The sequence below is a fragment of the Carassius gibelio genome, chromosome A13, assembly GCF_023724105.1.
Source record: "Carassius gibelio isolate Cgi1373 ecotype wild population from Czech Republic chromosome A13, carGib1.2-hapl.c, whole genome shotgun sequence".
Classification (NCBI taxonomy): Eukaryota; Metazoa; Chordata; class Actinopteri; order Cypriniformes; family Cyprinidae; genus Carassius; species Carassius gibelio.
The window spans coordinates 27,997,186-28,141,364 of NC_068383.1; the positions used below are offsets into that span (position 1 = coordinate 27,997,186).

At 34.4% G+C, this 144,179-nt stretch overlaps 3 long non-coding RNA genes across 17 annotated transcripts; 2 read left to right on the forward strand and 1 right to left on the reverse strand.

The window, feature by feature from the left end:
* The first annotated feature begins 11,759 nt into the window (after window positions 1-11,759).
* On the forward strand, window positions 11,760-109,617 carry LOC128026746 (uncharacterized). Of its 12 annotated transcripts, none has more exons than XR_008186507.1 (6): window positions 11,760-11,846; window positions 93,461-93,621; window positions 94,295-94,410; window positions 94,529-94,613; window positions 95,117-95,244; window positions 95,365-95,743. It is a non-coding gene; the product is annotated as an uncharacterized LOC128026746 (long non-coding RNA). The 12 variants fall into 12 exon arrangements; XR_008186508.1 differs by lacking the exon at window positions 11,760-11,846 and adding an exon at window positions 93,145-93,295; XR_008186500.1 differs by lacking the exons at window positions 93,461-93,621; window positions 95,365-95,743 and adding an exon at window positions 109,239-109,617.
* On the forward strand, window positions 13,657-17,978 carry LOC128026747 (uncharacterized). 2 transcript variants are annotated; one of them, XR_008186510.1, is made up of 6 exons: window positions 13,657-14,380; window positions 14,786-14,876; window positions 15,760-15,889; window positions 16,008-16,092; window positions 16,652-16,779; window positions 16,877-17,978. It is a non-coding gene; the product is annotated as an uncharacterized LOC128026747 (long non-coding RNA). The 2 variants fall into 2 exon arrangements; XR_008186509.1 differs by lacking the exon at window positions 13,657-14,380 and having other exon boundaries at window positions 14,595-14,876.
* Window positions 27,802-31,330, reverse strand: LOC128026749 (uncharacterized). 3 transcript variants are annotated; one of them, XR_008186511.1, is made up of 7 exons: window positions 31,082-31,330; window positions 30,252-30,351; window positions 29,926-30,086; window positions 29,137-29,252; window positions 28,934-29,018; window positions 28,302-28,428; window positions 27,802-28,181 (listed from the first exon to the last, which is right to left on the reverse strand). It is a non-coding gene; the product is annotated as an uncharacterized LOC128026749 (long non-coding RNA). The 3 variants fall into 3 exon arrangements; XR_008186513.1 differs by lacking the exon at window positions 29,926-30,086; XR_008186512.1 differs by lacking the exon at window positions 29,926-30,086 and having other exon boundaries at window positions 29,137-29,287.
* Window positions 109,618-144,179: the final 34,562 nt, after the last annotated feature.

Sequence of the window (144,179 nt, forward strand, 5' to 3'; positions counted from 1 at the left end):
CACCCTTCTATGTGTTCCTTGCTCTATGTTTAATAAATGGCTGTTGGATTAAGTTTTCCCAAGCCACAATACATTACTGTTACTTGAAACAAATGTCTTAACAAAAATCCTAATAAACCTCGTAATCTATAATCAAAATATCTTCCAGTGAAAATGACAGAATTCTCTTTGGTGACATAAGCTAGGCTTCGCTGGTCAAAACACATCCCTAATTAGGCCCCTTCACCCTCCTCCACTTTTAGAGTGCAACACCCCCATCTCAACAACCAACCAAGCAACATTTGAAACGTAGAAACAAGACCACCCTTTTTTTTTTGTTTAAATGTACAGAAGATCCACCACTACTTCTTCGTGACTATGGCTAGTCTTCTTCCCCTGTGAGCGGCTGACCTCATAAACTCTGCAGTTATCGCAGGTTTTCCTAGATCTGCGAACAAGGGGTTTTACAGCACGGTCAGCGGAGCTACTGCAACATCTTGTCGATCAAAACATCATCTACGTGGACTGACAGAATCAGCTTCAACAATCAAATTTGTCTGAAACTGATGCACTCTCTAATTTTTCAAATAATAAGGCTTCGACGGATCTGAACCATAAACCAGAAATTGAAACTGAAATTGCACAAGGCCTGGATCGTCGTGGATTAATACAGTCAGTCCAGATTCTGGGAAATGGTGACAACATTCTATATTGATTAGGGTACAAAGTCTATCTCTTGAATTAAATTCTGAAAAGGATGTCTGACGCTGGGCAAAAGCAGATGGATTGCAACTGGAGTTCTGGCGCCGCTACGGATGATCAGCTGAAGTGCGACTGCACCCCGGGGGATGCGTGTCATGTAACAGACTACATAGACACTATATTTAAACAGCGTTACCGAGAACAAATGATCAAACTGATGCATGCGGTCATAGAGAATCCAAATCATGATTGTACCGGGGATACCAAGTGTGTAAAAAATCTTAAGAATGAAATGAATGTTGTAAGAAGCCTGAAAAATAACCCATGGCCTTATTTGACTAGTATGTTTATTACCAGTAAAGAATCAGTCTGTGTAACGACTAGAAAAGTTCTGGATGTGGTGTCTGAATGTGACGATGAGATGGACATTAACAAGGTTCTCTGTCTGTGTACATGTGTAACAGATTTATGTACATTGTTGGTTTCAAAAAATTATGGTTCCATGACATGTGAAATTGTTCAAACTTACGTCAACTACATACTAGAACAAAACGTGCTGGCCTGTAGAGATTTTCTTTTCTGGCTAGACCACCTGTAATGTCATTATTACTGTTTGTTAGTAATGCCAATTTGACCATTTTCTTCACTATTTCAAAGTATGAATGTATATTCAAAAATCTATTGTTGAAATAAAAAGTTGAATCACATTTTAATCTTTTGTGGTTTATGAAACAATGGGTCTGAGCTCATGAAAAATGTGTTAATGTTATATTTAAAAGAAGCAGTCTTGGTTCAGAGTGTTAGATGGATATTTCAAGAAAAAATATTTGTAAAGATCCTCTATATTCACACACACTCACAATACCCAAAACTGTGTTAAATACTTTAATCGAGCAAATTTAAAGAAATCTGACGTATATAAACACAGTAAAGCAGACAACACAAAGAGCTCGCTAACATTACAGCAGTTCTGTTTGCAAAAAAAAAAAAAAAATCCAGAGACTGACACACACAAAACTCTTTACAATCATACAGGACAATACAATACGATTGTGATGTTTAAAATGAAACCGTGGTTCAGAACAACACGCACAAATCATGGAAAGATAAAAAGAAAACATTTTAATTCTGCTTCAACTAAGGCTCAAGCTCATTTTTGTTTGGTCTGGTTTCAGAGTTGGACTACTACAGTGAAAAACCTTTTATACAGTACATATCTTCACAATGGAGTAATGTGGTGTTAAACGTGGAACAGTAACAAACACTATTCAACATAAACTAGAACCCCAAAACTCTAATGTAACTGTGAGCTAGTTTCACATCATGTAGATAATCTCAGTAATTAAATATCGGCTCACTTGCATTTTCTGGCTAACAACTGAAATGTGGACTGATGCTAAACCCGTTTTTCAGGCGTCAAGGTTTGGTGAAATATACGTTATAAAATTTAAAAGATGATAAACTATATCAGATGTTCTTAAAAATGTAAACGTCAGACATGACAACTTTGTAAACACGTAATAACTAATATTTTAAGATAGATAAATGTTTAGATATTTTGAGAAAACAAAGATATACTACAACATTTCAGGGGCCCATGCTGTCGAAGACCATAATTTCACACTGTGTTGTTTTAAAAGTAAAAGTAGATCAATTATAAAGACATGACAAAACTTAGTTCCAGTTGTGTGTGTTTCCCGAATCAAACCTGTTAGTCTGATGAATACCTAAAACATCTAAAACATGTGTTGGTGCAGACCATCTAAAATGGACTAAAACATGCCCCTTTCAAAGAATTCTTTCTACATGTCATCTCTGGTTTATTTACCAGTGTGATGTTTAGAGAAACAGAGAAAGGAAATTGTTCCTGTGGCATCCATGACTTTTAATGTCTAACTTTAAGTGTAATAGATGGGTTTGTATTAAGTGTAACAGTCAGAACAGAAAATGGCAGGACTCATTTTCAAGTTGATTGAAAATTTTGTGTCTTTGTGACACTGGTAGACCAGAAAAAGCTCTAAAGTGCATCACAATCTCAGTTTAAACAGTCTCTTGACAATCATTTAATCATCTTGTACTACATTTTGTTCATGTTTTTGCCTGTTTACCAAACTCTGAGAATAGTCTTTATCTAAAAAACAATGAAAAAGATACACGGCTGGTGGGGCGGATCAACATTAAAAGTTTTCACAATAGTTTAGAAGAGAGGATTTCACTATTAGGTATTTGTTATTCTGATACATATTTCTGTTGTGGAAACATTTCCTGTATAAAAGAGTATGTCTATAACCTATTCAAGGGGGTTTAGTGCAATCTTATGGATCTTAAACGTAATCACGTTACAACAAGGTCACATAGTCCCTCTAGTAAATCCACCAAAAGTGGAGAAAGCAGAAAATTCTTAGCACACAGTAGATGTTAATGCTTCCGACATAAAGGGAGTACACATAGGCCTACTCTTTAATGTCCAGTAGAAATGTTGAAACTAACGAGTACGACAAATAAAAATGTGAACATCATCATCAGCTATATGAACAAGAGCTCTAGATGTAGGGGCGATATTTTTATGCTATAGTTATGCTGTAAAAAGTCCTATGAACAGGCACTGTATGTTTGACCACAGTCAGAGAAAACTCTTCATCAGAAAACTGCAAAACAACATGTAAACAGATCAGTCGACTATCTCTGGTAAAAATAAATAAATAAATAAAATAATATATATTTACAAGTCACACTTTGACAATTTTTGTCTTATGTGCTCATTACAGCTAAAATCCTGTTTTGTCAAATGCCGTACACACTTTTGCATTTCATAATTCAGTGATTTTTTTTAGTCAGTTTTGCTCACAGATAATCCGTATGCAAAAGTTATGTTTGAATTTTTCTATAACCATTACAAAAGTGAGAACATCGTAGTTCTCAAATGTGTTTGTATTACAAGAGTAGCTAACAATCTAACAAATCTGGCAGAAGTGGAGAAACAGATGTTTAGCACATACACACATTGTAGATGCTTACGTACACCAGAGATGTTGCTTCATTTGAGTCAAAGAAGATGGCCGTAGGAACGGATAACATTTTTTAATGTTGTTGTGTTTTGTCAAAATAATAAAAAAGTTTGGTCAAATGTTTAATACTTTTTCTTAAATGAATAGGATGTGCTCACCCTGCTCTCTTTCCCATGCAGGAGTTAGCATGAACTTACAGGAGTCTTAAAACAAAAACGGCCAAACAAACAAAATGTGAATAGTTTCATCTGCTATCTGAACAAGATGACTTAATCTAGTGGATTAATAAAAAAATACCATTTACAAATCAACATAATTTTTTTTTAACAATTGTATTCTGAATTTTACATGCATTGTAAACATTTGCTTTCTTGCTATACTCTCTTTCTTAGTGATTTGGTCACGTGAATACACAAAAGGTTATGGATAAAATTTATCTCTACACAGGAGTGTGGAAACTTTAACATGCTCAAACTTAAACGAGTGGGCATCTTTCAGTGGAACCATTTCATTTGTTTAGATTGTAATAGTTTTAAGTGTAAAACAGCTAGACTTAATTTTTTGTTGTGTCGATGCTTCATGTGATCACACTTTTTGGACAGACACAAAGTTGCACTAAAAGAAATATCTCGAAGAGAAAAACTGTAACTTAAGTTCTTAATTTTCATTTATTCCTATTATGATGACACCACACAGAGATCACCTAAAAACGTACAGTCCAACAAACAAATTGTGAACGGCCGTCCAAAATCTTGATATGGCTAAATCTTGAGGTGTAAGAAAAATGTCATTTAAAAAACATTGTGATTCTTAGATGTGAAACACCCTTGACATAATCTGCTGGCATGCAAAAATAGTCATAAATGTTTTAGCACAGCTATCTACACAAATAGTATGAGAACTGTATATCGTGTCACTTGCATAGAAAATTCATTACCAGTTTATCAGAGTCAAAAGGAAATGATGATAGTTGAAACATCCTTAGCTTGTACATTTCTTTCATTTTGAAAATCACAGCTGCTGGTGCTAAATTTTTTTTAGTAAACCATTTAACATTACACGATGCCTACAAAATAATCAAATAGTCAAAGTGTATGTTTTCTGTTCTAGGTAAGAACATTTACACCACGTGTTATAGGCCGGGGAAATAATTAGAAAATAGTATTTCTGTCGAATGAGAAAAGTTCAGTCATGCATTTAAGATGTAGAAATGATGTTTGCCAAACACATCCTAAGAGTTTTCTAGTCGTGTGAAAAAAGCACTTGTGTGCATAAATGATCTAAAGAAACAATGCTGGTCATCAGGTTATTTAAAAAATAATTAAGACAATAGACAGTGTGCCTTGCTTTAGTGACACACAATGTGTAATCTTTTAAACATGTTTAAAATGGAAGGTGTAATTATTTTACTGAGTTTAAGTCAAATGTATATTTGTTCATTTACAGTACACATACTATCTACAGGTTAGATTATTAAATGAAAAAATATGTACATAACACAACGTAAAAACAACAAATAAGGTTTTGCTCATAATTCAAATTTAGTTTACTCAGTTTTACTGTGTGTGTGTGTGTGTGTGTGTGTGTGTGTGTGTGTGTGTGTGTTTGTGTGTGTGTGTGTGTGTGTGTGTGGTTCAGGTATACCCCATGTTATGGGGAACAATGATGGCAATATCCCAAATCCTTGGGAATTGTTTTTGTCCCCGTGAGGAAACGTTTATAAATCATACAGAATGAAGTGTTTTTGAAAATCTTAAAATGAAAGAAATTTTGTGTAAGGGGTAGGTTTAAGTGTAAGGTTGATGTTTGGTGATGCAAAATACAATTTGTACAGTCTAAAAAACATTACGTCTATGGGATGTCCCATAGAACATGGAAAACCAATGTGTGTGTGTGTGTGTGTGTTTAGAGTTGGTTTTAAAATTAACGTGAGATTTCAACTCCTTTTAAACACCACATATTATGGATAGCATTTTCATAACATTAAGGAATGCCTGTTTGATTTTATTAATTCCAGATAACATTCAATTATTTATCTCTTCAGCGGCTTGGTTAGTTGATGATTTAGATAATTGTCTCTCTCACTCTTTGAAATTCTCACCTGGAAAGACACCAAACATCGTCCTCCTTTTCAAATGTGTTTGTAGATGGGGAGCATGTGGCCTGTCGGTGCCTAGGTATCAACACCATATAGATCAAACAAACATTGATCCTGTCAGGGTGTCAAAACCCTCACTTTTGCACAGCCATTTTTTTTCCCCAGGAAGAACCCAAACACCTCCCCACTGTCTTTAGGTGTGAACAACAAGCCAGAAAGGAACTTCACAGAAACCCCCCACAGCTATGGTTACAGATACAACCATCATAAGAACCCCCCCCCCCCCCCCCCCCCACTGCTCTGGTAACAGATACAACCATCATATATCCAGTAATAAACACAACACAAGTCAATTCTGAGATCTCTTTGATCTTTTGATTTACACACCTCTGCCATGTCAATCAAGGGTCACAGGACCCAGTGGCATGGCAACCGCTTTGACTGACAGGCCTTATAGTCATAAATCAATCCAAACTGACCATGCACACTTCTGACTACCTGTCAATCTACACGGACTGTACGGCCATAAATCAGGCCATAAATCAGGGTAATAAATCATCAAGACTTGAGATAAAGTGTATGATAGGACTACTAAGGTAGGTAAGACATACATGAAACTTTGATGTTGACTCATCAAAGTGCTGACACATTTAGCTAAACAATAGAGTATTGTTTGCTGGCCAGGGACATCTTAACTTGGAGAGTGGGAGTATAACAAGTGTGAATGGAAAAGTAGCTTTTAACGTAAAAAACTAAACATTTTTGGTCATCCAATCTTTTAAATTTTTTACACACTCTGTTAGCTTAGATAATTTAGAAGTTGAATCTGGTCTCATTGAGCTATATAGCTGAGTATCATCAGCATAACAGTGGAAACTAATTCCGTATTTTCTAATAATATTACCAAGGGGCAACATGTATATTGAAAGTAGAAGGGGACCTGGGATGGATCCTTGTGGCACTCCATATTTTACTGGTGATAAATGAGATGACTCCCCATTTAAATAAACAAAATGGTAGCGGACGGACAGGTAAGATCTAAAACATCTTAGAGCCTGTCCTTGAATACCTGTATAGTTTTGTAATCGATCTATGAGTATGTCATGATCTATGGTGTCGAACGCAGCACTAAGTGGGGAACTTTGGGGAAGTTGTGGCCTAATGGTTAGAGAGTCGGACTCGCAATCGAAAGGTTGTGAGTTCGAGTCTCGTGCCGGCAGGAATTTTGGGTGGGGGAGTGCATGTACAGTGCTCTCTCCACCCTTAATACCAAGACTTAGCTGCCTTTGAGCAAGGCATCGAACCCCCAACTGCTCCCCGGGCACCGCAGCATAAATGGCTGCCCACTGCTCCGGGTGTGTGTTCACAGTGTGTGTGTGTGTGTGTGTTCACTGCTCTGTGTGTGTGCACTTCGGATGGGTTAAATGCAGAGCCCGAATTCTGAGTATGGGTCACCATACTTGGCTGAATGTCACGTCACTTTCACTTACAGATCAAATTAATGTATTCCTGTTTTTCATGTTTTGTATGGTTTTATAGATAATCATCATTGGTATATGTATTTACAGTCAGAAATAAAATAAATATTAGCATTTTTATGTGTGTAGTTTGTTGTGGAATGTTAACATATGTGGTTGTGTATTTTGTTGTGAGGCATTTTTAATTGACTAAATTTTGTGGTGTTTTTGTAGGAATAATGGCTTTCAGTAGCCCCACTAAAATACCATGTGTGGAGTGGTATATTGAAGATTTTTTGAGAATCAGAGAGAAATTCTGTTTATTAGCAGTAAGTATTAGGTGTGTTTGTAATGTTATGTGATGTGCAGTGGACGTGCATTTTTTGTGTTTTGTGTAGTATGTAGGATGAGACAGTGTGTAAAGGGGATTTGCAGAAGGATTTGGCAGAGCTAGTAGTGAAGGTCAAGAGGAAAGTTTCTGCGTAAGGAGTTGGCAGGCACAGTCTGCAGGTGGAAGAATACAGAAAAGGAGCTGGAAGTGGCAAGGGCTTCCCTGGATTTTCAGGGAAATGGTGTGCACAAAGATTTCAAAAATAATAATGATGCTATGCATTATAATGATGCCAAGTTGTTGGGATGTAAATAGTAGTGTGGAAAGTAAGCAACGAAAAAATATATATATATTTGTAAGTTTTGAGATGTGTATGTGTTTTGTGGTTTTTGATACTGATAATATGTAGAAGGTTAATGTATTTAATGATGTATAATTGTAAAAAAAATTGGAAAGGAGGGGAAATGTGATTATAGAAAGGGTAGAAAATATACGATTTTGTATGATTTAATAAAATTAAAAGTGTAATAGGTTGTTTGTGATATAAAGGTAATATTATTTAGATTGTTTCAGTGTTTTTTTTTTTTTTTTTTTTTTTGTTATTAATAGTAAGTATATTGTTGAAAAATGTTGACACTATTTGTTAACAAATCGCAGCTGTCTACTTATACAAAGAACATAAAACATTTAGTGGGGTATATATACATACACACATATTTGCATATAGTTGATCAGAAATTTCACAGAATGCAAAGTAATTGTGAGGTTATAAAGTTATGGTGAGACAGGAAATGTTATATAACATTCATATACATTGTCTGATTTTGATAAAACTTTAGTACTATGTTTACTGCATGGTGTTGATTGCATAGGATTGAGTATTAACAGTTAAAGTTATATTGTTTTGAATTTTCAAAAATTATTATTTTATTAGGTTAAAAAAGCTATAGTGAACAATAATCAAGGTAGTGAAAAATAAAAGGATGATAACTAGTATAAAACATTACTTGTTTACAATTTGAAAAGTTATTTAAATTTATTTATTTATTTATTTTTGCAAATGAAAACTGTATTTCTAAAGTGTTTTATGCCAGTGCAAAGAGAAGGAAAACAATTTATGTTTAACCTTGTTCTCAGAATTAAGTATTGTATAGTACTGTCTCTCTGAATTGCATAAAACATTTCAATTCATAAGACAGAGCCATCTTTCATTTTGGCAAGATTTGTATTTAAAATTGAATGAAGCAACATTCTCTAACTGAGAAAGATGTTTTTTTAGTATATTTGGGCTTGTTTGCACTTCATTTCAACAGAAAAACTATTTCAGCATTAGTGATCTCAGAATGCTGTGAAATGACAAACCTGAGTATTGAGGCTCTAACATAAGATTTTGTACATATAACTTCTAACACATTAAAAACTGTCTTACAGCATTGCAGAAAACATTTTATTTCATGAGGCATAAGCATCTTTCAGTTTGGCAAGATTTGCAATGAACATTGAATGAAACAGCTCTAACTCAGAGAGAAACAAGCTTTTGAGCAGATTTGGGCTAGATTTCACTTCATTTGAACAGAGGCACTATTTCAACATTACTGGACTCAGAAAGCTGTAAACTGACAATCTTGATCATTGAAGTCCTAACATAAGTTTTTGTGCGTATAACTTCTAACACATTTAAAACTGTCTTACAGCATTGCAGAAAACATTGTATTTCAAAAGGCATAAACATCTTTAAGTTTGGCAAGATTTGCACTGAATACTGAATGAAACAGCTTTCTCTAATAGAGAGACAAGCTTTTGGTCAGATTTGGGCTAGATTTCACTTCATTTGAACAGAAGCACTATTTAAACATTACTGGACTCAGAAAGCTGTAAACTGACAATCTTGATCATTGAAGTCCTAACATAAGTTTTTGTGCGTATAACTTCTAACACATTTAAAACTGTCTTACAGCATTGCAGAAAACATTGTATTTCATAAGGCATAAACATCTTTCAGTTTGGAAAGATTTGCACTGAATACTGAATAAAACAGCTTTCTCTAATAGAGAGAAAAGCTTTTGAGCAGATTTGGGCTTGATTTCACTTCATTTGAACAGAAGCACTATTTCAACATTACTGGACTCAGAAAGCTGTAAACTGACAATCTTGATCATTGAAGTCCAAACATTAGTTTTTGTGCATATAACTTCTAACACATTAAAAACTGTCTTACAGCATTGCAGAAATCATTTTATTTCATAAGACATAAGCATGTTTCAGTTTGGCAAGATTTGCACTGAATATTGAATGAAACAGCTTTCTCTAATAGAGAGACAAGCTTTTGAGCAGATTTGGGCTAGATTTCACTTCATTTGAACAGAAGCACTATTTCAGCATTACTGGACTCAGAAAGTTGTAAACTGACAATCTTGAGCATTGAAGTCCTAACATAAGTTTTTGTGCATATAACTTCTAACACATTAAAAACTGTCTTACAGCATTGCAGAAAACATTGAATTTCATATGGCATAAGCATCTATCAGTTTGGCAAGATTTGCACTAAATACTGAATGAAACTGCTTTCTCTGTTAGAGAGACAAGCTTTTGAGCAGATTTGGGCTTGTTTCACTTCATTTGAACAGAAGCACTATTTCAACATTACTGGACTCAGAAAGCTGTAAACTGACAATCTTGATCATTGAAGTCCTAACATTAGTTTTTGTGTATATAACTTCTAACACATTAAAAACTGTCTTACAGCATTGCAGAAAACATTTTATTTCATAAGACATAAGCATGTTTCAGTTTGGCAAGGTTTGCACTGAATATTGAATGAAACAGCTTTCTCTAATAGAGAGACAAGCTTTTGAGCAGATTTGGGCTTGATTTCACTTCATTTGAACAGAAGCACTATTTCAACATTACTGGACTCAGAAAGCTGTAAACTGACAATCTTGATCATTGAAGTCCTAACATTAGTTTTTGTGTATATAACTTCTAACACATTAAAAACTGTCTTACAGCATTGCAGAAAACATTGTACTTCATAAGGCATAAGCATCTATCACTTTGGCAAGATTTGCACCGAATACTGAATGAAACAGCTTTCTCTATTGGAGAGACAAGCTTTTGAGCAGATTTGGGCTTGATTTCACTTCATTTGAACAGAAACACTATTTCAACATTACTGGACTCAGAAAGCTCAACCCATTCTCACTCCAAAGGCGTCAAAAACCGAAGCATGGTCAAGCGCCCCTAGCGTCACTTTTATGACGCCAAATGTGCCTCTCGGCGTCGACTATCGAAGCACTACGACCTTCATTGCTTTCAGTGGGAAACTTTTGGCGTCAGAATTCGACACGAGGACATGAGATGTTTATCGCTATGAAATCACGTTCAAGAAGTCTCATTCAGCATACATCGCGCGATACTTGCTATCAGTTCCACAGTTTGGGTGAGTAGTCGTATATACGCTCTTTTAATGCCTTTTATCAAATGTATTCTGTCTTCTTTATTAATCAGATTAGTGCCATATGTTTAATCGCTGTATTATATCGGTCATCCGCGGCTGTCTTTTAGCTTCATTGCGTTTAAATAAATGAACACAGCTGCTAATTAGTGTGATTAAACTCTATCTGTCACGTGACGTGCCATAGACCTTCGATCCGTTTTATATTATTATTAATTTCAGGATCAATGATGTAAGTTGTATTTGCAGTAAAATCATGGTAATCACGACACAATAGTAATAAATGAAATGTGAAGTTAAAACACAGTAAATGGGACATTAGTAACTGTAACTGTAGTTTTACTTTGATATATTAATAATCAATACAACAATACAATAATCACCAAACCAGCTATGTTTGTATCACTGTAATGTTAGTGTTTTTATGTGCTTTTATATGACAGATATCACAGTAATCATGTGTTCTGTACCATGCTTTTAATACCTTTTAATGTGAATCCAAAAAAAAAAAAATCAAATTAAAAATAAATAATAAAACATGTATTTTTCCATCTTGCAGTTCATTCATATCAGTTTATATATATATATATATATATATATATATATATATATATATATATATATATATATATATATTTTGCTCACAGATCATTATTAACATTCTGTATATAATTCAATTTTATTTTCTCTCCCCTTTTTTATTATTTATATTTTTAGCTGAAAAGACGTAAAGGCAGTCGGCCCAGTGGTGTTTCTGGAGAGGGATTCCTTCAGAAATGGAGAAGACAGAAAGCTGCGGAGGCAGATATTTGCAGCAGTAAGTCTGTGATAGTTTGTCTCTTTTATCAAAAATTCCTGCTGTTATAATTTGTACAGCATTTGTTGTTTCTTAAACTGTTGCACTGTCCAAATACCCACACTTGCCATCTTTTCACTTGACCACTTGATTACTTATTTGAAGTCTTTCCTGTATTTGGCCTAGTGTTCGAGTGAGCATGATGACCACGAGTGTGTGTCGAACTTTTCATGACCTGATGACTGTGTTTCCCAATCCTGATCCTGGAGAACCCCAGCACTGCACGGTTTTGGCGTCTCTCTTATCTGCCTTGGAGTCTTCACTGATGAGCCAACCTGGTCTCACAGAATTCCGTGAAATGTCCACGGGTCCTTAACTCAAAATCCGTGAAGCCATCACGGAATTGCCCCAAATTCCGTGACCCGGCCACGGATATTTCTCCAACGCAAGTCAATGACACTGACCTCCCGTGATCCACACACGGATACCTGTTTCAATGAAGGAGTACAGAACTCGCTGAACGGACGTGCTTTCTCATTTGGAAACGCAACATTTGACGTATTTGTTTCTTTTCCAATATCAAATGCCATAATGACATTAACCAGACAGCTGTTGTAGTTATTGCATTGTCCTGTCATCATAAAAATTACGTTTGTTTCAGTTACAAAAGTCCCGTGATGGCACGGACCTCCACAACCTGACCTCACTCACTTGTTTAGGAACTTACAAGCTTTTCGTCGACACTGTTGCAATGGAATGTAATTAACTTGGCATTTTTTCTCGTCCTGTCATCATAAAATCCAGTTTGATGGCGTTTTACACACATTTTGGCTATAGTCAGAACTAAAATCTGTGATAGGAGCACGGAGTGAGTCTGTGCTTAGATCACGGATAACTCTAACGCAAGTCAATGACACTCATCTTCCGTGGTCCGTACACGGATCGTTTCAGTGATGGAGTACAGACCTCACTCAATGGACGTGCTATCTCATGTGGAAACGCAACATTTGAAGTATTTATTTTTTTCAACACCAAATACCATGACCAACCTGACTGTTATTGTAACTATTGCATTGTCCTGCCATCATACAGATTCACTTTGATTCTGTTAGCCTAACTAAAATCTGTGATACGAGCACGGAGTGAGTCTGTGCTGAGATCACGGATAACTCTAACGCAAGTCAATGACACTCATCTTCCGTGGTCCACACACGGAAACCCAGTCTCACGGCAGTTCGTGATTTTGTCACGTAATTTAATCTATTTATTCGTGGCAGGCACACGTTTATTTCCTTATTTTCATGATTGCAGCACGTTTTTTTAAACTAATGCATTTCAACTGGAGGCATCTTTCGTGCATCAGCACAATATTTTCTGATTAATTATTATTATTATTATTAAATTTTTCACAGGACAACAGAAGAAACTCACTGAAACTTGAAAAAAAATCGGAGCTTAACTTACTGTACAAAACTGAGCAACATACTGTATTGCTGGTGACAAAAACACATTAAAACTTTTTTAGCTGTAAAATGCGCAATGGTTCTTTTTTTTACTTTTCATTGATTTTTATTTTTTTCATAGGCCTAGATTTATTTATTTTTTATTACAGAATTCAATATCAAGTCCTTGACACATAACTGTAACACATTTTCACATTAAGAAACAATTTAGTTTAAATAAAAAGAACAAAAAATATCTAAAAATAAATAAATTATTTATTAGCGATAGGCCTACAGATTTACTTTTTTTATTTATTTTTTATTTTTTTACTTTAGACTCTAAAGTTAAAAGTTTTTATTAAGGCTATTGTAAAGGCTTCTTAAAATGATGTCGCTGATGAGCCTCTGATCGCTGTCAGATTCTGTGATATGAATGTCCGCTAATGGGTTTAGAATGAGCCCCGCTCGGCCCGTGTTCTGGCTTACTGTAATATTTCACCTGTAATAAGACCGAAATAATATAATTAAAATAAAGAAACATGATAATATGATAACATCTAAATAAATGTTGATAGATTTAGCGTTATAGTTTTAAAAATATTAATAAACAGCAAATCAACACAGAAAGACCTAAATAATAATAATACATAATTAATAAACAGCGCCGCCCCTCCCACTACGCGCATCACGCGCTGTGCGTCAACCCCAAAGCGTCAAAAACTGAAGCGTGGTCAAGCGCCTCTAGCGTCACTGACATGAGATGTTTATCGCTTTGAAATCACGTTCAAGAAGTCTCATTCAGCACACATCGCGATACTTTCCATCAGTTTGCAAGAGCCGCAGGTTGGGTGAGTTATACAGTCTATGGTGAGTAGTAGTAAATATGCTATTTTAATGCCTGTCCTAAAACGTATTCTGTCTTCTTTATTAATCAGATGAGCGCCTTATGTTTACTCTCTGTATTACATCGGTCATCCGAGGCTGTCTTTGAGTTTCATTGTGTTTAACTAAATGAACACAGCTGCTAACTGGTTAAACTCTATCGGTCACGTGACGTGACGTGACGTGCCACAGACCTGGGATCCGTTTTATATTAATTTCAGGTTCAAAGATGTAAGTTGTATTTGTAGTAAAATCATGGTAACCATGACACCTACAAAAGTAGGTAAACAAGACATTTACCATGTTTTTTTTTTTTTTTGTTTTGTTTTTACCACAGTAACTGTAGCTTTACTGTAGTATAGTAATGGCACATTAATCACCAAATTAACTATAGTTGTACCACTGTAATGGTAGTGTTTTAATGTGCTTTTATATGACTTATTTCACAGTAATCACATTTACTGTACCATGCTTGTAATACCTTTTTAATGTAAAAAAAAAAAAAAAAAAACATTTTTCCCATCTTGCAGTTCAATTCATATTTGTTTATATCTTAAATATTTTGCTCACAGATCACTATTAACATTCTGTATATAATTCTGTTTTATTTTCTTTCCCCTTGTATTAATTTTTTAGCTGAAAAGACGTAAAGTAAGCAGTCACCCCAGTGGTGTTTGTGGAGAGGTATTCCTTCAGAAATGGAGAAGACAGAAAGCTGCAGAGGCAGGTTGGTCTGTGATAGTTTGTCCCTTTTATCAAACATTCCTGTTGTTATCATTTGCACAGCATTTTGTTGTTTCTTAAACTGTTGTACGGTCCAAATACCCACACTTGCCATCTTTGCACATTTCCTTTATTTGGCCCAAGTGAGCATGAAGATCACAATGTGTGTCGATCTTAACATGACAAAGTTCGTTTCAACTTTGTATTTTAAAAGAAACTTCTAAATGTCTTTTCAATAGTCCCTAATAATACATTTTAATGCGCTTTTCTAGAACCCAAAGCGCTAAAATTAGCGCCCTATTAACCCTATTAAAGATGACAATTTATTTTGTGGTGCTTCTAATTAAGTGATAAAAAGAAGTTACAAATGATGTACAAAATAAATATACTTTTCTGTGCACCAAGAAAACATGCAACACTTTGTTTTACTACTAAATTAGTCTCAATTTCTAATTATTATAATTAATATTTCACAAACATTGGAAAGTTGCGTGACCTCTTGTTAAACCCCTGCAAAAAGTCTCACATTAATTCCAAAACATGATGCATGATGGGATACACTAAGCGTTGTATAGCGCTCCGGAGCAGTATTGGAGAGGTTTAGTGTGTGTTAAGGACACCGTGCTTTGGCATTATTAAGACCGGGGACAGTCTCATAGTCACGTACACACACTCTCAAGTGAATAAGACCTCAAGTGTGGGTAACTGGAAAGGGGAAAAGTCTTTAAAATGATCCCTAAATACAGTCCCACATCAAAGTCTTAATAATTCACTAATGCTTTCATGGTCTAAAAAATAATGTATGTAAGTAATGTATAAGTTAAAGTATATAGTAATGTATAAGTTGCATGTAATGAAATAATATTTCCTTTCTTTCTGTCTTACAGGATTGTTTGCAGATAATGCTGTTCTTCTTTTTCAGAAGTTTTTGGGGAGCCAACCCTCACAAACCTTCCTAAAAACTAAAAGAGCTATTACTGAGTCTCAGCAACTCTTGCCACGATCAGCTCTTCCCAGGTACATTTGTTTACTCATCAAATGCTCTGGTCTGAATCTTACTTTAAATTAACTTAATTATATGTTTAATGAGAAATATTGCTCATTGCACACAGAGTAAGATTATCTTGTTTCACAGAAGAGAAGGAAGACCAAGGAAATGATTTGCTCAGGATGAGAAATGAAGATGGTCATCTTGTGCTCAAGCAAACAGAAGTCCTCTGGTATGTGTGTGTTGAAGCAATGCTGTGTTACAGGACTTTATGATGATCTCTCACAGGACTGGTCATGTCAGCCGTAATTATTCTTTCCAATGTTTTTATATTTATTTTATTTTATTTGATACAGCTATAATAATTATAGCATGTTAGCAAAGTTTGACTGGAACATTTTTAATCTAAAGTTTAAAAAAAACACCACCTGTTATTCTTAAAAGCATACAAGTGTCATAAAAGTGGTTTAATTGATATAAACACCAATTGACATTATCTCACTGTTTTGTGAATGTTGTGTTATAAATTGTGAATTGATAGTTGATTGGTTTGAGCAAAGCCTTACACTGCACAGACTAAAACACATTTGTGAGAGAAGTCATTAGCTCTGGAGAAAGACTCTAGAGGAAGAAAACACATTTACTGCAACAAAAGATGAATTCTAGAGTCTCTGAGAAGTACACATGCTAATGGAGTCTCATGGGCAAGTCCTTTGCCTCTGTAACTTTTTCTAAATTCTTGCATAATGAAATTGTTTATTGCAGTATTTTAACAATTTTACTTTGTACAGATGATCTCATCAACCAAATGAGGGGTTTTGACCAAGTGATGCTCTTGAAAGGAGTGAAAGAAGAGGATGTGGTAAATTGTCTTCAGAGAAAAAGCTTCTCAAAAGATCTTAAAACAGCTTGAAGAATGGTAAGTGTACAGTACTACAAGGGTCATAGTTACTCATAAGATGAGCTCTATGTCCATTAAACAACTTCATCTGGATTGTTTGTTTCACTTTGACCAGGTCTGGGATCTTAGGACTGGGAGATCTCACTTGCACCCAGTTAACCTCCATAGAGAACATTTATCAGAAGCGCTGTCTGGGTAGGGCAAGAAACATCATCAAGGATGCCTCTCACCCTAACCATGGACTTTTCACCCTCCTTCCATCCGGCAGGCGTTACAGGAGCCTACGCTCTCGAACTAGTAGACTCAGGAAGAGCTTCTTCCCCGAGGCTGTGACACTCCTGAACACCGCACCACCAATCTAACCTGCACCTGCTCTTTTACTGCACTGGTCACAGTACTTTACATACATGTATTGCACTACTCATATTTTGCACAGACTGCACATGGTTAAATCCATTACACTATAAACTGTCTAAAGCTGTTACTGTACAAGCACAGTAAACTATTTCTACAATAAATATAATTGCACTACTATTATTTTGCATATAATAAAAAAGTTAAACTATACTTTTGCACACTCATTCAACTGTATTTATTACCACTGTTCTCAAGTTCCTGCTATTCATAATGTATATATAATTCTTCTTTGCTCTGTTCATAATGTACATACAATCCCTACATTAAATTCATATTTATATTCTGTATATACTCTGATCAATATTGTATATAGCAACTCCACTGTAAATTCTGTATATCATAGCTTTACTTACTCTGCACTTTTATGTATATAAAACACTATATTCTTGCACTTCTGGTTAGATGCTAACTGCATTTCATTAGCTCTGTACTTGTACTCTGCATAATGACAATAAAGTTGAATCTAATCTAATCTAATCTAATCTTCTGGCTGAGAACAAGCTACACCACATCAGTGTTGGATATCAACCACAAACTGTTTCCAGACACGACAGAAGATCACGATGAAACCAGTTTAGATGTGATGATGGGAATCATTATTTTCTGAAACAGTATCCAATGTCTTATATGTATCACATGATCTGTATCACAGTTGACTGAATGGGACTGTGACTTTTAAGGACATTTCATCACTCATCTGTATTTTTGATGATGAATAATTATTTTCCTTGAATCTTATTTGTCTTGATGCTACTTTATCATCTTTATAGTCTATGCTTCAATAAAATGAATATGATGAATATTGTGTTCTGAAGATTCTAGGTAAATACATCATTTTACTAGGTAGGCTCATATGTGTTTATTTTAGACTTGGAAAAACTACATAATCATTATTGGGATTATTTTTTACTTAAGACATAAAAATATTTGATCAGATTAATGACATCTGGGACATCAGTACACCAGAAAGTTATTATTGTTTATATTTAGTAACAAATGCCAATTGTTTTGTGAAAGAAAGGGAGTTACGAGATTAATTATTTTGCATTACAAGATGGTGCCATGGGCTTTATAGTTACAAACACTTGAGGGATAACTGAGAATGTAGCAGGAATGATCAACGTGGATCTTGTACTGCATTAAAACCAAGAGCACACACATTACCGATGTCCAGCACATGAGGAGCAAGAGACAGGGGTGAGAGGACATTTTTACACTGATTTTTGCTAATTAGTTATTAGTAATATATATATATATATATATATATATATATATATATATATATGAATGAATTTGTCCTTGTGTAATAGTGAAGTATCACAATGTGTATACATTGTCCTTGATTACTGCTTAACAGTGGGGAATAGATAATGGCATGTTGTTGCAGGTTCATCCATTATATTTATTGATGTTTACTTCAAAAATCAAATAAATAATCTATTATTTTTATTATCAAAACATTTCTTTATAATTTTTCCATGTTTCATCAGATGGCCTCACAATGTCCTGTCAAAAGGTATAATAGCAATGATGTAAGAATTAGAAAACAGAGGACTGTGAAAACTGTCAGATATAAATGTGACTCAGCTCAGTTTGTTGTCCATGATGAGGAGAATACATATATGTAGGTTTTACTGCCCTTCTACCCCCAGGGGCCCAGTAGCACCCCCCGGAAGAGCCAAAAACTGTACATTTCAAAAGGCTGTAAATCAGAGTCCAATTAACATATCAAAGCGAAAATCAGCATGATTACTACTTATGCTATGCTGATAAAATAATGTTGGGCACAGTTTTCAGAAATGAATGGAAAGGTGGCATAAAGGCATTTTACATATTGCATACTCTAAAATACTAAATTTCACCATGCCTCTCAAATATATCATAGTGGTTTACACAGTGAACATATTTATATGTCTAGTTTACCATTCAATATATTATTTATTTCATTTCGTTAATAAACTTTTTAAACTACATTACCCATAAGCCTCCATCGTTCTATCTATGGAAAGGGAATACTAGGCGCTGTTTTTTGTAGTTCATTGAAGTTATTCTTAGGGTTAGTGTTAGGATCTCGGTAAAAAGGTGATTTTTCTCAACATAGAAACACCCAATGTTGACTTAATATATTTACTAATGTGATAATAGCAGCAAAACATACTTTTGTAACATGATCCGCTGTTTAATATGGGTTAAAAGATAATCCAACCACAGACAGTCCTGCGATGACAAGGGACATTCACAGCCAATGACATCAAAGCTGAGCAGCGTCATCACACTTCCTTAACCATTTATTGTCATTCATGAACGCTGTTTTCCGTTTTTCGGCTAAAGGGATAGATTGGTTAACAATAAATTAAATTTGCCACCTATTAGATAGTGTTTTATTAACGTCTACACCTTCTTCCAACAATAATGCAAATACAGAAATTATTGTTATTCAGCTTGACAACAATTTGGCAATATCGATGTGTACATGTGTGTGTACAACACGTGATGTGAACTGCACAGTCACAGTTGTATCTTATCTAACCAATAGATTCATTTCATTCAATTTAAAAGATAAATTTTTTCCTGACCAAAGACAAGAGCATTTACTAATAAAAAGTAAAGAGTGAAATTATTAAGTTATTAAATTATTTAAATTTGTTTCTGTGATTTGCCTTGCTTTACCAATTAATCTCTAGGAATAAAAACTGAAATAAAGCATAATGAACATACATAATTTTGTAAGAGTTTTCCAGTATTTATAGATATGTCAAACTCATTTAAAGACAAAGTGCACATATTACTGCACTGTCACCAAGCTCGTTTTTAAAGAATAAAACTATGAAGAAAAAAAAGGCAGTTATGTTGTAAACGTTAACATTTTTCAGTGTGCAAAATCTTTTATTAAAAAACAAAACATTATAAATATGGTATATATCTTTCAGAGAACACCGTAAAACTATACATTTTCTTAAAAGATTCTATTGACCAAAAAGTGATACAACACTTAATGTTTCAAACTCACAAAATAACATCATGAAGACATGCATGTCAAGTGTGCAATATCATCTATAAAACTCAATCAGCAGAGCATCACGTAAACACTGATTGTCCGAACAATGGAAGAAAGATAAAGTGTTCAGGAAAACAAACACCTGCTACATAAAAATGCAGAAATATAACTTTAACAATAACATCATTCACTTCATGACTGGAACTAGGGGATTGCTGTGCATGAATATGTCCTTTACTAAAACTCCTGATGAGAACTGAAGCTTTTTTATGATAAAAGCACCAGAAGTAAAGTTTACTGTATGAAGCTTGACAAAGAGAACACAATGCTTTATCAATATTATAAATGCTATTTTTTAACTATTGTTGTCATCACTGGTTCTGTATACAGTACAGTATATGGGTTGCTGGAAGGTCACAATGTATTCATTATAAGGTTAATTAAAACAAAGTTACATCTTCTGCAGAAATCAAACCACTGCAAAGTCTTGAGTCACTGATCCAGGAACCATTTCTCTGTGTGTGTGTGTGGGTGGGTGGGTGGGGGGGGGGGGGAGTTAAAGAGGTGAGTCCTTGTGCATGACGGAGAACTACAGTGTTATCTGGAAACAATCCTGTAAGACAGAAAGGATAGAAATATTATGTAATTAAATGCAACATTACTGTGTTTTTTTTAGACCATGAAAGCATAATCTGCAAAGATGCTGTATAATTAAATGTTAAATGCATCCATTATTAAAAGCAAGTCATTAATAGCAATATCTAGTCATGGAGATCACGTATAGTGGGAACATGAACTGATGGGGCTTATTTGAAGTAATTTAATGAGAAGCCAATGAACAATATAAACTTTCTGACTGTGTGGGGCAACTGATTTTCCAATATTGTGATAGTGTCAGATTAGATTGTCCAGGGGCTTGTACAATATCATACAAGTGTTAAATTGAATTAGTGAATTATTAAGACTTTGACGTGCGACTGTATTTAGGGATCATTTTAAAGACTTTTCCCCTTTCCAGTTACCCACACTTGAGGTCTTATTCACTTGAGAGTGTGTGTACGTGACTATGAGACTGTCCCCGGTCTTAATAATGCCAAAGCACGGTGTCCTTAACACACACTAAACCTCTCCAATACTGCTCCGGAGCGCTATACAACGCTTAGTGTATCCCATCATGCATCATGTTTTGGAATTAATGTGAGACTTTTTGCAGAGATCTCACAGGAGGTCAGGCAACTTTCCAATGTTTGTGAAATATTAATTATAATAATTAGAAATTGAGACTAATTTAGTAGTAAAACAAAGTGTTGCATGTTTTCTTGGTGCACAGAAAAGTATATTTATTTTGTACATCATTTGTAACTTCTTTTTATCACTTAATTAGAAGCACCACAAAATAAATTGTCATCTTTAATAGGGTTAATAGGGTGCTAATTTTAGCGCTTTGGGTTCTAGAAAAGCGCATTAAAATGTATTATTAGGGACTATTGAAAAGACATTTAGAAGTTTCTTTTAAAATACAAAGTTGAAACGAACTTTGTCATGTTAAGATCGACACACATTGTGCTCTTCATGCTCACTTGGGCCAAATAAAGGAAATGTGCAAAGATGGCAAGTGTGGGTATTTGGACCGTACAACAGTTTAAGAAACAACAAAATGCTGTGCAAATGATAACAACAGGAATGTTTGATAAAAGGGACAAACTATCACAGACCAACCTGCCTCTGCAGCTTTCTGTCTTCTCCATTTCTGAAGGAATACCTCTCCACAAACACCACTGGGGTGACTGCTTACTTTACGTCTTTTCAGCTAAAAAATTAATACAAGGGGAAAGAAAATAAAACAGAATTATATACAGAATGTTAATAGTGATCTGTGAGCAAAATATTTAAGATATAAACAAATATGAATTGAACTGCAAGATGGGAAAAATGTTTTTTTTTTTTTTTTTTACATTAAAAAGGTATTACAAGCATGGTACAGTAAATGTGATTACTGTGAAATAAGTCATATAAAAGCACATTAAAACACTACCATTACAGTGGTACAACTATAGTTAATTTGGTGATTAATGTGCTATTACTATACTACAGTAAAGCTACAGTTACTGTGGTAAAAAAAAAAACTAAAAAAAAAACATGGTAAATGTCTTGTTTACTGGGTTTTACCTACTTTTGTAGGTGTCATGGTTACCATGATTTTACTACAAATACAACTTACATCTTTGAACCTGAAATTAATATAAAACGGATCCCAGGTCTGTGGCACGTCACGTCACGTCACGTGACCGATAGAGTTTAACCAGTTAGCAGCTGTGTTCATTTAGTTAAACACAATGAAACTCAAAGACAGCCTCGGATGACCGATGTAATACAGAGAGTAAACATAAGGCGCTCATCTGATTAATAAAGAAGACAGAATACGTTTTAGGACAGGCATTAAAAGAGAATATTTACTACTACTCACCATAGACTGTATAACTCACCCAACCTGCGGCTCTTGCAAACTGATGGAAAGTATCGCGATGTGTGCTGAATGAGACTTCTTGAACGTGATTTCAAAGCGATAAACATCTCATGTCAGTGACGCTAGAGGCGCTTGACCACGCTTCAGTTTTTGACGCTTTGGGGTTGACGCACAGCGCGTGATGCGCGTAGTGGGAGGGGCGGCGCTGTTTATTAATTATGTATTATTATTATTTAGGTCTTTCTGTGTTGATTTGCTGTTTATTAATATTTTTAAAACTATAACGCTAAATCTATCAACATTTATTTAGATGTTATCATGTATTCATTCATTTCTTTATTTTAATTATATTATTTCGGTCTTATTACAAGTGAAATATTACAGTAAGCCAGAACACGGGCCGAGCGGGGCTCATTCTAAACCCATTAGCGGACATTCATATCACAGAATCTGACAGCGATCAGAGGCTCATCAGCGACATCATTTTTAAGAAGCCTTTACAATAGCCTTAATAAAAACTTTTAACTTTAGAGTCTAAAGTAAAAAAAATAAAAAAAATAAAAAAAAAATAAAAAAAAATAAATCTGTAGGCCTATCGCTAATAAATAATTTATTTATTTTTATATATTTCTTGTTCTTTTTATTTAAACTAAATTGTTTCTTAATATGAAAATGTGTTACAGTTATGTGTCAAGGACTTGATATTGAATTCTGTAATTAAAAAAAATTAAATCTAGGCCGATGAAAAAAATAAAAATCAATGAAAAAGTAAAAAAAGAACCATTGCGCATTTTACAGCTAAAAAAGTTTTAATGTGTTTTTGTCACCAGCAATACAGTATGTTGCTCAGTTTTGTACAGTAAGTTAAGCTCCGATTTTTTTTTCAAGTTTCAGTGAGTTTTTTCTGTTGTCCTGTGAAAAATTAAATAATAATAATAATAATTAATCAGAAAATATTGTGCTGATGCACGAAAGATGCCTCCAGTTGAAATGCATTAGTTTAAAAAAAAACGTGCTGCAATCATGAAAATAAGGAAATAAACGTGTGCCTGCCACGAATAAATAGATTAAATTACGTGACAAAATCACGAACTGCCGTGAGACTGGGTTTCCGTGTGTGGACCACGGAAGATGAGTGTCATTGACTTGCGTTAGAGTTATCCGTGATCTCAGCACAGACTCACTCCGTGCTCGTATCACAGATTTTAGTTAGGCTAACAGAATCAAAGTGAATCTGTATGATGGCAGGACAATGCAATAGTTACAATAACAGTCAGGTTGGTCATGGTATTTGGTGTTGAAAAAAATAAATACTTCAAATGTTGCGTTTCCACATGAGATAGCACGTCCATTGAGTGAGGTCTGTACTCCATCACTGAAACGATCCGTGTACGGACCACGGAAGATGAGTGTCATTGACTTGCGTTAGAGTTATCCGTGATCTAAGCACAGACTCACTCCGTGCTCCTATCACAGATTTTAGTTCTGACTATAGCCAAAATGTGTGTAAAACGCCATCAAACTGGATTTTATGATGACAGGACGAGAAAAAATGCCAAGTTAATTACATTCCATTGCAACAGTGTCGACGAAAAGCTTGTAAGTTCCTAAACAAGTGAGTGAGGTCAGGTTGTGGAGGTCCGTGCCATCACGGGACTTTTGTAACTGAAACAAACGTAATTTTTATGATGACAGGACAATGCAATAACTACAACAGCTGTCTGGTTAATGTCATTATGGCATTTGATATTGGAAAATAAACAAATACTTCAAATGTTGCGTTTCCAAATGAGAAAGCACGTCCGTTCAGCGAGTTCTGTACTCCGTCATTGAAACGGGTATCCGTGTGTGGATCACGGGAGGTCAGTGTCATTGACTTGCGTTGGAGAAATATCCGTGGCCGGGTCACGGAATTTGGGGCAATTCCGTGATGGCTTCACGGATTTTGAGTTAAGGACCCGTGGACATTTCACGGAATTCTGTGAGACCAGGTTGGATGAGCTGATGAGTTGAATCAGGTGTGTTTGATCAGGGAGACATCTCAAATGTGCAGTGTTGGGCTTCTCCAGGACCAGGATTGGGAGCCACTGCCTTATGGGACACTTATGTGTTTAAAGAGATTTTTAATATCTAATTATCAATATTTCACATACTGTACTAAACACATCACAGTCTTAATAATCCAGTTTAACACTTGTATGATATTGTACAAGCCCCAGGACGGTCTCATCTGACACTATCAAAAGAATTCATATGACTATAGCTTGTTATTAATTACTTGCTTTCAATAATGGATTCATTTAACATTTAATTTTACAGCATCTTTACAGAGGCTGCTTTTATGGTCTAAACAAAACACAGTGTAATGTATAAGTTGAATGTAATGTAATATTTCTGTTTTACAGGATTGTTTGAGGATAACACTGCAGTTCTCCATCATGCACAAGGACTCACCTCGTTAACTCTTTATCCCCCACACACACAGATATGGTCCCTGGATCAGTGATTAGACTTTGCAGTGGTTTGATTTTTGCAGAAGATGTAACTTTGTTTTATTTATAAGCTCATAATGAATACATTACAGAACCAGTGATGAAAACAATAGTTAAAAATAGTATTTTTCGTATTGATAAAGCATTTTGTTCTCTTTTTCAAGCTTCATACAGTGAACTTTTTAGACTTTAATTAAGAGTTTTAGTAAAGGAGATATTCATACACAGTCATCCCCTAGCTCCAGTCATGAAGTGAATTCATGATGTTATTGTCAAAGCTAGCAGGTGTTTGTTTTCCTGAACACTTTCTCTGTCTTCCATTGTTCAGACAATCAGTGTTTATTTGATGCTGTGCTGATTGAGTTTTATAGATGATATTGCACACTTGACATGCATGTCTTCATGGTGTTTTTTGTGAGTTTGAAACATTTACATTGTGTTGTATAACATTTTGGTCAATTTAATTTTTTTAATAAAATTGATCTTTTTCCAGTGTTCTCTGAAAGACATACTGTATTTACTGTTTTGTTTTTTAATAAAAGCATTTTCATTTGCATACTGAAAATAGTTAATGTTTACAACATAACTGCCTTTTTATTCTTTATGGTGGCAAAAACGAGCTTGGTGACAGAGGATGCAGTGTAGTAATTTGGGCATGTTGTCTTTAAATGAGTTTGACATATCAATAAATAATGGAAGATCCTTACAAAAATATGCATGTTTATTATGCTTTATGTATTTATTTGTTCATTCATTCATTCATTAATTTATAATTTCTGTTTTTATTCCTAGGGTTCAAATGGTAGAGAATGGTAAATCACAGAAACACAAATGTGAACAATTTTAACTTTAAAACACAATGTAATATACAATGTAAATTTTAGAAGCACGTCATTTGATTAGTAAATATATTTGTCTTTGGTCAAAAAAAAAAATATACAAATCTTAAAAATGTGTCTTATATTTAATGAGAGGAATCTATCTGTTGGATACAACTGCGACTGCTGGGCATGTGCACATCAATATTGCCCAATTTTTGTCAAGCTGAACAACGGAGGAAGGTGAAGACGTTAATAAAACAGAATCTAATAAGTAGCAAGCTTAATCTATTGTTAACCGAATCTATCCCTTCAGCCGAAAAACGAAAGACATCTGTCATACATGGATAAGGAAGTGTGACGCTGCTGCTCAGCTTAGATGCCATTGGCTATGACTTTTCAGGACAGTCTGTGGTTGGACTATCTTTTAACCCATATTAAACAGCGCATCATGTTAAAAAGTATGTTTTGCTCCTATCATCACATTAGTAATATATTAAGTCAACAATGAAGTGTTGCTATCTTGAGAAAAATGCCATCTTTAGCGAGATCCTAATCCTAACCCTAAGCATAACTTCAATGAACTACAAAAACAGCCCCCTAGTGTTGCCTTTCTATAGACAGAACGACGGAGGCTTGTGGGTAATGTAGTTTAAAACTTTTTATTAACGAAACTAAATAAATTATTTATTTTAAGGTAAACTGGATATCTAAATATGTTTATTGTGCAAACCTCTATGATATATTTGAGAGGCAGGCTGAAATGTGGTATTTTACAGTGAGCAATATTTAAAATGCTTTTATGCCAGCTTTCCACTTATTTCTGAAAACTGAGCTCAACATTATTTTATCAGCATAGCATAAGTAATAATCCTGCCCATTTTCTCTTTGATATGTTAATTGGACTCTGATTTACAGCCATTTGAAATGTACAGTTTTGGGCTCTTCCGGGGGGTGCTACTGGGCCCCTGGGGGTAGCAGGGCAGTAAAACCTACATATATGTACTCTCCTCATCATGAACAACAAACTGAGCTGAGTCACATTTATATCTGACAGTTTTCACAGTCCTCTGTTTTCTATTCTATTCATCATGGCTATTATACCTTTTGACAGGACATTGTGAGGCCATCTGATGAAACATGGAAAAATTATGAAGAAATGATTTAATAATGAAAATAATAGATTATTTCTTTGATTTTTGAAGTAAATGGCAAGAAATATAATGGATGAACCTGCAACAACTTGCCATTATCTATTCCCCACTGTAAAGCAGTAATCAAGGACAATGTATACACATTGTGATACTTCACTATTACACAAGGACAAATTCATGCAGTGCTAAGAATATTAATTTATATATATATATATATATATATATATATATATATATATATATTAGCATTATATATAACTAATTAGCCGAAATCAGTGTAAAAATGTCCTCCTCACCCCCGTATCTTGCTCCTCATGTGCTGGACATCAGTAATGTGCGTGCTCTTGGTTTTAATGCAGTACAAGATCCACGTTGATCATTCCTGCTACATTCTCAGTTATCCGTCAAGTGCTTGTAACAATAAAGCCCATGGCACCATCTTGTAATGCAGAATAATTAATCTTGTAACTCCCTGTATTTCACAAAAAATGTGCATATTTGTTACTAAAATATAAAAAAATTACTTTCTGGTGTACTGATGTCCCAGATGTTATTAATCCGATCAAAAATGTTCATGTCTTAAATAAAAAAATAATCCCAATAATTAATATGTCGTTTTTCCAAGTCTAAAATAAACACATATGAGCCTACCTAGTAAAATTATGTATTTACCAAGAATCTTCAGAACACAATATTCACCATTTTCATTTTATTGAAGCATAGACTATAAAGTTGATAAAGTAGCATCAAGACAAATAAGATTCAATGAAAATAATTATCATCAAAGATACATTAACCTCATATATAAATCAGTTCACACAGATGAGTGATGAAATGTCCTTAAAAGTCACACAGTCCCATCCAGTCAACTGTGATACAGATCATGTGATACATATAAGACATGTGATACTGTTTCAGAAAATAATGATTCCCATCATCACATCTAAACTGGTTTCATCTCCCCATCGTGTTCTTCTTCTCTCGTGTCTAGAAACAGTTTGTGGTTGATGTCCAGCACTGATGAGGTGTAGCTTGTTCTCAGCCAGATGATCTCTCAGTCCTAAGATCCCAGACCTGGTCAAAGTGAAACAAACAATGCAGAAGAAGTTGTTTAATGGACAGAGAGCGCAGCTTATGTTCTGTGTGGTTTTAGCAGGGTGAGTAACTATGACCCTTGTAGTACTGTACACTTACCATTCTTCAAGCTGTTTTAAGATCTTTTGAGAAGCTTTTCTCTGAAGACAATTTACCACATCCTCTTCTTTCACTCCTTTCAAGAGCATCACTTGGTCAAAACCCCTCATTTGGCTGATGAGATCATCTGTACAAATAAAAATACTGCAATAAATATGTCATTCTGCAAGAATTAAGAAAAAGTTACAGAAGCAAAGGTCTTGCTCATGAGACATTAGCATGTGTAGTTCTCAGAGACTCTAGAATTCATATATTGTTGCAGTAAATGTGTTTTTTTCCTCTAGAATCTTTCTCCAAAGTTCCTGACTTCTCTCACAAATGTGTTTTAGTCTGTGCAGTGTAAGGCCTGGCTTCAAACCAATCAACTATCAATTCACAATTAATAACATAACATTTACAAAACAATGAAATAATGTCAATTGGTGTTTATATCAACTAAACCAATTTCATGACATTTGTCTGCTAATAAAACAGGTGGTGTGTTTTTAAAAACATAATATTAAAAATGTCCAGTCACACTTTGCTAACATGCTGTAATTGTAATAGTATAAAATGAAATCAAGGCTGACATGACCAGTTCTGTGAGAGATCATCATAAAATGTTGTATAACATTGCTTCAACACACACATACCAGAGGACTTCTGTTTGTTTGAGCTCAAGATGGCCATCTTCATTTCTCATCCTGAGCAAATCATATCCTTGGTCTTCCTTCTCTTCTGTGAAACAAGATAATCTCTACTTACTCTCTGTGCAATTAATATTGCTCATTAAACATAATTAAGTTAATTTAAAGTAAGATTCAGACCAGAGCATTTTTGGAGTAAACAAATGTACCTGGGAAGAGCTGATCATGGCAAGATTCGCTGAGACTCAGTAATAGCTCTTTTAGGTTTTAGGAAGGTTTGTGAGGGTTGGCTCTTAAAATAGCTGTTGAGCTCGATATTTTAGACCTGAAAAAGAAGAACAGCATTATCTGGAAAAAATCCTGTAAGACAGAAGGAAGGACATATTATTAATTATGTGCAGCTTGTACATTACACCTCTGTAAAGATGCTGTATAATTAAATGTTAAATGAATCCATTATTGAAAGCAAGTAATTAATAACAAGCTATAGTCATATGAATTCTTTGATAGTGTCAGATGAGACAGTCCTGGGGCTTGTACAATATCATACAAGTGTTAAACTGGATTATTAAGACTGTGATGTGTTTAGGGATCATTTTTAAGACTTTGACCCTGTCCAGATACCCACACTTGCAGTCTTGGCCACTTGAGAGTGTGTGTACGTGACAGTGTGTGCACAAGACTGTCCCCGGTCTTAATAATGCCAAAGCACAGCGTCCTTAACACACACTAAACCTCTCCAATACTGCTCCGGAGCGCTATACAAAGCTTAGTGTATCCCATCATGCATCATGTTTTGGAATAAATCGTCAGACTTTTTGCAGAGATCTCACAAGAGGTCATGGAAAGCTGTCCAATGTACAGTATGTGAAATATTGATAATTAGATATTAAAAATCTCTTTAAACACATAAGTGTCCCATAAGGCAGTGGCTCCCAATCCTGGTCCTGGAGAACCCCAACACTGCACATTTGAGATGTCTCCCTGATCAAACACACCTGATTCAACTCATCAGCTCATCAGTGAAGACTCCAAGGCAGATAAGAGAGACGCCAAAACCGTGCAGTGCTGGGGTTCTCCAGGATCAGGATTGGGAAACACAGTCATCAGGTCATGAAAAGTTCGACACACACTCGTGGTCATCATGCTCACTCGAACACTAGGCCAAATACAGGAAAGACTTCAAATAAGTAATCAAGTGGTCAAGTGAAAAGATGGCAAGTGTGGGTATTTGGACAGTGCAACAGTTTAAGAAACAACAAATGCTGTACAAATTATAACAGCAGGAATTTTTGATAAAAGAGACAAACTATCACAGACTTACTGCTGCAAATATCTGCCTCCGCAGCTTTCTGTCTTCTCCATTTCTGAAGGAATCCCTCTCCAGAAACACCACTGGGCTGACTGCCTTTACGTCTTTTCAGCTAAAAATAAAAATAATAAAAAAGGGGAGAGAAAATAAAATTGAATTATATACAGAATGTTAATAATGATCTGTGAGCAAAATATATATATATATATATATATAAAATATATATATATATATATATATATATATATATATAAACTGATATGAATGAACTGCAAGATGGAAAAATACATGTTTTATTTATTTTTAATTTTTTTTTTTTTTTTTTTTGGATTCACATTAAAAGGTATTAAAAGCATGGTACAGAACACATGATTACTGTGATATCTGTCATATAAAAGCACATAAAAACACTAACATTACAGTGATACAAACATAGCTGGTTTGGTGATTATTGTATTGTTGTATTGATTATTAATATATCATAGTAAAACTACAGTTACAGTTACTAATGTCCCATTTACTGTGTTTTAACTTCACATTTCATTTATTACTATTGTGTCGTGATTACCATGATTTTACTACAAATACAACTTACATCATTGATCCTGAAATTAATAATAATATAGAACGGATCGAAGGTCTATGGCACGTCACGTGACAGATAGAGTTTAATCACACTAATTAGCAGCTGTGTTCATTTATTTAAACGCAATGAAACTCAAACACAGCCGCGGATGACCGATATAATACAGCGATTAAACATATGGCACTAATCTGATTAATAAAGAAGACAGAATACATTTGATAAAAGGCATTAAAAGAGCGTATATACGACTACTCACCCAAACTGTGGAACTGATAGCAAGTATCGCGCGATGTGTGCTGAATGAGACTTCTTGAACGTGATTTCATAGCGATAAACATCTCATGTCCTCGTGTCGAATTCTGACGCCAAAAGTTTCCCACTGAAAGCAATGAAGGTCGTAGTGCTTCGATAGTCGACGCCGAGAGGCACATTTGGCGTCATAAAAGTGACGCTAGGGGCGCTTGACCATGCTTCGATTTTTGACGCCTTTGGAGTGAGAATGGGTTGGAAAGCTGTAAACTGACAATCTTGATCATTGAAGTCCTAACATTAGTTTTTGTGTATATAACTTCTAACACATTAAAAACTGTTTTACAGCATTGCAGAAAACATTGTACTTCATAAGGCATAAGCATCTATCAGTTTGGCAAGATTTGCACTGAAGAATACTGAATGAAACAGCTTTCTCTAATAGAGAGACAAGCTTTTGAGCAGATTTGGGCTAGATTTCACTTCATTTGAACAGAAGTACTATTTCAGCATTACTGGACTCAGAAAGCTGTAAACTGACAATCTTGATCATTGAAGTCCTAACATAAGTTTTTGTGCATATAACTTCTAACACATTAAAAACTGTCTTACAGCATTGCAGAAAACATTGTATTTCATATGGCATATGCATCTATCAGTTTGGCAAGATTTGCACTGAATACTGAATGAAACAGCTTTCTCTATTAGAGAGACAAGCTTTTGAGCAGATTTGGGCTAGATTTCACTTCATTTGAACAGAAGTACTATTTCAGCATTACTGGACTCAGAAAGCTGTAAACTGACAATCTTGATCATTGAAGTCCTAACATTAGTTTTTGTGTATATAACTTCTAACACATTAAAAACTGCTTTACAGCATTGCAGAAAACATTGTACTTCATAAGGCATAAACATCTATCAGTTTGGCAAGATTTGCACTGAATACTGAATGAAACAGCTTTCTCTATTAGAGAGACAAGCTTTTGAGCAGATTTGGGCTAGATTTCACTTCATTTGAACAGAAGTACTATTTCAGCATTACTGGACTCAGAAAGCTGTAAACTGACAATCTTGATCATTGAAGTCCTAACATTAGTTTTTGTGTATATAACTTCTAAGACATTAAAAACTGTCTTACAGCATTGCAGAAAACATTGTACTTCATAAGGCATAAGCATCTATCAGTTTGGCAAGATTTGCACTGAATACTGAATGAAACAGCTTTCTCTATTGGAGAGACAAGCTTTTGAGCAGATTTGGGCTTGATTTCACTTCATTTGAACAGAAACACTATTTCAACATTACTGGACTCAGAAAGCTGTAAACTGACAATCTTGATCATTGAAGTCCTAACATTAGTTTTTGTGTATATAACTTCTAACACATTAAAAACTGTTTTACAGCATTGCAGAAAACATTGTACTTCATAAGGCATAAGCATCTATCAGTTTGGCAAGATTTGCACTGAAGAATACTGAATGAAACAGCTTTCTCTAATAGAGAGACAAGCTTTTGAGCAGATTTGGGCTAGATTTCACTTCATTTGAACAGAAGTACTATTTCAGCATTACTGGACTCAGAAAGCTGTAAACTGACAATCTTGATCATTGAAGTCCTAACATAAGTTTTTGTGTATATAACTTCTAACACATTAAAAACTGTTTTACAGCATTGCAAAAACATTGTACTTCATAAGGCATAAGCATCTATCAGTTTGGCAAGAATTGCACTGAAGAATACTGAATGAAACAGCTTTCTCTAATAGAGAGACAAGCTTTTGAGCAGATTTGGGCTAGATTTCACTTCATTTGAACAGAAGTACTATTTCAGCATTACTGGACTCAGAAAGCTGTAAACTGACAATCTTGATCATTGAAGTCCTAACATTAGTTTTTGTGTATATAACTTCTAACACATTAAAAACTGTCTTACAGCATTGCAGAAAACATTGTACTTCATAAGGCATAATAAGCATCTATCAGTTTGGCAAGATTTGCACTGAATACTGAATGAAACAGCTTTCTCTATTGGAGAGACAAGCTTTTGAGCAGATTTGGGCTTGATTTCACTTCATTTGAACAGAAACACTATTTCAACATTACTGGACTCAGAAAGCTGTAAACTGACAATCTTGATCATTGAAGTCCTAACATTAGTTTTTGTGTATATAACTTCTAACACATTAAAAACTGTCTTACAGCATTGCAGAAAACATTGTACTTCATAAGGCATAAGCATCTATCAGTTTGGCAAGATTTGCACTGAATACTGAATGAAACAGCTTTCTCTAATAGAGAGACAAGCTTTTGAGCAGATTTGGGCTAGATTTCACTTCATTTGAACAGAAGTACTATTTCAGCATTACTGGACTCAGAAAGCTGTAAACTGACAATCTTGATCATTGAAGTCCTAACATTAGTTTTTGTGTATATAACTTCTAACACATTAAAAACTGCTTTACAGCATTGCAGAAAACATTGTACTTCATAAGGCATAAGCATCTATCAGTTTGGCAAGATTTGCACTGAATACTGAATGAAACAGCTTTCTCTATTGGAGAGACAAGCTTTTGAGCAGATTTGGGCTAGATTTCACTTCATTTGAACAGAAGTACTATTTCAGCATTACTGGACTCAGAAAGCTGTAAACTGACAATCTTGATCATTGAAGTCCTAACATAAGTTTTTGTGCATATAACTTCTAACACATTAAAAACTGTCTTACAGCATTGCAGAAAACATTGTATTTCATATGGCATAAGCATCTATCAGTTTGGCAAGATTTGCACTGAATACTGAATGAAACAGCTTTCTCTATGAGAGAGACAAGCTTTTGAGCAGATTTGGGCTAGATTTCACTTCATTTGAACAGAAGTACTATTTCAGCATTACTGGACTCAGAAAGCTGTAAACTGACAATCTTGATCATTGAAGTCCTAACATTAGTTTTTGTGTATATAACTTCTAACACATTAAAAACTGTCTTACAGCATTGCAGAAAACATTGTACTTCATAAGGCATAAGCATCTATCAGTTTGGCAAGATTTGCACTGAATACTGAATGAAACAGCTTTCTCTATTGGAGAGACAAGCTTTTGAGCAGGTTTGGGCTTGATTTCACTTCATTTGAACAGAAACACTATTTCAACATTACTGGACTCAGAAAGCTGTAAACTGACAATCTTGATCATTGAAGTCCTAACATTAGTTTTTGTGTATATAACTTCTAACACATTAAAAACTGTTTTACAGCATTGCAGAAAACATTGTACTTCATAAGGCATAAGCATCTATCAGTTTGGCAAGATTTGCACTGAAGAATACTGAATGAAACAGCTTTCTCTAATAGAGAGACAAGCTTTTGAGCAGATTTGGGCTAGATTTCACTTCATTTGAACAGAAGTACTATTTCAGCATTACTGGACTCAGAAAGCTGTAAACTGACAATCTTGATCATTGAAGTCCTAACATAAGTTTTTGTGCATATAACTTCTAACACATTAAAAACTGTCTTACAGCATTGCAGAAAACATTGTATTTCATATGGCATAAGCATCTATCAGTTTGGCAAGATTTGCACTGAATACTGAATGAAACAGCTTTCTCTATTAGAGAGACAAGCTCTTGAGCAGATTTGGGCTAGATTTCACTTCATTTGAACAAAGTACTATTTCAGCATTACTGGACTCAGAAAGCTGTAAACTGACAATCTTGATCATTGAAGTCCTAACATTAGTTTTTGTGTATATAACTTCTAACACATTAAAAACTGTCTTACAGCATTGCAGAAAACATTGTACTTCATAAGGCATAAGCATCTATCAGTTTGGCAAGATTTGCACTGAATACTGAATGAAACAGCTTTCTCTAATAGAGAGACAAGCTTTTGAGCAGATTTGGGCTTGATTTCACTTCATTTGAACAGAAACACTATTTCAACATTTCTGGACTCAGAAAGCTGTATACTGACAATCTTGATCATTGAAGTCCTAACATTAGTTTTTGTGTATATAACTTCTAACACATTAAAAACTGTTTTACAGCATTGCAGAAAACATTGTACTTCATATGGCATAAGCATCTATCAGTTTGGCAAGATTTGCACTGAATACTGAATGAAACAGCTTTCTCTATTAGAGAGACAAGCTTTTGAGCAGATTTGGGCTAGATTTCACTTCATTTGAACAGAAGTACTATTTCAGCATTACTGGACTCAGAAAGCTGTAAACTGACAATCTTGATCATTGAAGTCCTAACATTAGTTTTTGTGTATATAACTTCTAACACATTAAAAACTGCTTTACAGCATTGCAGAAAACATTGTACTTCATAAGGCATAAACATCTATCAGTTTGGCAAGATTTGCACTGAATACTGAATGAAACAGCTTTCTCTAATAGAGAGACAAGCTTTTGAGCAGATTTGGGCTAGATTTCACTTCATTTGAACAGAAGTACTATTTCAGCATTACTGGACTCAGAAAGCTGTAAACTGACAATCTTGATCATTGAAGTCCTAACATAAGTTTTTGTGCATATAACTTCTAACACATTAAAAACTGTCTTACAGCATTGCAGAAAACATTGTATTTCATATGGCATAAGCATCTATCAGTTTGGCAAGATTTGCACTGAATACTGAATGAAACAGCTTTCCTTATTAGAGAGACAAGCTTTTGAGCAGATTTGGGCTTGATTTCACTTCATTTGAACAGAAACACTATTTCAACATTTCTGGACTCAGAAAGCTGTAAACTGACAATCTTGATCATTGAAGTCCTAACATTAGTTTTTGTGTATATAACTTCTAACACATTAAAAACTGTTTTACAGCATTGCAGAAAACATTGTACTTCATAAGGCATAAGCATCTATCAGTTTGGCAAGATTTGCACTGAATACTGAATGAAACAGCTTTCTCTAATAGAGAGACAAGCTTTTGAGCAGATTTGGGCTAGATTTCACTTCATTTGAACAGAAGTACTATTTCAGCATTACTGGACTCAGAAAGCTGTAAACTGACAATCTTGATCATTGAAGTCCTAACATAAGTTTTTGTGCATATAACTTCTAACACATTAAAAACTGTCTTACAGCATTGCAGAAAACATTGTACTTCATAAGGCATAAGCATCTATCAGTTTGGCAAGATTTGCACTGAATACTGAATGAAACAGCTTTCTCTAATAGAGAGACAAGCTTTTGAGCAGATTTGGGCTAGATTTCACTTCATTTGAACAGAAGTACTATTTCAGCATTACTGGACTCAGAAAGCTGTAAACTGACAATCTTGATCATTGAAGTCCTAACATTAGTTTTTGTGCATATAACTTCTAACACATTAAAAACTGTCTTACAGCATTGCAGAAAACATTGTACTTCATAAGGCATAAGCATCTATCAGTTTGGCAAGATTTGCACTGAATACTGAATGAAACAGCTTTCTCTATTGGAGAGACAAGCTTTTGAGCAGATTTGGGCTAGATTTCACTTCATTTGAACAGAAGTACTATTTCAGCATTACTGGACTCAGAAAGCTGTAAACTGACAATCTTGATCATTGAAGTCCTAACATAAGTTTTTGTGCATATAACTTCTAACACATTAAAAACTGTCTTACAGCATTGCAGAAAACATTGTATTTCATATGGCATAAGCATCTATCAGTTTGGCAAGATTTGCACTGAATACTGAATGAAACAGCTTTCTCTATGAGAGAGACAAGCTTTTGAGCAGATTTGGGCTAGATTTCACTTCATTTGAACAGAAGTACTATTTCAGCATTACTGGACTCAGAAAGCTGTAAACTGACAATCTTGATCATTGAAGTCCTAACATTAGTTTTTGTGTATATAACTTCTAACACATTAAAAACTGTCTTACAGCATTGCAGAAAACATTGTACTTCATAAGGCATAAGCATCTATCAGTTTGGCAAGATTTGCACTGAATACTGAATGAAACAGCTTTCTCTATTGGAGAGACAAGCTTTTGAGCAGATTTGGGCTTGATTTCACTTCATTTGAACAGAAACACTATTTCAACATTACTGGACTCAGAAAGCTGTAAACTGACAATCTTGATCATTGAAGTCCTAACATTAGTTTTTGTGTATATAACTTCTAACACATTAAAAACTGTTTTACAGCATTGCAGAAAACATTGTACTTCATAAGGCATAAGCATCTATCAGTTTGGCAAGATTTGCACTGAAGAATACTGAATGAAACAGCTTTCTCTAATAGAGAGACAAGCTTTTGAGCAGATTTGGGCTAGATTTCACTTCATTTGAACAGAAGTACTATTTCAGCATTACTGGACTCAGAAAGCTGTAAACTGACAATCTTGATCATTGAAGTCCTAACATAAGTTTTTGTGCATATAACTTCTAACACATTAAAAACTGTCTTACAGCATTGCAGAAAACATTGTATTTCATATGGCATAAGCATCTATCAGTTTGGCAAGATTTGCACTGAATACTGAATGAAACAGCTTTCTCTATTAGAGAGACAAGCTCTTGAGCAGATTTGGGCTAGATTTCACTTCATTTGAACAAAGTACTATTTCAGCATTACTGGACTCAGAAAGCTGTAAACTGACAATCTTGATCATTGAAGTCCTAACATTAGTTTTTGTGTATATAACTTCTAACACATTAAAAACTGTCTTACAGCATTGCAGAAAACATTGTACTTCATAAGGCATAATAAGCATCTATCAGTTTGGCAAGATTTGCACTGAATACTGAATGAAACAGCTTTCTCTATTGGAGAGACAAGCTTTTGAGCAGATTTGGGCTTGATTTCACTTCATTTGAACAGAAACACTATTTCAACATTACTGGACTCAGAAAGCTGTAAACTGACAATCTTGATCATTGAAGTCCTAACATTAGTTTTTGTGTATATAACTTCTATCACATTAAAAACTGTTTTACAGCATTGCAGAAAACATTGTACTTCATAAGGCATAAGCATCTATCAGTTTGGCAAGATTTGCACTGAATACTGAATGAAACAGCTTTCTCTAATAGAGAGACAAGCTTTTGAGCAGATTTGGGCTTGATTTCACTTCATTTGAACAGAAACACTATTTCAACATTTCTGGACTCAGAAAGCTGTATACTGACAATCTTGATCATTGAAGTCCTAACATTAGTTTTTGTGTATATAACTTCTAACACATTAAAAACTGTTTTACAGCATTGCAGAAAACATTGTACTTCATATGGCATAAGCATCTATCAGTTTGGCAAGATTTGCACTGAATACTGAATGAAACAGCTTTCTCTATTAGAGAGACAAGCTTTTGAGCAGATTTGGGCTAGATTTCACTTCATTTGAACAGAAGTACTATTTCAGCATTACTGGACTCAGAAAGCTGTAAACTGACAATCTTGATCATTGAAGTCCTAACATTAGTTTTTGTGTATATAACTTCTAACACATTAAAAACTGCTTTACAGCATTGCAGAAAACATTGTACTTCATAAGGCATAAACATCTATCAGTTTGGCAAGATTTGCACTGAATACTGAATGAAACAGCTTTCTCTAATAGAGAGACAAGCTTTTGAGCAGATTTGGGCTAGATTTCACTTCATTTGAACAGAAGTACTATTTCAGCATTACTGGACTCAGAAAGCTGTAAACTGACAATCTTGATCATTGAAGTCCTAACATAAGTTTTTGTGCATATAACTTCTAACACATTAAAAACTGTCTTACAGCATTGCAGAAAACATTGTATTTCATATGGCATAAGCATCTATCAGTTTGGCAAGATTTGCACTGAATACTGAATGAAACAGCTTTCCTTATTAGAGAGACAAGCTTTTGAGCAGATTTGGGCTTGATTTCACTTCATTTGAACAGAAACACTATTTCAACATTTCTGGACTCAGAAAGCTGTAAACTGACAATCTTGATCATTGAAGTCCTAACATTAGTTTTTGTGTATATAACTTCTAACACATTAAAAACTGTTTTACAGCATTGCAGAAAACATTGTACTTCATAAGGCATAAGCATCTATCAGTTTGGCAAGATTTGCACTGAATACTGAATGAAACAGCTTTCTCTAATAGAGAGACAAGCTTTTGAGCAGATTTGGGCTAGATTTCACTTCATTTGAACAGAAGTACTATTTCAGCATTACTGGACTCAGAAAGCTGTAAACTGACAATCTTGATCATTGAAGTCCTAACATAAGTTTTTGTGCATATAACTTCTAACACATTAAAAACTGTCTTACAGCATTGCAGAAAACATTGTACTTCATAAGGCATAAGCATCTATCAGTTTGGCAAGATTTGCACTGAATACTGAATGAAACAGCTTTCTCTAATAGAGAGACAAGCTTTTGAGCAGATTTGGGCTAGATTTCACTTCATTTGAACAGAAGTACTATTTCAGCATTACTGGACTCAGAAAGCTGTAAACTGACAATCTTGATCATTGAAGTCCTAACATTAGTTTTTGTGCATATAACTTCTAACACATTAAAAACTGTCTTACAGCATTGCAGAAAACATTGTACTTCATAAGGCATAAGCATCTATCAGTTTGGCAAGATTTGCACTGAATACTGAATGAAACAGCTTTCTCTAATAGAGAGACACGCTTTTGAGCAGATTTGGGCTAGATTTCACTTCATTTGAACAGAAGTACTATTTCAGCATTACTGGACTCAGAAAGCTGTAAACTGACAATCTTGATCATTGAAGTCCTAACATTAGTTTTTGTGTATATAACTTCTAACACATTAAAAACTGCTTTACAGCATTGCAGAAAACATTGTACTTCATAAGGCATAAACATCTATCAGTTTGGCAAGATTTGCACTGAATACTGAATGAAACAGCTTTCTCTAATAGAGAGACAAGCTTTTGAGCAGATTTGGGCTAGATTTCACTTCATTTGAACAGAAGTACTATTTCAGCATTACTGGACTCAGAAAGCTGTAAACTGACAATCTTGATCATTGAAGTCCTAACATTAGTTTTTGTGTATATAACTTCTAACACATTAAAAACTGTCTTACAGCATTGCAGAAAACATTGTACTTCATAAGGCATAAGCATCTATCAGTTTGGCAAGATTTGCACTGAATACTGAATGAAACAGCTTTCTCTATTGGAGAGACAAGCTTTTGAGCAGATTTGGGCTTGATTTCACTTCATTTGAACAGAAACACTATTTCAACATTACTGGACTCAGAAAGCTGTAAACTGACAATCTTGATCATTGAAGTCCTAACATTAGTTTTTGTGTATATAACTTCTAACACATTAAAAACTGTTTTACAGCATTGCAGAAAACATTGTACTTCATAAGGCATAAGCATCTATCAGTTTGGCAAGATTTGCACTGAAGAATACTGAATGAAACAGCTTTCTCTAATAGAGAGACAAGCTTTTGAGCAGATTTGGGCTAGATTTCACTTCATTTGAACAGAAGTACTATTTCAGCATTACTGGACTCAGAAAGCTGTAAACTGACAATCTTGATCATTGAAGTCCTAACATAAGTTTTTGTGCATATAACTTCTAACACATTAAAAACTGTCTTACAGCATTGCAGAAAACATTGTATTTCATATGGCATAAGCATCTATCAGTTTGGCAAGATTTGCACTGAATACTGAATGAAACAGCTTTCTCTATTAGAGAGACAAGCTTTTGAGCAGATTTGGGCTTGATTTCACTTCATTTGAACAGAAGTACTATTTCAGCATTACTGGACTCAGAAAGCTGTAAACTGACAATCTTGATCATTGAAGTCCTAACATTAGTTTTTGTGTATATAACTTCTAACACATTAAAAACTGCTTTACAGCATTGCAGAAAACATTGTACTTCATAAGGCATAAACATCTATCAGTTTGGCAAGATTTGCACTGAATACTGAATGAAACAGCTTTCTCTAATAGAGAGACAAGCTTTTGAGCAGATTTGGGCTAGATTTCACTTCATTTGAACAGAAGTACTATTTCAGCATTACTGGACTCAGAAAGCTGTAAACTGACAATCTTGATCATTGAAGTCCTAACATTAGTTTTTGTGTATATAACTTCTAACACATTAAAAACTGTCTTACAGCATTGCAGAAAACATTGTACTTCATAAGGCATAAGCATCTATCAGTTTGGCAAGATTTGCACTGAATACTGAATGAAACAGCTTTCTCTATTGGAGAGACAAGCTTTTGAGCAGATTTGGGCTTGATTTCACTTCATTTGAACAGAAACACTATTTCAACATTACTGGACTCAGAAAGCTGTAAACTGACAATCTTGATCATTGAAGTCCTAACATTAGTTTTTGTGTATATAACTTCTAACACATTAAAAACTGTTTTACAGCATTGCAGAAAACATTGTACTTCATAAGGCATAAGCATCTATCAGTTTGGCAAGATTTGCACTGAAGAATACTGAATGAAACAGCTTTCTCTAATAGAGAGACAAGCTTTTGAGCAGATTTGGGCTAGATTTCACTTCATTTGAACAGAAGTACTATTTCAGCATTACTGGACTCAGAAAGCTGTAAACTGACAATCTTGATCATTGAAGTCCTAACATAAGTTTTTGTGCATATAACTTCTAACACATTAAAAACTGTCTTACAGCATTGCAGAAAACATTGTATTTCATATGGCATAAGCATCTATCAGTTTGGCAAGATTTGCACTGAATACTGAATGAAACAGCTTTCTCTATTAGAGAGACAAGCTTTTGAGCAGATTTGGGCTTGATTTCACTTCATTTGAACAGAAGTACTATTTCAGCATTACTGGACTCAGAAAGCTGTAAACTGACAATCTTGATCATTGAAGTCCTAACATTAGTTTTTGTGTATATAACTTCTAACACATTAAAAACTGTCTTACAGCATTGCAGAAAACATTGTACTTCATAAGGCATAAGCATCTATCAGTTTGGCAAGATTTGCACTGAATACTGAATGAAACAGCTTTCTCTATTGGAGAGACAAGCTTTTGAGCAGATTTGGGCTTGATTTCACTTCATTTGAACAGAAACACTATTTCAACATTACTGGACTCAGAAAGCTGTAAACTGACAATCTTGATCATTGAAGTCCTAACATTAGTTTTTGTGTATATAACTTCTAACACATTAAAAACTGTTTTACAGCATTGCAGAAAACATTGTACTTCATATGGCATAAGCATCTATCAGTTTGGCAAGATTTGCACTGAAGAATACTGAATGAAACAGCTTTCTCTAATAGAGAGACAAGCTTTTGAGCAGATTTGGGCTAGATTTCACTTCATTTGAACAGAAGTACTATTTCAGCATTACTGGACTCAGAAAGCTGTAAACTGACAATCTTGATCATTGAAGTCCTAACATAAGTTTTTGTGCATATAACTTCTAACACATTAAAAACTGTCTTACAGCATTGCAGAAAACATTGTATTTCATATGGCATAAGCATCTATCAGTTTGGCAAGATTTGCACTGAATACTGAATGAAACAGCTTTCTCTATTAGAGAGACAAGCTCTTGAGCAGATTTGGGCTAGATTTCACTTCATTTGAACAAAGTACTATTTCAGCATTACTGGACTCAGAAAGCTGTAAACTGACAATCTTGATCATTGAAGTCCTAACATTAGTTTTTGTGTATATAACTTCTAACACATTAAAAACTGTCTTACAGCATTGCAGAAAACATTGTACTTCATAAGGCATAATAAGCATCTATCAGTTTGGCAAGATTTGCACTGAATACTGAATGAAACAGCTTTCTCTATTGGAGAGACAAGCTTTTGAGCAGATTTGGGCTTGATTTCACTTCATTTGAACAGAAACACTATTTCAACATTACTGGACTCAGAAAGCTGTAAACTGACAATCTTGATCATTGAAGTCCTAACATTAGTTTTTGTGTATATAACTTCTATCACATTAAAAACTCTTTTACAGCATTGCAGAAAACATAGTACTTCATAAGGCATAAGCATCTATCAGTTTGGCAAGATTTGCACTGAATACTGAATGAAACAGCTTTCTCTAATAGAGAGACAAGCTTTTGAGCAGATTTGGGCTTGATTTCACTTCATTTGAACAGAAACACTATTTCAACATTTCTGGACTCAGAAAGCTGTAAACTGACAATCTTGATCATTGAAGTCCTAACATTAGTTTTTGTGTATATAACTTCTAACACATTAAAAACTGTTTTACAGCATTGCAGAAAACATTGTACTTCATATGGCATAAGCATCTATCAGTTTGGCAAGATTTGCACTGAATACTGAATGAAACAGCTTTCTCTATTAGAGAGACAAGCTTTTGAGCAGATTTGGGCTAGATTTCACTTCATTTGAACAGAAGTACTATTTCAGCATTACTGGACTCAGAAAGCTGTAAACTGACAATCTTGATCATTGAAGTCCTAACATTAGTTTTTGTGTATATAACTTCTAACACATTAAAAACTGTCTTACAGCATTGCAGAAAACATTGTACTTCATAAGGCATAAGCATCTATCAGTTTGGCAAGATTTGCACTGAATACTGAATGAAACAGCTTTCTCTAATAGAGAGACAAGCTTTTGAGCAGATTTGGGCTAGATTTCACTTCATTTGAACAGAAGTACTATTTCAGCATTACTGGACTCAGAAAGCTGTAAACTGACAATCTTGATCATTGAAGTCCTAACATTAGTTTTTGTGCATATAACTTCTAACACATTAAAAACTGTCTTACAGCATTGCAGAAAACATTGTACTTCATAAGGCATAAGCATCTATCAGTTTGGCAAGATTTGCACTGAATACTGAATGAAACAGCTTTCTCTAATAGAGAGACACGCTTTTGAGCAGATTTGGGCTAGATTTCACTTCATTTGAACCAGTGTTAATTTCGTTGACGAAGACTATGACGAAAAATATTCGTCAACTAACCTTTTTCACGGACGAAAACTAAATAAAAACTAAATAAAAAGTCAGATATGATGACGAAAAACGTGACGAAATATAACTGACACTTTAGTCAACGAATAAAAATGAGACGAAAATATATGGGAGGGACGAATGGAGAAGAGATCCAATCAGAGTGAATCTTTGAGGGTAGGTTGATCTATGCAGAAGCTGACGAGCCATTTTAAAAAGCCGCGGCAAATGCAAGCGCAACAGCTAAACAAAGCAGCAGTTACACAGAAAAGAGAAAAAAGATGAGTTTGCAGAAATTCGCACAGTTTCGAGGACGTTTTTATAACAGTTTAGTTGTTTACACAGGGAACTACACTGCAACCTTTTGAAATGCCTTTGCGACCCAAATTTTTATGGGGTCGTAAATGTATCACTGATTATTTTTGTACCTACTTATGTGTAATGCTATGTTTTAATATGAGCATTTATTAAAACAGAAATGTGTATTTTAAGAATACGTTTTATAACATGCTCCGAGCATTCAACACACACTGAATCGAGCTCTCCTTCAGGACGTTTGCGTCCTCCTGCACCTGAATGAACAAATACAAATCGCATTTTAAATAAACATAAGAAAAAGAGCGAAAAGTGAAAGAGCTCAATTCAGCAGCGCGGTGTTCTGCTGTTCAGGGAGCAAGCAGAGACGCGTCTCAAAGTCTTCTTGCTTTTGTACCGACAACAAATACATACTAAATATGTCGAAATAGCCGTCTTGGAAAGTGTGTTCGAAAAAGTCTGTAGTTATGTCTTCAGTGAAAGTAAAGAGTTGGAAAGAAATCGGATGCCTATCTTTATAATGGATGCATTTGTCTCTTAAAGTGACCGCGCCTAATTTACTAGCTCTGCTGTCAGTGTCTTTAATGTATGAAAATGAAAGTAAATCACTCACTGCTCTTGATTGAATTACTTTGTAGTTTTAACAAGAATTTATCCAAAGTCAATCCAAAAATCAGATAGAATAGATTATATTGTTTTACTAGTGACTAAAAAAAAAAAAAAAAACATTATTAGGGACCTGAGCATGTTTTGCTTAAGTGTTTCTTTCTTTAATTGCTAATGCAACCTTTTCACACCACAGACTGAACCAAATTAACCATTGCGTCAGACATTATCAAGATGAATTTGTTGTTCTGACACAGTTTAACCCTGAGTTATTGTCATATTTTATTACCAATTTCTAAACTACAGCAAATAAACTGTGATATTGTAAGAAACGTTGAAGGTGTCTGAATACATTTTGGTTTGATTGTGTATTTTACTTTACAGTGAAGACTATGCAGTGCTATTTTAAATGAACAAAAACAAACTTTAAAAAAATGTAAACTTTGTGTAAATAGCACAAATAAAGAAATAGAATGAACATACAAATATAATATAGGTGGTTGTCTATTTCAATAATACTGTAATTCATCTTGAAAGAATGTCATATGCATTGCATATCATTCAGGACGAATGCATATCTTTTTCAGAGAGCATGTATATTTTTCATTGAGAGCAGGCCTTATGTTTATTTTATAAATACCATTCCATAACAGACTGATGGAAACATTTAGTCAAGTCAACTAAGTTGACTTTGTTCTACTAAAAAAAAAAACTAGACTAAGACTAAAAGACTAAAGACTAGACTAAGACTAAAACTCTTGTGATATTTAGTCGACTAAAACTAGACTAAGACTAAAACATTTCAGATGACTAAAATGTGACTAAAACTAAATGGTGTGTTATTCAAAAGACTAAGACTAAGACTAAATCCGAATTTGCTGTCAAAATTAACACTGATTTGAACAGAAGTACTATTTCAGCATTACTGGACTCAGAAAGCTGTAAACTGACAATCTTGATCATTGAAGTCCTAACATTAGTTTTTGTGTATATAACTTCTAACACATTAAAAACTGCTTTACAGCATTGCAGAAAACATTGTACTTCATAAGGCATAAACATCTATCAGTTTGGCAAGATTTGCACTGAATACTGAATGAAACAGCTTTCTCTAATAGAGAGACAATCTTTTGAGCAGTTTTGGGCTTGATTTCACTTCATTTGAACAGAAACACTATTTCAACATTACTGGACTCAGAAAGCTGTAAACTGACAATCTTGATCATTGCGGTCCTAACATAAGTTTTTGTGTATATAACTTCTAACACATTAAAAACTGTTTTACAGCATTGCAGAAAACATTGTACTTCATAAGGCATAAGCATCTATCAGTTTGGCAAGATTTGCACTGAATACTGAATGAAACAGCTTTCTCTAATAGAGAGACAAGCTTTTGAGCAGATTTGGGCTAGATTTCACTTCATTTGAACAGAAGTACTGTTTCAGCATTACTGGACTCAGAAAGCTGTAAACTGACAATCTTGATCATTGAAGTCCTAACATTAGTTTTTGTGTATATAACTTCTAACACATTAAAAACTGTTTTACAGCATTGCAGAAAACATTGTACTTCATAAGGCATAAGCATCTATCAGTTTGGCAAGATTTGCACTGAATACTGAATGAAACAGCTTTCTCTAATAGAGAGACAAGCTTTTGAGCAGATTTGGGCTAGATTTCACTTCATTTGAACAGAAGTACTATTTCAGCATTACTGGACTCAGAAAGCTGTAAACTGACAATCTTGATCATTGAAGTCCTAACATAAGTTTTTGTGCATATAACTTCTAACACATTAAAAACTGTCTTACAGCATTGCAGAAAACATTGTATTTCATATGGCATAAGCATCTATCAGTTTGGCAAAATTTGCACTGAATACTGAATGAAACAGCTTTCTCTATTAGAGAGACAAGCTTTTGAGCAGATTTGGGCTTGATTTCACTTCATTTGAACAGAAACACTATTTCAACATTACTGGACTCAGAAAGCTGTAAACTGACAATCTTGATCATTGAAGTCCTAACATTAGTTTTTGTGAATATAACTTCTAACACATTAAAAACTGTCTTACAGCATTGCAGAAAACATTGTACTTCATAAGGCATAAGCATCTATCAGTTTGGCAAGATTTGCACTGAATAATGAATGAAAAAGCTTTCTCTAATAGAGAGACAAGCTTTTGAGCAGATTTGGGCTAGATTTCACTTCATTTGAACAGAAACACTATTTCAACATTACTGGACTCAGAAAGCTGTAAACTGACAATCTTGATCATTGAAGTCCTAACATTAGTTTTTGTGAATATAACTTCTAACACATTAAAAACTGTCTTACAGCATTGCAGAAAACATTGTACTTCATAAGGCATAAGCATCTATCAGTTTGGCAAGATTTGCACTGAATACTGAATGAAACAGCTTTCTCTATTGGAGAGACAAGCTTTTGAGCAGAATTGGGCTTGATTTCACTTCATTTGAACAGAAACACTATTTCAACATTTCTGGACTCAGAAAGCTGTAAACTGACAATCTTGATCATTGAAGTCCTAACATTAGTTTTTGTGTATATAACTTCTAACACATTAAAAACTGTTTTACAGCATTGCAGAAAACATTGTACTTCATAAGGCATAAGCATCTATCAGTTTGGCAAGATTTGCACTGAATACTGAATGAAACAGCTTTCTCTAATAGAGAGACAAGCTTTTGAGCAGATTTGGGCTAGATTTCACTTCATTTGAACAGAAGTACTGTTTCAGCATTACTGGACTCAGCAAGCTGTAAACTGACAATCTTGATCATTGAAGTCCTAACATTAGTTTTTGTGTATATAACTTCTAACACATTAAAAACTGTTTTACAGCATTGCAGAAAACATTGTACTTCATAAGGCATAAGCATCTATCAGTTTGGCAAGATTTGCACTGAATACTGAATGAAACAGCTTTCTCTAATAGAGAGACAAGCTTTTGAGCAGATTTGGGCTAGATTTCACTTCATTTGAACAGAAGTACTATTTCAGCATTACTGGACTCAGAAAGCTGTTAACTGACAATCTTGATCATTGAAGTCCTAACATAAGTTTTTGTGCATATAACTTCTAACACATTACAAACTGTCTTACAGCATTGCAGAAAACATTGTGTTTCATATGGCATAAGCATCTATCAGTTTGGCAAGATTTGCACTGAATACTGAATGAAACAGCTTTCTCTATTAGAGAGACAAGCTTTTGAGCAGATTTGGGCTAGATTTCACTTCATTTGAACAGAAGTACTATTTCAGCATTACTGGACTCAGAAAGCTGTAAACTGACAATCTTGATCATTGAAGTCCTAACATTAGTTTTTGTGTATATAACTTCTAACACATTAAAAACTGTTTTACAGCATTGCAGAAAACATTGTACTTCATAAGGCATAAGCATCTGTCAGTTTGGCAAGATTTGCACTGAATACTGAATGAAACAGCTTTCTCTAATAGAGAAACAAGCTTTTGAGCAGATTTGGGCTAGATTTCACTTCATTTGAACAGAAGTACTGTTTCAGCATTACTGGACTCAGAAAGCTGTAAACTGACAATCTTGATCATTGAAGTCCTAACATTAGTTTTTGTGTATATAACTTCTAACACATTAAAAACTGTTTTACAGCATTGCAGAAAACATTGTACTTCATAAGGCATAAGCATCTATCAGTTTGGCAAGATTTGCACTGAATACTGAATGAAACAGCTTTCTCTAATAGAGAGACAAGCTTTTGAGCAGATTTGGGCTAGATTTCACTTCATTTGAACAGAAGTACTATTTCAGCATTACTGGACTCAGAAAGCTGTAAACTGACAATCTTGATCATTGAAGTCCTAACATAAGTTTTTGTGCATATAACTTCTAACACATTAAAAACTGTCTTACAGCATTGCAGAAAACATTGTATTTCAAATGGCATAAGCATCTATCAGTTTGGCAAGATTTGCACTGAATACTGAATGAAACAGCTTTCTCTATTAGAGAGACAAGCTTTTGAGCAGATTTGGGCTTGATTTCACTTCATTTGAACAGAAACACTATTTCAACATTACTGGACTCAGAAAGCTGTACACTGACAATCTTGATCATTGAAGTCCTAACATTAGTTTTTGTGAATATAACTTCTAACACATTAAAAACTGTCTTACAGCATTGCAGAAAACATTGTACTTCATAAGGCATAAGCATCTATCAGTTTGGCAAGATTTGCACTGAATACTGAATGAAACAGCTTTCTCTATTGGAGAGACAAGCTTTTGAGCAGATTTGGGCTTGATTTCACTTCATTTGAACAGAAACACTATTTCAACATTACTGGACTCAGAAAGCTGTAAACTGACAATCTTGATCATTGAAGTCCTAACATTAGTTTTTGTGTATATAACTTCTAACACATTAAAAACTGTTTTACAGCATTGCAGAAAACATTGTACTTCATAAGGCATAAGCATCTATCAGTTTGGCAAGATTTGCACTGAATACTGAATGAAACAGCTTTCTCTAATAGAGAGACAAGCTTTTGAGCAGATTTGGGCTAGATTTCACTTCATTTGAACAGAAGTACTGTTTCAGCATTACTGGACTCAGAAAGCTGTAAACTGACAATCTTGATCATTGAAGTCCTAACATTAGTTTTTGTGTATATAACTTCTAACACATTAAAAACTGTTTTACAGCATTGCAGAAAACATTGTACTTCATAAGGCATAAGCATCTATCAGTTTGGCAAGATTTGCACTGAATACTGAATGAAACAGCTTTCTCTAATAGTGAGACAAGCTTTTGAGCAGATTTGGGCTAGATTTCACTTCATTTGAACAGAAGTACTATTTCAGCATTACTGGACTCAGAAAGCTGTAAACTGACAATCTTGATCATTGAAGTCCTAACATAAGTTTTTGTGCATATAACTTCTAACACATTAAAAACTGTCTTACAGCATTGCAGAAAACATTGTATTTCATATGGCATAAGCATCTATCAGTTTGGCAAGATTTGCACTGAATACTGAATGAAACAGCTTTCTCTATTAGAGAGACAAGCTTTTGAGCAGATTTGGGCTTGATTTCACTTCATTTGAACAGAAACACTATTTCAACATTACTGGACTCAGAAAGCTGTAAACTGACAATCTTGATCATTGAAGTCCTAACATTAGTTTTTGTGAATATAACTTCTAACACATTAAAAACTGTCTTACAGCATTGCAGAAAACATTGTACTTCATAAGGCATAAGCATCTATCAGTTTGGCAAGATTTGCACTGAATACTGAATGAAACAGCTTTCTCTATTGGAGAGACAAGCTTTTGAGCAAATTTGGGCTTGATTTCACTTCATTTGAACAGAAACACTATTTCAACATTACTGGACTCAGAAAGCTGTAAACTGACAATCTTGATCATTGAAGTCCTAACATTAGTTTTTGTGTATATAACTTCTAACACATTAAAAACTGTTTTACAGCATTGCAGAAAACATTGTACTTCATAAGGCATAAGCATCTATCAGTTTGGCAAGATTTGCACTGAATACTGAATGAAACAGCTTTCTCTAATAGAGAGACAAGCTTTTGAGCAGATTTGGGCTTGATTTCACTTCATTTGAACAGAAACACTATTTCAACATTTCTGGACTCAGAAAGCTGTAAACTGACAATCTTGATCATTGAGGTCCTAACATAAGTTTTTGTGCATATAACTTCTAACACATTAAAAACTGTCTTACAGCATTGCAGAAAACATTGTACTTCATAAGGCATAAGCATCTATCAGTTTGGCAAGATTTGCACTGAATACTGAATGAAACAGCTTTCTCTATTAGAGAGACAAGCTTTTGAGCAGATTTGGGCTTGATTTCACTTCATTTGAACAGAAACACTATTTCAACATTACTGGACTCAGAAAGCTGTAAACTGACAATCTTGATCATTGAAGTCCTAACATTAGTTTTTGTGAATATAACTTCTAACACATTAAAAACTGTCTTACAGCATTGCAGAAAACATTGTACTTCATAAGGCATAAGCATCTATCAGTTTGGCAAGATTTGCACTGAATACTGAATGAAACAGCTTTCTCTATTAGAGAGACAAGCTTTTGAGCAGATTTGGGCTTGATTTCACTTCATTTGAACAGAAACACTATTTCAACATTACTGGACTCAGAAAGCTGTAAACTGACAATCTTGATCATTGAAGTCCTAACATTAGTTTTTGTGAATATAACTTCTAACACATTAAAAACTGTCTTACAGCATTGCAGAAAACATTGTACTTCATGAGGCATAAGCATCTATCAGTTTGGCAAGATTTGCACTGAATACTGAATGAAACAGCTTTCTCTATTGGAGAGACAAGCTTTTGAGCAGATTTGGGCTTGATTTCACTTCATTTGAACAGAAACACTATTTCAACATTACTGGACTCAGAAAGCTGTAAACTGACAATCTTGATCATTGAAGTCCTAACATTAGTTTTTGTGTATATAACTTCTAACACATTAAAAACTGTTTTACAGCATTGCAGAAAACATTGTACTTCATAAGGCATAAGCATCTATCAGTTTGGCAAGATTTGCACCGAATACTGAATGAAACAGCTTTCTCTAATAGAGAGACAAGCTTTTGAGCAGATTTGGGCTAGATTTCACTTCATTTGAACAGAAGTACTATTTCACTATTACTGGACTCAGAAAGCTGTAAACTGACAATCTTGATCATTGAAGTCCTAACATTAGTTTTTGTGCATATAACTTCTAACACATTAAAAACTGTCTTACAGCATTGCAGAAAACATTGTACTTCATAAGGCATAAGCATCTATCAGTTTGGCAAGATTTGCACTGAATACTGAATGAAACAGCTTTCTCTAATAGAGAGACACGCTTTTGAGCAGATTTGGGCTAGATTTCACTTCATTTGAACAGAAGTACTATTTCAGCATTACTGGACTCAGAAAGCTGTAAACTGACAATCTTGATCATTGAAGTCCTAACATTAGTTTTTGTGTATATAACTTCTAACACATTAAAAACTGTTTTACAGCATTGCAGAAAACATTGTACTTCATAAGGCATAAGCATCTATCAGTTTGGCAAGATTTGCACTGAATACTGAATGAAACAGCTTTCTCTAATAGAGAGACAAGCTTTTGAGCAGATTTGGGCTAGATTTCACTTCATTTGAACAGAAGTACTATTTCAGCATTACTGGACTCAGAAAGCTGTAAACTGACAATCTTGATCATTGAAGTCCTAACATAAGTTTTTGTGCATATAACTTCTAACACATTAAAAACTGTCTTACAGCATTGCAGAAAACATTGTATTTCATATGGCATAAGCATCTATCAGTTTGGCAAGATTTGCACTGAATACTGAATGAAACAGCTTTCTCTATTAGAGAGACAAGCTTTTGAGCAGATTTGGGCTAGATTTCACTTCATTTGAACAGAAGTACTGTTTCAGCATTACTGGACTCAGAAAGCTGTAAACTGACAATCTTGATCATTGAAGTCCTAACATTAGTTTTTGTGAATATAACTTCTAACACATTAAAAACTGTCTTACAGCATTGCAGAAAACATTGTACTTCATAAGGCATAAGCATCTATCAGTTTGGCAAGATTTGCACTGAATACTGAATGAAACAGCTTTCTCTATTGGAGAGACAAGCTTTTGAGCAGATTTGGGCTTGATTTCACTTCATTTGAACAGAAACACTATTTCAACATTACTGGACTCAGAAAGCTGTAAACTGACAATCTTGATCATTGAAGTCCTAACGTTAGTTTTTGTGTATATAACTTCTAACACATTAAAAACTGTTTTACAGCATTGCAGAAAACATTGTACTTCATAAGGCATAAGCATCTATCAGTTTGGCAAGATTTGCACTGAATACTGAATGAAACAGCTTTCTCTAATAGAGAGACAAGCTTTTGAGCAGATTTGGGCTAGATTTCACTTCATTTGAACAGAAGTACTATTTCAGCATTACTGGACTCAGAAAGCTGTAAACTGACAATCTTGATCATTGAAGTCCTAACATAAGTTTTTGTGCATATAACTTCTAACACATTAAAAACTGTCTTACAGCATTGCAGAAAACATTGTATTTCATATGGCATAAGCATCTATCAGTTTGGCAAGATTTGCACTGAATACTGAATGAAACAGCTTTCTCTATTAGAGAGACAAGCTTTTGAGCAGATTTGGGCTTGATTTCACTTCATTTGAACAGAAACACTATTTCAACATTTCTGGACTCAGAAAGCTGTAAACTGACAATCTTGATCATTGAGGTCCTAACATAAGTTTTTGTGCATATAACTTCTAACACATTAAAAACTGTCTTACAGCATTGCAGAAAACATTGTACTTCATAAGGCATAAGCATCTATCAGTTTGGCAAGATTTGCACTGAATACTGAATGAAACAGCTTTCTCTATTGGAGAGACAAGCTTTTGAGCAGATTTGGGCTAGATTTCACTTCATTTGAACAGAAGTACTATTTCAGCATTACTGGACTCAGAAAGCTGTAAACTGACAATCTTGATCATTGAAGTCCTAACATTAGTTTTTGTGCATATAACTTCTAACACATTAAAAACTGTCTTACAGCATTGCAGAAAACATTGTATTTCATATGGCATAAGCATCTATCAGTTTGGCAAGATTTGCACTGAATACTGAATGAAACAGCTTTCTCTATTAGAGAGACAAGCTTTTGAGCAGATTTGGGCTTGATTTCACTTCATTTGAACAGAAACACTATTTCAACATTTCTTGGACTCAGAAAGCTGTAAACTGACAATCTTGATCATTGAAGTCCTAACATTAGTTTTTTTGTATATAACTTCTAACACATTAAAAACTGTTTTACAGCATTGCAGAAAACATTGTACTTCATAAGGCATAAGCATCTATCAGTTTGGCAAGATTTGCACTGAATACTGAATGAAACAGCTTTCTCTAATAGAGAGACAAGCTTTTGAGCAGATTTGGGCTAGATTTCACTTCATTTGAACAGAAGTACTGTTTCAGCATTACTGGACTCAGAAAGCTGTAAACTGACAATCTTGATCATTGAAGTCCTAACATTAGTTTTTGTGTATATAACTTCTAACACATTAAAAACTGTTTTACAGCATTGCAGAAAACATTGTACTTCATAAGGCATAAGCATCTATCAGTTTGGCAAGATTTGCACTGAATACTGAATGAAACAGCTTTCTCTAATAGAGAGACAAGCTTTTGAGCAGATTTGGGCTAGATTTCACTTCATTTGAACAGAAGTACTGTTTCAGCATTACTGGACTCAGAAAGCTGTAAACTGACAATCTTGATCATTGAAGTCCTAACATTAGTTTTTGTGTATATAACTTCTAACACATTAAAAACTGTTTTACAGCATTGCAGAAAACATTGTACTTCATAAGGCATAAGCATCTATCAGTTTGGCAAGATTTGCACTGAATACTGAATGAAACAGCTTTCTCTAATAGAGAGACAAGCTTTTGAGCAGATTTGGGCTTGATTTCACTTCATTTGAACAGAAACACTATTTCAACATTACTGGACTCAGAAAGCTGTAAACTGACAATCTTGATCATTGAAGTCCTAACATTAGTTTTTGTGAATATAACTTCTAACACATTAAAAACTGTCTTACAGCATTGCAGAAAACATTGTATTTCATATGGCATAAGCATCTATCAGTTTTGGCAAGATTTGCACTGAATACTGAATGAAACAGCTTTCTCTAATAGAGAGACAAGCTTTTGAGCAGATTTGGGCTAGATTTCACTTCATTTGAACAGAAGTACTGTTTCAGCATTACTGGACTCAGAAAGCTGTAAACTGACAATCTTGATCATTGAAGTCCTAACATTAGTTTTTGTGTATATAACTTCTAACACATTAAAAACTGTTTTACTGCATTGCAGAAAACATTGTACTTCATAAGGCATAAGCATCTATCAGTTTGGCAAGATTTGCACTGAATACTGAATGAAATAGCTTTCTCTAATAGAGAGACAAGCTTTTGAGCAGATTTGGGCTAGATTTCACTTCATTTGAACAGAAGTACTATTTCAGCATTACTGGACTCAGAAAGCTGTAAACTGACAATCTTGATCATTGAAGTCCTAACATTAGTTTTTGTGAATATAACTTCTAACACATTAAAAACTGTCTTACAGCATTGCAGAAAACATTGTATTTCATATGGCATAAGCATCTATCAGTTTGGCAAGATTTGCACTGAATACTGAATGAAACAGCTTTCTCTAATAGAGAGACAAGCTTTTGAGCAGATTTGGGCTAGATTTCACTTCATTTGAACAGAAGTACTGTTTCAGCATTACTGGACTCAGAAAGCTGTAAACTGACAATCTTGATCATTGAAGTCCTAACATAAGTTTTTGTGCATATAACTTCTAACACATTAAAACTGTCTTACAGCATTGCAGAAAACATTGTATTTCATATGGCATAAGCATCTATCAGTTTGGCAAGATTTGCACTGAATACTGAATGAAACAGCTTTCTCTATTAGAGAGACAAGCTTTTGAGCAGATTTGGGCTAGATTTCACTTCATTTGAACAGAAGTACTATTTCAGCATTACTGGACTCAGAAAGCTGTAAACTGACAATCTTGATCATTGAAGTCCTAACATTAGTTTTTGTGAATATAACTTCTAACACATTAAAAACTGTCTTACAGCATTGCAGAAAACATTGTACTTCATAAGGCATAAGCATCTATCAGTTTGGCAAGATTTGCACTGAATACTGAATGAAACAGCTTTCTCTATTGGAGAGACAAGCTTTTGAGCAGATTTGGGCTTGATTTCACTTCATTTGAACAGAAACACTATTTCAACATTACTGGACTCAGAAAGCTGTAAACTGACAATCTTGATCATTGAAGTCCTAACATTAGTTTTTGTGCATATAACTTCTAACACATTAAAAACTGTCTTACAGCATTGCAGAAAACATTGTACTTCATAAGGCATAAGCATCTATCAGTTTGGCAAGATTTGCACTGAATACTGAATGAAACAGCTTTCTCTAATAGAGAGACACGCTTTTGAGCAGATTTGGGCTTGATATCACTTCATTTGAACAGAAGTACTATTTCAGCATTACTGGACTCAGAAAGCTGTAAACTGACAATCTTGATCATTGAAGTCCTAACATTAGTTTTTGTGCATATAACTTCTAACACATTAAAAACTATCTTACAGCATTGCAGAAAACATTGTATTTCATATGGCATAAGCATCTATCAGTTTGGCAAGATTTGCACTGAATACTGAATGAAACAGCTTTCTCTATTAGAGAGACAAGCTTTTGAGCAGATTTGGGCTAGATTTCACTTCATTTGAACAGAAGTACTATTTCAGCATTACTGGACTCAGAAAGTTGTAAACTGACAATCTTGATCACTGAAGTCCTAACATTAGTTTTTGTGTATATAACTTCTAACACATTAAAAACTGTTTTACAGCATTGCAGAAAACATTGTACTTCATAAGGCATAAGCATCTATCAGTTTGGCAAGATTTGCACTGAATACTGAATGAAACAGCTTTCTCTAATAGAGAGACAAGCTTTTGAGCAGATTTGGGCTAGATTTCACTTCATTTGAACAGAAGTACTGTTTCAGCATTACTGGACTCAGAAAGCTGTAAACTGACAATCTTGATCATTGAAGTCCTAACATTAGTTTTTGTGTATATAACTTCTAACACATTAAAAACTGTTTTACTGCATTGCAGAAAACATTGTACTTCATAAGGCATAAGCATCTATCAGTTTGGCAAGATTTGCACTGAATACTGAATGAAATAGCTTTCTCTAATAGAGAGACAAGCTTTTGAGCAGATTTGGGCTAGATTTCACTTCATTTGAACAGAAGTACTATTTCAGCATTACTGGACTCAGAAAGCTGTAAACTGACAATCTTGATCATTGAAGTCCTAACATAAGTTTTTGTGCATATAACTTCTAACACATTAAAAACTGTCTTACAGCATTGCAGAAAACATTGTATTTCATATGGCATAAGCATCTATCAGTTTGGCAAGATTTGCACTGAATACTGAATGAAACAGCTTTCTCTATTAGAGAGACAAGCTTTTGAGCAGATTTGGGCTAGATTTCACTTCATTTGAACAGAAGTACTATTTCAGCATTACTGGACTCAGAAAGCTGTAAACTGACAATCTTGATCATTGAAGTCCTAACATTAGTTTTTGTGTATATAACTTCTAACACATTAAAAACTGTTTTACAGCATTGCAGAAAACATTGTACTTCATAAGGCATAAGCATCTATCAGTTTGGCAAGATTTGCACTGAATACTGAATGAAACAGCTTTCTCTAATAGAGAGACAAGCTTTTGAGCAGATTTGGGCTAGATTTCACTTCATTTGAACAGAAGTACTGTTTCAGCATTACTGGACTCAGAAAGCTGTAAACTGACAATCTTGATCATTGAAGTCCTAACATAAGTTTTTGTGCATATAACTTCTAACACATTAAAAACTGTCTTACAGCATTGCAGAAAACATTGTATTTCATATGGCATAAGCATCTATCAGTTTGGCAAGATTTGCACTGAATACTGAATGAAACAGCTTTCTCTATTAGAGAGACAAGCTTTTGAGCAGATTTGGGCTAGATTTCACTTCATTTGAACAGAAGTACTATTTCAGCATTACTGGACTCAGAAAGCTGTAAACTGACAATCTTGATCATTGAAGTCCTAACATTAGTTTTTGTGAATATAACTTCTAACACATTAAAAACTGTCTTACAGCATTGCAGAAAACATTGTACTTCATAAGGCATAAGCATCTATCAGTTTGGCAAGATTTGCACTGAATACTGAATGAAACAGCTTTCTCTATTGGAGAGACAAGCTTTTGAGCAGATTTGGGCTTGATTTCACTTCATTTGAACAGAAACACTATTTCAACATTACTGGACTCAGAAAGCTGTAAACTGACAATCTTGATCATTGAAGTCCTAACATTAGTTTTTGTGTATATAACTTCTAACACATTAAAAACTGTTTTACAGCATTGCAGAAAACATTGTACTTCATAAGGCATAAGCATCTATCAGTTTGGCAAGATTTGCACTGAATACTGAATGAAACAGCTTTCTCTAATAGAGAGACAAGCTTTTGAGCAGATTTGGGCTAGATTTCACTTCATTTGAACAGAAGTACTGTTTCAGCATTACTGGACTCAGAAAGCTGTAAACTGACAATCTTGATCATTGAAGTCCTAACATTAGTTTTTGTGTATATAACTTCTAACACATTAAAAACTGTTTTACTGCATTGCAGAAAACATTGTACTTCATAAGGCATAAGCATCTATCAGTTTGGCAAGATTTGCACTGAATACTGAATGAATTAGCTTTCTCTAATAGAGAGACAAGCTTTTGAGCAGATTTGGGCTAGATTTCACTTCATTTGAACAGAAGTACTATTTCAGCATTACTGGACTCAGAAAGCTGTAAACTGACAATCTTGATCATTGAAGTCCTAACATAAGTTTTTGTGCATATAACTTCTAACACATTAAAAACTGTCTTACAGCATTGCAGAAAACATTGTATTTCATATGGCATAAGCATCTATCAGTTTGGCAAGATTTGCACTGAATACTGAATGAAACAGCTTTCTCTATTAGAGAGACAAGCTTTTGAGCAGATTTGGGCTAGATTTCACTTCATTTGAACAGAAGTACTATTTCAGCATTACTGGACTCAGAAAGCTGTAAACTGACAATCTTGATCATTGAAGTCCAAACATTAGTTTTTGTGCATATAACTTCTAACACATTAAAAACTGTCTTACAGCATTGCAGAAATCATTTTATTTCATAAGACATAAGCATGTTTCAGTTTGGCAAGATTTGCACTGAATATTGAATGAAACAGCTTTCTCTAATAGAGAGACAAGCTTTTGAGCAGATTTGGGCTAGATTTCACTTCATTTGAACAGAAGCACTATTTCAGCATTACTGGACTCAGAAAGTTGTAAACTGACAATCTTGAGCATTGAAGTCCTAACATAAGTTTTTGTGCATATAACTTCTAACACATTAAAAACTGTCTTACAGCATTGCAGAAAACATTGAATTTCATATGGCATAAGCATCTATCAGTTTGGCAAGATTTGCACTAAATACTGAATGAAACTGCTTTCTCTATTAGAGAGACAAGCTTTTGAGCAGATTTGGGCTTGTTTCACTTCATTTGAACAGAAGCACTATTTCAACATTACTGGACTCAGAAAGCTGTAAACTGACAATCTTGATCATTGAAGTCCTAACATTAGTTTTTGTGTATATAACTTCTAACACATTAAAAACTGTCTTACAGCATTGCAGAAAACATTTTATTTCATAAGACATAAGCATGTTTCAGTTTGGCAAGGTTTGCACTGAATATTGAATGAAACAGCTTTCTCTAATAGAGAGACAAGCTTTTGAGCAGATTTGGGCTTGATTTCACTTCATTTGAACAGAAGCACTATTTCAACATTACTGGACTCAGAAAGCTGTAAACTGACAATCTTGATCATTGAAGTCCTAACATTAGTTTTTGTGTATATAACTTCTAACACATTAAAAACTGTCTTACAGCATTGCAGAAAACATTGTACTTCATAAGGCATAAGCATCTATCACTTTGGCAAGATTTGCACCGAATACTGAATGAAACAGCTTTCTCTATTGGAGAGACAAGCTTTTGAGCAGATTTGGGCTTGATTTCACTTCATTTGAACAGAAACACTATTTCAACATTACTGGACTCAGAAAGCTGTAAACTGACAATCTTGATCATTGAAGTCCTAACATTAGTTTTTGTGTATATAACTTCTAACACATTAAAAACTGTTTTACAGCATTGCAGAAAACATTGTACTTCATAAGGCATAAGCATCTATCAGTTTGGCAAGATTTGCACTGAAGAATACTGAATGAAACAGCTTTCTCTAATAGAGAGACAAGCTTTTGAGCAGATTTGGGCTAGATTTCACTTCATTTGAACAGAAGTACTATTTCAGCATTACTGGACTCAGAAAGCTGTAAACTGACAATCTTGATCATTGAAGTCCTAACATAAGTTTTTGTGCATATAACTTCTAACACATTAAAAACTGTCTTACAGCATTGCAGAAAACATTGTATTTCATATGGCATATGCATCTATCAGTTTGGCAAGATTTGCACTGAATACTGAATGAAACAGCTTTCTCTATTAGAGAGACAAGCTTTTGAGCAGATTTGGGCTAGATTTCACTTCATTTGAACAGAAGTACTATTTCAGCATTACTGGACTCAGAAAGCTGTAAACTGACAATCTTGATCATTGAAGTCCTAACATTAGTTTTTGTGTATATAACTTCTAACACATTAAAAACTGCTTTACAGCATTGCAGAAAACATTGTACTTCATAAGGCATAAACATCTATCAGTTTGGCAAGATTTGCACTGAATACTGAATGAAACAGCTTTCTCTATTAGAGAGACAAGCTTTTGAGCAGATTTGGGCTAGATTTCACTTCATTTGAACAGAAGTACTATTTCAGCATTACTGGACTCAGAAAGCTGTAAACTGACAATCTTGATCATTGAAGTCCTAACATTAGTTTTTGTGTATATAACTTCTAAGACATTAAAAACTGTCTTACAGCATTGCAGAAAACATTGTACTTCATAAGGCATAAGCATCTATCAGTTTGGCAAGATTTGCACTGAATACTGAATGAAACAGCTTTCTCTATTGGAGAGACAAGCTTTTGAGCAGATTTGGGCTAGATTTCACTTCATTTGAACAGAAGTACTATTTCAACATTACTGGACTCAGAAAGCTGTAAACTGACAATCTTGATCATTGAAGTCCTAACATTAGTTTTTGTGTATATAACTTCTAACACATTAAAAACTGTTTTACAGCATTGCAGAAAACATTGTACTTCATAAGGCATAAGCATCTATCAGTTTGGCAAGATTTGCACTGAAGAATACTGAATGAAACAGCTTTCTCTAATAGAGAGACAAGCTTTTGAGCAGATTTGGGCTAGATTTCACTTCATTTGAACAGAAGTACTATTTCAGCATTACTGGACTCAGAAAGCTGTAAACTGACAATCTTGATCATTGAAGTCCTAACATAAGTTTTTGTGTATATAACTTCTAACACATTAAAAACTGTTTTACAGCATTGCAAAAACATTGTACTTCATAAGGCATAAGCATCTATCAGTTTGGCAAGAATTGCACTGAAGAATACTGAATGAAACAGCTTTCTCTAATAGAGAGACAAGCTTTTGAGCAGATTTGGGCTAGATTTCACTTCATTTGAACAGAAGTACTATTTCAGCATTACTGGACTCAGAAAGCTGTAAACTGACAATCTTGATCATTGAAGTCCTAACATTAGTTTTTGTGTATATAACTTCTAACACATTAAAAACTGTCTTACAGCATTGCAGAAAACATTGTACTTCATAAGGCATAATAAGCATCTATCAGTTTGGCAAGATTTGCACTGAATACTGAATGAAACAGCTTTCTCTATTGGAGAGACAAGCTTTTGAGCAGATTTGGGCTTGATTTCACTTCATTTGAACAGAAACACTATTTCAACATTACTGGACTCAGAAAGCTGTAAACTGACAATCTTGATCATTGAAGTCCTAACATTAGTTTTTGTGTATATAACTTCTAACACATTAAAAACTGTCTTACAGCATTGCAGAAAACATTGTACTTCATAAGGCATAAGCATCTATCAGTTTGGCAAGATTTGCACTGAATACTGAATGAAACAGCTTTCTCTAATAGAGAGACAAGCTTTTGAGCAGATTTGGGCTAGATTTCACTTCATTTGAACAGAAGTACTATTTCAGCATTACTGGACTCAGAAAGCTGTAAACTGACAATCTTGATCATTGAAGTCCTAACATTAGTTTTTGTGTATATAACTTCTAACACATTAAAAACTGCTTTACAGCATTGCAGAAAACATTGTACTTCATAAGGCATAAACATCTATCAGTTTGGCAAGATTTGCACTGAATACTGAATGAAACAGCTTTCTCTAATAGAGAGACAAGCTTTTGAGCAGATTTGGGCTAGATTTCACTTCATTTGAACAGAAGTACTATTTCAGCATTACTGGACTCAGAAAGCTGTAAACTGACAATCTTGATCATTGAAGTCCTAACATAAGTTTTTGTGCATATAACTTCTAACACATTAAAAACTGTCTTACAGCATTGCAGAAAACATTGTATTTCATATGGCATAAGCATCTATCAGTTTGGCAAGATTTGCACTGAATACTGAATGAAACAGCTTTCCTTATTAGAGAGACAAGCTTTTGAGCAGATTTGGGCTTGATTTCACTTCATTTGAACAGAAACACTATTTCAACATTTCTGGACTCAGAAAGCTGTATACTGACAATCTTGATCATTGAAGTCCTAACATTAGTTTTTGTGTATATAACTTCTAACACATTAAAAACTGTTTTACAGCATTGCAGAAAACATTGTACTTCATATGGCATAAGCATCTATCAGTTTGGCAAGATTTGCACTGAATACTGAATGAAACAGCTTTCCTTATTAGAGAGACAAGCTTTTGAGCAGATTTGGGCTTGATTTCACTTCATTTGAACAGAAACACTATTTCAACATTTCTGGACTCAGAAAGCTGTAAACTGACAATCTTGATCATTGAAGTCCTAACATTAGTTTTTGTGTATATAACTTCTAACACATTAAAAACTGTTTTACAGCATTGCAGAAAACATTGTACTTCATAAGGCATAAGCATCTATCAGTTTGGCAAGATTTGCACTGAATACTGAATGAAACAGCTTTCTCTAATAGAGAGACAAGCTTTTGAGCAGATTTGGGCTAGATTTCACTTCATTTGAACAGAAGTACTATTTCAGCATTACTGGACTCAGAAAGCTGTAAACTGACAATCTTGATCATTGAAGTCCTAACATAAGTTTTTGTGCATATAACTTCTAACACATTAAAAACTGTCTTACAGCATTGCAGAAAACATTGTACTTCATAAGGCATAAGCATCTATCAGTTTGGCAAGATTTGCACTGAATACTGAATGAAACAGCTTTCTCTAATAGAGAGACACGCTTTTGAGCAGATTTGGGCTAGATTTCACTTCATTTGAACAGAAGTACTATTTCAGCAGTACTGGACTCAGAAAGCTGTAAACTGACAATCTTGATCATTGAAGTCCTAACATAAGTTTTTGTGCATATAACTTCTAACACATTAAAAACTGTCTTACAGCATTGCAGAAAACATTGTATTTCATATGGCATAAGCATCTATCAGTTTGGCAAGATTTGCACTGAATACTGAATGAAACAGCTTTCTCTATTAGAGAGACAAGCTCTTGAGCAGATTTGGGCTAGATTTCACTTCATTTGAACAAAGTACTATTTCAGCATTACTGGACTCAGAAAGCTGTAAACTGACAATCTTGATCATTGAAGTCCTAACATTAGTTTTTGTGTATATAACTTCTAACACATTAAAAACTGTCTTACAGCATTGCAGAAAACATTGTACTTCATAAGGCATAATAAGCATCTATCAGTTTGGCAAGATTTGCACTGAATACTGAATGAAACAGCTTTCTCTATTGGAGAGACAAGCTTTTGAGCAGATTTGGGCTTGATTTCACTTCATTTGAACAGAAACACTATTTCAACATTACTGGACTCAGAAAGCTGTAAACTGACAATCTTGATCATTGAAGTCCTAACATTAGTTTTTGTGTATATAACTTCTATCACATTAAAAACTGTTTTACAGCATTGCAGAAAACATTGTACTTCATAAGGCATAAGCATCTATCAGTTTGGCAAGATTTGCACTGAATACTGAATGAAACAGCTTTCTCTAATAGAGAGACAAGCTTTTGAGCAGATTTGGGCTTGATTTCACTTCATTTGAACAGAAACACTATTTCAACATTTCTGGACTCAGAAAGCTGTAAACTGACAATCTTGATCATTGAAGTCCTAACATTAGTTTTTGTGCATATAACTTCTAACACATTAAAAACTGTCTTACAGCATTGCAGAAAACATTGTACTTCATAAGGCATAAGCATCTATCAGTTTGGCAAGATTTGCACTGAATACTGAATGAAACAGCTTTCTCTAATAGAGAGACACGCTTTTGAGCAGATTTTGGCTAGATTTCACTTCATTTGAACAGAAGTACTATTTCAGCAGTACTGGACTCAGAAAGCTGTAAACTGACAATCTTGATCATTGAAGTCCTAACATAAGTTTTTGTGCATATAACTTCTAACACATTAAAAACTGTCTTACAGCATTGCAGAAAACATTGTATTTCATATGGCATAAGCATCTATCAGTTTGGCAAGATTTGCACTGAATACTGAATGAAACAGCTTTCTCTATTAGAGAGACAAGCTCTTGAGCAGATTTGGGCTAGATTTCACTTCATTTGAACAAAGTACTATTTCAGCATTACTGGACTCAGAAAGCTGTAAACTGACAATCTTGATCATTGAAGTCCTAACATTAGTTTTTGTGTATATAACTTCTAACACATTAAAAACTGTCTTACAGCATTGCAGAAAACATTGTACTTCATAAGGCATAATAAGCATCTATCAGTTTGGCAAGATTTGCACTGAATACTGAATGAAACAGCTTTCTCTATTGGAGAGACAAGCTTTTGAGCAGATTTGGGCTTGATTTCACTTCATTTGAACAGAAACACTATTTCAACATTACTGGACTCAGAAAGCTGTAAACTGACAATCTTGATCATTGAAGTCCTAACATTAGTTTTTGTGTATATAACTTCTATCACATTAAAAACTGTTTTACAGCATTGCAGAAAACATTGTACTTCATAAGGCATAAGCATCTATCAGTTTGGCAAGATTTGCACTGAATACTGAATGAAACAGCTTTCTCTAATAGAGAGACAAGCTTTTGAGCAGATTTGGGCTTGATTTCACTTCATTTGAACAGAAACACTACACTGTAAAAAATTGTCCTGTAAATTAACGGTAGTATACTGGCAGCAGGGTTTCCAGCAGTGTACCGTAATTTTACAGTTTTATTACCGTTTTCTGAATTACGGCTTTTTTGTAAATTAACGGTAATATACTGGCAGCAGGGTTTCCAGCAGTCTACTGTAATTTTACAGTTTCCAGAATTACAGCTTTTCTGTAAATTAACGGTAATATACTGGCAGCAGGGTTTCCAGCTGTGTACCGTTATTTTACAGTTTTCTGAATTACAGCTTTTTTTGTAAATTAACAGTAATATACTGGCAGCAGGGTTTCCAGCGATGTACCTTAATTTTTCAGGAATCTTTTTTTTTTTTTTTTAAACCGTAGAACTGGCAATTTTGCCAATCATTAACTTTATTAAAAATATCTGTAATTTAACAAATTCACAAACTGGCATTTCATTTATACTAAAAAGTGTCAGCAAATAGACAGAAAAGAGAAGACCAAGGGGGTATTTCTTATAGAACACTATTTATTTAAGTGCCCAACCAATAATTCAAATGCTTTCTCAAAAAAATAAAATAAATAAGCAATCAAAATGGAAGAATCAGTCTTTGTATGTGTTAGAGAAAGATGAGATGAAGAGAGAAGAAAATTAACCAATTTACAAAACAGACAATGTGCAAAATGAACCCTGCAGAAGTCTGTGGACATATTTAAACTAATTTAAGTTGACCATATAAAACACAAAACAAGCAGCCATTTTAGGTCTAGCTTTGTGCTATGAGTATGACAATGCATGGGCATGGGCTTGGAGTGTACGTTCCCCTAAAAACAGCCTTTAAGAAATGGCAAACAACTTCTGAACAAGAATCTTATTTTGGTGTAATAAGTCAAAACCTGGCAAGGATTTGTAGAACAGTCCAAGAATGTTTCAGAAGCATAAAACTGTCACCAACTCTGATGCAAGTGTAGCCAGGGAGGGGTGTGGTCTGAAACATAAACATTGAGAAAAATCCTTAAGTTAAAATAACATCATCAGAATTTTAATAGAACGTAACAAAAAACATGTATACTGTATAACAATATAAAAAATTTCAGAAACTTAGGACCCTACGATTTCCACAATGTGAAAAACATGGAGGCAATCACGGAATCCAATCATGAAAACGGAATTAGGCAAATAATGTGGATTGTCACAGAATTTGTCACATTTGTGATGAATATAATAAAATAGTGTTGTACACTAACTGAAATCGCGATGTGGATTAGTGTATTAATGAATAAAAGTTACAATATGTTAGAAGTTGTACTAATAATTTTTGTAAAGTTATCCAAAGGATTAATTAGCTAATCAAAAAAAGGAACACTAGATTAAAGGGGGGGGGGTGAAATGCTATTTCATCCATACTGAGTTTTTTACACTGTTAAAGAGTTGGATTCCCATGCTAAACATGGACAAAGTTTCTAAAATTAAGTTGTACGTTTGAAGGAGTATTTCTGTTCCAAAAATACCTCTTCCTGTTTGTCACAAGTTTCGGAAAGTTTTTTTCGAGTATGGGTCTGTGTGACGTTAGATGGAGCGGAATTTCCTTATATGGGTCCTGAGGGCACTTTTGCCGGAAGAGCGCGTGCTCCCGTATAGCGAGGCTGAGCAGCACAGACATTTCACTGATCAGAGTGAGAGCGTCGCGAAATGTCACAAAGGAAGTGTGTTTTTGGTTGCCAGGGCAAGACAACCCTGCACAGATTACCAAAAAAAACAGCATTAAGGGACCAGTGGATGGAGTTTATTTTTACAGAGCATCAACGGAGTTGTGCAAGTGTTTGTTCCCTGCATTTCGAAGATGCTTGTTTTACAAACAAGGCCCAGTTTGACGACGGATTTGCATATCATTTATTTCTTAAAGGGGGGGTGAAATGCTCGTTTTCACTCAATATCCTGTTAATCTTGAGTACCTATAGAGTAGTACTGCATCCTTCATAACTCCAAAAAGTCTTTAGTTTTATTATATTCATAAGAGAAAGATAGTCTGTACCGATTTTTCCCGGAAAAACACGAGTGGCTGGAGGCGTGATGTGTGGGCGGAGCTAAAGAATCACGAGCGCGAGTAGGCTTTTGCGTTGAGAGCGTTTGGAAGCTGTGACACCGTGAGGACAAAACCAACCAAAACAAACCATGGCTAACAGTCAGATTCAGCGTATATTTATGATCCAGAATCAGATCCCGAGGCTGAAACTGAACGAGAGCAGCAGCAGCAATGACTCGCTCCGAGCAGGGCTCGAACCCGCAGTTTTTGTGTAACCTGGGACTGAACAGTCGCAACAACATAGGGGTTGTAATGAGTGCGGACTGTATCCTCTTCAGGGTAGTTCTCAGTGCCACTGACGACTTTTTTTTGGGTCAAATATAGGTTTGTGGATATTTTATTTATAAAACCATTTCTTTGCTGTAAATTATTTTATTTTATGCAATGCAAACTACAGGGACGCAACGTTAGTAACCAAAATGAGTCACATCAGTCTTTTTCAACTGACTACTTTTAAATGTTGATTTTTTTTTTTTTTTGTTAAACAAGTTTAAATGTGAGAAATATTCTATGTGTGTAAACTGTGAAATAAGTTGTATTAAGAACTGTATTTAATGAAAATGTATGTGTAACTTCACTTGCCTAGATGAAGTCCCATTTGAAGTCCATTTGATTTTTTTGTAGAGTGGCAACCTTTGGATTGACTGTAGTGGACTTCTTATTCACCACCTTCCCCGTCTTCTTGGAGACTACCTTGCCTCGGCAGGTCTTTGAGCCTCTTTCTGGGTTTATTCCATAGAATCATCTAAGGAAAGTTGCATTAAAAATTACCGAAGTGTATAATAACCATTTTTCAAAATTCTGATTAATTAATTTGGTTTAGAATTTAGATTAATTTTGTAAAACTTTATAATAAGTATAAAGTAATAAAGCACTTATAAATCATTTGCAAACGATCTATATATATATTCTGACTCGTTTGGATTTAATGTGGATCTACATGCCTTTCTCCTATTTTCTCCGTGTCTGGCATGCGCATAAAACCACATTTGACAGTGTTTCAGATGATGAACTGAAAAAACTGAAATGGAAGAACACAAGTAGAACACAGGAGAAAGGTTGAGGTAACTAGTTTGCAAATAATTTATTACTTTACTACTGTATACTTATTATAAAGTGTTACCACAGATTCTAAGAGAGTGATAAAAACATACGCAAAAAGGAAAACACTTACCTTTGAAAAAATTCTAACGTGCAACAAGCCTCCTCTTGATACTGCAGGTTGAAGATGTAGTACACAGCAAACACTGTTTCAACTGCAGTCAAAAATGTTGACTGGACACTCACAAAAAAAAAGAAAAAAAAGAAGCAATTTTAACAATTGTGCACAACAGCAATGTTAACAATTTTATATCTCAGCCATCAGTAAATGTTTCTTCTTCATCATGTGCAATGACACACTAACCCAGCAAAATCAGATGAGGATTGGCAGGTAGATTGAGTGTCTTCTCAACCTCAGATGCAGATGCTGCAACCTGTAGAGAACACACAATACACAAATAATAATATTACATAATGTGGTGAAGTGGAAAGAAGAAAATTAAATACTTACATCTGCATATGAAACCAGTCCATCTTCGTGTTCCTGGAAGTGGGACATTAACGTTAGAATCTTGACAAGCAGGTGTACCATATCTTTGTTCTCATCCTGGGACATCCTCCAACTTTTCATTAAAAACACTTAAAAATATTCTGTCTACTGCTCTCTCCTCTTCCTCTCTCTCTCACACACACACACACACACACACTCCCTCTCTCGCTCGCTCTCTCTCACACACACACACTCTCTCTCTCTCTCACACACACACTCTCTCTCTCTCTCACACACACACACACACTCTCTCTCTCTCTCTCTCACACACACACACACACACACCACACACACTCTCTCTCTCTCTCTCTCTCTCACACACTCTCACACACACACAAAACTGTATTTGAGGCTGAGGAACAAGTTAGAATGTAAGTGAATGAAGTAACGTTTCCTCTGTGATATAGAGATTTGTGCCAATAAATCCAGTGCAAAATTAAAATTAAAATGTGCTCACATACAAAGCCCACTTTATTAACAATAAGTTAGAATATATTTAGATTACACTCTAACTAGTTTTAGATACGACTTATATTGAAAGACTAATGTGTCACTCCGAAAAAACAAACGTTTCTCACCATAACGTTAACGCTAACGTTACTCTTTCCATCTATCAAGTCAAGTGCTCATGCAAAAGGCGATGAGTTTAAGCTTCCCAAGTAAAATCAAGTTTACAGGCCTATTTTCGATTTCCCAATATATAAGGATAATATATAAGTTACCAACTTTATACGCACCTAACTTAGCAACATTAAAGCAAAAAAACAAATCCTCCATTTTAAACTACACTGGGTTGGCGCCAATGCAAATAAGTGTTTCAGAAAATCAGGAAAACACACTTACTTCATATCCTCCTTATCTGCAATCTGTAATCGAGATTATATTTGAGATAATATCCGTTTTATTCACTGAGACTGATGATGCTTTTCTCTGGTATCAGACGCTAACCGTTGCTCCCCTCCCCCACCGATCACGTGATCATCTTCTACCTTTGCCGAATATGTTCAATTCATATTCAATTAAATAATCAGCGAACGCAAGTATTTTATATTTAACTATTTACAAGTTTAACATTTACAGGATTTTACACCAGGAAAGAAAAAAAAACGATGCAAATCCTTCACAAACACACACATACACACTTAACTTTCAGGAGAAATTTGTAAAAATTGCATACATGCTAGTTCACCGTCTTGGCAAGATTTGTCAAAGGTAAATTAAAATATTGTGCCCACATTAAAAAAACGCTGCAGTTTAAGATAAAAATGTATTCATACTTTGATATTCTTACCTGTAAATGAGCCTCAACTTGAGATGAAATCCATAAAACTTTGACTGAATCCATTCTCCTCCATGCTTCAGCTAGCCTTTGGTTCCCCCTCTCCCACCGATCACGTGTGCATTTACGGTAAGACACCGTAATTTTAGAAAACAGTTCAGTACTGTATATTTACGCTGTTAATATGCTGTAAATTTACAGAAATTTTTTACAGTGTATTTCAACATTTCTGGACTCAGAAAGCTGTATACTGACAATCTTGATCATTGAAGTCCTAACATTAGTTTTTGTGTATATAACTTCTAACACATTAAAAACTGTTTTACAGCATTGCAGAAAACATTGTACTTCATATGGCATAAGCATCTATCAGTTTGGCAAGATTTGCACTGAATACTGAATGAAACAGCTTTCTCTATTAGAGAGACAAGCTTTTGAGCAGATTTGGGCTAGATTTCACTTCATTTGAACAGAAGTACTATTTCAGCATTACTGGACTCAGAAAGCTGTAAACTGACAATCTTGATCATTGAAGTCCTAACATTAGTTTTTGTGTATATAACTTCTAACACATTAAAAACTGCTTTACAGCATTGCAGAAAACATTGTACTTCATAAGGCATAAACATCTATCAGTTTGGCAAGATTTGCACTGAATACTGAATGAAACAGCTTTCTCTAATAGAGAGACAAGCTTTTGAGCAGATTTGGGCTAGATTTCACTTCATTTGAACAGAAGTACTATTTCAGCATTACTGGACTCAGAAAGCTGTAAACTGACAATCTTGATCATTGAAGTCCTAACATAAGTTTTTGTGCATATAACTTCTAACACATTAAAAACTGTCTTACAGCATTGCAGAAAACATTGTATTTCATATGGCATAAGCATCTATCAGTTTGGCAAGATTTGCACTGAATACTGAATGAAACAGCTTTCCTTATTAGAGAGACAAGCTTTTGAGCAGATTTGGGCTTGATTTCACTTCATTTGAACAGAAACACTATTTCAACATTTCTGGACTCAGAAAGCTGTAAACTGACAATCTTGATCATTGAAGTCCTAACATTAGTTTTTGTGTATATAACTTCTAACACATTAAAAACTGTTTTACAGCATTGCAGAAAACATTGTACTTCATAAGGCATAAGCATCTATCAGTTTGGCAAGATTTGCACTGAATACTGAATGAAACAGCTTTCTCTAATAGAGAGACAAGCTTTTGAGCAGATTTGGGCTAGATTTCACTTCATTTGAACAGAAGTACTATTTCAGCATTACTGGACTCAGAAAGCTGTAAACTGACAATCTTGATCATTGAAGTCCTAACATAAGTTTTTGTGCATATAACTTCTAACACATTAAAAACTGTCTTACAGCATTGCAGAAAACATTGTACTTCATAAGGCATAAGCATCTATCAGTTTGGCAAGATTTGCACTGAATACTGAATGAAACAGCTTTCTCTAATAGAGAGACAAGCTTTTGAGCAGATTTGGGCTAGATTTCACTTCATTTGAACAGAAGTACTATTTCAGCATTACTGGACTCAGAAAGCTGTAAACTGACAATCTTGATCATTGAAGTCCTAACATTAGTTTTTGTGCATATAACTTCTAACACATTAAAAACTGTCTTACAGCATTGCAGAAAACATTGTACTTCATAAGGCATAAGCATCTATCAGTTTGGCAAGATTTGCACTGAATACTGAATGAAACAGCTTTCTCTAATAGAGAGACACGCTTTTGAGCAGATTTGGGCTAGATTTCACTTCATTTGAACAGAAGTACTATTTCAGCAGTACTGGACTCAGAAAGCTGTAAACTGACAATCTTGATCATTGAAGTCCTAACATTAGTTTTTGTGTATATAACTTCTAACACATTAAAAACTGCTTTACAGCATTGCAGAAAACATTGTACTTCATAAGGCATAAACATCTATCAGTTTGGCAAGATTTGCACTGAATACTGAATGAAACAGCTTTCTCTAATAGAGAGACAAGCTTTTGAGCAGATTTGGGCTAGATTTCACTTCATTTGAACAGAAGTACTATTTCAGCATTACTGGACTCAGAAAGCTGTAAACTGACAATCTTGATCATTGAAGTCCTAACATTAGTTTTTGTGTATATAACTTCTAACACATTAAAAACTGTCTTACAGCATTGCAGAAAACATTGTACTTCATAAGGCATAAGCATCTATCAGTTTGGCAAGATTTGCACTGAATACTGAATGAAACAGCTTTCTCTATTGGAGAGACAAGCTTTTGAGCAGATTTGGGCTTGATTTCACTTCATTTGAACAGAAGTACTATTTCAGCAGTACTGGACTCAGAAAGCTGTAAACTGACAATCTTGATCATTGAAGTCCTAACATAAGTTTTTGTGCATATAACTTCTAACACATTAAAAACTGTCTTACAGCATTGCAGAAAACATTGTATTTCATATGGCATAAGCATCTATCAGTTTGGCAAGATTTGCACTGAATACTGAATGAAACAGCTTTCTCTATTAGAGAGACAAGCTCTTGAGCAGATTTGGGCTAGATTTCACTTCATTTGAACAAAGTACTATTTCAGCATTACTGGACTCAGAAAGCTGTAAACTGACAATCTTGATCATTGAAGTCCTAACATTAGTTTTTGTGTATATAACTTCTAACACATTAAAAACTGTCTTACAGCATTGCAGAAAACATTGTACTTCATAAGGCATAATAAGCATCTATCAGTTTGGCAAGATTTGCACTGAATACTGAATGAAACAGCTTTCTCTATTGGAGAGACAAGCTTTTGAGCAGATTTGGGCTTGATTTCACTTCATTTGAACAGAAACACTATTTCAACATTACTGGACTCAGAAAGCTGTAAACTGACAATCTTGATCATTGAAGTCCTAACATTAGTTTTTGTGTATATAACTTCTATCACATTAAAAACTGTTTTACAGCATTGCAGAAAACATTGTACTTCATAAGGCATAAGCATCTATCAGTTTGGCAAGATTTGCACTGAATACTGAATGAAACAGCTTTCTCTAATAGAGAGACAAGCTTTTGAGCAGATTTGGGCTTGATTTCACTTCATTTGAACAGAAACACTATTTCAACATTTCTGGACTCAGAAAGCTGTATACTGACAATCTTGATCATTGAAGTCCTAACATTAGTTTTTGTGTATATAACTTCTAACACATTAAAAACTGTTTTACAGCATTGCAGAAAACATTGTACTTCATATGGCATAAGCATCTATCAGTTTGGCAAGATTTGCACTGAATACTGAATGAAACAGCTTTCTCTATTAGAGAGACAAGCTTTTGAGCAGATTTGGGCTAGATTTCACTTCATTTGAACAGAAGTACTATTTCAGCATTACTGGACTCAGAAAGCTGTAAACTGACAATCTTGATCATTGAAGTCCTAACATTAGTTTTTGTGTATATAACTTCTAACACATTAAAAACTGCTTTACAGCATTGCAGAAAACATTGTACTTCATAAGGCATAAACATCTATCAGTTTGGCAAGATTTGCACTGAATACTGAATGAAACAGCTTTCTCTAATAGAGAGACAAGCTTTTGAGCAGATTTGGGCTAGATTTCACTTCATTTGAACAGAAGTACTATTTCAGCATTACTGGACTCAGAAAGCTGTAAACTGACAATCTTGATCATTGAAGTCCTAACATAAGTTTTTGTGCATATAACTTCTAACACATTAAAAACTGTCTTACAGCATTGCAGAAAACATTGTATTTCATAAGGCATAAGCATCTATCAGTTTGGCAAGATTTGCACTGAATACTGAATGAAACAGCTTTCCTTATTAGAGAGACAAGCTTTTGAGCAGATTTGGGCTTGATTTCACTTCATTTGAACAGAAACACTATTTCAACATTTCTGGACTCAGAAAGCTGTAAACTGACAATCTTGATCATTGAAGTCCTAACATTAGTTTTTGTGTATATAACTTCTAACACATTAAAAACTGTTTTACAGCATTGCAGAAAACATTGTACTTCATAAGGCATAAGCATCTATCAGTTTGGCAAGATTTGCACTGAATACTGAATGAAACAGCTTTCTCTAATAGAGAGACAAGCTTTTGAGCAGATTTGGGCTAGATTTCACTTCATTTGAACAGAAGTACTATTTCAGCATTACTGGACTCAGAAAGCTGTAAACTGACAATCTTGATCATTGAAGTCCTAACATAAGTTTTTGTGCATATAACTTCTAACACATTAAAAACTGTCTTACAGCATTGCAGAAAACATTGTACTTCATAAGGCATAAGCATCTATCAGTTTGGCAAGATTTGCACTGAATACTGAATGAAACAGCTTTCTCTAATAGAGAGACAAGCTTTTGAGCAGATTTGGGCTAGATTTCACTTCATTTGAACAGAAGTACTATTTCAGCATTACTGGACTCAGAAAGCTGTAAACTGACAATCTTGATCATTGAAGTCCTAACATTAGTTTTTGTGCATATAACTTCTAACACATTAAAAACTGTCTTACAGCATTGCAGAAAACATTGTACTTCATAAGGCATAAGCATCTATCAGTTTGGCAAGATTTGCACTGAATACTGAATGAAACAGCTTTCTCTAATAGAGAGACACGCTTTTGAGCAGATTTGGGCTAGATTTCACTTCATTTGAACAGAAGTACTATTTCAGCAGTACTGGACTCAGAAAGCTGTAAACTGACAATCTTGATCATTGAAGTCCTAACATTAGTTTTTGTGTATATAACTTCTAACAAATTAAAAACTGCTTTACAGCATTGCAGAAAACATTGTACTTCATAAGGCATAAACATCTATCAGTTTGGCAAGATTTGCACTGAATACTGAATGAAACAGCTTTCTCTAATAGAGAGACAAGCTTTTGAGCAGATTTGGGCTAGATTTCACTTCATTTGAACAGAAGTACTATTTCAGCATTACTGGACTCAGAAAGCTGTAAACTGACAATCTTGATCATTGAAGTCCTAACATTAGTTTTTGTGTATATAACTTCTAACACATTAAAAACTGTCTTACAGCATTGCAGAAAACATTGTACTTCATAAGGCATAAGCATCTATCAGTTTGGCAAGATTTGCACTGAATACTGAATGAAACAGCTTTCTCTATTGGAGAGACAAGCTTTTGAGCAGATTTGGGCTTGATTTCACTTCATTTGAACAGAAACACTATTTCAACATTACTGGACTCAGAAAGCTGTAAACTGACAATCTTGATCATTGAAGTCCTAACATTAGTTTTTGTGTATATAACTTCTAACACATTAAAAACTGTTTTACAGCATTGCAGAAAACATTGTACTTCATAAGGCATAAGCATCTATCAGTTTGGCAAGATTTGCACTGAAGAATACTGAATGAAACAGCTTTCTCTAATAGAGAGACAAGCTTTTGAGCAGATTTGGGCTAGATTTCACTTCATTTGAACAGAAGTACTATTTCAGCATTACTGGACTCAGAAAGCTGTAAACTGACAATCTTGATCATTGAAGTCCTAACATAAGTTTTTGTGCATATAACTTCTAACACATTAAAAACTGTCTTACAGCATTGCAGAAAACATTGTATTTCATATGGCATAAGCATCTATCAGTTTGGCAAGATTTGCACTGAATACTGAATGAAACAGCTTTCTCTATTAGAGAGACAAGCTTTTGAGCAGATTTGGGCTTGATTTCACTTCATTTGAACAGAAGTACTATTTCAGCATTACTGGACTCAGAAAGCTGTAAACTGACAATCTTGATCATTGAAGTCCTAACATTAGTTTTTGTGTATATAACTTCTAACACATTAAAAACTGCTTTACAGCATTGCAGAAAACATTGTACTTCATAAGGCATAAACATCTATCAGTTTGGCAAGATTTGCACTGAATACTGAATGAAACAGCTTTCTCTAATAGAGAGACAAGCTTTTGAGCAGATTTGGGCTAGATTTCACTTCATTTGAACAGAAGTACTATTTCAGCATTACTGGACTCAGAAAGCTGTAAACTGACAATCTTGATCATTGAAGTCCTAACATTAGTTTTTGTGTATATAACTTCTAACACATTAAAAACTGTCTTACAGCATTGCAGAAAACATTGTACTTCATAAGGCATAAGCATCTATCAGTTTGGCAAGATTTGCACTGAATACTGAATGAAACAGCTTTCTCTATTGGAGAGACAAGCTTTTGAGCAGATTTGGGCTTGATTTCACTTCATTTGAACAGAAACACTATTTCAACATTACTGGACTCAGAAAGCTGTAAACTGACAATCTTGATCATTGAAGTCCTAACATTAGTTTTTGTGTATATAACTTCTAACACATTAAAAACTGTTTTACAGCATTGCAGAAAACATTGTACTTCATAAGGCATAAGCATCTATCAGTTTGGCAAGATTTGCACTGAAGAATACTGAATGAAACAGCTTTCTCTAATAGAGAGACAAGCTTTTGAGCAGATTTGGGCTAGATTTCACTTCATTTGAACAGAAGTACTATTTCAGCATTACTGGACTCAGAAAGCTGTAAACTGACAATCTTGATCATTGAAGTCCTAACATAAGTTTTTGTGCATATAACTTCTAACACATTAAAAACTGTCTTACAGCATTGCAGAAAACATTGTATTTCATATGGCATAAGCATCTATCAGTTTGGCAAGATTTGCACTGAATACTGAATGAAACAGCTTTCTCTATTAGAGAGACAAGCTTTTGAGCAGATTTGGGCTTGATTTCACTTCATTTGAACAGAAGTACTATTTCAGCATTACTGGACTCAGAAAGCTGTAAACTGACAATCTTGATCATTGAAGTCCTAACATTAGTTTTTGTGTATATAACTTCTAACACATTAAAAACTGTCTTACAGCATTGCAGAAAACATTGTACTTCATAAGGCATAAGCATCTATCAGTTTGGCAAGATTTGCACTGAATACTGAATGAAACAGCTTTCTCTATTGGAGAGACAAGCTTTTGAGCAGATTTGGGCTTGATTTCACTTCATTTGAACAGAAACACTATTTCAACATTACTGGACTCAGAAAGCTGTAAACTGACAATCTTGATCATTGAAGTCCTAACATTAGTTTTTGTGTATATAACTTCTAACACATTAAAAACTGTTTTACAGCATTGCAGAAAACATTGTACTTCATATGGCATAAGCATCTATCAGTTTGGCAAGATTTGCACTGAAGAATACTGAATGAAACAGCTTTCTCTAATAGAGAGACAAGCTTTTGAGCAGATTTGGGCTAGATTTCAATTCATTTGAACAGAAGTACTATTTCAGCATTACTGGACTCAGAAAGCTGTAAACTGACAATCTTGATCATTGAAGTCCTAACATAAGTTTTTGTGCATATAACTTCTAACACATTAAAAACTGTCTTACAGCATTGCAGAAAACATTGTATTTCATATGGCATAAGCATCTATCAGTTTGGCAAGATTTGCACTGAATACTGAATGAAACAGCTTTCTCTATTAGAGAGACAAGCTCTTGAGCAGATTTGGGCTAGATTTCACTTCATTTGAACAAAGTACTATTTCAGCATTACTGGACTCAGAAAGCTGTAAACTGACAATCTTGATCATTGAAGTCCTAACATTAGTTTTTGTGTATATAACTTCTAACACATTAAAAACTGTCTTACAGCATTGCAGAAAACATTGTACTTCATAAGGCATAATAAGCATCTATCAGTTTGGCAAGATTTGCACTGAATACTGAATGAAACAGCTTTCTCTATTGGAGAGACAAGCTTTTGAGCAGATTTGGGCTTGATTTCACTTCATTTGAACAGAAACACTATTTCAACATTACTGGACTCAGAAAGCTGTAAACTGACAATCTTGATCATTGAAGTCCTAACATTAGTTTTTGTGTATATAACTTCTATCACATTAAAAACTCTTTTACAGCATTGCAGAAAACATAGTACTTCATAAGGCATAAGCATCTATCAGTTTGGCAAGATTTGCACTGAATACTGAATGAAACAGCTTTCTCTAATAGAGAGACAAGCTTTTGAGCAGATTTGGGCTTGATTTCACTTCATTTGAACAGAAACACTATTTCAACATTTCTGGACTCAGAAAGCTGTAAACTGACAATCTTGATCATTGAAGTCCTAACATTAGTTTTTGTGTATATAACTTCTAACACATTAAAAACTGTTTTACAGCATTGCAGAAAACATTGTACTTCATATGGCATAAGCATCTATCAGTTTGGCAAGATTTGCACTGAATACTGAATGAAACAGCTTTCTCTATTAGAGAGACAAGCTTTTGAGCAGATTTGGGCTAGATTTCACTTCATTTGAACAGAAGTACTATTTCAGCATTACTGGACTCAGAAAGCTGTAAACTGACAATCTTGATCATTGAAGTCCTAACATTAGTTTTTGTGTATATAACTTCTAACACATTAAAAACTGTCTTACAGCATTGCAGAAAACATTGTACTTCATAAGGCATAAGCATCTATCAGTTTGGCAAGATTTGCACTGAATACTGAATGAAACAGCTTTCTCTAATAGAGAGACAAGCTTTTGAGCAGATTTGGGCTAGATTTCACTTCATTTGAACAGAAGTACTATTTCAGCATTACTGGACTCAGAAAGCTGTAAACTGACAATCTTGATCATTGAAGTCCTAACATTAGTTTTTGTGCATATAACTTCTAACACATTAAAAACTGTCTTACAGCATTGCAGAAAACATTGTACTTCATAAGGCATAAGCATCTATCAGTTTGGCAAGATTTGCACTGAATACTGAATGAAACAGCTTTCTCTAATAGAGAGACACGCTTTTGAGCAGATTTGGGCTAGATTTCACTTCATTTGAACAGAAGTACTATTTCAGCATTACTGGACTCAGAAAGCTGTAAACTGACAATCTTGATCATTGAAGTCCTAACATTAGTTTTTGTGTATATAACTTCTAACACATTAAAAACTGCTTTACAGCATTGCAGAAAACATTGTACTTCATAAGGCATAAACATCTATCAGTTTGGCAAGATTTGCACTGAATACTGAATGAAACAGCTTTCTCTAATAGAGAGACAATCTTTTGAGCAGTTTTGGGCTTGATTTCACTTCATTTGAACAGAAACACTATTTCAACATTACTGGACTCAGAAAGCTGTAAACTGACAATCTTGATCATTGCGGTCCTAACATAAGTTTTTGTGCATATAACTTCTAACACATTAAAAACTGTCTTACAGCATTGCAGAAAACATTGTACTTCATAAGGCATAAGCATCTATCAGTTTGGCAAGATTTGCACTGAATACTGAATGAAACAGCTTTCTCTATTAGAGAGACAAGCTTTTGAGCAGATTTGGGCTAGATTTCACTTCATTTGAACAGAAGTACTGTTTCAGCATTACTGGACTCAGAAAGCTGTAAACTGACAATCTTGATCATTGAAGTCCTAACATTAGTTTTTGTGTATATAACTTCTAACACATTAAAAACTGTTTTACAGCATTGCAGAAAACATTGTACTTCATAAGGCATAAGCATCTATCAGTTTGGCAAGATTTGCACTGAATACTGAATGAAACAGCTTTCTCTAATAGAGAGACAAGCTTTTGAGCAGATTTGGGCTAGATTTCACTTCATTTGAACAGAAGTACTATTTCAGCATTACTGGACTCAGAAAGCTGTAAACTGACAATCTTGATCATTGAAGTCCTAACATAAGTTTTTGTGCATATAACTTCTAACACATTAAAAACTGTCTTACAGCATTGCAGAAAACATTGTATTTCATATGGCATAAGCATCTATCAGTTTGGCAAAATTTGCACTGAATACTGAATGAAACAGCTTTCTCTATTAGAGAGACAAGCTTTTGAGCAGATTTGGGCTTGATTTCACTTCATTTGAACAGAAACACTATTTCAACATTACTGGACTCAGAAAGCTGTAAACTGACAATCTTGATCATTGAAGTCCTAACATTAGTTTTTGTGAATATAACTTCTAACACATTAAAAACTGTCTTACAGCATTGCAGAAAACATTGTACTTCATAAGGCATAAGCATCTATCAGTTTGGCAAGATTTGCACTGAATAATGAATGAAAAAGCTTTCTCTAATAGAGAGACAAGCTTTTGAGCAGATTTGGGCTAGATTTCACTTCATTTGAACAGAAACACTATTTCAACATTACTGGACTCAGAAAGCTGTAAACTGACAATCTTGATCATTGAAGTCCTAACATTAGTTTTTGTGAATATAACTTCTAACACATTAAAAACTGTCTTACAGCATTGCAGAAAACATTGTACTTCATAAGGCATAAGCATCTATCAGTTTGGCAAGATTTGCACTGAATACTGAATGAAACAGCTTTCTCTATTGGAGAGACAAGCTTTTGAGCAGAATTGGGCTTGATTTCACTTCATTTGAACAGAAACACTATTTCAACATTACTGGACTCAGAAAGCTGTAAACTGACAATCTTGATCATTGAAGTCCTAACATTAGTTTTTGTGCATATAACTTCTAACACATTAAAAACTGTCTTACAGCATTGCAGAAAACATTGTATTTCATATGGCATAAGCATCTATCAGTTTGGCAAGATTTGCACTGAATACTGAATGAAACAACTTTCTCTATTAGAGAGACAAGCTTTTGAGCAGATTTGGGCTTGATTTCACTTCATTTGAACAGAAACACTATTTCAACATTTCTGGACTCAGAAAGCTGTAAACTGACAATCTTGATCATTGAAGTCCTAACATTAGTTTTTGTGTATATAACTTCTAACACATTAAAAACTGTTTTACAGCATTGCAGAAAACATTGTACTTCATAAGGCATAAGCATCTATCAGTTTGGCAAGATTTGCACTGAATACTGAATGAAACAGCTTTCTCTAATAGAGAGACAAGCTTTTGAGCAGATTTGGGCTAGATTTCACTTCATTTGAACAGAAGTACTGTTTCAGCATTACTGGACTCAGCAAGCTGTAAACTGACAATCTTGATCATTGAAGTCCTAACATTAGTTTTTGTGTATATAACTTCTAACACATTAAAAACTGTTTTACAGCATTGCAGAAAACATTGTACTTCATAAGGCATAAGCATCTATCAGTTTGGCAAGATTTGCACTGAATACTGAATGAAACAGCTTTCTCTAATAGAGAGACAAGCTTTTGAGCAGATTTGGGCTAGATTTCACTTCATTTGAACAGAAGTACTATTTCAGCATTACTGGACTCAGAAAGCTGTGAACTGACAATCTTGATCATTGAAGTCCTAACATAAGTTTTTGTGCATATAACTTCTAACACATTAAAAACTGTCTTACAGCATTGCAGAAAACATTGTGTTTCATATGGCATAAGCATCTATCAGTTTGGCAAGATTTGCACTGAATACTGAATGAAACAGCTTTCTCTATTAGAGAGACAAGCTTTTGAGCAGATTTGGGCTAGATTTCACTTCATTTGAACAGAAGTACTATTTCAGCATTTCTGGACTCAGAAAGCTGTAAACTGACAATCTTGATCATTGAAGTCCTAACATTAGTTTTTGTGTATATAACTTCTAACACATTAAAAACTGTTTTACAGCATTGCAGAAAACATTGTACTTCATAAGGCATAAGCATCTGTCAGTTTGGCAAGATTTGCACTGAATACTGAATGAAACAGCTTTCTCTAATAGAGAAACAAGCTTTTGAGCAGATTTGGGCTAGATTTCACTTCATTTGAACAGAAGTACTGTTTCAGCATTACTGGACTCAGAAAGCTGTAAACTGACAATCTTGATCATTGAAGTCCTAACATTAGTTTTTGTGTATATAACTTCTAACACATTAAAAACTGTTTTACAGCATTGCAGAAAACATTGTACTTCATAAGGCATAAGCATCTATCAGTTTGGCAAGATTTGCACTGAATACTGAATGAAACAGCTTTCTCTAATAGAGAGACAAGCTTTTGAGCAGATTTGGGCTAGATTTCACTTCATTTGAACAGAAGTACTATTTCAGCATTACTGGACTCAGAAAGCTGTAAACTGACAATCTTGATCATTGAAGTCCTAACATAAGTTTTTGTGCATATAACTTCTAACACATTAAAAACTGTCTTACAGCATTGCAGAAAACATTGTATTTCAAATGGCATAAGCATCTATCAGTTTGGCAAGATTTGCACTGAATACTGAATGAAACAGCTTTCTCTATTAGAGAGACAAGCTTTTGAGCAGATTTGGGCTTGATTTCACTTCATTTGAACAGAAACACTATTTCAACATTACTGGACTCAGAAAGCTGTACACTGACAATCTTGATCATTGAAGTCCTAACATTAGTTTTTGTGAATATAACTTCTAACACATTAAAAACTGTCTTACAGCATTGCAGAAAACATTGTACTTCATAAGGCATAAGCATCTATCAGTTTGGCAAGATTTGCACTGAATACTGAATGAAACAGCTTTCTCTATTGGAGAGACAAGCTTTTGAGCAGATTTGGGCTTGATTTCACTTCATTTGAACAGAAACACTATTTCAACATTACTGGACTCAGAAAGCTGTAAACTGACAATCTTGATCATTGCGGTCCTAACATAAGTTTTTGTGCATATAACTTCTAACACATTAAAAACTGTCTTACAGCATTGCAGAAAACATTGTACTTCATAAGGCATAAGCATCTATCAGTTTGGCAAGATTTGCACTGAATACTGAATGAAACAGCTTTCTCTATTAGAGAGACAAGCTTTTGAGCAGATTTGGGCTAGATTTCACTTCATTTGAACAGAAGTACTGTTTCAGCATTACTGGACTCAGAAAGCTGTAAACTGACAATCTTGATCATTGAAGTCCTAACATTAGTTTTTGTGTATATAACTTCTAACACATTAAAAACTGTTTTACAGCATTGCAGAAAACATTGTACTTCATAAGGCATAAGCATCTATCAGTTTGGCAAGATTTGCACTGAATACTGAATGAAACAGCTTTCTCTAATAGAGAGACAAGCTTTTGAGCAGATTTGGGCTAGATTTCACTTCATTTGAACAGAAGTACTATTTCAGCATTACTGGACTCAGAAAGCTGTAAACTGACAATCTTGATCATTGAAGTCCTAACATAAGTTTTTGTGCATATAACTTCTAACACATTAAAAACTGTCTTACAGCATTGCAGAAAACATTGTATTTCATATGGCATAAGCATCTATCAGTTTGGCAAAATTTGCACTGAATACTGAATGAAACAGCTTTCTCTATTAGAGAGACAAGCTTTTGAGCAGATTTGGGCTTGATTTCACTTCATTTGAACAGAAACACTATTTCAACATTACTGGACTCAGAAAGCTGTAAACTGACAATCTTGATCATTGAAGTCCTAACATTAGTTTTTGTGAATATAACTTCTAACACATTAAAAACTGTCTTACAGCATTGCAGAAAACATTGTACTTCATAAGGCATAAGCATCTATCAGTTTGGCAAGATTTGCACTGAATAATGAATGAAAAAGCTTTCTCTAATAGAGAGACAAGCTTTTGAGCAGATTTGGGCTAGATTTCACTTCATTTGAACAGAAACACTATTTCAACATTACTGGACTCAGAAAGCTGTAAACTGACAATCTTGATCATTGAAGTCCTAACATTAGTTTTTGTGAATATAACTTCTAACACATTAAAAACTGTCTTACAGCATTGCAGAAAACATTGTACTTCATAAGGCATAAGCATCTATCAGTTTGGCAAGATTTGCACTGAATACTGAATGAAACAGCTTTCTCTATTGGAGAGACAAGCTTTTGAGCAGAATTGGGCTTGATTTCACTTCATTTGAACAGAAACACTATTTCAACATTACTGGACTCAGAAAGCTGTAAACTGACAATCTTGATCATTGAAGTCCTAACATTAGTTTTTGTGCATATAACTTCTAACACATTAAAAACTGTCTTACAGCATTGCAGAAAACATTGTATTTCATATGGCATAAGCATCTATCAGTTTGGCAAGATTTGCACTGAATACTGAATGAAACAGCTTTCTCTATTAGAGAGACAAGCTTTTGAGCAGATTTGGGCTTGATTTCACTTCATTTGAACAGAAACACTATTTCAACATTTCTGGACTCAGAAAGCTGTAAACTGACAATCTTGATCATTGAAGTCCTAACATTAGTTTTTGTGTATATAACTTCTAACACATTAAAAACTGTTTTACAGCATTGCAGAAAACATTGTACTTCATAAGGCATAAGCATCTATCAGTTTGGCAAGATTTGCACTGAATACTGAATGAAACAGCTTTCTCTAATAGAGAGACAAGCTTTTGAGCAGATTTGGGCTAGATTTCACTTCATTTGAACAGAAGTACTGTTTCAGCATTACTGGACTCAGCAAGCTGTAAACTGACAATCTTGATCATTGAAGTCCTAACATTAGTTTTTGTGTATATAACTTCTAACACATTAAAAACTGTTTTACAGCATTGCAGAAAACATTGTACTTCATAAGGCATAAGCATCTATCAGTTTGGCAAGATTTGCACTGAATACTGAATGAAACAGCTTTCTCTAATAGAGAGACAAGCTTTTGAGCAGATTTGGGCTAGATTTCACTTCATTTGAACAGAAGTACTATTTCAGCATTACTGGACTCAGAAAGCTGTGAACTGACAATCTTGATCATTGAAGTCCTAACATAAGTTTTTGTGCATATAACTTCTAACACATTAAAAACTGTCTTACAGCATTGCAGAAAACATTGTGTTTCATATGGCATAAGCATCTATCAGTTTGGCAAGATTTGCACTGAATACTGAATGAAACAGCTTTCTCTATTAGAGAGACAAGCTTTTGAGCAGATTTGGGCTAGATTTCACTTCATTTGAACAGAAGTACTATTTCAGCATTTCTGGACTCAGAAAGCTGTAAACTGACAATCTTGATCATTGAAGTCCTAACATTAGTTTTTGTGTATATAACTTCTAACACATTAAAAACTGTTTTACAGCATTGCAGAAAACATTGTACTTCATAAGGCATAAGCATCTGTCAGTTTGGCAAGATTTGCACTGAATACTGAATGAAACAGCTTTCTCTAATAGAGAAACAAGCTTTTGAGCAGATTTGGGCTAGATTTCACTTCATTTGAACAGAAGTACTGTTTCAGCATTACTGGACTCAGAAAGCTGTAAACTGACAATCTTGATCATTGAAGTCCTAACATTAGTTTTTGTGTATATAACTTCTAACACATTAAAAACTGTTTTACAGCATTGCAGAAAACATTGTACTTCATAAGGCATAAGCATCTATCAGTTTGGCAAGATTTGCACTGAATACTGAATGAAACAGCTTTCTCTAATAGAGAGACAAGCTTTTGAGCAGATTTGGGCTAGATTTCACTTCATTTGAACAGAAGTACTATTTCAGCATTACTGGACTCAGAAAGCTGTAAACTGACAATCTTGATCATTGAAGTCCTAACATAAGTTTTTGTGCATATAACTTCTAACACATTAAAAACTGTCTTACAGCATTGCAGAAAACATTGTATTTCAAATGGCATAAGCATCTATCAGTTTGGCAAGATTTGCACTGAATACTGAATGAAACAGCTTTCTCTATTAGAGAGACAAGCTTTTGAGCAGATTTGGGCTTGATTTCACTTCATTTGAACAGAAACACTATTTCAACATTACTGGACTCAGAAAGCTGTACACTGACAATCTTGATCATTGAAGTCCTAACATTAGTTTTTGTGAATATAACTTCTAACACATTAAAAACTGTCTTACAGCATTGCAGAAAACATTGTACTTCATAAGGCATAAGCATCTATCAGTTTGGCAAGATTTGCACTGAATACTGAATGAAACAGCTTTCTCTATTGGAGAGACAAGCTTTTGAGCAGATTTGGGCTTGATTTCACTTCATTTGAACAGAAACACTATTTCAACATTACTGGACTCAGAAAGCTGTAAACTGACAATCTTGATCATTGAAGTCCTAACATTAGTTTTTGTGTATATAACTTCTAACACATTAAAAACTGTTTTACAGCATTGCAGAAAACATTGTACTTCATAAGGCATAAGCATCTATCAGTTTGGCAAGATTTGCACTGAATACTGAATGAAACAGCTTTCTCTAATAGAGAGACAAGCTTTTGAGCAGATTTGGGCTAGATTTCACTTCATTTGAACAGAAGTACTGTTTCAGCATTACTGGACTCAGAAAGCTGTAAACTGACAATCTTGATCATTGAAGTCCTAACATTAGTTTTTGTGTATATAACTTCTAACACATTAAAAACTGTTTTACAGCATTGCAGAAAACATTGTACTTCATAAGGCATAAGCATCTATCAGTTTGGCAAGATTTGCACTGAATACTGAATGAAACAGCTTTCTCTAATAGTGAGACAAGCTTTTGAGCAGATTTGGGCTAGATTTCACTTCATTTGAACAGAAGTACTATTTCAGCATTACTGGACTCAGAAAGCTGTAAACTGACAATCTTGATCATTGAAGTCCTAACATAAGTTTTTGTGCATATAACTTCTAACACATTAAAAACTGTCTTACAGCATTGCAGAAAACATTGTATTTCATATGGCATAAGCATCTATCAGTTTGGCAAGATTTGCACTGAATACTGAATGAAACAGCTTTCTCTATTAGAGAGACAAGCTTTTGAGCAGATTTGGGCTTGATTTCACTTCATTTGAACAGAAACACTATTTCAACATTACTGGACTCAGAAAGCTGTAAACTGACAATCTTGATCATTGAAGTCCTAACATTAGTTTTTGTGAATATAACTTCTAACACATTAAAAACTGTCTTACAGCATTGCAGAAAACATTGTACTTCATAAGGCATAAGCATCTATCAGTTTGGCAAGATTTGCACTGAATACTGAATGAAACAGCTTTCTCTATTGGAGAGACAAGCTTTTGAGCAAATTTGGGCTTGATTTCACTTCATTTGAACAGAAACACTATTTCAACATTACTGGACTCAGAAAGCTGTAAACTGACAATCTTGATCATTGAAGTCCTAACATTAGTTTTTGTGTATATAACTTCTAACACATTAAAAACTGTTTTACAGCATTGCAGAAAACATTGTACTTCATAAGGCATAAGCATCTATCAGTTTGGCAAGATTTGCACTGAATACTGAATGAAACAGCTTTCTCTAATAGAGAGACAAGCTTTTGAGCAGATTTGGGCTTGATTTCACTTCATTTGAACAGAAACACTATTTCAACATTTCTGGACTCAGAAAGCTGTAAACTGACAATCTTGATCATTGAGGTCCTAACATAAGTTTTTGTGCATATAACTTCTAACACATTAAAAACTGTCTTACAGCATTGCAGAAAACATTGTACTTCATAAGGCATAAGCATCTATCAGTTTGGCAAGATTTGCACTGAATACTGAATGAAACAGCTTTCTCTATTAGAGAGACAAGCTTTTGAGCAGATTTGGGCTTGATTTCACTTCATTTGAACAGAAACACTATTTCAACATTACTGGACTCAGAAAGCTGTAAACTGACAATCTTGATCATTGAAGTCCTAACATTAGTTTTTGTGAATATAACTTCTAACACATTAAAAACTGTCTTACAGCATTGCAGAAAACATTGTACTTCATAAGGCATAAGCATCTATCAGTTTGGCAAGATTTGCACTGAATACTGAATGAAACAGCTTTCTCTATTAGAGAGACAAGCTTTTGAGCAGATTTGGGCTTGATTTCACTTCATTTGAACAGAAACACTATTTCAACATTACTGGACTCAGAAAGCTGTAAACTGACAATCTTGATCATTGAAGTCCTAACATTAGTTTTTGTGAATATAACTTCTAACACATTAAAAACTGTCTTACAGCATTGCAGAAAACATTGTACTTCATGAGGCATAAGCATCTATCAGTTTGGCAAGATTTGCACTGAATACTGAATGAAACAGCTTTCTCTATTGGAGAGACAAGCTTTTGAGCAGATTTGGGCTTGATTTCACTTCATTTGAACAGAAACACTATTTCAACATTACTGGACTCAGAAAGCTGTAAACTGACAATCTTGATCATTGAAGTCCTAACATTAGTTTTTGTGTATATAACTTCTAACACATTAAAAACTGTTTTACAGCATTGCAGAAAACATTGTACTTCATAAGGCATAAGCATCTATCAGTTTGGCAAGATTTGCACCGAATACTGAATGAAACAGCTTTCTCTAATAGAGAGACAAGCTTTTGAGCAGATTTGGGCTAGATTTCACTTCATTTGAACAGAAGTACTATTTCACTATTACTGGACTCAGAAAGCTGTAAACTGACAATCTTGATCATTGAAGTCCTAACATTAGTTTTTGTGCATATAACTTCTAACACATTAAAAACTGTCTTACAGCATTGCAGAAAACATTGTACTTCATAAGGCATAAGCATCTATCAGTTTGGCAAGATTTGCACTGAATACTGAATGAAACAGCTTTCTCTAATAGAGAGACACGCTTTTGAGCAGATTTGGGCTAGATTTCACTTCATTTGAACAGAAGTACTATTTCAGCATTACTGGACTCAGAAAGCTGTAAACTGACAATCTTGATCATTGAAGTCCTAACATTAGTTTTTGTGTATATAACTTCTAACACATTAAAAAATGTTTTACAGCATTGCAGAAAACATTGTACTTCATAAGGCATAAGCATCTATCAGTTTGGCAAGATTTGCACTGAATACTGAATGAAACAGCTTTCTCTAATAGAGAGACAAGCTTTTGAGCAGATTTGGGCTAGATTTCACTTCATTTGAACAGAAGTACTATTTCAGCATTACTGGACTCAGAAAGCTGTAAACTGACAATCTTGATCATTGAAGTCCTAACATAAGTTTTTGTGCATATAACTTCTAACACATTAAAAACTGTCTTACAGCATTGCAGAAAACATTGTATTTCATATGGCATAAGCATCTATCAGTTTGGCAAGATTTGCACTGAATACTGAATGAAACAGCTTTCTCTATTAGAGAGACAAGCTTTTGAGCAGATTTGGGCTAGATTTCACTTCATTTGAACAGAAGTACTGTTTCAGCATTACTGGACTCAGAAAGCTGTAAACTGACAATCTTGATCATTGAAGTCCTAACATTAGTTTTTGTGAATATAACTTCTAACACATTAAAAACTGTCTTACAGCATTGCAGAAAACATTGTACTTCATAAGGCATAAGCATCTATCAGTTTGGCAAGATTTGCACTGAATACTGAATGAAACAGCTTTCTCTATTGGAGAGACAAGCTTTTGAGCAGATTTGGGCTTGATTTCACTTCATTTGAACAGAAACACTATTTCAACATTACTGGACTCAGAAAGCTGTAAACTGACAATCTTGATCATTGAAGTCCTAACGTTAGTTTTTGTGTATATAACTTCTAACACATTAAAAACTGTTTTACAGCATTGCAGAAAACATTGTACTTCATAAGGCATAAGCATCTATCAGTTTGGCAAGATTTGCACTGAATACTGAATGAAACAGCTTTCTCTAATAGAGAGACAAGCTTTTGAGCAGATTTGGGCTAGATTTCACTTCATTTGAACAGAAGTACTATTTCAGCATTACTGGACTCAGAAAGCTGTAAACTGACAATCTTGATCATTGAAGTCCTAACATAAGTTTTTGTGCATATAACTTCTAACACATTAAAAACTGTCTTACAGCATTGCAGAAAACATTGTATTTCATATGGCATAAGCATCTATCAGTTTGGCAAGATTTGCACTGAATACTGAATGAAACAGCTTTCTCTATTAGAGAGACAAGCTTTTGAGCAGATTTGGGCTAGATTTCACTTCATTTGAACAGAAGTACTATTTCAGCATTACTGGACTCAGAAAGCTGTAAACTGACAATCTTGATCATTGAAGTCCAAACATTAGTTTTTGTGCATATAACTTCTAACACATTAAAAACTGTCTTACAGCATTGCAGAAATCATTTTATTTCATAAGACATAAGCATGTTTCAGTTTGGCAAGATTTGCACTGAATATTGAATGAAACAGCTTTCTCTAATAGAGAGACAAGCTTTTGAGCAGATTTGGGCTAGATTTCACTTCATTTGAACAGAAGCACTATTTCAGCATTACTGGACTCAGAAAGTTGTAAACTGACAATCTTGAGCATTGAAGTCCTAACATAAGTTTTTGTGCATATAACTTCTAACACATTAAAAACTGTCTTACAGCATTGCAGAAAACATTGAATTTCATATGGCATAAGCATCTATCAGTTTGGCAAGATTTGCACTAAATACTGAATGAAACTGCTTTCTCTATTAGAGAGACAAGCTTTTGAGCAGATTTGGGCTTGTTTCACTTCATTTGAACAGAAGCACTATTTCAACATTACTGGACTCAGAAAGCTGTAAACTGACAATCTTGATCATTGAAGTCCTAACATTAGTTTTTGTGTATATAACTTCTAACACATTAAAAACTGTCTTACAGCATTGCAGAAAACATTTTATTTCATAAGACATAAGCATGTTTCAGTTTGGCAAGGTTTGCACTGAATATTGAATGAAACAGCTTTCTCTAATAGAGAGACAAGCTTTTGAGCAGATTTGGGCTTGATTTCACTTCATTTGAACAGAAGCACTATTTCAACATTACTGGACTCAGAAAGCTGTAAACTGACAATCTTGATCATTGAAGTCCTAACATTAGTTTTTGTGTATATAACTTCTAACACATTAAAAACTGTCTTACAGCATTGCAGAAAACATTGTACTTCATAAGGCATAAGCATCTATCACTTTGGCAAGATTTGCACCGAATACTGAATGAAACAGCTTTCTCTATTGGAGAGACAAGCTTTTGAGCAGATTTGGGCTTGATTTCACTTCATTTGAACAGAAACACTATTTCAACATTACTGGACTCAGAAAGCTGTAAACTGACAATCTTGATCATTGAAGTCCTAACATTAGTTTTTGTGTATATAACTTCTAACACATTAAAAACTGTTTTACAGCATTGCAGAAAACATTGTACTTCATAAGGCATAAGCATCTATCAGTTTGGCAAGATTTGCACTGAAGAATACTGAATGAAACAGCTTTCTCTAATAGAGAGACAAGCTTTTGAGCAGATTTGGGCTAGATTTCACTTCATTTGAACAGAAGTACTATTTCAGCATTACTGGACTCAGAAAGCTGTAAACTGACAATCTTGATCATTGAAGTCCTAACATAAGTTTTTGTGCATATAACTTCTAACACATTAAAAACTGTCTTACAGCATTGCAGAAAACATTGTATTTCATATGGCATATGCATCTATCAGTTTGGCAAGATTTGCACTGAATACTGAATGAAACAGCTTTCTCTATTAGAGAGACAAGCTTTTGAGCAGATTTGGGCTAGATTTCACTTCATTTGAACAGAAGTACTATTTCAGCATTACTGGACTCAGAAAGCTGTAAACTGACAATCTTGATCATTGAAGTCCTAACATTAGTTTTTGTGTATATAACTTCTAACACATTAAAAACTGCTTTACAGCATTGCAGAAAACATTGTACTTCATAAGGCATAAACATCTATCAGTTTGGCAAGATTTGCACTGAATACTGAATGAAACAGCTTTCTCTATTAGAGAGACAAGCTTTTGAGCAGATTTGGGCTAGATTTCACTTCATTTGAACAGAAGTACTATTTCAGCATTACTGGACTCAGAAAGCTGTAAACTGACAATCTTGATCATTGAAGTCCTAACATTAGTTTTTGTGTATATAACTTCTAAGACATTAAAAACTGTCTTACAGCATTGCAGAAAACATTGTACTTCATAAGGCATAAGCATCTATCAGTTTGGCAAGATTTGCACTGAATACTGAATGAAACAGCTTTCTCTATTGGAGAGACAAGCTTTTGAGCAGATTTGGGCTTGATTTCACTTCATTTGAACAGAAACACTATTTCAACATTACTGGACTCAGAAAGCTGTAAACTGACAATCTTGATCATTGAAGTCCTAACATTAGTTTTTGTGTATATAACTTCTAACACATTAAAAACTGTTTTACAGCATTGCAGAAAACATTGTACTTCATAAGGCATAAGCATCTATCAGTTTGGCAAGATTTGCACTGAAGAATACCAACCCATTCTCACTCCAAAGGCGTCAAAAACCGAAGCATGGTCAAGCGCCCCTAGCGTCACTTTCATGACGCCAAATGTGCCTCTCGGCGTCGAATATCGAAGCACTACGACCTTCATTGCTTTCAATGGGAAACTTTTGGCGTCAGAATTCGACACGAGGACATGAGATGTTTATCGCTATGAAATCACGTTCAAGAAGTCTCATTCAGCATATATCGCGATACTTGCTATCAGTTCCACAGTTTGGGTGAGTAGTCGTACGCTCTTTTAATGCCTTTTATAAAATGTATTCTGTCTTATTTATTAATCAGATTAGTGCCATATGTTTAATCGCTGTATTATATCGGTCATCCGCGGCTGTCTTTGAGTTTCATTGCGTTTAAATAAATGAACACAGCTGCTAATTAGTCTGATTAAACTCTATCTGTCACGTGACGTGCCATAGACCTTCGATCCGTTTTATATTATTATTAATTTCAGGATCAATGATGTAAGTTGTATTTGTAGTAAAATCATGGTAATCACGACACTTACAATAGTAATAAATGAAATGTGAAGTTAAAACACAGTAAACAGGACATTAGTAACAGTAACTGTAGTTTACTATGGTATATTAATAATCAATACAACAATACAATAATCACCAAACCAGCTATGTTTGTATCACTGTAATGTTAGTGTTTGTATGTGCTTTTATATGACAGATATCACAGTAATCATATGTTCTGTACCATGCTTTTAATACCTTTTAATGTAAATCCAAAAAAAAATAAAAAATCCAATTAAAAATAAATAATAAAACATGTATTTTTCCATTTTGCAGTTCATTCATATCAGTTTATATTTATATATATATTTATATATATTTATTATATCTAAATATTTTGCTCACAGATCATTATTAACATTCTGTATATAATTCAGTTTTATTTACTCTCCCCTTTTTATTATTTTTATTTTTATTTTTAGCTGAAAAGACATAAAGGCAGTCAGCCCAGTGGTGTTTCTGGAGAGGGATTCCTTCAGAAATGGAGAAGACAGAAAGCTGCGGAGGCAGATATATGCAGCAGTAAGTCTGTGATAGTTTGTCCCTTTTATCAAACATTCCTGCTGTTATAATTTGTACAGCATTTGTTGTTTCTTAAACTGTTGCACTGTCCAAATACCCACACTTGCCATCTTTGCACTTGACCACTTGATTACTTATTTGAAGTCTTTCCTGTATTTGGCCTAGTGTTCGAGTGAGCATGATGACCACGAGTGTGTGTCGAACTTTTCATGACCTGATGACTGTGTTTCCCAATCCTGATCCTGGAGAACCCCAGCACTGCACGGTTTTGGCGTCTCTCTTATCTGCCTTGGAGTCTTCACTGATGAGCTGATGAGTTGAATCAGGTGTGTTTGATCAGGGAGACATCTCAAATGTGCAGTGTTGGGCTTCTCCAGGACCAGGATTGGGAGCCACTGCCTTATGGGACACTTATGTGTTTACAGAGATTTTTAATAACTAATTATCAATATTTCACATACTGTACATTGGACAGCTTCCCATGACCTCTTGTGAGATCTCGGCAAAAAGTCTGACGATTTATTCCAAAACATGATGCATGATGGGATACACTAAGCTTTGTATAGCGCTCCGGAGCAGTATTGGAGAGGTTTAGTGTGTGTTAAGGACGCTGTGCTTTGGCATTATTAAGACAGTCTCGTTCACACACTGTCACGTACACACACTCTCAAGTGGCCAAGACTGCAAGTGTGGGTATCTGGACAGGGTCAAAGTCTTAAAAATGATCCCTAAACACATCACAGTCTTAATAATCCAGTTTAACACTTGTATGATATTGTACAAGCCCCAGGACGGTCTCATCTGACACTATCAAAAGAATTCATATGACTATAGCTTGCTATTAATTACTTGCTTTCAATAATGGATGCATTTAACATTTAATTATACAGCATCTTTACAGAGGTGTAATGTACAAGTTGCACGTAATTAATAATATTTCCTTCTTTCTGTCTTACAGGATTTTTTGCAGATAATCCTAATGCTGTTCTTCTTTTTCAGGTCTAAAATATCAAGCTCAACAACTCACTCAAGAGCCAACCCTCACAAACCTTCCTAAAAACTAAAAGAGCTATTACTGAGTCTCAGCGAATCTTGCCATGATCAGCTCTTCCCAGGTACATTTGTTTACTCATCAAATGCTCTGGTCTGAATCTTACTTTAAATTAACTTAATTATGTTTAATGAGCTATATTAATTGCACAGAGAGTAAGTAGAGATTATCCTGTTTCACAGAAGAGAAGGAAGACCAAGGAAATGATTTGCTCAGGATGAGAAATGAAGATGGCCATCTTGTGCTCAAACAAACAGAAGTCCTCTGGTATGTGTGTGTTGAAGCAATGCTGTGTTACAGGACTTTATGATGATCTCTCACAGAACTGGTCATGTCAGCCTTGATTTCTTTTTTTACTATTACAATTACAGCATGTTAGCAAAGTGTGACTGGACATTTTTAATATTATGTTTTTAAAAACACACCACCTGTTTTAAGAGTAGACAAGTATCATGAAATTGGTTTAGTTCATATAAACACCAATGTACATTATTTCATTGTTTTCTAAATGTTATGTTATAAATTATGAATTGATAGTTGATTGGTTTGAAGCCAGGCCTTACACTGCACAGACTAAAACACATTTGTGAGAGAAGTCAGGAACTTTGGAGAAAGATTCTAGAGGAAGAAAACACATTTACTGCAACAATAGATGAATTCTAGAGTCTCTGAGAACTACACATGCTAATGCAGTCTCATGAGCAAGACCTTTGCCTCTGTAACTTTTTCTTAATTCTTTAATTTTTATTGCAGTATTTTAATTTGTACAGATGATCTCATCAGCCAAATGAGGGGTTTTGACCAAGTGATGCTCTTGAAAGGACTGAAAGAAGAGGATGTGCTAAATTCTCTTCAGAGAAAAAGCTTCTCAAAAGGTCTCAAAACAGCTTGAAGAATGGTAAGTGTACAGTACTACAAGGGTCATAGTTACTCACCCTGCTAAAACCACACAGAACATAAGCTGCGCTCTCTGCCCATTAAACAACTTCATCTGGATTGTTTGTTTCACTTTGACCAGGTCTGGGATCTTAGGACTGAGAGATCTTCTGGCTGAGAGAAGCTACACCACATCAGTGCTGGATATCAGCCACAAACTGTTTCCAGACACGAGAGAAGAAGATCATGATGGGGAGATGAAACCAGTTTAGATGTGATGATGGGAATCATTATTTTCTGGAACAGTATCTCATGTCTTATATGTATCACATGATCTGTATCACAGTTGACTGGATGGGACTGTGTGACTTTTAAGGACATTTCATCACTCATCTGTGTGAACTGATTTATATATGAGGTTAATGTATTTTTTATGATAATTATTTTCATTGAATCTTATTCGTCTTGATGCTACTTTATCAACTTTATAGTCTATGCTTCAATAAAATGAAAATGGTGAATATTGTGTTCTGAAGATTCTTGGTAAATACATAATTTTACTAGGTAGGCTGATATGTGTTTATTTTAGACTTGAAAAAACTACATATTAATTATTGGGATTATTTTTTTATTTAAAACATAAACATTTTTGATCGGATTAATAACATCTGGGACATCAGTACACCAGAAAGTAATTTTTTTATATTTTAGTAACAAATATGAAATAAAGGGAGTTACGAGATTAATTATTCTGCATTACAAGATGGTGCCATGGGCTTTATTGTTACAAACACTTGAGGGATAACTGAGAATGTAGCAGGAATGATCAACGTGGATCTTGTACTGCATTAAAACCAAGAGCATGCACATTACTGATGTCCAGCACCTGAGCAGCAAGATACTGGGGTGAGGAGGACATTTTTACACTGATTTTTGCTAAATAGTTATATATATATATATATATATATATATATATATATATATATATATATATATATATATATATATAAATTAATATTCTTAGCACTGCATGAATTTGTCCTTGTGTAATAGTGAAGTATCACAATGTGTATACATTGTCCTTGATTACTGCTTTACAGGTGGGGAATAGATAAAGGCAAGTTGTTGCAGGTTCATCCATTATATTTCTTGCCATATACTTCAAAAATCAAATAAATAATCTATTATTTTCATTATTAAATCATTTCTTTCTAATTTTTCAATGTTTCATCAGATGGCCTCACAATGTCCTGTCAAAAGGTATAATAGTCATGATGAATAGAATAGAAAACAGAGGACTGTGAAAACTGTCAGATATAAATGTGACTCAGCTCAGTTTGTTGTTCATGATGAGGAGAATACATATATGTAGGTTTTACTGCCCTGCTACCCCCAGGGGCCCAGTAGCACCCCCCGGAAGAGCCCAAAACTGTACATTTCAAATGGCTGTAAATCAGAGTCCAATTAACATATCAAAGAGAAAATGGGCAAGATTATTACTTATGCTATGCTGATAAAATAATGTTGAGCTCAGTTTTCAGAAATAAATGGAAAGCTGACATAAAGGCATTTTAAATATTGCTCACTGTAAAATACCACATTTCAGCCTGCCTCTCAAATATATCATAGAGGTTTGCACAATAAACATATTTAGATATCCAGTTTTCCTTAAAATAAATAAATAATTTAGTTTCGTTAATAAAAAGTTTTAAACTACATTACCCACAAGCCTCCGTCGTTCTATCTATGCAAAGGCAACACTAGGGGGCTGTTTTTTGTAGTTCATTGAAGTTATGATTAGGGTTAGGATTAGGATCTCGCTAAAGATGTCATTTTTGTCAAGATAGCAACACTTCATTGTTGACTTAATATATTACTAATGTGATGATAGCAGCAAAACATACTTTTTTACATGATGCGCTGTTTAATATGGGTTAAAAGATAGTCCAACCACAGACTGTCCTGAAAATCATAGCCAATGACATCTAAGCTGAGCAGCAGCGTCACACTTCCTTATCCATGTATGACCGACGTCTTTCGTTTTTCGGCTGAAAGGATAGATTCGGTTAACAATAGATTAAGCTTGCTACTTATTAGATTCTGTTTTATTAACGTCTTCACCTTCCTCCGTTGTTCAGCTTGACAAACATTGGCCAATATTGATGTGCACATGCCCAGCAGTCGCAGTTGTATCCAACAGACAGATTCCTCTATAATAAATATAAGACACATTTTTAAGATTTGTATTTTTTTTTTGACCAAAGACAAATATATTTACTAATCAAATGACGTGCTTCTAAAATTTACATTGTATATTACATTGTGTTTTAAAGTTAAAATTGTTCACATTTGTGTTTCTGTGATTTACCATTCTCTACCATTTGAACCCTAGGAATAAAAACAGAAATTATAAATTAATGAATGAATGAATGAACAAATAAATACATAAAGCATAATAAACATGCATATTTTTGTAAGGATCTTCCATTATTTATTGATATGTCAAACTCATTTAAAGACAACATGCCCAAATTACTACACTGCATCCTCTGTCACCAAGCTCGTTTTTGCCACCATAAAGAATAAAAAGGCAGTTATGTTGTAAACATTAACTATTTTCAGTATGCAAATGAAAATGCTTTTATTAAAAAACAAAACAGTAAATACAGTATGTCTTTCAGAGAACACTGGAAAAAGTGTTGTGACCAAAATGTTATACAACACAATGTAAATGTTTCAAACTCACAAAAAAACACCATGAAGACATGCATGTCAAGTGTGCAATATATTTTTAATATGGAGCGCTATTTTTAACTATTGTTTTCATCACTGGTTCTGTAATGTATTCATTATGAGCTTATAATTAAAACAAAGTTACATCTTCTGCAAAAATCAAACCACTGCAAAGTCTAATCACTGATCCAGGGACCATTTCTGTGTGTGCGGGGGATAAAGAGTTAACGAGGTGAGTCCTTGTGCATGATGGAGCTACAGCGTTATCCTCAAACAATCCTGTAAGACAGAAAGGAAGGAAATATTAAATTACATTCAACTTATACATTACACTGTGTTTTGTTTAGACCATAAAAGCAGCCTCTGTAAAGATGCTGTATAATTAAAAGTTAAATGCATCCATTATTGAAAGCAAGTAATTAATAGCAAGCTATAGTCATATGAATTCTTTTGATAGTGTCAGATGAGACCGTCCTGGGGCTTGTACAATATCATACAAGTGTTAAACTGGATTATTAAGACTGTGATGTGTTTAGGGATCATTTTTAAGACTTTGACCCTGTCCAGATACCCACACTTGCAGTCTTGGCCACTTGAGAGTGTGTGTACGTGACAGTGTGTGAACGAGACTGTCTTAATAATGCCAAAGCACAGCGTCCTTAACACACACTAAACCTCTCCAATACTGCTCCGGAGCGCTATACAAAGCTTAGTGTATCCCATCATGCATCATGTTTTGGAATAAATCGTCAGACTTTTTGCCGAGATCTCACAAGAGGTCATGGGAAGCTGTCCAATGTACAGTATGTGAAATATTGATAATTAGTTATTAAAAATCTCTGTAAACACATAAGTGTCCCATAAGGCAGTGGCTCCCAATCCTGGTCCTGGAGAACCCCAACACTGCACATTTGAGATGTCTCCCTGATCAAACACACCTGATTCAACTCATCAGCTCATCAGTGAAGACTCCAAGGCAGATAAGAGAGACGCCAAAACCGTGCAGTGCTGGGGTTCTCCAGGATCAGGATTGGGAAACACAGTCATCAGGTCATGAAAAGTTCGACACACACTCGTGGTCATCATGCTCACTCGAACACTAGGCCAAATACAGGAAAGACTTCAAATAAGTAATCAAGTGGTCAAGTGCAAAGATGGGAAGTGTGGGTATTTGGACAGTGCAACAGTTTAAGAAACAACAAATGCTGTACAAATTATAACAGCAGGAATGTTTGATAAAAGGGACAAACTATCACAGACTTACTGCTGCATATATCTGCCTCCGCAGCTTTCTGTCTTCTCCATTTCTGAAGGAATCCCTCTCCAGAAACACCACTGGGCTGACTGCCTTCATGTCTTTTCAGCTAAAAATAAAAATAAAAATAATAAAAAGGGGAGAGTAAATAAAATTGAATTATATACAGAATGTTAATAATGATCTGTGAGCAAAATATTTAGATATAATATATATATATAATATATATATAAACTGATATGAAAGAACTGCAAGATGGAAAAATGCATGTTTTATTATTTATTTTTAATTGGATTTTTTTTTTTTTTTTGGATTACATTAAAAGGTATTAAAAGCATGGTACAGAACATATGATTACTGTGATATCTGTCATATAAAAGCACATACAAACACTAACATTACAGTGATACAAACATAGCTGGTTTGGTGATTATTGTATTGTTTTATTGATTATTAATATACCATAGTAAAACTACAGTTACAGTTACTAATGTCCCATTTACTGTGTTTTAACTTCACATTTCATTTATTACTATTGTAAGTGTCGTGATTACCATGATTTTACTACAAATACAACTTACATCATTGATCCTGAAATTAATAATAATATAAAACGGATCGAAGGTCTATGGCACGTCACGTGACAGATAGAGTTTAATCAGACTAATTAGCAGCTGTGTTCATTTATTTAAACGCAATGAAACTCAAAGACAGCCGCGGATGACCGATATAATACAGCGATTAAACATATGGCACTAATCTGATTAATAAATAAGACAGAATACATTTTATAAAAGGCATTAAAAGAGCGTATATACGACTACTCACCCAAACTGTGGAACAGTCACTGATAGCAAGTATCGCGATGTGTGCTGAATGAGACTTCTTGAACGTGATTTCATAGCGATAAACATCTCATGTCCATGTGTCGAATTCTGACGCCAAAAGTTTCCCATTGAAAGCAATGAAGGTCGTAGTGCTTCGATATTCGACGCCGAGAGGCACATTTGGCGTCATAAAAGTGACGCTAGGGGCGCTTGACCATGCTTCGGTTTTTGACGCCTTTGGAATGAGAATGGGTTGAGAATACTGAATGAAACAGCTTTCTCTAATAGAGAGACAAGCTTTTGAGCAGATTTGGGCTAGATTTCACTTCATTTGAACAGAAGTACTATTTCAGCATTACTGGACTCAGAAAGCTGTAAACTGACAATCTTGATCATTGAAGTCCTAACATAAGTTTTTGTGTATATAACTTCTAACACATTAAAAACTGTTTTACAGCATTGCAAAAACATTGTACTTCATAAGGCATAAGCATCTATCAGTTTGGCAAGAATTGCACTGAAGAATACTGAATGAAACAGCTTTCTCTAATAGAGAGACAAGCTTTTGAGCAGATTTGGGCTAGATTTCACTTCATTTGAACAGAAGTACTATTTCAGCATTACTGGACTCAGAAAGCTGTAAACTGACAATCTTGATCATTGAAGTCCTAACATTAGTTTTTGTGTATATAACTTCTAACACATTAAAAACTGTCTTACAGCATTGCAGAAAACATTGTACTTCATAAGGCATAATAAGCATCTATCAGTTTGGCAAGATTTGCACTGAATACTGAATGAAACAGCTTTCTCTATTGGAGAGACAAGCTTTTGAGCAGATTTGGGCTTGATTTCACTTCATTTGAACAGAAACACTATTTCAACATTACTGGACTCAGAAAGCTGTAAACTGACAATCTTGATCATTGAAGTCCTAACATTAGTTTTTGTGTATATAACTTCTAACACATTAAAAACTGTCTTACAGCATTGCAGAAAACATTGTACTTCATAAGGCATAAGCATCTATCAGTTTGGCAAGATTTGCACTGAATACTGAATGAAACAGCTTTCTCTAATAGAGAGACAAGCTTTTGAGCAGATTTGGGCTAGATTTCACTTCATTTGAACAGAAGTACTATTTCAGCATTACTGGACTCAGAAAGCTGTAAACTGACAATCTTGATCATTGAAGTCCTAACATTAGTTTTTGTGTATATAACTTCTAACACATTAAAAACTGCTTTACAGCATTGCAGAAAACATTGTACTTCATAAGGCATAAACATCTATCAGTTTGGCAAGATTTGCACTGAATACTGAATGAAACAGCTTTCTCTAATAGAGAGACAAGCTTTTGAGCAGATTTGGGCTAGATTTCACTTCATTTGAACAGAAGTACTATTTCAGCATTACTGGACTCAGAAAGCTGTAAACTGACAATCTTGATCATTGAAGTCCTAACATAAGTTTTTGTGCATATAACTTCTAACACATTAAAAACTGTCTTACAGCATTGCAGAAAACATTGTATTTCATATGGCATAAGCATCTATCAGTTTGGCAAGATTTGCACTGAATACTGAATGAAACAGCTTTCCTTATTAGAGAGACAAGCTTTTGAGCAGATTTGGGCTTGATTTCACTTCATTTGAACAGAAACACTATTTCAACATTTCTGGACTCAGAAAGCTGTAAACTGACAATCTTGATCATTGAAGTCCTAACATTAGTTTTTGTGTATATAACTTCTAACACATTAAAAACTGTTTTACAGCATTGCAGAAAACATTGTACTTCATAAGGCATAAGCATCTATCAGTTTGGCAAGATTTGCACTGAATACTGAATGAAACAGCTTTCTCTAATAGAGAGACAAGCTTTTGAGCAGATTTGGGCTAGATTTCACTTCATTTGAACAGAAGTACTATTTCAGCATTACTGGACTCAGAAAGCTGTAAACTGACAATCTTGATCATTGAAGTCCTAACATAAGTTTTTGTGCATATAACTTCTAACACATTAAAAACTGTCTTACAGCATTGCAGAAAACATTGTACTTCATAAGGCATAAGCATCTATCAGTTTGGCAAGATTTGCACTGAATACTGAATGAAACAGCTTTCTCTAATAGAGAGACAAGCTTTTGAGCAGATTTGGGCTAGATTTCACTTCATTTGAACAGAAGTACTATTTCAGCAGTACTGGACTCAGAAAGCTGTAAACTGACAATCTTGATCATTGAAGTCCTAACATAAGTTTTTGTGCATATAACTTCTAACACATTAAAAACTGTCTTACAGCATTGCAGAAAACATTGTATTTCATATGGCATAAGCATCTATCAGTTTGGCAAGATTTGCACTGAATACTGAATGAAACAGCTTTCTCTATTAGAGAGACAAGCTCTTGAGCAGATTTGGGCTAGATTTCACTTCATTTGAACAAAGTACTATTTCAGCATTACTGGACTCAGAAAGCTGTAAACTGACAATCTTGATCATTGAAGTCCTAACATTAGTTTTTGTGTATATAACTTCTAACACATTAAAAACTGTCTTACAGCATTGCAGAAAACATTGTACTTCATAAGGCATAATAAGCATCTATCAGTTTGGCAAGATTTGCACTGAATACTGAATGAAACAGCTTTCTCTATTGGAGAGACAAGCTTTTGAGCAGATTTGGGCTTGATTTCACTTCATTTGAACAGAAACACTATTTCAACATTACTGGACTCAGAAAGCTGTAAACTGACAATCTTGATCATTGAAGTCCTAACATTAGTTTTTGTGTATATAACTTCTATCACATTAAAAACTGTTTTACAGCATTGCAGAAAACATTGTACTTCATAAGGCATAAGCATCTATCAGTTTGGCAAGATTTGCACTGAATACTGAATGAAACAGCTTTCTCTAATAGAGAGACAAGCTTTTGAGCAGATTTGGGCTTGATTTCACTTCATTTGAACAGAAACACTATTTCAACATTTCTGGACTCAGAAAGCTGTATACTGACAATCTTGATCATTGAAGTCCTAACATTAGTTTTTGTGTATATAACTTCTAACACATTAAAAACTGTTTTACAGCATTGCAGAAAACATTGTACTTCATATGGCATAAGCATCTATCAGTTTGGCAAGATTTGCACTGAATACTGAATGAAACAGCTTTCTCTATTAGAGAGACAAGCTTTTGAGCAGATTTGGGCTAGATTTCACTTCATTTGAACAGAAGTACTGTTTCAGCATTACTGGACTCAGAAAGCTGTAAACTGACAATCTTGATCATTGAAGTCCTAACATTAGTTTTTGTGTATATAACTTCTAACACATTAAAAACTGCTTTACAGCATTGCAGAAAACATTGTACTTCATAAGGCATAAACATCTATCAGTTTGGCAAGATTTGCACTGAATACTGAATGAAACAGCTTTCTCTAATAGAGAGACAAGCTTTTGAGCAGATTTGGGCTAGATTTCACTTCATTTGAACAGAAGTACTATTTCAGCATTACTGGACTCAGAAAGCTGTAAACTGACAATCTTGATCATTGAAGTCCTAACATAAGTTTTTGTGCATATAACTTCTAACACATTAAAAACTGTCTTACAGCATTGCAGAAAACATTGTATTTCATATGGCATAAGCATCTATCAGTTTGGCAAGATTTGCACTGAATACTGAATGAAACAGCTTTCCTTATTAGAGAGACAAGCTTTTGAGCAGATTTGGGCTTGATTTCACTTCATTTGAACAGAAACACTATTTCAACATTTCTGGACTCAGAAAGCTGTAAACTGACAATCTTGATCATTGAAGTCCTAACATTAGTTTTTGTGTATATAACTTCTAACACATTAAAAACTGTTTTACAGCATTGCAGAAAACATTGTACTTCATAAGGCATAAGCATCTATCAGTTTGGCAAGATTTGCACTGAATACTGAATGAAACAGCTTTCTCTAATAGAGAGACAAGCTTTTGAGCAGATTTGGGCTAGATTTCACTTCATTTGAACAGAAGCACTATTTCAGCATTACTGGACTCAGAAAGTTGTAAACTGACAATCTTGAGCATTGAAGTCCTAACATAAGTTTTTGTGCATATAACTTCTAACACATTAAAAACTGTCTTACAGCATTGCAGAAAACATTGAATTTCATATGGCATAAGCATCTATCAGTTTGGCAAGATTTGCACTAAATACTGAATGAAACTGCTTTCTCTATTAGAGAGACAAGCTTTTGAGCAGATTTGGGCTTGTTTCACTTCATTTGAACAGAAGCACTATTTCAACATTACTGGACTCAGAAAGCTGTAAACTGACAATCTTGATCATTGAAGTCCTAACATTAGTTTTTGTGTATATAACTTCTAACACATTAAAAACTGTCTTACAGCATTGCAGAAAACATTTTATTTCATAAGACATAAGCATGTTTCAGTTTGGCAAGGTTTGCACTGAATATTGAATGAAACAGCTTTCTCTAATAGAGAGACAAGCTTTTGAGCAGATTTGGGCTTGATTTCACTTCATTTGAACAGAAGCACTATTTCAACATTACTGGACTCAGAAAGCTGTAAACTGACAATCTTGATCATTGAAGTCCTAACATTAGTTTTTGTGTATATAACTTCTAACACATTAAAAACTGTCTTACAGCATTGCAGAAAACATTGTACTTCATAAGGCATAAGCATCTATCACTTTGGCAAGATTTGCACCGAATACTGAATGAAACAGCTTTCTCTATTGGAGAGACAAGCTTTTGAGCAGATTTGGGCTTGATTTCACTTCATTTGAACAGAAACACTATTTCAACATTACTGGACTCAGAAAGCTGTAAACTGACAATCTTGATCATTGAAGTCCTAACATTAGTTTTTGTGTATATAACTTCTAACACATTAAAAACTGTTTTACAGCATTGCAGAAAACATTGTACTTCATAAGGCATAAGCATCTATCAGTTTGGCAAGATTTGCACTGAAGAATACTGAATGAAACAGCTTTCTCTAATAGAGAGACAAGCTTTTGAGCAGATTTGGGCTAGATTTCACTTCATTTGAACAGAAGTACTATTTCAGCATTACTGGACTCAGAAAGCTGTAAACTGACAATCTTGATCATTGAAGTCCTAACATAAGTTTTTGTGCATATAACTTCTAACACATTAAAAACTGTCTTACAGCATTGCAGAAAACATTGTATTTCATATGGCATATGCATCTATCAGTTTGGCAAGATTTGCACTGAATACTGAATGAAACAGCTTTCTCTATTAGAGAGACAAGCTTTTGAGCAGATTTGGGCTAGATTTCACTTCATTTGAACAGAAGTACTATTTCAGCATTACTGGACTCAGAAAGCTGTAAACTGACAATCTTGATCATTGAAGTCCTAACATTAGTTTTTGTGTATATAACTTCTAACACATTAAAAACTGCTTTACAGCATTGCAGAAAACATTGTACTTCATAAGGCATAAACATCTATCAGTTTGGCAAGATTTGCACTGAATACTGAATGAAACAGCTTTCTCTATTAGAGAGACAAGCTTTTGAGCAGATTTGGGCTAGATTTCACTTCATTTGAACAGAAGTACTATTTCAGCATTACTGGACTCAGAAAGCTGTAAACTGACAATCTTGATCATTGAAGTCCTAACATTAGTTTTTGTGTATATAACTTCTAAGACATTAAAAACTGTCTTACAGCATTGCAGAAAACATTGTACTTCATAAGGCATAAGCATCTATCAGTTTGGCAAGATTTGCACTGAATACTGAATGAAACAGCTTTCTCTATTGGAGAGACAAGCTTTTGAGCAGATTTGGGCTTGATTTCACTTCATTTGAACAGAAACACTATTTCAACATTACTGGACTCAGAAAGCTGTAAACTGACAATCTTGATCATTGAAGTCCTAACATTAGTTTTTGTGTATATAACTTCTAACACATTAAAAACTGTTTTACAGCATTGCAGAAAACATTGTACTTCATAAGGCATAAGCATCTATCAGTTTGGCAAGATTTGCACTGAAGAATACCAACCCATTCTCACTCCAAAGGCGTCAAAAACCGAAGCATGGTCAAGCGCCCCTAGCGTCACTTTCATGACGCCAAATGTGCCTCTCGGCGTCGAATATCGAAGCACTACGACCTTCATTGCTTTCAATGGGAAACTTTTGGCGTCAGAATTCGACACGAGGACATGAGATGTTTATCGCTATGAAATCACGTTTAAGAAGTCTCATTCAGCATATATCGCGATACTTGCTATCAGTTCCACAGTTTGGGTGAGTAGTCGTACGCTCTTTTAATGCCTTTTATAAAATGTATTCTGTCTTATTTATTAATCAGATTAGTGCCATATGTTTAATCGCTGTATTATATCGGTCATCCGCGGCTGTCTTTGAGTTTCATTGCGTTTAAATAAATGAACACAGCTGCTAATTAGTCTGATTAAACTCTATCTGTCACGTGACGTGCCATAGACCTTCGATCCGTTTTATATTATTATTAATTTCAGGATCAATGATGTAAGTTGTATTTGTAGTAAAATCATGGTAATCACGACACTTACAATAGTAATAAATGAAATGTGAAGTTAAAACACAGTAAACAGGACATTAGTAACAGTAACTGTAGTTTACTATGGTATATTAATAATCAATACAACAATACAATAATCACCAAACCAGCTATGTTTGTATCACTGTAATGTTAGTGTTTGTATGTGCTTTTATATGACAGATATCACAGTAATCATATGTTCTGTACCATGCTTTTAATACCTTTTAATGTAAATCCAAAAAAAAATAAAAAATCCAATTAAAAATAAATAATAAAACATGTATTTTTCCATTTTGCAGTTCATTCATATCAGTTTATATTTATATATATATTTATATATATTTATTATATCTAAATATTTTGCTCACAGATCATTATTAACATTCTGTATATAATTCAGTTTTATTTACTCTCCCCTTTTTATTATTTTTATTTTTATTTTTAGCTGAAAAGACATAAAGGCAGTCAGCCCAGTGGTGTTTCTGGAGAGGGATTCCTTCAGAAATGGAGAAGACAGAAAGCTGCGGAGGCAGATATATGCAGCAGTAAGTCTGTGATAGTTTGTCCCTTTTATCAAACATTCCTGCTGTTATAATTTGTACAGCATTTGTTGTTTCTTAAACTGTTGCACTGTCCAAATACCCACACTTGCCATCTTTGCACTTGACCACTTGATTACTTATTTGAAGTCTTTCCTGTATTTGGCCTAGTGTTCGAGTGAGCATGATGACCACGAGTGTGTGTCGAACTTTTCATGACCTGATGACTGTGTTTCCCAATCCTGATCCTGGAGAACCCCAGCACTGCACGGTTTTGGCGTCTCTCTTATCTGCCTTGGAGTCTTCACTGATGAGCTGATGAGTTGAATCAGGTGTGTTTGATCAGGGAGACATCTCAAATGTGCAGTGTTGGGCTTCTCCAGGACCAGGATTGGGAGCCACTGCCTTATGGGACACTTATGTGTTTACAGAGATTTTTAATAACTAATTATCAATATTTCACATACTGTACATTGGACAGCTTCCCATGACCTCTTGTGAGATCTCGGCAAAAAGTCTGACGATTTATTCCAAAACATGATGCATGATGGGATACACTAAGCTTTGTATAGCGCTCCGGAGCAGTATTGGAGAGGTTTAGTGTGTGTTAAGGACGCTGTGCTTTGGCATTATTAAGACAGTCTCGTTCACACACTGTCACGTACACACACTCTCAAGTGGCCAAGACTGCAAGTGTGGGTATCTGGACAGGGTCAAAGTCTTAAAAATGATCCCTAAACACATCACAGTCTTAATAATCCAGTTTAACACTTGTATGATATTGTACAAGCCCCAGGACGGTCTCATCTGACACTATCAAAAGAATTCATATGACTATAGCTTGCTATTAATTACTTGCTTTCAATAATGGATGCATTTAACATTTAATTATACAGCATCTTTACAGAGGTGTAATGTACAAGTTGCACGTAATTAATAATATTTCCTTCTTTCTGTCTTACAGGATTTTTTGCAGATAATCCTAATGCTGTTCTTCTTTTTCAGGTCTAAAATATCAAGCTCAACAACTCACTCAAGAGCCAACCCTCACAAACCTTCCTAAAAACTAAAAGAGCTATTACTGAGTCTCAGCGAATCTTGCCATGATCAGCTCTTCCCAGGTACATTTGTTTACTCATCAAATGCTCTGGTCTGAATCTTACTTTAAATTAACTTAATTATGTTTAATGAGCTATATTAATTGCACAGAGAGTAAGTAGAGATTATCCTGTTTCACAGAAGAGAAGGAAGACCAAGGAAATGATTTGCTCAGGATGAGAAATGAAGATGGCCATCTTGTGCTCAAACAAACAGAAGTCCTCTGGTATGTGTGTGTTGAAGCAATGCTGTGTTACAGGACTTTATGATGATCTCTCACAGAACTGGTCATGTCAGCCTTGATTTCTTTTTTTACTATTACAATTACAGCATGTTAGCAAAGTGTGACTGGACATTTTTAATATTATGTTTTTAAAAACACACCACCTGTTTTAAGAGTAGACAAGTATCATGAAATTGGTTTAGTTCATATAAACACCAATGTACATTATTTCATTGTTTTCTAAATGTTATGTTATAAATTATGAATTGATAGTTGATTGGTTTGAAGCCAGGCCTTACACTGCACAGACTAAAACACATTTGTGAGAGAAGTCAGGAACTTTGGAGAAAGATTCTAGAGGAAGAAAACACATTTACTGCAACAATAGATGAATTCTAGAGTCTCTGAGAACTACACATGCTAATGCAGTCTCATGAGCAAGACCTTTGCCTCTGTAACTTTTTCTTAATTCTTTAATTTTTATTGCAGTATTTTAATTTGTACAGATGATCTCATCAGCCAAATGAGGGGTTTTGACCAAGTGATGCTCTTGAAAGGACTGAAAGAAGAGGATGTGCTAAATTCTCTTCAGAGAAAAAGCTTCTCAAAAGGTCTCAAAACAGCTTGAAGAATGGTAAGTGTACAGTACTACAAGGGTCATAGTTACTCACCCTGCTAAAACCACACAGAACATAAGCTGCGCTCTCTGCCCATTAAACAACTTCATCTGGATTGTTTGTTTCACTTTGACCAGGTCTGGGATCTTAGGACTGAGAGATCTTCTGGCTGAGAGAAGCTACACCACATCAGTGCTGGATATCAGCCACAAACTGTTTCCAGACACGAGAGAAGAAGATCATGATGGGGAGATGAAACCAGTTTAGATGTGATGATGGGAATCATTATTTTCTGGAACAGTATCTCATGTCTTATATGTATCACATGATCTGTATCACAGTTGACTGGATGGGACTGTGTGACTTTTAAGGACATTTCATCACTCATCTGTGTGAACTGATTTATATATGAGGTTAATGTATTTTTTATGATAATTATTTTCATTGAATCTTATTCGTCTTGATGCTACTTTATCAACTTTATAGTCTATGCTTCAATAAAATGAAAATGGTGAATATTGTGTTCTGAAGATTCTTGGTAAATACATAATTTTACTAGGTAGGCTGATATGTGTTTATTTTAGACTTGAAAAAACTACATATTAATTATTGGGATTATTTTTTTATTTAAAACATAAACATTTTTGATCGGATTAATAACATCTGGGACATCAGTACACCAGAAAGTAATTTTTTTATATTTTAGTAACAAATATGAAATAAAGGGAGTTACGAGATTAATTATTCTGCATTACAAGATGGTGCCATGGGCTTTATTGTTACAAACACTTGAGGGATAACTGAGAATGTAGCAGGAATGATCAACGTGGATCTTGTACTGCATTAAAACCAAGAGCATGCACATTACTGATGTCCAGCACCTGAGCAGCAAGATACTGGGGTGAGGAGGACATTTTTACACTGATTTTTGCTAAATAGTTATATATATATATATATATATATATATATATATATATATATATATATATATATATATATATAAATTAATATTCTTAGCACTGCATGAATTTGTCCTTGTGTAATAGTGAAGTATCACAATGTGTATACATTGTCCTTGATTACTGCTTTACAGGTGGGGAATAGATAAAGGCAAGTTGTTGCAGGTTCATCCATTATATTTCTTGCCATATACTTCAAAAATCAAATAAATAATCTATTATTTTCATTATTAAATCATTTCTTTCTAATTTTTCAATGTTTCATCAGATGGCCTCACAATGTCCTGTCAAAAGGTATAATAGTCATGATGAATAGAATAGAAAACAGAGGACTGTGAAAACTGTCAGATATAAATGTGACTCAGCTCAGTTTGTTGTTCATGATGAGGAGAATACATATATGTAGGTTTTACTGCCCTGCTACCCCCAGGGGCCCAGTAGCACCCCCCGGAAGAGCCCAAAACTGTACATTTCAAATGGCTGTAAATCAGAGTCCAATTAACATATCAAAGAGAAAATGGGCAAGATTATTACTTATGCTATGCTGATAAAATAATGTTGAGCTCAGTTTTCAGAAATAAATGGAAAGCTGACATAAAGGCATTTTAAATATTGCTCACTGTAAAATACCACATTTCAGCCTGCCTCTCAAATATATCATAGAGGTTTGCACAATAAACATATTTAGATATCCAGTTTTCCTTAAAATAAATAAATAATTTAGTTTCGTTAATAAAAAGTTTTAAACTACATTACCCACAAGCCTCCGTCGTTCTATCTATGCAAAGGCAACACTAGGGGGCTGTTTTTTGTAGTTCATTGAAGTTATGATTAGGGTTAGGATTAGGATCTCGCTAAAGATGTCATTTTTGTCAAGATAGCAACACTTCATTGTTGACTTAATATATTACTAATGTGATGATAGCAGCAAAACATACTTTTTTACATGATGCGCTGTTTAATATGGGTTAAAAGATAGTCCAACCACAGACTGTCCTGAAAATCATAGCCAATGACATCTAAGCTGAGCAGCAGCGTCACACTTCCTTATCCATGTATGACCGACGTCTTTCGTTTTTCGGCTGAAAGGATAGATTCGGTTAACAATAGATTAAGCTTGCTACTTATTAGATTCTGTTTTATTAACGTCTTCACCTTCCTCCGTTGTTCAGCTTGACAAACATTGGCCAATATTGATGTGCACATGCCCAGCAGTCGCAGTTGTATCCAACAGACAGATTCCTCTATAATAAATATAAGACACATTTTTAAGATTTGTATTTTTTTTTTGACCAAAGACAAATATATTTACTAATCAAATGACGTGCTTCTAAAATTTACATTGTATATTACATTGTGTTTTAAAGTTAAAATTGTTCACATTTGTGTTTCTGTGATTTACCATTCTCTACCATTTGAACCCTAGGAATAAAAACAGAAATTATAAATTAATGAATGAATGAATGAACAAATAAATACATAAAGCATAATAAACATGCATATTTTTGTAAGGATCTTCCATTATTTATTGATATGTCAAACTCATTTAAAGACAACATGCCCAAATTACTACACTGCATCCTCTGTCACCAAGCTCGTTTTTGCCACCATAAAGAATAAAAAGGCAGTTATGTTGTAAACATTAACTATTTTCAGTATGCAAATGAAAATGCTTTTATTAAAAAACAAAACAGTAAATACAGTATGTCTTTCAGAGAACACTGGAAAAAGTGTTGTGACCAAAATGTTATACAACACAATGTAAATGTTTCAAACTCACAAAAAAACACCATGAAGACATGCATGTCAAGTGTGCAATATATTTTTAATATGGAGCGCTATTTTTAACTATTGTTTTCATCACTGGTTCTGTAATGTATTCATTATGAGCTTATAATTAAAACAAAGTTACATCTTCTGCAAAAATCAAACCACTGCAAAGTCTAATCACTGATCCAGGGACCATTTCTGTGTGTGCGGGGGATAAAGAGTTAACGAGGTGAGTCCTTGTGCATGATGGAGCTACAGCGTTATCCTCAAACAATCCTGTAAGACAGAAAGGAAGGAAATATTAAATTACATTCAACTTATACATTACACTGTGTTTTGTTTAGACCATAAAAGCAGCCTCTGTAAAGATGCTGTATAATTAAAAGTTAAATGCATCCATTATTGAAAGCAAGTAATTAATAGCAAGCTATAGTCATATGAATTCTTTTGATAGTGTCAGATGAGACCGTCCTGGGGCTTGTACAATATCATACAAGTGTTAAACTGGATTATTAAGACTGTGATGTGTTTAGGGATCATTTTTAAGACTTTGACCCTGTCCAGATACCCACACTTGCAGTCTTGGCCACTTGAGAGTGTGTGTACGTGACAGTGTGTGAACGAGACTGTCTTAATAATGCCAAAGCACAGCGTCCTTAACACACACTAAACCTCTCCAATACTGCTCCGGAGCGCTATACAAAGCTTAGTGTATCCCATCATGCATCATGTTTTGGAATAAATCGTCAGACTTTTTGCCGAGATCTCACAAGAGGTCATGGGAAGCTGTCCAATGTACAGTATGTGAAATATTGATAATTAGTTATTAAAAATCTCTGTAAACACATAAGTGTCCCATAAGGCAGTGGCTCCCAATCCTGGTCCTGGAGAACCCCAACACTGCACATTTGAGATGTCTCCCTGATCAAACACACCTGATTCAACTCATCAGCTCATCAGTGAAGACTCCAAGGCAGATAAGAGAGACGCCAAAACCGTGCAGTGCTGGGGTTCTCCAGGATCAGGATTGGGAAACACAGTCATCAGGTCATGAAAAGTTCGACACACACTCGTGGTCATCATGCTCACTCGAACACTAGGCCAAATACAGGAAAGACTTCAAATAAGTAATCAAGTGGTCAAGTGCAAAGATGGGAAGTGTGGGTATTTGGACAGTGCAACAGTTTAAGAAACAACAAATGCTGTACAAATTATAACAGCAGGAATGTTTGATAAAAGGGACAAACTATCACAGACTTACTGCTGCATATATCTGCCTCCGCAGCTTTCTGTCTTCTCCATTTCTGAAGGAATCCCTCTCCAGAAACACCACTGGGCTGACTGCCTTCATGTCTTTTCAGCTAAAAATAAAAATAAAAATAATAAAAAGGGGAGAGTAAATAAAATTGAATTATATACAGAATGTTAATAATGATCTGTGAGCAAAATATTTAGATATAATATATATATATAATATATATATAAACTGATATGAAAGAACTGCAAGATGGAAAAATGCATGTTTTATTATTTATTTTTAATTGGATTTTTTTTTTTTTTTTGGATTACATTAAAAGGTATTAAAAGCATGGTACAGAACATATGATTACTGTGATATCTGTCATATAAAAGCACATACAAACACTAACATTACAGTGATACAAACATAGCTGGTTTGGTGATTATTGTATTGTTTTATTGATTATTAATATACCATAGTAAAACTACAGTTACAGTTACTAATGTCCCATTTACTGTGTTTTAACTTCACATTTCATTTATTACTATTGTAAGTGTCGTGATTACCATGATTTTACTACAAATACAACTTACATCATTGATCCTGAAATTAATAATAATATAAAACGGATCGAAGGTCTATGGCACGTCACGTGACAGATAGAGTTTAATCAGACTAATTAGCAGCTGTGTTCATTTATTTAAACGCAATGAAACTCAAAGACAGCCGCGGATGACCGATATAATACAGCGATTAAACATATGGCACTAATCTGATTAATAAATAAGACAGAATACATTTTATAAAAGGCATTAAAAGAGCGTATATACGACTACTCACCCAAACTGTGGAACAGTCACTGATAGCAAGTATCGCGATGTGTGCTGAATGAGACTTCTTGAACGTGATTTCATAGCGATAAACATCTCATGTCCATGTGTCGAATTCTGACGCCAAAAGTTTCCCATTGAAAGCAATGAAGGTCGTAGTGCTTCGATATTCGACGCCGAGAGGCACATTTGGCGTCATAAAAGTGACGCTAGGGGCGCTTGACCATGCTTCGGTTTTTGACGCCTTTGGAATGAGAATGGGTTGAGAATACTGAATGAAACAGCTTTCTCTAATAGAGAGACAAGCTTTTGAGCAGATTTGGGCTAGATTTCACTTCATTTGAACAGAAGTACTATTTCAGCATTACTGGACTCAGAAAGCTGTAAACTGACAATCTTGATCATTGAAGTCCTAACATAAGTTTTTGTGTATATAACTTCTAACACATTAAAAACTGTTTTACAGCATTGCAAAAACATTGTACTTCATAAGGCATAAGCATCTATCAGTTTGGCAAGAATTGCACTGAAGAATACTGAATGAAACAGCTTTCTCTAATAGAGAGACAAGCTTTTGAGCAGATTTGGGCTAGATTTCACTTCATTTGAACAGAAGTACTATTTCAGCATTACTGGACTCAGAAAGCTGTAAACTGACAATCTTGATCATTGAAGTCCTAACATTAGTTTTTGTGTATATAACTTCTAACACATTAAAAACTGTCTTACAGCATTGCAGAAAACATTGTACTTCATAAGGCATAATAAGCATCTATCAGTTTGGCAAGATTTGCACTGAATACTGAATGAAACAGCTTTCTCTATTGGAGAGACAAGCTTTTGAGCAGATTTGGGCTTGATTTCACTTCATTTGAACAGAAACACTATTTCAACATTACTGGACTCAGAAAGCTGTAAACTGACAATCTTGATCATTGAAGTCCTAACATTAGTTTTTGTGTATATAACTTCTAACACATTAAAAACTGTCTTACAGCATTGCAGAAAACATTGTACTTCATAAGGCATAAGCATCTATCAGTTTGGCAAGATTTGCACTGAATACTGAATGAAACAGCTTTCTCTAATAGAGAGACAAGCTTTTGAGCAGATTTGGGCTAGATTTCACTTCATTTGAACAGAAGTACTATTTCAGCATTACTGGACTCAGAAAGCTGTAAACTGACAATCTTGATCATTGAAGTCCTAACATTAGTTTTTGTGTATATAACTTCTAACACATTAAAAACTGCTTTACAGCATTGCAGAAAACATTGTACTTCATAAGGCATAAACATCTATCAGTTTGGCAAGATTTGCACTGAATACTGAATGAAACAGCTTTCTCTAATAGAGAGACAAGCTTTTGAGCAGATTTGGGCTAGATTTCACTTCATTTGAACAGAAGTACTATTTCAGCATTACTGGACTCAGAAAGCTGTAAACTGACAATCTTGATCATTGAAGTCCTAACATAAGTTTTTGTGCATATAACTTCTAACACATTAAAAACTGTCTTACAGCATTGCAGAAAACATTGTATTTCATATGGCATAAGCATCTATCAGTTTGGCAAGATTTGCACTGAATACTGAATGAAACAGCTTTCCTTATTAGAGAGACAAGCTTTTGAGCAGATTTGGGCTTGATTTCACTTCATTTGAACAGAAACACTATTTCAACATTTCTGGACTCAGAAAGCTGTAAACTGACAATCTTGATCATTGAAGTCCTAACATTAGTTTTTGTGTATATAACTTCTAACACATTAAAAACTGTTTTACAGCATTGCAGAAAACATTGTACTTCATAAGGCATAAGCATCTATCAGTTTGGCAAGATTTGCACTGAATACTGAATGAAACAGCTTTCTCTAATAGAGAGACAAGCTTTTGAGCAGATTTGGGCTAGATTTCACTTCATTTGAACAGAAGTACTATTTCAGCATTACTGGACTCAGAAAGCTGTAAACTGACAATCTTGATCATTGAAGTCCTAACATAAGTTTTTGTGCATATAACTTCTAACACATTAAAAACTGTCTTACAGCATTGCAGAAAACATTGTACTTCATAAGGCATAAGCATCTATCAGTTTGGCAAGATTTGCACTGAATACTGAATGAAACAGCTTTCTCTAATAGAGAGACAAGCTTTTGAGCAGATTTGGGCTAGATTTCACTTCATTTGAACAGAAGTACTATTTCAGCAGTACTGGACTCAGAAAGCTGTAAACTGACAATCTTGATCATTGAAGTCCTAACATAAGTTTTTGTGCATATAACTTCTAACACATTAAAAACTGTCTTACAGCATTGCAGAAAACATTGTATTTCATATGGCATAAGCATCTATCAGTTTGGCAAGATTTGCACTGAATACTGAATGAAACAGCTTTCTCTATTAGAGAGACAAGCTCTTGAGCAGATTTGGGCTAGATTTCACTTCATTTGAACAAAGTACTATTTCAGCATTACTGGACTCAGAAAGCTGTAAACTGACAATCTTGATCATTGAAGTCCTAACATTAGTTTTTGTGTATATAACTTCTAACACATTAAAAACTGTCTTACAGCATTGCAGAAAACATTGTACTTCATAAGGCATAATAAGCATCTATCAGTTTGGCAAGATTTGCACTGAATACTGAATGAAACAGCTTTCTCTATTGGAGAGACAAGCTTTTGAGCAGATTTGGGCTTGATTTCACTTCATTTGAACAGAAACACTATTTCAACATTACTGGACTCAGAAAGCTGTAAACTGACAATCTTGATCATTGAAGTCCTAACATTAGTTTTTGTGTATATAACTTCTATCACATTAAAAACTGTTTTACAGCATTGCAGAAAACATTGTACTTCATAAGGCATAAGCATCTATCAGTTTGGCAAGATTTGCACTGAATACTGAATGAAACAGCTTTCTCTAATAGAGAGACAAGCTTTTGAGCAGATTTGGGCTTGATTTCACTTCATTTGAACAGAAACACTATTTCAACATTTCTGGACTCAGAAAGCTGTATACTGACAATCTTGATCATTGAAGTCCTAACATTAGTTTTTGTGTATATAACTTCTAACACATTAAAAACTGTTTTACAGCATTGCAGAAAACATTGTACTTCATATGGCATAAGCATCTATCAGTTTGGCAAGATTTGCACTGAATACTGAATGAAACAGCTTTCTCTATTAGAGAGACAAGCTTTTGAGCAGATTTGGGCTAGATTTCACTTCATTTGAACAGAAGTACTATTTCAGCATTACTGGACTCAGAAAGCTGTAAACTGACAATCTTGATCATTGAAGTCCTAACATTAGTTTTTGTGTATATAACTTCTAACACATTAAAAACTGCTTTACAGCATTGCAGAAAACATTGTACTTCATAAGGCATAAACATCTATCAGTTTGGCAAGATTTGCACTGAATACTGAATGAAACAGCTTTCTCTAATAGAGAGACAAGCTTTTGAGCAGATTTGGGCTAGATTTCACTTCATTTGAACAGAAGTACTATTTCAGCATTACTGGACTCAGAAAGCTGTAAACTGACAATCTTGATCATTGAAGTCCTAACATAAGTTTTTGTGCATATAACTTCTAACACATTAAAAACTGTCTTACAGCATTGCAGAAAACATTGTATTTCATATGGCATAAGCATCTATCAGTTTGGCAAGATTTGCACTGAATACTGAATGAAACAGCTTTCCTTATTAGAGAGACAAGCTTTTGAGCAGATTTGGGCTTGATTTCACTTCATTTGAACAGAAACACTATTTCAACATTTCTGGACTCAGAAAGCTGTAAACTGACAATCTTGATCATTGAAGTCCTAACATTAGTTTTTGTGTATATAACTTCTAACACATTAAAAACTGTTTTACAGCATTGCAGAAAACATTGTACTTCATAAGGCATAAGCATCTATCAGTTTGGCAAGATTTGCACTGAATACTGAATGAAACAGCTTTCTCTAATAGAGAGACAAGCTTTTGAGCAGATTTGGGCTAGATTTCACTTCATTTGAACAGAAGTACTATTTCAGCATTACTGGACTCAGAAAGCTGTAAACTGACAATCTTGATCATTGAAGTCCTAACATAAGTTTTTGTGCATATAACTTCTAACACATTAAAAACTATCTTACAGCATTGCAGAAAACATTGTACTTCATAAGGCATAAGCATCTATCAGTTTGGCAAGATTTGCACTGAATACTGAATGAAACAGCTTTCTCTAATAGAGAGACAAGCTTTTGAGCAGATTTGGGCTAGATTTCACTTCATTTGAACAGAAGTACTATTTCAGCATTACTGGACTCAGAAAGCTGTAAACTGACAATCTTGATCATTGAAGTCCTAACATTAGTTTTTGTGCATATAACTTCTAACACATTAAAAACTGTCTTACAGCATTGCAGAAAACATTGTACTTCATAAGGCATAAGCATCTATCAGTTTGGCAAGATTTGCACTGAATACTGAATGAAACAGCTTTCTCTAATAGAGAGACACGCTTTTGAGCAGATTTGGGCTAGATTTCACTTCATTTGAACAGAAGTACTATTTCAGCAGTACTGGACTCAGAAAGCTGTAAACTGACAATCTTGATCATTGAAGTCCTAACATTAGTTTTTGTGTATATAACTTCTAACACATTAAAAACTGCTTTACAGCATTGCAGAAAACATTGTACTTCATAAGGCATAAACATCTATCAGTTTGGCAAGATTTGCACTGAATACTGAATGAAACAGCTTTCTCTAATAGAGAGACAAGCTTTTGAGCAGATTTGGGCTAGATTTCACTTCATTTGAACAGAAGTACTATTTCAGCATTACTGGACTCAGAAAGCTGTAAACTGACAATCTTGATCATTGAAGTCCTAACATTAGTTTTTGTGTATATAACTTCTAACACATTAAAAACTGTCTTACAGCATTGCAGAAAACATTGTACTTCATAAGGCATAAGCATCTATCAGTTTGGCAAGATTTGCACTGAATACTGAATGAAACAGCTTTCTCTATTGGAGAGACAAGCTTTTGAGCAGATTTGGGCTTGATTTCACTTCATTTGAACAGAAGTACTATTTCAGCAGTACTGGACTCAGAAAGCTGTAAACTGACAATCTTGATCATTGAAGTCCTAACATAAGTTTTTGTGCATATAACTTCTAACACATTAAAAACTGTCTTACAGCATTGCAGAAAACATTGTATTTCATATGGCATAAGCATCTATCAGTTTGGCAAGATTTGCACTGAATACTGAATGAAACAGCTTTCTCTATTAGAGAGACAAGCTCTTGAGCAGATTTGGGCTAGATTTCACTTCATTTGAACAAAGTACTATTTCAGCATTACTGGACTCAGAAAGCTGTAAACTGACAATCTTGATCATTGAAGTCCTAACATTAGTTTTTGTGTATATAACTTCTAACACATTAAAAACTGTCTTACAGCATTGCAGAAAACATTGTACTTCATAAGGCATAATAAGCATCTATCAGTTTGGCAAGATTTGCACTGAATACTGAATGAAACAGCTTTCTCTATTGGAGAGACAAGCTTTTGAGCAGATTTGGGCTTGATTTCACTTCATTTGAACAGAAACACTATTTCAACATTACTGGACTCAGAAAGCTGTAAACTGACAATCTTGATCATTGAAGTCCTAACATTAGTTTTTGTGTATATAACTTCTATCACATTAAAAACTGTTTTACAGCATTGCAGAAAACATTGTACTTCATAAGGCATAAGCATCTATCAGTTTGGCAAGATTTGCACTGAATACTGAATGAAACAGCTTTCTCTAATAGAGAGACAAGCTTTTGAGCAGATTTGGGCTTGATTTCACTTCATTTGAACAGAAACACTATTTCAACATTTCTGGACTCAGAAAGCTGTATACTGACAATCTTGATCATTGAAGTCCTAACATTAGTTTTTGTGTATATAACTTCTAACACATTAAAAACTGTTTTACAGCATTGCAGAAAACATTGTACTTCATATGGCATAAGCATCTATCAGTTTGGCAAGATTTGCACTGAATACTGAATGAAACAGCTTTCTCTATTAGAGAGACAAGCTTTTGAGCAGATTTGGGCTAGATTTCACTTCATTTGAACAGAAGTACTATTTCAGCATTACTGGACTCAGAAAGCTGTAAACTGACAATCTTGATCATTGAAGTCCTAACATTAGTTTTTGTGTATATAACTTCTAACACATTAAAAACTGCTTTACAGCATTGCAGAAAACATTGTACTTCATAAGGCATAAACATCTATCAGTTTGGCAAGATTTGCACTGAATACTGAATGAAACAGCTTTCTCTAATAGAGAGACAAGCTTTTGAGCAGATTTGGGCTAGATTTCACTTCATTTGAACAGAAGTACTATTTCAGCATTACTGGACTCAGAAAGCTGTAAACTGACAATCTTGATCATTGAAGTCCTAACATAAGTTTTTGTGCATATAACTTCTAACACATTAAAAACTGTCTTACAGCATTGCAGAAAACATTGTATTTCATATGGCATAAGCATCTATCAGTTTGGCAAGATTTGCACTGAATACTGAATGAAACAGCTTTCCTTATTAGAGAGACAAGCTTTTGAGCAGATTTGGGCTTGATTTCACTTCATTTGAACAGAAACACTATTTCAACATTTCTGGACTCAGAAAGCTGTAAACTGACAATCTTGATCATTGAAGTCCTAACATTAGTTTTTGTGTATATAACTTCTAACACATTAAAAACTGTTTTACAGCATTGCAGAAAACATTGTACTTCATAAGGCATAAGCATCTATCAGTTTGGCAAGATTTGCACTGAATACTGAATGAAACAGCTTTCTCTAATAGAGAGACAAGCTTTTGAGCAGATTTGGGCTAGATTTCACTTCATTTGAACAGAAGTACTATTTCAGCATTACTGGACTCAGAAAGCTGTAAACTGACAATCTTGATCATTGAAGTCCTAACATAAGTTTTTGTGCATATAACTTCTAACACATTAAAAACTGTCTTACAGCATTGCAGAAAACATTGTACTTCATAAGGCATAAGCATCTATCAGTTTGGCAAGATTTGCACTGAATACTGAATGAAACAGCTTTCTCTAATAGAGAGACAAGCTTTTGAGCAGATTTGGGCTAGATTTCACTTCATTTGAACAGAAGTACTATTTCAGCATTACTGGACTCAGAAAGCTGTAAACTGACAATCTTGATCATTGAAGTCCTAACATTAGTTTTTGTGCATATAACTTCTAACACATTAAAAACTGTCTTACAGCATTGCAGAAAACATTGTACTTCATAAGGCATAAGCATCTATCAGTTTGGCAAGATTTGCACTGAATACTGAATGAAACAGCTTTCTCTAATAGAGAGACACGCTTTTGAGCAGATTTGGGCTAGATTTCACTTCATTTGAACAGAAGTACTATTTCAGCAGTACTGGACTCAGAAAGCTGTAAACTGACAATCTTGATCATTGAAGTCCTAACATTAGTTTTTGTGTATATAACTTCTAACACATTAAAAACTGCTTTACAGCATTGCAGAAAACATTGTACTTCATAAGGCATAAACATCTATCAGTTTGGCAAGATTTGCACTGAATACTGAATGAAACAGCTTTCTCTAATAGAGAGACAAGCTTTTGAGCAGATTTGGGCTAGATTTCACTTCATTTGAACAGAAGTACTATTTCAGCATTACTGGACTCAGAAAGCTGTAAACTGACAATCTTGATCATTGAAGTCCTAACATTAGTTTTTGTGTATATAACTTCTAACACATTAAAAACTGTCTTACAGCATTGCAGAAAACATTGTACTTCATAAGGCATAAGCATCTATCAGTTTGGCAAGATTTGCACTGAATACTGAATGAAACAGCTTTCTCTATTGGAGAGACAAGCTTTTGAGCAGATTTGGGCTTGATTTCACTTCATTTGAACAGAAGTACTATTTCAGCAGTACTGGACTCAGAAAGCTGTAAACTGACAATCTTGATCATTGAAGTCCTAACATAAGTTTTTGTGCATATAACTTCTAACACATTAAAAACTGTCTTACAGCATTGCAGAAAACATTGTATTTCATATGGCATAAGCATCTATCAGTTTGGCAAGATTTGCACTGAATACTGAATGAAACAGCTTTCTCTATTAGAGAGACAAGCTCTTGAGCAGATTTGGGCTAGATTTCACTTCATTTGAACAAAGTACTATTTCAGCATTACTGGACTCAGAAAGCTGTAAACTGACAATCTTGATCATTGAAGTCCTAACATTAGTTTTTGTGTATATAACTTCTAACACATTAAAAACTGTCTTACAGCATTGCAGAAAACATTGTACTTCATAAGGCATAATAAGCATCTATCAGTTTGGCAAGATTTGCACTGAATACTGAATGAAACAGCTTTCTCTATTGGAGAGACAAGCTTTTGAGCAGATTTGGGCTTGATTTCACTTCATTTGAACAGAAACACTATTTCAACATTACTGGACTCAGAAAGCTGTAAACTGACAATCTTGATCATTGAAGTCCTAACATTAGTTTTTGTGTATATAACTTCTATCACATTAAAAACTGTTTTACAGCATTGCAGAAAACATTGTACTTCATAAGGCATAAGCATCTATCAGTTTGGCAAGATTTGCACTGAATACTGAATGAAACAGCTTTCTCTAATAGAGAGACAAGCTTTTGAGCAGATTTGGGCTTGATTTCACTTCATTTGAACAGAAACACTATTTCAACATTTCTGGACTCAGAAAGCTGTATACTGACAATCTTGATCATTGAAGTCCTAACATTAGTTTTTGTGTATATAACTTCTAACACATTAAAAACTGTTTTACAGCATTGCAGAAAACATTGTACTTCATATGGCATAAGCATCTATCAGTTTGGCAAGATTTGCACTGAATACTGAATGAAACAGCTTTCTCTATTAGAGAGACAAGCTTTTGAGCAGATTTGGGCTAGATTTCACTTCATTTGAACAGAAGTACTATTTCAGCATTACTGGACTCAGAAAGCTGTAAACTGACAATCTTGATCATTGAAGTCCTAACATTAGTTTTTGTGTATATAACTTCTAACACATTAAAAACTGCTTTACAGCATTGCAGAAAACATTGTACTTCATAAGGCATAAACATCTATCAGTTTGGCAAGATTTGCACTGAATACTGAATGAAACAGCTTTCTCTAATAGAGAGACAAGCTTTTGAGCAGATTTGGGCTAGATTTCACTTCATTTGAACAGAAGTACTATTTCAGCATTACTGGACTCAGAAAGCTGTAAACTGACAATCTTGATCATTGAAGTCCTAACATAAGTTTTTGTGCATATAACTTCTAACACATTAAAAACTGTCTTACAGCATTGCAGAAAACATTGTATTTCATATGGCATAAGCATCTATCAGTTTGGCAAGATTTGCACTGAATACTGAATGAAACAGCTTTCCTTATTAGAGAGACAAGCTTTTGAGCAGATTTGGGCTTGATTTCACTTCATTTGAACAGAAACACTATTTCAACATTTCTGGACTCAGAAAGCTGTAAACTGACAATCTTGATCATTGAAGTCCTAACATTAGTTTTTGTGTATATAACTTCTAACACATTAAAAACTGTTTTACAGCATTGCAGAAAACATTGTACTTCATAAGGCATAAGCATCTATCAGTTTGGCAAGATTTGCACTGAATACTGAATGAAACAGCTTTCTCTAATAGAGAGACAAGCTTTTGAGCAGATTTGGGCTAGATTTCACTTCATTTGAACAGAAGTACTATTTCAGCATTACTGGACTCAGAAAGCTGTAAACTGACAATCTTGATCATTGAAGTCCTAACATAAGTTTTTGTGCATATAACTTCTAACACATTAAAAACTGCTTTACAGCATTGCAGAAAACATTGTACTTCATAAGGCATAAACATCTATCAGTTTGGCAAGATTTGCACTGAATACTGAATGAAACAGCTTTCTCTAATAGAGAGACAAGCTTTTGAGCAGATTTGGGCTAGATTTCACTTCATTTGAACAGAAGTACTATTTCAGCATTACTGGACTCAGAAAGCTGTAAACTGACAATCTTGATCATTGAAGTCCTAACATTAGTTTTTGTGTATATAACTTCTAACACATTAAAAACTGTCTTACAGCATTGCAGAAAACATTGTACTTCATAAGGCATAAGCATCTATCAGTTTGGCAAGATTTGCACTGAATACTGAATGAAACAGCTTTCTCTATTGGAGAGACAAGCTTTTGAGCAGATTTGGGCTTGATTTCACTTCATTTGAACAGAAACACTATTTCAACATTACTGGACTCAGAAAGCTGTAAACTGACAATCTTGATCATTGAAGTCCTAACATTAGTTTTTGTGTATATAACTTCTAACACATTAAAAACTGTTTTACAGCATTGCAGAAAACATTGTACTTCATAAGGCATAAGCATCTATCAGTTTGGCAAGATTTGCACTGAAGAATACTGAATGAAACAGCTTTCTCTAATAGAGAGACAAGCTTTTGAGCAGATTTGGGCTAGATTTCACTTCATTTGAACAGAAGTACTATTTCAGCATTACTGGACTCAGAAAGCTGTAAACTGACAATCTTGATCATTGAAGTCCTAACATAAGTTTTTGTGCATATAACTTCTAACACATTAAAAACTGTCTTACAGCATTGCAGAAAACATTGTATTTCATATGGCATAAGCATCTATCAGTTTGGCAAGATTTGCACTGAATACTGAATGAAACAGCTTTCTCTATTAGAGAGACAAGCTTTTGAGCAGATTTGGGCTTGATTTCACTTCATTTGAACAGAAGTACTATTTCAGCATTACTGGACTCAGAAAGCTGTAAACTGACAATCTTGATCATTGAAGTCCTAACATTAGTTTTTGTGTATATAACTTCTAACACATTAAAAACTGCTTTACAGCATTGCAGAAAACATTGTACTTCATAAGGCATAAACATCTATCAGTTTGGCAAGATTTGCACTGAATACTGAATGAAACAGCTTTCTCTAATAGAGAGACAAGCTTTTGAGCAGATTTGGGCTAGATTTCACTTCATTTGAACAGAAGTACTATTTCAGCATTACTGGACTCAGAAAGCTGTAAACTGACAATCTTGATCATTGAAGTCCTAACATTAGTTTTTGTGTATATAACTTCTAACACATTAAAAACTGTCTTACAGCATTGCAGAAAACATTGTACTTCATAAGGCATAAGCATCTATCAGTTTGGCAAGATTTGCACTGAATACTGAATGAAACAGCTTTCTCTATTGGAGAGACAAGCTTTTGAGCAGATTTGGGCTTGATTTCACTTCATTTGAACAGAAACACTATTTCAACATTACTGGACTCAGAAAGCTGTAAACTGACAATCTTGATCATTGAAGTCCTAACATTAGTTTTTGTGTATATAACTTCTAACACATTAAAAACTGTTTTACAGCATTGCAGAAAACATTGTACTTCATAAGGCATAAGCATCTATCAGTTTGGCAAGATTTGCACTGAAGAATACTGAATGAAACAGCTTTCTCTAATAGAGAGACAAGCTTTTGAGCAGATTTGGGCTAGATTTCACTTCATTTGAACAGAAGTACTATTTCAGCATTACTGGACTCAGAAAGCTGTAAACTGACAATCTTGATCATTGAAGTCCTAACATAAGTTTTTGTGCATATAACTTCTAACACATTAAAAACTGTCTTACAGCATTGCAGAAAACATTGTATTTCATATGGCATAAGCATCTATCAGTTTGGCAAGATTTGCACTGAATACTGAATGAAACAGCTTTCTCTATTAGAGAGACAAGCTTTTGAGCAGATTTGGGCTTGATTTCACTTCATTTGAACAGAAGTACTATTTCAGCATTACTGGACTCAGAAAGCTGTAAACTGACAATCTTGATCATTGAAGTCCTAACATTAGTTTTTGTGTATATAACTTCTAACACATTAAAAACTGTCTTACAGCATTGCAGAAAACATTGTACTTCATAAGGCATAAGCATCTATCAGTTTGGCAAGATTTGCACTGAATACTGAATGAAACAGCTTTCTCTATTGGAGAGACAAGCTTTTGAGCAGATTTGGGCTTGATTTCACTTCATTTGAACAGAAACACTATTTCAACATTACTGGACTCAGAAAGCTGTAAACTGACAATCTTGATCATTGAAGTCCTAACATTAGTTTTTGTGTATATAACTTCTAACACATTAAAAACTGTTTTACAGCATTGCAGAAAACATTGTACTTCATATGGCATAAGCATCTATCAGTTTGGCAAGATTTGCACTGAAGAATACTGAATGAAACAGCTTTCTCTAATAGAGAGACAAGCTTTTGAGCAGATTTGGGCTAGATTTCAATTCATTTGAACAGAAGTACTATTTCAGCATTACTGGACTCAGAAAGCTGTAAACTGACAATCTTGATCATTGAAGTCCTAACATAAGTTTTTGTGCATATAACTTCTAACACATTAAAAACTGTCTTACAGCATTGCAGAAAACATTGTATTTCATATGGCATAAGCATCTATCAGTTTGGCAAGATTTGCACTGAATACTGAATGAAACAGCTTTCTCTATTAGAGAGACAAGCTCTTGAGCAGATTTGGGCTAGATTTCACTTCATTTGAACAAAGTACTATTTCAGCATTACTGGACTCAGAAAGCTGTAAACTGACAATCTTGATCATTGAAGTCCTAACATTAGTTTTTGTGTATATAACTTCTAACACATTAAAAACTGTCTTACAGCATTGCAGAAAACATTGTACTTCATAAGGCATAATAAGCATCTATCAGTTTGGCAAGATTTGCACTGAATACTGAATGAAACAGCTTTCTCTATTGGAGAGACAAGCTTTTGAGCAGATTTGGGCTTGATTTCACTTCATTTGAACAGAAACACTATTTCAACATTACTGGACTCAGAAAGCTGTAAACTGACAATCTTGATCATTGAAGTCCTAACATTAGTTTTTGTGTATATAACTTCTATCACATTAAAAACTCTTTTACAGCATTGCAGAAAACATAGTACTTCATAAGGCATAAGCATCTATCAGTTTGGCAAGATTTGCACTGAATACTGAATGAAACAGCTTTCTCTAATAGAGAGACAAGCTTTTGAGCAGATTTGGGCTTGATTTCACTTCATTTGAACAGAAACACTATTTCAACATTTCTGGACTCAGAAAGCTGTAAACTGACAATCTTGATCATTGAAGTCCTAACATTAGTTTTTGTGTATATAACTTCTAACACATTAAAAACTGTTTTACAGCATTGCAGAAAACATTGTACTTCATATGGCATAAGCATCTATCAGTTTGGCAAGATTTGCACTGAATACTGAATGAAACAGCTTTCTCTATTAGAGAGACAAGCTTTTGAGCAGATTTGGGCTAGATTTCACTTCATTTGAACAGAAGTACTATTTCAGCATTACTGGACTCAGAAAGCTGTAAACTGACAATCTTGATCATTGAAGTCCTAACATTAGTTTTTGTGTATATAACTTCTAACACATTAAAAACTGTCTTACAGCATTGCAGAAAACATTGTACTTCATAAGGCATAAGCATCTATCAGTTTGGCAAGATTTGCACTGAATACTGAATGAAACAGCTTTCTCTAATAGAGAGACAAGCTTTTGAGCAGATTTGGGCTAGATTTCACTTCATTTGAACAGAAGTACTATTTCAGCATTACTGGACTCAGAAAGCTGTAAACTGACAATCTTGATCATTGAAGTCCTAACATTAGTTTTTGTGCATATAACTTCTAACACATTAAAAACTGTCTTACAGCATTGCAGAAAACATTGTACTTCATAAGGCATAAGCATCTATCAGTTTGGCAAGATTTGCACTGAATACTGAATGAAACAGCTTTCTCTAATAGAGAGACACGCTTTTGAGCAGATTTGGGCTAGATTTCACTTCATTTGAACAGAAGTACTATTTCAGCATTACTGGACTCAGAAAGCTGTAAACTGACAATCTTGATCATTGAAGTCCTAACATTAGTTTTTGTGTATATAACTTCTAACACATTAAAAACTGCTTTACAGCATTGCAGAAAACATTGTACTTCATAAGGCATAAACATCTATCAGTTTGGCAAGATTTGCACTGAATACTGAATGAAACAGCTTTCTCTAATAGAGAGACAATCTTTTGAGCAGTTTTGGGCTTGATTTCACTTCATTTGAACAGAAACACTATTTCAACATTACTGGACTCAGAAAGCTGTAAACTGACAATCTTGATCATTGCGGTCCTAACATAAGTTTTTGTGCATATAACTTCTAACACATTAAAAACTGTCTTACAGCATTGCAGAAAACATTGTACTTCATAAGGCATAAGCATCTATCAGTTTGGCAAGATTTGCACTGAATACTGAATGAAACAGCTTTCTCTATTAGAGAGACAAGCTTTTGAGCAGATTTGGGCTAGATTTCACTTCATTTGAACAGAAGTACTGTTTCAGCATTACTGGACTCAGAAAGCTGTAAACTGACAATCTTGATCATTGAAGTCCTAACATTAGTTTTTGTGTATATAACTTCTAACACATTAAAAACTGTTTTACAGCATTGCAGAAAACATTGTACTTCATAAGGCATAAGCATCTATCAGTTTGGCAAGATTTGCACTGAATACTGAATGAAACAGCTTTCTCTAATAGAGAGACAAGCTTTTGAGCAGATTTGGGCTAGATTTCACTTCATTTGAACAGAAGTACTATTTCAGCATTACTGGACTCAGAAAGCTGTAAACTGACAATCTTGATCATTGAAGTCCTAACATAAGTTTTTGTGCATATAACTTCTAACACATTAAAAACTGTCTTACAGCATTGCAGAAAACATTGTATTTCATATGGCATAAGCATCTATCAGTTTGGCAAAATTTGCACTGAATACTGAATGAAACAGCTTTCTCTATTAGAGAGACAAGCTTTTGAGCAGATTTGGGCTTGATTTCACTTCATTTGAACAGAAACACTATTTCAACATTACTGGACTCAGAAAGCTGTAAACTGACAATCTTGATCATTGAAGTCCTAACATTAGTTTTTGTGAATATAACTTCTAACACATTAAAAACTGTCTTACAGCATTGCAGAAAACATTGTACTTCATAAGGCATAAGCATCTATCAGTTTGGCAAGATTTGCACTGAATAATGAATGAAAAAGCTTTCTCTAATAGAGAGACAAGCTTTTGAGCAGATTTGGGCTAGATTTCACTTCATTTGAACAGAAACACTATTTCAACATTACTGGACTCAGAAAGCTGTAAACTGACAATCTTGATCATTGAAGTCCTAACATTAGTTTTTGTGAATATAACTTCTAACACATTAAAAACTGTCTTACAGCATTGCAGAAAACATTGTACTTCATAAGGCATAAGCATCTATCAGTTTGGCAAGATTTGCACTGAATACTGAATGAAACAGCTTTCTCTATTGGAGAGACAAGCTTTTGAGCAGAATTGGGCTTGATTTCACTTCATTTGAACAGAAACACTATTTCAACATTACTGGACTCAGAAAGCTGTAAACTGACAATCTTGATCATTGAAGTCCTAACATTAGTTTTTGTGCATATAACTTCTAACACATTAAAAACTGTCTTACAGCATTGCAGAAAACATTGTATTTCATATGGCATAAGCATCTATCAGTTTGGCAAGATTTGCACTGAATACTGAATGAAACAGCTTTCTCTATTAGAGAGACAAGCTTTTGAGCAGATTTGGGCTTGATTTCACTTCATTTGAACAGAAACACTATTTCAACATTTCTGGACTCAGAAAGCTGTAAACTGACAATCTTGATCATTGAAGTCCTAACATTAGTTTTTGTGTATATAACTTCTAACACATTAAAAACTGTTTTACAGCATTGCAGAAAACATTGTACTTCATAAGGCATAAGCATCTATCAGTTTGGCAAGATTTGCACTGAATACTGAATGAAACAGCTTTCTCTAATAGAGAGACAAGCTTTTGAGCAGATTTGGGCTAGATTTCACTTCATTTGAACAGAAGTACTGTTTCAGCATTACTGGACTCAGCAAGCTGTAAACTGACAATCTTGATCATTGAAGTCCTAACATTAGTTTTTGTGTATATAACTTCTAACACATTAAAAACTGTTTTACAGCATTGCAGAAAACATTGTACTTCATAAGGCATAAGCATCTATCAGTTTGGCAAGATTTGCACTGAATACTGAATGAAACAGCTTTCTCTAATAGAGAGACAAGCTTTTGAGCAGATTTGGGCTAGATTTCACTTCATTTGAACAGAAGTACTATTTCAGCATTACTGGACTCAGAAAGCTGTGAACTGACAATCTTGATCATTGAAGTCCTAACATAAGTTTTTGTGCATATAACTTCTAACACATTAAAAACTGTCTTACAGCATTGCAGAAAACATTGTGTTTCATATGGCATAAGCATCTATCAGTTTGGCAAGATTTGCACTGAATACTGAATGAAACAGCTTTCTCTATTAGAGAGACAAGCTTTTGAGCAGATTTGGGCTAGATTTCACTTCATTTGAACAGAAGTACTATTTCAGCATTTCTGGACTCAGAAAGCTGTAAACTGACAATCTTGATCATTGAAGTCCTAACATTAGTTTTTGTGTATATAACTTCTAACACATTAAAAACTGTTTTACAGCATTGCAGAAAACATTGTACTTCATAAGGCATAAGCATCTGTCAGTTTGGCAAGATTTGCACTGAATACTGAATGAAACAGCTTTCTCTAATAGAGAAACAAGCTTTTGAGCAGATTTGGGCTAGATTTCACTTCATTTGAACAGAAGTACTGTTTCAGCATTACTGGACTCAGAAAGCTGTAAACTGACAATCTTGATCATTGAAGTCCTAACATTAGTTTTTGTGTATATAACTTCTAACACATTAAAAACTGTTTTACAGCATTGCAGAAAACATTGTACTTCATAAGGCATAAGCATCTATCAGTTTGGCAAGATTTGCACTGAATACTGAATGAAACAGCTTTCTCTAATAGAGAGACAAGCTTTTGAGCAGATTTGGGCTAGATTTCACTTCATTTGAACAGAAGTACTATTTCAGCATTACTGGACTCAGAAAGCTGTAAACTGACAATCTTGATCATTGAAGTCCTAACATAAGTTTTTGTGCATATAACTTCTAACACATTAAAAACTGTCTTACAGCATTGCAGAAAACATTGTATTTCAAATGGCATAAGCATCTATCAGTTTGGCAAGATTTGCACTGAATACTGAATGAAACAGCTTTCTCTATTAGAGAGACAAGCTTTTGAGCAGATTTGGGCTTGATTTCACTTCATTTGAACAGAAACACTATTTCAACATTACTGGACTCAGAAAGCTGTACACTGACAATCTTGATCATTGAAGTCCTAACATTAGTTTTTGTGAATATAACTTCTAACACATTAAAAACTGTCTTACAGCATTGCAGAAAACATTGTACTTCATAAGGCATAAGCATCTATCAGTTTGGCAAGATTTGCACTGAATACTGAATGAAACAGCTTTCTCTATTGGAGAGACAAGCTTTTGAGCAGATTTGGGCTTGATTTCACTTCATTTGAACAGAAACACTATTTCAACATTACTGGACTCAGAAAGCTGTAAACTGACAATCTTGATCATTGAAGTCCTAACATTAGTTTTTGTGTATATAACTTCTAACACATTAAAAACTGTTTTACAGCATTGCAGAAAACATTGTACTTCATAAGGCATAAGCATCTATCAGTTTGGCAAGATTTGCACTGAATACTGAATGAAACAGCTTTCTCTAATAGAGAGACAAGCTTTTGAGCAGATTTGGGCTAGATTTCACTTCATTTGAACAGAAGTACTGTTTCAGCATTACTGGACTCAGAAAGCTGTAAACTGACAATCTTGATCATTGAAGTCCTAACATTAGTTTTTGTGTATATAACTTCTAACACATTAAAAACTGTTTTACAGCATTGCAGAAAACATTGTACTTCATAAGGCATAAGCATCTATCAGTTTGGCAAGATTTGCACTGAATACTGAATGAAACAGCTTTCTCTAATAGTGAGACAAGCTTTTGAGCAGATTTGGGCTAGATTTCACTTCATTTGAACAGAAGTACTATTTCAGCATTACTGGACTCAGAAAGCTGTAAACTGACAATCTTGATCATTGAAGTCCTAACATAAGTTTTTGTGCATATAACTTCTAACACATTAAAAACTGTCTTACAGCATTGCAGAAAACATTGTATTTCATATGGCATAAGCATCTATCAGTTTGGCAAGATTTGCACTGAATACTGAATGAAACAGCTTTCTCTATTAGAGAGACAAGCTTTTGAGCAGATTTGGGCTTGATTTCACTTCATTTGAACAGAAACACTATTTCAACATTACTGGACTCAGAAAGCTGTAAACTGACAATCTTGATCATTGAAGTCCTAACATTAGTTTTTGTGAATATAACTTCTAACACATTAAAAACTGTCTTACAGCATTGCAGAAAACATTGTACTTCATAAGGCATAAGCATCTATCAGTTTGGCAAGATTTGCACTGAATACTGAATGAAACAGCTTTCTCTATTGGAGAGACAAGCTTTTGAGCAAATTTGGGCTTGATTTCACTTCATTTGAACAGAAACACTATTTCAACATTACTGGACTCAGAAAGCTGTAAACTGACAATCTTGATCATTGAAGTCCTAACATAAGTTTTTGTGCATATAACTTCTAACACATTAAAAACTGTCTTACAGCATTGCAGAAAACATTGTACTTCATAAGGCATAAGCATCTATCAGTTTGGCAAGATTTGCACTGAATACTGAATGAAACAGCTTTCTCTATTAGAGAGACAAGCTTTTGAGCAGATTTGGGCTTGATTTCACTTCATTTGAACAGAAACACTATTTCAACATTACTGGACTCAGAAAGCTGTAAACTGACAATCTTGATCATTGAAGTCCTAACATTAGTTTTTGTGAATATAACTTCTAACACATTAAAAACTGTCTTACAGCATTGCAGAAAACATTGTACTTCATAAGGCATAAGCATCTATCAGTTTGGCAAGATTTGCACTGAATACTGAATGAAACAGCTTTCTCTATTAGAGAGACAAGCTTTTGAGCAGATTTGGGCTTGATTTCACTTCATTTGAACAGAAACACTATTTCAACATTACTGGACTCAGAAAGCTGTAAACTGACAATCTTGATCATTGAAGTCCTAACATTAGTTTTTGTGAATATAACTTCTAACACATTAAAAACTGTCTTACAGCATTGCAGAAAACATTGTACTTCATGAGGCATAAGCATCTATCAGTTTGGCAAGATTTGCACTGAATACTGAATGAAACAGCTTTCTCTATTGGAGAGACAAGCTTTTGAGCAGATTTGGGCTTGATTTCACTTCATTTGAACAGAAACACTATTTCAACATTACTGGACTCAGAAAGCTGTAAACTGACAATCTTGATCATTGAAGTCCTAACATTAGTTTTTGTGTATATAACTTCTAACACATTAAAAACTGTTTTACAGCATTGCAGAAAACATTGTACTTCATAAGGCATAAGCATCTATCAGTTTGGCAAGATTTGCACCGAATACTGAATGAAACAGCTTTCTCTAATAGAGAGACAAGCTTTTGAGCAGATTTGGGCTAGATTTCACTTCATTTGAACAGAAGTACTATTTCACTATTACTGGACTCAGAAAGCTGTAAACTGACAATCTTGATCATTGAAGTCCTAACATTAGTTTTTGTGCATATAACTTCTAACACATTAAAAACTGTCTTACAGCATTGCAGAAAACATTGTACTTCATAAGGCATAAGCATCTATCAGTTTGGCAAGATTTGCACTGAATACTGAATGAAACAGCTTTCTCTAATAGAGAGACACGCTTTTGAGCAGATTTGGGCTAGATTTCACTTCATTTGAACAGAAGTACTATTTCAGCATTACTGGACTCAGAAAGCTGTAAACTGACAATCTTGATCATTGAAGTCCTAACATTAGTTTTTGTGTATATAACTTCTAACACATTAAAAAATGTTTTACAGCATTGCAGAAAACATTGTACTTCATAAGGCATAAGCATCTATCAGTTTGGCAAGATTTGCACTGAATACTGAATGAAACAGCTTTCTCTAATAGAGAGACAAGCTTTTGAGCAGATTTGGGCTAGATTTCACTTCATTTGAACAGAAGTACTATTTCAGCATTACTGGACTCAGAAAGCTGTAAACTGACAATCTTGATCATTGAAGTCCTAACATAAGTTTTTGTGCATATAACTTCTAACACATTAAAAACTGTCTTACAGCATTGCAGAAAACATTGTATTTCATATGGCATAAGCATCTATCAGTTTGGCAAGATTTGCACTGAATACTGAATGAAACAGCTTTCTCTATTAGAGAGACAAGCTTTTGAGCAGATTTGGGCTAGATTTCACTTCATTTGAACAGAAGTACTGTTTCAGCATTACTGGACTCAGAAAGCTGTAAACTGACAATCTTGATCATTGAAGTCCTAACATTAGTTTTTGTGAATATAACTTCTAACACATTAAAAACTGTCTTACAGCATTGCAGAAAACATTGTACTTCATAAGGCATAAGCATCTATCAGTTTGGCAAGATTTGCACTGAATACTGAATGAAACAGCTTTCTCTATTGGAGAGACAAGCTTTTGAGCAGATTTGGGCTTGATTTCACTTCATTTGAACAGAAACACTATTTCAACATTACTGGACTCAGAAAGCTGTAAACTGACAATCTTGATCATTGAAGTCCTAACGTTAGTTTTTGTGTATATAACTTCTAACACATTAAAAACTGTTTTACAGCATTGCAGAAAACATTGTACTTCATAAGGCATAAGCATCTATCAGTTTGGCAAGATTTGCACTGAATACTGAATGAAACAGCTTTCTCTAATAGAGAGACAAGCTTTTGAGCAGATTTGGGCTAGATTTCACTTCATTTGAACAGAAGTACTATTTCAGCATTACTGGACTCAGAAAGCTGTAAACTGACAATCTTGATCATTGAAGTCCTAACATAAGTTTTTGTGCATATAACTTCTAACACATTAAAAACTGTCTTACAGCATTGCAGAAAACATTGTATTTCATATGGCATAAGCATCTATCAGTTTGGCAAGATTTGCACTGAATACTGAATGAAACAGCTTTCTCTATTAGAGAGACAAGCTTTTGAGCAGATTTGGGCTTGATTTCACTTCATTTGAACAGAAACACTATTTCAACATTTCTGGACTCAGAAAGCTGTAAACTGACAATCTTGATCATTGAGGTCCTAACATAAGTTTTTGTGCATATAACTTCTAACACATTAAAAACTGTCTTACAGCATTGCAGAAAACATTGTACTTCATAAGGCATAAGCATCTATCAGTTTGGCAAGATTTGCACTGAATACTGAATGAAACAGCTTTCTCTATTGGAGAGACAAGCTTTTGAGCAGATTTGGGCTAGATTTCACTTCATTTGAACAGAAGTACTATTTCAGCATTACTGGACTCAGAAAGCTGTAAACTGACAATCTTGATCATTGAAGTCCTAACATTAGTTTTTGTGCATATAACTTCTAACACATTAAAAACTGTCTTACAGCATTGCAGAAAACATTGTATTTCATATGGCATAAGCATCTATCAGTTTGGCAAGATTTGCACTGAATACTGAATGAAACAGCTTTCTCTATTAGAGAGACAAGCTTTTGAGCAGATTTGGGCTTGATTTCACTTCATTTGAACAGAAACACTATTTCAACATTTCTTGGACTCAGAAAGCTGTAAACTGACAATCTTGATCATTGAAGTCCTAACATTAGTTTTTTTGTATATAACTTCTAACACATTAAAAACTGTTTTACAGCATTGCAGAAAACATTGTACTTCATAAGGCATAAGCATCTATCAGTTTGGCAAGATTTGCACTGAATACTGAATGAAACAGCTTTCTCTAATAGAGAGACAAGCTTTTGAGCAGATTTGGGCTAGATTTCACTTCATTTGAACAGAAGTACTGTTTCAGCATTACTGGACTCAGAAAGCTGTAAACTGACAATCTTGATCATTGAAGTCCTAACATTAGTTTTTGTGTATATAACTTCTAACACATTAAAAACTGTTTTACAGCATTGCAGAAAACATTGTACTTCATAAGGCATAAGCATCTATCAGTTTGGCAAGATTTGCACTGAATACTGAATGAAACAGCTTTCTCTAATAGAGAGACAAGCTTTTGAGCAGATTTGGGCTAGATTTCACTTCATTTGAACAGAAGTACTGTTTCAGCATTACTGGACTCAGAAAGCTGTAAACTGACAATCTTGATCATTGAAGTCCTAACATTAGTTTTTGTGTATATAACTTCTAACACATTAAAAACTGTTTTACTGCATTGCAGAAAACATTGTACTTCATAAGGCATAAGCATCTATCAGTTTGGCAAGATTTGCACTGAATACTGAATGAAATAGCTTTCTCTAATAGAGAGACAAGCTTTTGAGCAGATTTGGGCTAGATTTCACTTCATTTGAACAGAAGTACTATTTCAGCATTACTGGACTCAGAAAGCTGTAAACTGACAATCTTGATCATTGAAGTCCTAACATAAGTTTTTGTGCATATAACTTCTAACACATTAAAAACTGTCTTACAGCATTGCAGAAAACATTGTATTTCATATGGCATAAGCATCTATCAGTTTGGCAAGATTTGCACTGAATACTGAATGAAACAGCTTTCTCTATTAGAGAGACAAGCTTTTGAGCAGATTTGGGCTAGATTTCACTTCATTTGAACAGAAGTACTATTTCAGCATTACTGGACTCAGAAAGCTGTAAACTGACAATCTTGATCATTGAAGTCCTAACATTAGTTTTTGTGAATATAACTTCTAACACATTAAAAACTGTCTTACAGCATTGCAGAAAACATTGTACTTCATAAGGCATAAGCATCTATCAGTTTGGCAAGATTTGCACTGAATACTGAATGAAACAGCTTTCTCTAATAGAGAGACAAGCTTTTGAGCAGATTTGGGCTAGATTTCACTTCATTTGAACAGAAGTACTGTTTCAGCATTACTGGACTCAGAAAGCTGTAAACTGACAATCTTGATCATTGAAGTCCTAACATAAGTTTTTGTGCATATAACTTCTAACACATTAAAAACTGTCTTACAGCATTGCAGAAAACATTGTATTTCATATGGCATAAGCATCTATCAGTTTGGCAAGATTTGCACTGAATACTGAATGAAACAGCTTTCTCTATTAGAGAGACAAGCTTTTGAGCAGATTTGGGCTAGATTTCACTTCATTTGAACAGAAGTACTATTTCAGCATTACTGGACTCAGAAAGCTGTAAACTGACAATCTTGATCATTGAAGTCCTAACATTAGTTTTTGTGAATATAACTTCTAACACATTAAAAACTGTCTTACAGCATTGCAGAAAACATTGTACTTCATAAGGCATAAGCATCTATCAGTTTGGCAAGATTTGCACTGAATACTGAATGAAACAGCTTTCTCTATTGGAGAGACAAGCTTTTGAGCAGATTTGGGCTTGATTTCACTTCATTTGAACAGAAACACTATTTCAACATTACTGGACTCAGAAAGCTGTAAACTGACAATCTTGATCATTGAAGTCCTAACATTAGTTTTTGTGCATATAACTTCTAACACATTAAAAACTGTCTTACAGCATTGCAGAAAACATTGTACTTCATAAGGCATAAGCATCTATCAGTTTGGCAAGATTTGCACTGAATACTGAATGAAACAGCTTTCTCTAATAGAGAGACACGCTTTTGAGCAGATTTGGGCTAGATATCACTTCATTTGAACAGAAGTACTATTTCAGCATTACTGGACTCAGAAAGCTGTAAACTGACAATCTTGATCATTGAAGTCCTAACATTAGTTTTTGTGTATATAACTTCTAACACATTAAAAACTGTTTTACAGCATTGCAGAAAACATTGTACTTCATAAGGCATAAGCATCTATCAGTTTGGCAAGATTTGCACTGAATACTGAATGAAACAGCTTTCTCTAATAGAGAGACAAGCTTTTGAGCAGATTTGGGCTAGATTTCACTTCATTTGAACAGAAGTACTATTTCAGCATTACTGGACTCAGAAAGCTGTAAACTGACAATCTTGATCACTGAAGTCCTAACATAAGTTTTTGTGCATATAACTTCTAACACATTAAAAACTATCTTACAGCATTGCAGAAAACATTGTATTTCATATGGCATAAGCATCTATCAGTTTGGCAAGATTTGCACTGAATACTGAATGAAACAGCTTTCTCTATTAGAGAGACAAGCTTTTGAGCAGATTTGGGCTAGATTTCACTTCATTTGAACAGAAGTACTATTTCAGCATTACTGGACTCAGAAAGTTGTAAACTGACAATCTTGATCACTGAAGTCCTAACATTAGTTTTTGTGTATATAACTTCTAACACATTAAAAACTGTTTTACAGCATTGCAGAAAACATTGTACTTCATAAGGCATAAGCATCTATCAGTTTGGCAAGATTTGCACTGAATACTGAATGAAACAGCTTTCTCTAATAGAGAGACAAGCTTTTGAGCAGATTTGGGCTAGATTTCACTTCATTTGAACAGAAGTACTGTTTCAGCATTACTGGACTCAGAAAGCTGTAAACTGACAATCTTGATCATTGAAGTCCTAACATTAGTTTTTGTGTATATAACTTCTAACACATTAAAAACTGTTTTACTGCATTGCAGAAAACATTGTACTTCATAAGGCATAAGCATCTATCAGTTTGGCAAGATTTGCACTGAATACTGAATGAAATAGCTTTCTCTAATAGAGAGACAAGCTTTTGAGCAGATTTGGGCTAGATTTCACTTCATTTGAACAGAAGTACTATTTCAGCATTACTGGACTCAGAAAGCTGTAAACTGACAATCTTGATCATTGAAGTCCTAACATAAGTTTTTGTGCATATAACTTCTAACACATTAAAAACTGTCTTACAGCATTGCAGAAAACATTGTATTTCATATGGCATAAGCATCTATCAGTTTGGCAAGATTTGCACTGAATACTGAATGAAACAGCTTTCTCTATTAGAGAGACAAGCTTTTGAGCAGATTTGGGCTAGATTTCACTTCATTTGAACAGAAGTACTATTTCAGCATTACTGGACTCAGAAAGCTGTAAACTGACAATCTTGATCATTGAAGTCCTAACATTAGTTTTTGTGTATATAACTTCTAACACATTAAAAACTGTTTTACAGCATTGCAGAAAACATTGTACTTCATAAGGCATAAGCATCTATCAGTTTGGCAAGATTTGCACTGAATACTGAATGAAACAGCTTTCTCTAATAGAGAGACAAGCTTTTGAGCAGATTTGGGCTAGATTTCACTTCATTTGAACAGAAGTACTGTTTCAGCATTACTGGACTCAGAAAGCTGTAAACTGACAATCTTGATCATTGAAGTCCTAACATAAGTTTTTGTGCATATAACTTCTAACACATTAAAAACTGTCTTACAGCATTGCAGAAAACATTGTATTTCATATGGCATAAGCATCTATCAGTTTGGCAAGATTTGCACTGAATACTGAATGAAACAGCTTTCTCTATTAGAGAGACAAGCTTTTGAGCAGATTTGGGCTAGATTTCACTTCATTTGAACAGAAGTACTATTTCAGCATTACTGGACTCAGAAAGCTGTAAACTGACAATCTTGATCATTGAAGTCCTCACATTAGTTTTTGTGAATATAACTTCTAACACAATAAAAACTGTCTTACAGCATTGCAGAAAACATTGTACTTCATAAGGCATAAGCATCTATCAGTTTGGCAAGATTTGCACTGAATACTGAATGAAACAGCTTTCTCTATTGGAGAGACAAGCTTTTGAGCAGATTTGGGCTTGATTTCACTTCATTTGAACAGAAACACTATTTCAACATTACTGGACTCAGAAAGCTGTAAACTGACAATCTTGATCATTGAAGTCCTAACATTAGTTTTTGTGTATATAACTTCTAACACATTAAAAACTGTTTTACAGCATTGCAGAAAACATTGTACTTCATAAGGCATAAGCATCTATCAGTTTGGCAAGATTTGCACTGAATACTGAATGAAACAGCTTTCTCTAATAGAGAGACAAGCTTTTGAGCAGATTTGGGCTAGATTTCACTTCATTTGAACAGAAGTACTGTTTCAGCATTACTGGACTCAGAAAGCTGTAAACTGACAATCTTGATCATTGAAGTCCTAACATTAGTTTTTTGTGTATATAACTTCTAACACATTAAAAACTGTTTTACTGCATTGCAGAAAACATTGTACTTCATAAGGCATAAGCATCTATCAGTTTGGCAAGATTTGCACTGAATACTGAATGAATTAGCTTTCTCTAATAGAGAGACAAGCTTTTGAGCAGATTTGGGCTAGATTTCACTTCATTTGAACAGAAGTACTATTTCAGCATTACTGGACTCAGAAAGCTGTAAACTGACAATCTTGATCATTGAAGTCCTAACATAAGTTTTTGTGCATATAACTTCTAACACATTAAAAACTGTCTTACAGCATTGCAGAAAACATTGTATTTCATATGGCATAAGCATCTATCAGTTTGGCAAGATTTGCACTGAATACTGAATGAAACAGCTTTCTCTATTAGAGAGACAAGCTTTTGAGCAGATTTGGGCTAGATTTCACTTCATTTGAACAGAAGTACTATTTCAGCATTACTGGACTCAGAAAGCTGTAAACTGACAATCTTGATCATTGAAGTCCTAACATTAGTTTTTGTGTATATAACTTCTAACACATTAAAAACTGTTTTACAGCATTGCAGAAAACATTGTACTTCATAAGGCATAAGCATCTATCAGTTTGGCAAGATTTGCACTTAATACTGAATGAAACAGCTTTCTCTAATAGAGAGACAAGCTTTTGAGCAGATTTGGGCTAGATTTCACTTCATTTGAACAGAAGTACTATTTCAGCATTACTGGACTCAGAAAGCTGTAAACTGACAATCTTGATCATTGAAGTCCTAACATAAGTTTTTGTGCATATAACTTCTAACACATTAAAAACTGTCTTACAGCATTGCAGAAAACATTGTATTTCATATGGCATAAGCATCTATCAGTTTTGGCAAGATTTGCACTGAATACTGAATGAAACAGCTTTCTCTAATAGAGAGACAAGCTTTTGAGCAGATTTGGGCTAGATTTCACTTCATTTGAACAGAAGTACTATTTCAGCATTACTGGACTCAGAAAGCTGTAAACTGACAATCTTGATCATTGAAGTCCTAACATTAGTTTTGGTGAATATAACTTCTAACACATTAAAAACTGTCTTACAGCATTGCAGAAAACATTGTACTTCATAAGGCATAAGCATCTATCAGTTTGGCAAGATTTGCACTGAATACTGAATGAAACAGCTTTCTCTAATAGAGAGACAAGCTTTTGAGCAGATTTGGGCTAGATTTCACTTCATTTGAACAGAAGTACTGTTTCAGCATTACTGGACTCAGAAAGCTGTAAACTGACAATCTTGATCATTGAAGTCCTAACATAAGTTTTTGTGCATATAACTTCTAACACATTAAAAACTGTCTTACAGCATTGCAGAAAACATTGTATTTCATATGGCATAAGCATCTATCAGTTTGGCAAGATTTGCACTGAATACTGAATGAAACAGCTTTCTCTATTAGAGAGACAAGCTTTTGAGCAGATTTGGGCTAGATTTCACTTCATTTGAACAGAAGTACTATTTCAGCATTACTGGACTCAGAAAGCTGTAAACTGACAATCTTGATCATTGAAGTCCTAACATTAGTTTTTGTGAATATAACTTCTAACACATTAAAAACTGTCTTACAGCATTGCAGAAAACATTGTACTTCATAAGGCATAAGCATCTATCAGTTTGGCAAGATTTGCACTGAATACTGAATGAAACAGCTTTCTCTATTGGAGAGACAAGCTTTTGAGCAGATTTGGGCTTGATTTCACTTCATTTGAACAGAAACACTATTTCAACATTACTGGACTCAGAAAGCTGTAAACTGACAATCTTGATCATTGAAGTCCTAACATTAGTTTTTGTGTATATAACTTCTAACACATTAAAAACTGTTTTACAGCATTGCAGAAAACATTGTACTTCATAAGGCATAAGCATCTATCAGTTTGGTAAGATTTGCACTGAATACTGAATGAAACAGCTTTCTCTAATAGAGAGACAAGCTTTTGAGCAGATTTGGGCTAGATTTCACTTCATTTGAACAGAAGTACTGTTTCAGCATTACTGGACTCAGAAAGCTGTAAACTGACAATCTTGATCATTGAAGTCCTAACATTAGTTTTTGTGTATATAACTTCTAACACATTAAAAACTGTTTTACTGCATTGCAGAAAACATTGTACTTCATAAGGCATAAGCATCTATCAGTTTGGCAAGATTTGCACTGAATACTGAATGAAATAGCTTTCTCTAATAGAGAGACAAGCTTTTGAGCAGATTTGGGCTAGATTTCACTTCATTTGAACAGAAGTACTATTTCAGCATTACTGGACTCAGAAAGCTGTAAACTGACAATCTTGATCATTGAAGTCCTAACATAAGTTTTTGTGCATATAACTTCTAACACATTAAAAACTGTCTTACAGCATTGCAGAAAACATTGTATTTCATATGGCATAAGCATCTATCAGTTTGGCAAGATTTGCACTGAATACTGAATGAAACAGCTTTCTCTATTAGAGAGACAAGCTTTTGAGCAGATTTGGGCTAGATTTCACTTCATTTGAACAGAAGTACTATTTCAGCATTACTGGACTCAGAAAGCTGTAAACTGACAATCTTGATCATTGAAGTCCTAACATTAGTTTTTGTGAATATAACTTCTAACACATTAAAAACTGTCTTACAGCATTGCAGAAAACATTGTACTTCATAAGGCATAAGCATCTATCAGTTTGGCAAGATTTGCACTGAATACTGAATGAAACAGCTTTCTCTATTGGAGAGACAAGCTTTTGAGCAGATTTGGGCTTGATTTCACTTCATTTGAACAGAAACACTATTTCAACATTACTGGACTCAGAAAGCTGTAAACTGACAATCTTGATCATTGAAGTCCTAACATTAGTTTTTGTGTATATAACTTCTAACACATTAAAAACTGTTTTACAGCATTGCAGAAAACATTGTACTTCATAAGGCATAAGCATCTATCAGTTTGGCAAGATTTGCACTGAATACTGAATGAAACAGCTTTCTCTAATAGAGAGACAAGCTTTTGAGCAGATTTGGGCTAGATTTCACTTCATTTGAACAGAAGTACTGTTTCAGCATTACTGGACTCAGAAAGCTGTAAACTGACAATCTTGATCATTGAAGTCCTAACATTAGTTTTTGTGTATATAACTTCTAACACATTAAAAACTGTTTTACTGCATTGCAGAAAACATTGTACTTCATAAGGCATAAGCATCTATCAGTTTGGCAAGATTTGCACTGAATACTGAATGAAATAGCTTTCTCTAATTGAGAGACAAGCTTTTGAGCAGATTTGGGCTAGATTTCACTTCATTTGAACAGAAGTACTATTTCAGCATTACTGGACTCAGAAAGCTGTAAACTGACAATCTTGATCATTGAAGTCCTAACATAAGTTTTTGTGCATATAACTTCTAACACATTAAAAACTGTCTTACAGCATTGCAGAAAACATTGTATTTCATATGGCATAAGCATCTATCAGTTTGGCAAGATTTGCACTGAATACTGAATGAAACAGCTTTCTCTATTAGAGAGACAAGCTTTTGAGCAGATTTGGGCTAGATTTCACTTCATTTGAACAGAAGTACTATTTCAGCATTACTGGACTCAGAAAGCTGTAAACTGACAATCTTGATCATTGAAGTCCTAACATTAGTTTTTGTGTATATAACTTCTAACACATTAAAAACTGTTTTACAGCATTGCAGAAAACATTGTACTTCATAAGGCATAAGCATCTATCAGTTTGGCAAGATTTGCACTGAATAC